Raw genomic sequence first — 103,378 nt, 5'->3', positions numbered from 1 at the left:
ATGTTTGCTTTATTGCCATAATTTGAACTTTGGACTTTTGGAACTTTTGTGGTTTCTGTGAATTAAGAAGGGCACAAAACCAAAACTGAATGGAGAACCCTTCAGTGTGATGATTCGTGAACTGAGGCTAAAAATAAATAGTCACCCTGAACAAATTTTTTTTTATTTCTAGTTGGAAGCCCAAGTTGGCCCCATAGCTTTGAGTTACTTTTTGTATGTCTGACTTTTAGTGATGTCCATGCTACAAAGGTATGGTGATATTACCGTGCTGGGCCACGTGATTTCAGGGGAATCGGATATATTAAACCTTAGAGATCCATCTAGTACATTTCATTGTCTCTATAATGTACTCTGCACATTGACAATAAAGATCAATCTAATCTTATCTAATGGACCAATTTTTGTCTTTTTTTAGGGGAGGAAGGGGATCTTTCGGGGGATTTAGCAGGACAACACACTGTAAAATAAAATAAGTTGGCTTTACTTTGAAAAAGTATGCAAACTCATTGCCTCAGAAAAAATAAATAGAGTACACTTAAGATGGTGAGTTAGAATAACTTGTTTATTCTGAATGCGCAATACTTAAATTAAGTAGTACAACTAACATGAACTTTTTAAGTTTATGTAACTTAAAAGTAATGATTTGTGATAACTTAATTTTTTCATTTTATGTGCACTGCTTGATACAAATTGAACCCTAATTAAATCAATCACTAACCACAACTTGACACTTTCAGTTCTACTCACTCATTACTTACTTGTTTTTCCAGATTCACTTAATTGAATTAAACAAATTTCCCTTGAAATAAGAGAATTCTACTGTTACAACTATAACAACATTTAAAAATGTATAAGCACATTGCATAAACTATAATAATCCCCTAAAAACAATGCATTGAGAACACACTCCTTGCTGATCAGTTGCATTACAACAAATAATTTTCAAATTCCAAAAAAGTAATTCAACCAACATTGAATAATACAATAAACAAGTATGATATTGCCAGTATTTTAGCTGTTAATTCCAATGTTAGTGTAAACGTTATCCAATTTAAAACTTACATTTGCTTGTATCGTAGTCTAAAACTCTTAAGTTATGACATTACAATGATCAATAAAATAATAACTGTCCTCTATCCTTTTTCGTATTGAATATGAATTTTGAAACTCATTTTTCAAATGTCCATAGGGACGAGCTTGAGGTGCTCTGAGCATTGACCCTGCTGAGAACTATCGTCACTGAGATCAGTCAGCATACAAACTGTGACGAATGCAGGGCCTCATCTCTCACCAGATCCAACAAAGAAGCACACATCTTCTTTAGAACAGATATGTTTGCTACCCACTGGATTTGCTTCTTCCTATGAAAACACTCATTTTTTTATGTAAAAAGTATTTGCTGGAGATTAGAGCTCTAAATAAGCATGAACTGCATTAGTTTCTGTCCAACTGTTTTGGAAAACATAGAAAGACAAGGTACACTTCTAGCTTGCTAAAATATGATACTATTTTTCAACCAAATCAAACAAGTGCATATACTACTTTATAACCAACATATAGGTTGATTTGCATCATTAAATCCTGAGTGTAAGAACAAGATTTGTTTAACTTGAAAACAATGTGTAAAACGTTCCTACAAGTGTGCTGAGATTTCTGGCCTCACAATTTGAATTTGTTGTGTTTTGATTGGAATTTTTTGATTGGTTACTAGTCAGACAGAATGGACACATGCCGTTATGTTTGGCCTTAAAAAAGCTGTTTTGGGCTGGCATATTGGCCTGACAGCTGCCAGGCCTGTACAATTGTAGGGGAAACACTAACTTAAATTTCTGGGTTGAAAACATTTACCCTTGTGGGCCAAGTTGCAAAATTAAGCTAACTGTAATGTGCTAATGTTATTCCTAACTAGAAAAATGATGACTGCTGTTGAAGAAACATCCAGCTGCCCCTTGTTCTCTAAGCGCAAAGTAAACTAGGACTTATATGAGCATGTGCAAAAGTATAGGGGGGGAAATAGCAACAATTCAAAAACTTACTTTTTCTAAATGAATCCAACTCAAGTTTGTTGAGTTGGTAAACTTTTTCAACCCCAAATTAAATAAAAATGATATCTCTGATCCGACCGGTTGGCCTGCGCTACCATCTCCATCCAGGCATAGCGCTTCATCAACTCCACTGCCACGTAGGACACAGCAGCGGACAGCTGAGAAGAGGAAAAGTACCAAGAAACCTCCCCAGCAAGCAAGTGTTCAACTAAAGAACAGATTTGCTCAACTGTTGCCGGACAATGGATCCCCCTCTGATTGCCTGAATAACCCATCACCACCACGCAGCAGGGTAAGACCTGCTAACTTAAAACCACAGAGAAAGCTAACAAGAGGGCCTGAAAATCTGATTGTGGGTGACTTTTCCGTAAAAGATATGAAAAGCAATAATAACACCAATGAACTGCTAATGTACTCTTTAAAAATGCCATATCCTCGCTACCACCTCTAAACCCATGCCATGCTGATGATCTTGTAAACAACTTTCATGCCAAAATTGTGAATTTCATAGATGTCATTGCACCTGTTACAGTTAAAACGATTTCTGGTAAGCAAAAGGCACCCTGGAGAAAAGCTGCTGTTGTAACAGCCCAGAGAAGAGAGTGCAGTAAGGCTGAACGAATCTGGCGAAATACAAAACTTCATATTCACCATGACATCTATAAAGAGAGGCTCCAGGCCTACAATTTAGTCTTAAAAAGTGCGAGAGAAACATTCTTCTCCAATGTCATAAACAGCAACACTATTAAGGCCAAAACCCTATTTGCAACTGTCGACAGACTGACCAACCCCCCAACACAAATACCAGCCGAACTCCATTCCACACAGAAATGCAATGAGTTTGCATTCTTTTATACTGATGAAATTGAAGGCATCAGACGTGCCATCAATATCTCAAACAAAAAAGTTGGATCACCACCCTGTTTAGGCCACACAGCAATGATGGCAAGCTTTAATGCCATAGACTCTAAAACTCTAGTGCAGGGGTGTCAAACTCTAATTCACAGTGGGCCAAATTTAAAAACTGTGACAAAGTTTCGGGCCAAACTCAATATTTACTAAAGAAAATTAAAAATGATGTGTAACGTTGAACCTTTTCAGTGCAGGTCCTTGTTCTTGTCGTGGTGTTTCTTATGTTTTATTCTTTGGTTACAGCCATGGTGGCTCTGCACACGAGACAAACAGCTCTTTCCCTTCAGAAACAGATAATCTGCCTCCCACCGCTGCTGAAAGCTCCTGTTCTCCATCTTTCTTTTGGTCGTTTTTGAGGAGGGGTGGATTAAGTTTGTTTGCAGAGATTGGTAGCATGGATGCTCATGTTTGTTAACAGAAAAGTAGACGTGTATGTGCTTTTAAACTCCAGCTCTCACAGAACCTTGATATGATCTTGCGGGCCAAATATAATTACACCGCGGGCCAGATTTGGCCAATGAAATCAGTAACAAAATCGGCCTACTATCACCTCAAAAATGTAACAAGACTTAGAGGGCTCATGTCAGCTCAAGACTTAGAAAAACTTGTCCATGCCTTTATTACCAGTAGGCTAGACTACTGTAATGGTCTCCTTGCAGGTCTTCCCCAAAACACTGTCAGGCAGCTACAGCTTGTTCAGAACGCTGCTGCTAGAGTTCTAACAAAGACCAAAAAATGTGAGCACATTACACCAATTCTTAAATCCTTACAATGGCTTCCTGTACGTCAGAGAATTGATTTCAAAATCCTCCTGCTCACATATAAATCACTTCATGGTCTAGGGCCGAGGTATATCACTGATATGCTCCCACCACATAAGCCTTCTAGATCACTAAGATCCTCTGAGGACAATCTGTTAGTGGTTCGCAGAGTAAACTCAAATCAAGGGAAAGCATCATTCAGTCATTATGCATCAAACAGCTGGAATAAACTTCCTGAAGATGTGAGACTTTCACCCACTCTGACCACTTTTAAAACTAGACTGAAAACGTTTATGTTCACCTTAGCTTTCTGCTAAATCTTTGCACTTTTAACGTCTGCACTGTTTTTTATTATTGTCTATGTTTTTATTCTCTTTGTCTTTCTGTAATGCATTTTAATTCATGACATGTTGTGCTGTGAAGCACTTTGAGTCTGCCTTGTGTGTGAAAAGTGCTATACAAATAAAGTCGCCTTGCCTTGCCTATATGTTAGTATTTACAGTGCAGTAAAAGCCACATAGAATGTTTTTATGTCAGTTATAAATATCTATAAACATTGTGTTTTGGTTCGGTGACTATTCAAATGTTGTATGTTTAGAGTGTATAAGGGCTTACAACATTATGATAAAAGTATATGATAGTCTTTCATATGCTTACTTATGTCTCATATGTTGTTGATACCATTTGTTACACAGATTCGGTGAAAATGTAACCATTTTTTTTTACCACTCAAGAATTGATATGAATTGTCAAAAATCCCTCCACAATACCGCAAGAATTTGAGGAACACCCCAGAAAAAAACATGCTGTGATTTGGTATCAAAAACTTTCTGTAACAATTGCATTATTTGGCAACTGGATGGCAAGCACTTCTGTTCTGAAACTGCTCTGAAACCCCCTTATTTTCAATATACTGTACAAGCCATCCATCACCTGAATGCCCTAAGTCTCTAGTTCGAGGTTATGAAGTTTCATGATACTGTGATTATCAAGGCCCCCTCCTGTCAATTTATAGTTGAGTCATGTTTAAAAAAAATGGTCTCACTACAATGAAATGGCTACTATGAGGACTAACATCATTACACATGAATACAGTTGGGCTCATGAATCTCGGCATGAGTCTCAGCTTTACAGTCAGAGACAATTTATGCTATTCCAAAAATGTTAATGGCCCCCAGTATGCAGAAATATTGATAAAGACCATTTTAGAATAGAACAAAATAACACATTTGAACTGCATTAGAAAAACTGCACTTTTTTTTTTTATTAGGTTAGCATGTAAAAGGGAGACTGGTGGGAACCCATAGAATCCATTTCCATCTGAATATCTTAAAGTGAGAGGTCAACAACGGACCCCTTTGGAAATGGCCATGCAAGTGTTTTTCTCTATAGGGGAATGTTTTCGAGCAGTATTTAGTCCCCTTCCCAACAAGCTAGCATGTTGGTACCGTGGATGCTTGCCTGATATCAGACAGAAGCTAGTTACCATGCATCTAGGTGGAGCCTCTTTCATTCCTATGAAAGTTGCTCAGTGGCACATGAAGCCAAAGAATTTCAACTGCTGCTTCTAAAAATACCAATCAGAATCCCCTCTGCCCCTCCCGTCAGTTAGGGGTTCAGAGGGGTTACACACTTAATGTTACAGGGACACTGACTACTTCTTCCAAGGCTGTCTAAATATCTTCACTTTCTCTACAATTTCAGTCTGTAATGCATTAAGATTAATAGATATTACAGATTATGTTCACATGCCACTGAATGATATGTTTATCATTAAATACACGTAGACATCACACAGTAGCAGGAACGATACAAGAATGGGCACATGGCAGATTCCAAGTTTATCAAATATTTTTTGAATAAAGCAGCAGTTGTCTTCAATGAAACTGTTAACTCTGCTTGTCACATAGCGGGGCTTTTTCTTTGAAACATGATCAGCTCTACACAAGCATTTCCTACAGTCCGTGACCGATCACACACACACACACACACACACACACACACACACACACACACACACACACACACACACACACACACACACACACACACACACACACACACACACACACACACACACACACACACACACACACACACACACACACACACACACACACACACACACACACTCTCTTTCTCTCTATCTCTTTCTTTTTATCTTTTCCTCCAGTTAGCTGAGCTCCAACCACGATACAGAGCCTCGTTTACATGCATCATTTTATGCAAATAAACAAATTACCTTGTGCGCATAAAACCAGAGTTAGCGGTGGTGCAGCATGAGAGCGCGTGTCATGCCTAGAGCTATTTCCCACTCTTCTGTGTAGCCACAGTGACCTTAACTAGGCTATCAGGCCTACTAATGGTGATCAACTTGTGTTTTTACATTTTCCAGTGCTCTTTAGCTCAGCTATTCGGAGGAAACAGTTCCTTCTAAGGCTCCAGGTGTGGCTACAAAAGTTTCAAGTTTATGTTTGGATAACCCCTTGAGATGAACAGTCATCTCGTTTTCGAGGGGGTCCAACAAAACCTACAATACAATACCAGACATTACCGTTACAACAACAACAACAGACACAACATACATAGAGGCTCTCATCAACCCACCTATCCAAACACCAATCCCAAAACCCCTCCATCCCCACCTGCAGCAGTTTATAACATTTGCCAATTTACTTGACAAATCCAACAATAACAATAGCCATGTGCTACAGCATAATGCTGATGCACAATGCAACATACAGTACAACACAATAGTATAGAACTCTACAAACACACACTATACTCCTATCCAAACAGCATATTCCAGACACCTCATGCATTATACACATATACAAACTGTATACAACATGCACATAAATACATGCATCTATACACACATGTACACAACTCAAAACAAAGGTTAATATACACTTAATTGGCAGCTATATAAACCACCTACCACTCAACACACACCAAAACAAACCTTATTAATGTACCTGCATAGATTGATTTCCATATGTCACCAGACAGTCACTAATCTCAGGTGTGAATAACAGAGCCCATTGACTTGGTTTACAGAGCAAAGAGGATTGGGCTCAGAACAAAGCCATGAGGGACACCAGGTATGAGGTCACAAAGTTACTAGTGCTGTCCTTAAGGTAGAATGTGAACAGGGAGAGTGCCAAGCCTGAGACTCCCAGTTCTAGGTAGCGTAGAGAGGTGGATCTGGTGGTTCCGTTTTGTGAAATCCTGCTGCAAGGTCCAGCAAGATGAGAATGGAGGGAAGGGAGGCTGATGTAGCACTGTGAATTTCCTCTGTGAGAGTAAGAACGACAGTCTCTGTTGAGTGACCTGCCTTGAATCTAGGCTGGTGAGGGTCGAGAAGGTTGTTCTAGTGGAGATATGGAGGCAGCTGAGTGAGTGTCATTTTTCACATCCGATGAGTTGAGTGTGGGTTTCTTTAAAAGACTCACACTCTTGCTGAATTAAGAGTGTACCGGTTCTCAAATATGTATTGATGAGGTGGTTGAGGAAAGGAAGGAGTGCAGGAGCAATAGACTAAAGAAGGTAAGAGGGAATTGAGTCAATAGGGCAGGAGGGGCGGCTGACCGAGGATAGTACCCCATTGAGAAAGGCTGGTGAAAAGGAATGTAAGAAGAAGGTGACGAGGTGGACAGGTAGTGTTAGTAGTCACATACAGTATTTCACCTCCTTTAATCACAGAGCTCTCCCCGTCATAAAGCCAGTTCAGGAATTTTGCATAGAGTTTTCCTTAAAGAAAACTATTGTTTTCCTATGACAAAATTATTTCTCTCTCTCTCTCTCTCTCTCTCTCTCTCTCTCTTTCTATACATATATATATATATATATATATATATATATATATATATATACATATATATATGTATATATATACCTGTATACCTATATATATATATGCATATATATACTAGCTACAGCAGCATAATCCAATTCCTAAATGTAGTTATCGCTTTTGGGTTTTGTGTGCCATTCATAGACTGTAAAAAATAATTGACGTAGTTACCATGAATGTTGGCCAGAAGTGACCATATATGGATAAGAGGGTGGAGCTGGTGAGGAACACTAACTTTCTGTTGTTTCAATTGCTAAATGCTAAAGAGGAAAATGTACCCACTTTCAACCTACTGACGCAGATCACCTGGTGGACTTTTGCCAGATGATGAGCAGGGAGCTCAGTTGCAAGTGCAGCAGTGTCACAGAGCCAGTTGAAAATCATCAGGTAATGCTAGCGCTAGTTTGGCATAGCGCAACCAAAACATTACCATTAAATTTGGTGATGTGAAAACACACTGTGAGAGGGTCAAAGTTCTGAAACCAAAACACTGACAACACCCAAAAACAAGTTTATGGCTATTTTAATGCACACAGTGCTATGGATACACATTGCTAAGCATCTATCCTGATTGACAGCATACCCTGCTTTATCATCTGTTTTTTAACCATAATTTGCGTTATTGAAGAAATCTTGAAACTAACGACTGAGACCATAAACTCATTCGGAAAATATTAACTGAGATGACAAACATAAACAAAATAAATCAAGGGAGAACTAGGGTCATTTTCTCATTGGCTTCTATACAATCAGACTTATTTTTAAAGCCAGTGGAGTCACCTTTTTTTTTTTTTTTTTTTTTACAGTTTATCGGCCCACCTTAAGATTTTCTGGCTATATGACAAATGTCTCGGGGCACTACTGTAGACTACAGTGGTATTGAAATCATTTACAGACACTCATTGTGAATGAAGTAAATAACATAAGGAAGCAGACATGCCACTTATACTGTATGTATGACTATCATTATGAGTGAGTACAAAAGGATAACCAAAGTGTGACTGTATAACTGCAGGGAGCAGCATGTTTACAGTTAGGGTAATGACTTGTTCCTTCATTTGGCCGCACAAAGCAGCTCTGTTCAAAGCAAAGACTAAGGGTCAGACCCTGGGACTAAAATTAAACTATTTTGTTCAGCTGCTAATGAAGATATTCAAACATTAAACTTATGCATTAAATTACACAGCATCAAAACGTCAGAATTTATTTTACTAGTTACTTACACATATTCCACTGAAAAGTTGCTGAAATTTTAGAAAATATTTTCATTTGCAATGCCCTGCGAAAGGGTAATGATGCAATTCATACCACAGGTCAGTTATTGTAGTTCACAAGCTCTAATAATACAGTATACCAAACTCATATAAATGCCTTACCTACACTAAGTTATCAATCTGATTTCAAGTGGTCATTGTAGTGTGTTTACAGTAAAGATACAGCATGGCAGGCGGAAGTAAATGTATGTATGTAATGTATTTCATTAAACATACTGGTCTTGCTTTATTGAGTTAATATGTGGCTATTGATGGTCTATCTATGGTACAAACATCAGCCTATGCAATTAGTCAGATTGCAGCAGTTGCTTCCTAACCCACCTGCTTGAAAGAGTTCTTTTCCTTCCAGTCATTCGATAATTCTTGTAACAATATACTAATCCTAGTTTCCCTTGTAATTTGTGTTCATGTTTTCATATTGAAGCTAATCAGTATCAAACCCGTTTCGTGCCATCTAAGCCCAAACTCCACATCTTTCAAGAACCTTCTTTGTGAGGTAACATTATACCTTTCATTGAAGGGGAAAGAGGCCGGACGCAAGTCAGGCTTATTTTCAAAGTAAAAGCATCAAATAGATTAATTATAGATAGATAATGTAGCTTAATGCCATATTTAGGCCTATACAAGACAGAGGAATATTGTCTTTATTTAGTTTAATTATTTATTTGTATTGAATACAGATAATGTTTCAAATGCATCCTTCATTTCATTTCATCATTTTTTATTTGGAACAATATGCAATAATAAACAAAAAGCTTAAAATACAAGGCATATAAGTAATTCACTATGAAAAAAGAAAAGGCAAGTATAAGCAAAATAAATCAATACTCTAAATAAACACTATTGTCCAAAAGGGAGTAGGAAAGCAAAAATGCTTATCATGTCCTACCACTTTGTGAAATGTCAATACCTTAACATCTTTAATTACAAAATAATCCTTATCAAAGTGTTTTCAATGTATTGTTTTTCGATAAACAACCATACAAGGCTTTCACAGAAAACATCATCAAAATCCCAAAACATTTGCAGATCAATCAATCGATCAAGATACTATATTAAATATTTTATTTATGTACCATCCTTGAGCTACTGTCCATCCAGAATATTTATCAAGCACAATTTAATTCTAAATAGATCGGAACAAAACCTAAGCAAATTAACACAAAGTAATACACTACCAGTCAATAATCATTTCAGATATGCACAACGTGATTCTTACCAGTACAAATTAAGTCACTTTTGCCATTCATGTGTATGGGGCTTTCAATTCTAGATATCTACAATTACATCTATAATTTAATTCTTCGTGAAATTGCATTTGTACATATCCTCAATCCTTAATCAGAATGTATTTCGGATAGTCAAATTTGCATTATAGATATCCGGAATAGCTTTTCATTTGGAATATCTGAAATTAAAATAATGGCTAGTAACAATTGGATTGCAGCTATCTGAAATGGGAGTTTTTACTAGTAATATTTCCAGTACTAACATGTATTTGTGGATATCTAGAATTGAAAGCCCAATACATATGAATGGCAAAAGTGACGTCATTAGAGCTAGTAAGAATGTCATTGTGGCAGTGGTAATTGCTCTAAGACTGCAAGGGAAGCCCACTTTCCCCTAAAATGTCATCAAAAAAAAGTGGTAGAAATCCTTCATCTTTTGTTCAGAATCAGCTACTTATCACAGGTAACCGGCGCAACTTCCTTCTCATTCATCCACAGCACTTCACACAGTTTGGCGCTCAGCTTCTACTGACTTCAATGGGGAAGCGTAGAGCGGGTTGTTCCACTACAGTGAAACTAGACGCTCATTGGATAAATGCTGGGCTTTGTCCCGCCCATCGGACGCTCAGGAGCAGTGGGCTGGCCCGAACGCTCGGCTTTTGCATGAGGATTGGATGAGCAGTCTGAGGCGGAATCCTTTTTTGATTGACAGTTAAATGAGCCAATCAGCGATCTTAAAAAAAAATCAACATCCACCGGAGCATTTTCCAAGTTTTTCATTCCGTTGTTCTGAACTGATCTGGAGACTTTACCGATCCCCAGCGACTTTGTCTTTGTTAAAAACGACTAGTTTTGCTGTTCTGTCACTCTGGGTCACCGGTCGCCATGAATGGACTGTGGCTGGTGAGATGCCAGTTCATCTCCTGGGCACTGCCGAGATGCTGTTGAGTAAGGCACTGAACCCCCAACTGCTCGGGGCAATCCTTTTGGCAGCCCCTCGCTCTCACATCTCTCCATTGCATATATATAGGTCCTGTTTGTGCAGGTGTGTGTATTTCGGGAATGAAAAAATTGAATTTCCTCTTGCGGAATTAATAATGTAATTCTGCTTCTTCTTTACATATAAATAAACAAACACATTTATGATGTAGGCTGGAAAAATGAGCTTCCCCTCCTTGAAAGACCAGCAGCCACCACTGCGTGGATATCTGAAATGTACTGTTTGACGAGGAAGAATTGAATTACAGATAGCTGCAATACATATTCAGTCTAGCTTTTAAATGTTACAACCACGTGCCATACAACCTCCCTTATTCCCCCGCATTGACATACCGTACTAGCCTATATGTGTGTTAATAATCGACGCCTGTGGTGAAAATGAGCGCTTAAGGGTTTTATTTTGAAAACCCTAACCGGAAATCCACTTTTTTTAACAATGTAGCCTGTCACTTTACGGCTTCTGATGTTGCCGATGAAGGAGACACAACAACACAGGGAGAATTGCTCATTTTCACCACAGGCATCGACCATAAAACGTTGTTCACAGCCACCGAGTCCTGATTGATAAATAAGGTCGACAACGGGGTAAGCCTCTGACCGGAACCACCCGTTAAATGAGCTGACATTAACGCCAGCATCCAAGTAGATGGTTGTTTTGTTTCTAATGCTAGGCTAGTTAGCTCACGTTAGCTGTCTGCTGGCATTTGTGTAGTGATGTTAACTTGACTGTATTATAGCTGTGTTTCAATTTATATTCAATATCATGTTACAATATTTAGCAGTAATAGGGGAAACAAAAAGGTGAACGTTACCGCTATATTGTGGAGGACTGTCAACAACAGCCCTGATTGGTTGCAGTCGGTGAGGTGAGAGGCTTCAAACTGTCACGTTTCCTAGACTTTGCAGTGTTTTCTTGTTTGACCCCTTGTACTGAGCTCGATGACAAAAACAAACAAACAAACGATAAACAGTGAATGGCATGTCTGTATCTAAATAATTCACACACTACTGTAAATCAGACTGAATGGAGCACAGATCTTCAAAATGGGGTCATCAGTTACACCTAATTGTTTGCTTATCGTTCTGTTTAAAAAAAAAAAATTATAAATATGTCCGAAAATATACATTTACATGAATGCAGCGTATTATTAGCAAAGATAAGCTTAGGGAAAATGAATAAATACATTTACACAACCTTGATGATAGGCTTACAGGCTTACACTAAGGTAGCCATGCACAGATACAGTAGTGCTGAAGGATTCAATGTGCCTTCCAAATGTATGTTTAACATTAACATATGATGTATAAATATAGGAATACGTTAATAATGATCATTGTAATATCCCAGTATAGTATGCACCATAAAAAGCAGTGTGTATAAGCTTTAGGTCACCCTAGCTGTTTGGCCCAATTTAATATGCAACTCATTTAAATACAGTATTTGTAGTGGGGGGGGGGGGGGGGGGGGGGGGCTGTGTGGTCCTGCGCAGACACAGCAGGCTCAGTGAAAGGCAGCCCCCCCTCTGGGACAGAAACAACATTCATTCTGTGGATCAAATAGCAGCATAACACTCTCGTCGACATCAGATCTCATTACGGCACAAAAGCACTGTTGTGTCACTCAATATGCTTTGTCCCTGCTTTGTCCCTGCTTTGTCCCCGCTTTGTCCCTGCTTCAGCTAAGGGGTCCTTGGCCTAAAAATCATTGACAACCGCTGGAACAGAGAATTTAATAATGCTGTGATTTAAGTTTCTTTGCCATTTCATTGGCATGCATCCTCTAAAAAATGCATAATGTAAATCACACAATTATTTATCTCATACATCACAGGATGAGGAATGCAGGAAAAGGTCAAAGGTGAACTTTTTACTTGAATATCAAGCACTCCTGTTCAGATCTGTTGCAGGCTACTTGCCATTGATAGCTCTTAAGGAGCTGTCCATTCCTTTTTGAGCTTATGGAGAGCAGCCAACTTTTAGATATTTTATATTTTTAAAAGAGCTAAGGACCAGTTTATAAACCCCCTGACAGAGCACATAATTCAATTTCAAATAAACATTACTTCAATACTAATTCAATTTACTAGTCAAATAAGTACTACTCTGAGTCTGTGAAAACGATTGTATATTGGCTCTCGTGGCTTTGTAAAGTCTCAGCTTGGGGTGGGAGACTATCACGTTTAACAGAAAGTCTGAACTAGGTTGAAAGGTGTGTTTACTAGTTAGCAATGGCACAATGGAACTAGGATCTGAAAGGTAATAATGCAGACACATTAGGTATCTGGTCCGCCTTCCAGCTTCAATTTAGAAATACAAGAGATGAGAAACCAACCAACCTCTCTAATGTGTTTTCTCTTCTTTAGATGTAGCCGATGAAATGGAGTATGATGACAGACTTGCACTTTTCCGCCAAACCCGCCTCAATCCCTTTGATCGTGGAGAGGAAGAAAATGATCCCCAAGGAGGAGGGAAAACGCCCCCTCTACACGGTAAAGTTTGCCCAAGTTCTTCACAGGCAACATGACACAGCCATCTTAAGTGTAGAAGTTGACCTCACTTTAAGGTGACTTTCACACCTTTAGTTCAGTTCAAGGGGGAAAATATTGTTGCTTTAAGTCTGTTCCATGTACTTTTACTAATTAAGCAAGAGGCGTAATCATGAAGTCCTATGGACATCATTTAATGGACCTAATTCATTGGACAGTTTTGATGACTGTCATCCTGCATCATCAGTGCTACTCTGATCCACATAAAAAAATTAAAACAAAGCTTATTGTGGCAACTGAAAGCAACTCCTACTGCAGTTCACTGCATCTTATGGGTTCCTTTATTTTCTCTAGTGGTCACAAAGACATCATAAAGAAAAAGCTGCAAAGAGCATCATTAGTCAAGACTTTAATTGAGGCTTATTTAATCAACTGTGTAAAAATAAAGAAAATGTTCCTTGCCTGTAGTCTGCCATGAGGAGATGGGTGCTGCAGTGGGAGGTGTGTTCTCTGATCATGGTTTCTGCTTTTCTAAATGTCACTTATGCTAAGTTCCCACTACTTTCCCACAGACTATCAAAGAGTTTTCTGTACTTTACACACTACACAACTTGCTGTCTTGTTTCTACACTACCTGTCTGATTGACACGCTACTACCTGCAATCATAACTCGTCAAATAGGCCTACGGCTGTTTTGTTGGGAACTTTTGTCAATACACTCAGTAGCCGAACTGTGACGCTCCACTATGGTGGCTGTTTTAAACAGGGGGGGCACGTTATAAAGGGTCAAGGGTGAAGGGTACCACTGATTAAGGCTCAGAGTCACTCAGCTGCCGTTTCTGAATACTTCACACATCGCGCTTGAGTGCTGACACGCATCAGCCGAGCCAACCCTGATTTGCCTCAGATCTGGGGCTTTTGTCCTGTCGTGGATAATTGTCATTACATGTGTAATGTGCAGTGACTCCCTAAGGAAATTGATTTTGACAAATTGTTTCATCTAATTAAAAACCATAAAGAAAAAGCACACTGTATTGTTGTGAGTAACTTTAGGCTTGTGGAAAAGGACGTTGGAAATACAGTAGCTGAACCAGAGGAAATGAAAAGCATAAGTGTAAGCATTACTTTAGTAACGCTTCCTGTATTTTAGGACTTTGAAATTAAAGACGTTTTGGGTGATTACACTGAGCTGATTTCACTGGTGTCGTCTGCGTTTTCCTGCTGCATTGTTCCCTTGCTGTCTGGCACTGAGAAGCTGAAATCACCCAGCATGTTTTGTTCTGAAGTTTACGCAGGTAACAGCATTTGTCTGCAATTTTTAGTAAGATGGAGAGTAAGTTTGTTAAAATATGTGATTAGTGTGATTTACTGTGTGTCATTTAAAGGAGTATACATAGAAGGCCTTGTCAAATTTTCTTTATTTCATTTTTATATTTACATCACATCTGATTAGCATATTATGAGAGAGTTTCTGTATATAAACTACACAAAGTAGTTTATATACAGTCTTTCTCATCTTTGTTGAGAGTTGCAACGGGTAGTGACTATCACTTTTCCTGTCATAAAATATAAGACAGCGTTTTTCCATGCTTGTTTTTTACTGTCACACCACACGTGTTCACTGTTGATACCGTGTAGATATGATCAGCGTGTCTTTTAAGTGTTTATTTTGCACAGATTTTATTTGACATGCAAACTTTGGTTGACCATGTCCTGTTGTCTAATTCTTGTTGTCTTCGTTTCCCCTTTTAATATTTTCATGTAGACAAACAAAACCTTAAGAAAATACAAAAAAAAACCATTTCAAATACAACAAAGTATGGGGGCTGATCAAGCGTTGTGTTTGGGAATATGTTGCTAGTGGCTTTGAATTCTTCCTCAGTCTAACTCTAGGGTAAACACAGGAGGTGAACCTCTATTCACAACCCACATTAATGTAGTTCAGTACAACACTACAAATGACTGCCTTGAAAATGACCATACAGTTGTATCAACACACTTAGTAGTTATATTGAACAAAAACAGTACACTGTTAAGTTAGTATTTGTCACAAGGTTATTTTATTGTTTTGCATAAGCTGCACAGGGGATGTTGTCCCCTTACTACAATACACACAATTCAGTGCTCCCCAGTTATTTCCAGTTTTGTGGTATCTTGCTATATATTCATGTTTAGCCACATTATTTTTACATTGCAGTTATTAATATTATTTTTACAATGGATAATGAATCCATGCACCCTGTCTAGCAACAAATGGCAGACAAAGGTAGGGCCTAGCTGCTAATCATAGTGCAGCCTTTAGCAGCTCAAGAGTCTGATGTCTTCCCCACATCTAAGAGAATGAATATGGGACTGACATTTGTCAGGTAGAGACGTCCATATACATGCTAATGTTGCTTTGTATCTGCTGTAAATAGGTATTAGTCGGCCAACAACTCCATAAGCTGATGTGTATGTGGCCAAAATATAAAAAGGATTAATGCAGCTCTAAGCACCTAATACAGTCACATGCATCAGAAAACACAAGCTCCCTCCAATGTAGTATCTTTGCATCTCTTAAAAACAGTTTCTCCCTGCTAGTGATTTTTCATCATACAACAATATTATGGAAGTATTAACCCTTGATCTTACAGATATTTGTGAATAGCACATGAGCACAAACACTTACTGTATTATCTAGGCCAAAGGTTAGAGTCATCTAACTAATAAGGACCAGAATCATTTCTCATTTATCAGGACTTTGATAGAACAATGCACATAGCACACATGCAGTCATACCACTTATAGTAGTAACAGTAGCAGATGAATATGACTTAATTTATTTAAATGTACAGCATATAAATGATGACAGAACAGAGTGTAAACATTTAGATGCAAAAGTGCACTTCAAAGTTCATTTAGCTAGTTCAGCAGCAGTTTTATTGACACAGTGGGAGTATTTTCTTTTACCGGGCTTGGTTACACATTACCAGAACTGATAAGACAATTACCTGCAATTCCTTAAATCTGCCCTTCTTCCAGACTTCTCGAGTGGTGAGTCAGAGTGTAGGGATTGTCTTGAGTGGCCACAGTCATGTGTGTGAAGTTAGAATGCATGAATGAGTGCACTTACCAGACCATAGTGTGTATGCCTGCAAGAAGTACAGTTCTTTATGCCATGTTGCCTTCTCTTTAGAAGCCAGGCCTGAGCTGTTCTCTGGGACCAGAACCCAATGTTCAGACAGGACTATGGACCTTGGTCTAGCTGAGGACCACTTCTCAAGGCCTATGGTAAGCAAAGCATTGTTCCTGCTGTCTGCCTCGACTGTAAAACTTAAGAGTGCTTACATGAAGAACTACGTATTGTGTTCACAGTATCTGCTTTTGGTCTTGTTCAACTGTTTCAGGGTTCGTTTGTGGCGTCCGACATTGAGCAGCTGAAAATGGCCATAGAGGAGTGTAAAAAAATGATCGTGGAGCTGCCAGAACACTCGGAGAGACAGAAGGACACTGTGGTGAAACTTATCCACCTTCGTCTGAAACTACAGGAACTTAAGGTTGGAACTGAAGAGTGAATGGAGAAGTGGATAATACAATATTGTAGTTGTTGATGCTGGCTCAGAGGGCCAATCATTCAAATTTAGGAAATTCATAATTGACCAGTTTCATTTGCATGTTTTTGATGTTGTGAAAAGAACAGATACACAAAAATTGTTTGCAGATAGAATTGTATTATGTAAAGAGAGGCATTTCCTGAAACTAATACTGTAGTTAAATGCAGTTAGAAAATATGGAATTTTGGAGTAAAGAATAATTTAATGGTTGCAAACGTTTAGGAGAATAATTTAATTAGATTGTAATTAGCAAGTGGCTGAGAATTAATGCTTGTGGATGTAGATCAGTTTCAGAGAGGCATTCAGGAAGATCATGCTGGGTATATTTAAAATAAGCGCTTTCTTTGTATCCCTTTCGGCATCACCATGTATGAGATAAATGGGACTAAACATTGCAGACATTCTTGGAGACTGAAACGATGATAAACAAGTTTGTGGAGAAAAGTAACCTTGAGGAAAAAATCAATAAATTTTGAATCATATCACATGAAGGAGCTGGATGTCATATACTGTTCTGTATACTGTGAGGGATTTTCCCTGAGACTGTTAGTAGCTGTTTGTTACATTGCCACATGACGCACGTTGTTTTACCCCGTGAATAGACATTAATCTTTCGGGAGGGTCATACAGGGAGAACTGAAGGACTATGGAAATAGGTAAAGGTATTTTTACAGTGCAAACACTGCATTTTTAAAATTCATTTTATTGTTTTTGTATCATATTACAGCTTTTAGTCAAGACACACATGGTAACATTTATGGTATAATATGGAAGTCTTATTTAGTCTAGGAGGAGGTGTGAACATTTCACATACTTTGCAGTAATCATTATTTTTTACAATCGTACATGAACTGTGTTACTGCTGTGTTAGTGGTCTTGGTAAAAATGTTTTTATGTTGACATTGTTTGACTTTGTTCCTTTTTTTGAAAAGGACCCCGAGGAGGATGAGCCTAATCTGAGAGTCCTACTTGAGCACCGCTTTTCCAAGGAAAAGAGCAAGAGTGTGAAACAGACCTGTGACAAGTGTAGTGCTATCATCTGGGGCCTAATCCAGACTTGGTATACCTGCACAGGTGAGACACATGCATTTGCATCTGATTGTGCATCAGTCTGGTATAGCACTGTGGAGATATTCTAATACCAAAATTGTAAAAAATCCAAATTGCGCATGAAAAAAGATCAACTAAGGGCGCATGTTGTTCCAAACTCAGAGATCCATGCACTATCACACTAGCCTGAATATCCTTTTTTGTTCTCTCAAAGCTTCAATCACAGGCTCACAATATGGTACTTTTTCCAAGATTCATGTCCAATCTCACTGTTTCATATGTACTCAAATGCTCCATATGCATACTGTCTTTGTAAAATATCTGGATCAATCAGAGATGGGTAAAATCATTTTAACTTACTGTCCTTATAATCAGATAGTAGTACAGGAATTATGAAATTGCTCACTCACCGACTATATCTTTGTTGTTGCAGGTTGTTATTATCGTTGCCATAGTAAGTGTATGAACCTGATCACCAAGCCCTGTGTCAGGTCAAAAGTCAGCCATCAGTCAGAGTACGAGCTCAGCATCTGCCCTGAGATAGGACTAGACCGGCAAGACTACCGCTGTGCAGAATGTCGCACACCTGTTTCACTGAGTGAGTACAAAGAGATATTTTGCCCATTGTAATCCAGGTCTATATCATGGCAATAAAACGGTTAACATATCCCTTTAAGTTTGCTTCATAGATATATGCAGTGTTGTGTGATTGTGTGAAGATTACTTAACAGCTATCCACAAATTGCTGACTGGAAATCTTGACTATTTGCCACAGAACATAATCTCTCATAGCCTTACTGAATGCTAACTTTTTACTTGTCATGTTTTAAAAGAATTAAGCACATCTTACTTTCTTTCGTGTCATAGTTTGACTGTGCTGTATTCATGTTGCAGGGGGCGTGCCGACTGAAGCCAGACAATGCGACTACACTGGCCAGTATTACTGCAACACATGCCACTGGAATGACACCGCCATCGTCCCTGCTCGTGTCATCCACAACTGGGAGTTTGAATTGCGCAAGGTACCTTAAACAGCCACAACGAAATACACACATGTAAAAATATCCCTTTCTTTTTTATATATCAATATATGACTATATTAAAGTACAACTTACTTTAGGTTAAACCCCATTAAAATAGGAGATGAATGTATTGATGTGGGTCTATGTAACATGTTTGTCTATTCCAAAGGGATTCAAATCTGCAACTTTACTCTTAAAATGTTACTGCTAAACATCATATTTACACAGAATTTTATTACAGAAGCATTAAACACACTTAATTGGGCACCACAAATTTTACATGACAAAATCAATTTGCTAGCCATGAGGAGTACTACACAGCCAGTGAAAACAGTCTCACTATGTGTTCTGTGGCTCAAGAGGAGCTTTGTCAAGTCTAAAAGAATTACTCAGGGAGAGTCAACTTGATTTCGTTTAAACATCAACCATATCAACTTACACTGCCATCTCTAATAAAAATTCCTGCCAGTCAGCATCTGTCCCACTTTCAAGTTTGCCCCAAGTATGAGGGAGGATTGCGAATCCCGGTCAGATACAGGGGTATTAGCAAGTTCATGTGGGCATGTTCAGCCAGTCTACGTTCTGACAATGTGTCTCTGTTTCAGGTCTGTCGCTCCTCAATGCGCTACCTGGCCCTGATGATATCACGACCTGTGCTGAAGCTGAAAGAAATCAACCCGCTGCTGTTCAACTTTGTGGAGGAGCTGGTCGAGATCAGGGTAGGTAGCTTCACTGTCTCTGAGACACTAGTAAAGACGCTGCAAGAAACTACAGAGTTTTAAAATGTTCTCAGTGTAGATAAACAAAATCCACATTTCAAAATATCTTTCACACCTGCGTTATTAGTTTAAGCCCAGAATCCCTTCAAACATTGAATTTTGAAACTGCTAAAACTCTGTACATGAGGTGAGACTGACGGCAATGTGTGTGTTTTCCTTTAAAGAAACTCCGTCAAGATATTCTGTTGATGAAACCGTATTTTATTACATGTAAGGAGGCCATGGAAGCTCGGCTACTACTACAGGTGAGCATCTCTTTACTAAATTGATTTTGCATGGTGCAGTTAAAGTGTCATACACATTTGTGTGATATGATGCTATGTGACCAATAAGTGATATGTTGCAACAGCAACATCATGTGGTGGAAGTGGAGAGTTTGGGCTGTATCAGGAGATGTTCCTTTTGTAAAACTGAAACCATGCATGTGATATTAGTCTGTACAAATACTGTAAACTAAAGTTCACTATCAGCTCAAATACATTATAGAATTTGTCCTGCTTGTATTTCAGAACTTTGCAACACGTCCATTCAAATTTGGAAATTGTTAAAAAGGAAAGGATGAGAAAAATACATTTTCATTCTTTTGCGTTCCCCAGCTACAAGATCGACAGCACTTTGTGGAGAACGATGACATGTACTCACTACAGGATTTAATTGACATCTCCAGTGGCAGACTCAGCTGTTCCCTCACAGAGATCCACACCACATTTGCTAAGCACATCAAACTAGACTGTGAGGTGGGCTCACACATGCAGCACAAAGAACAATACTAATAACTTGTCTTTATTAGTTTATTTCCTGTCTGTATCACATATAACTTAATCTTTTCTCTATTGTGTTCGTGTGTGTGCTGTGCTGCGCTGTGCTGCGCTGTGCATTTCTGTAGCGTTGTCAGGCCAAAGGATTTGTGTGTGAGCTGTGTAAGGAAGGAGACATACTGTTCCCTTTTGACAGTCATACCTCAGTCTGCCACGACTGCTCTGCTGTCTTCCACAGGTTAGTCACCACCAACAACAGTAGTCAGACTGAAATATACAGCATATTATGTGGTTGTTATGAGTTTAAAATGAAGCTTGTAACGGGTACAGATTTTTTCCTACTATTCTAAAAATTGACTTCCAGCTACTAAGGTAATCTAGATCACCAGTTAACAACCTTTAAACTGCATACAGAGAAATAAGAAAGAAACAGATGACTTTGTCCCACTGAAGTATCCCTTTTAAATAAAGATCAGCACATGACACCACTTATGTGACCTATTATTATTATTATTATGTAACAAAAACATAACATGGCGTTTATTATGTGGTTTATTATGTGTTTTTTTTTTAGGGATTGTTACTATGACAACTCCACAACTTGTCCACGATGTGCCCGAATGACTGATCGCAAGCAGGACGACGTGCCAGATGCAAAAGATGCATAAGTCTGGAGAGGACCGCCCTGATGTTACTGGATGTTGCACTTTGCCTCATTGTTGTGCTCTACTCGATCAAGACTTTAGCTTTTCGTCTTTGTCTTTGGTTTGGTTTGGTTTGTGCTTTTGTTTATACAGTAATGTCTATATCTTTCTGTGCACTACATAATGAAGCAGGACACCTAAAAACCCATCTGGAAATTAATATACAGGTATATATATTTTTATCCAACTTTTTAATTCATACCGAAATTGGATGTACTGATCACACTGTGTTTGTGCGAGTGATTCGCATTAGTATGTGTCCGCTTGTATAAATGTACAAACTAAATGCTCTATATAGAAAAGCCACCTCATCGGTAGGTGATATGCATGCAGGAGTTGTTGTGTGTTAACTGTTACAAGCCTCAACTGCATTAACCTACACTGCCAACTTTGCTGAATACTAAACGTTAAGGTTGCCATATACGAAAAATGCCCAGCTTCCAGAGACTAAATCACAAAATAACCAGAAATTTGCCTTTTAGCTTCCATTTTTGTTTGTTTTTTTAAAATATTGTGAACATGCTTTTTAAAGTTAAGTGACTGACCTTGCACTGAGCTCTTATTTCCAAGTCTGAGTTTCTTAGGGAATTTTGGTTAGTATGACACAACTTAAAATGCATAGTGTTCAATTAGTTAAGCATAATAAATCTATGAAATCTTTTAGACTGTGATTATAACATCAGTCTTTCTTATTCCCATTTTTACATTAGTCCCAACACCGTTTAATATGTCTGTTTATTATAATCTGTTGATCTGTTTAACATTTCATAAGGTCTTCAGAAAAATAGTTCCAGCCTTAAAGCAACATTTCTTTTCAGCAGAGGCCTGCGTATTATATATACATATTGGCATCAGATATACAGTATAATCAAAGCATGCATCACCAGTTTTTCTCATATGGAGATTTGTTTAACTGAAAAAGAGAAGGAATATGGAAGTCAAACTTGCTTTCCTTTTACTCAAAACTGTGAACTCATAATAGATTGTTTAATCTGTGTTTAATCCAGTTCAGTTTAGTGCGGTGTGTAGCAAATAGATGTGAATACTCATGAACATTGTGTGCCTAAGGTAGTCAGGTTACATACAGCTGTTATCCAAATGTCTTAACACACTTACCATCATGTTAATGGTTTCAGTCTTAAAGTACCTATAGCACATGTTGTCCAGAGATGCATGGTGACACCTTTGGTAATGTGTAAATGTTAACCTCAAGTATTTGTTTTAAAATAATGAGTTTTGGCTGGGTTATGTTTCAGCATGATGCACTGTATTTTTTTTCTTTTCAAACAAATTGACATACATGGTGCAGGTAAAAGCCATGTCCTGTTGTAAAGCGTATGTAGTAGAGCATGAATAAAGTTATGCAATGCGTTAAAAGCTGCAGTGCAGTGCTTAACTCCAACTTTTACCTCTTCATGGATGAATCATTACATACTGTGCCCTACTGGCCTTTTTTTAACGCTACAAAATTATAATAGTTATTGACTTTCCAGGACAAATGTTGACTACTGTCACTTTAAGTTTGTTAAAGTTGTTCAGTTGTTAAACAGGAGAACTAGATAACAAGCAGAACAACTTTTAAAATAGTTTCTAATGAAAAGACATGCTGTATGGCACATACGGGGTGGTAGAGGACATGGGTTCCTTACATGTGTCATGTACAGAACAGTATGTCCTAATAAGCAGAGCCATGTAGAGAGAAATGGCCGTGGTCCTGTATGTAATTGAACCCACATTTAAATCCATTCATTGTGTAATGTTAGAATTCAAAATATACAGGCAATATATAGCCTAGGTAAATTATATCACCATCATAAACAGGAATTGATGTAGCTGCAGATACATAACATACATGAGTACAGAACGAACCCACCCACCCATATGATCGCGTACATAGACTGTAAAAAAAAAAACCAGACTTAAAACAACACAAAACAAACAAAAACAATTACACTTCCAGGATGTGTACTACGACGCTTTAAGTAAGGTGTTTAGGTTGTACTGAATAGAATACAATAAACTTTATTTCGAACATTTAAAAAGTAATAAAATGTATTTTAAAAGGTAGCCTATGATAAAGGAAAACAAATTGGCAACATACATTCGTAAATAAATGTTCGAAAAGGAGTAGAAAGAAGTACTTTCCTTTTATAGTACGACCCCTATTCCGTACTGCTGCAAATCTTTAATACATTTATCACATAGACAATTCTGTAGAGGCTCCGTCTGGACAGAATTTTTGCCCCGAAATTGTAAAATAAAATCTGCTTTTTTTACACAGTCTATCTTTTCCCTACGTCCGAAACCGAGAAACCTCGTGCTGCTATTTTGTAACCTCGCGAGACGACGAGTTGGCTTCGAGAGTAGTTGTTGTTGATTCGGGAGATCACTCGTGTGCAGTATGTCCATGGTGCAGTCCTGTGAAGCCCAGAGAAAGTAGCTGACACGATGGGGCTGCTCTCTGTGGGTGTCGGGCCCTTCCGGAACCGAGTGCGGGCGGTTCGGACGTGGAGCCGAGACTTGTCCACTATTTCAGCCACTTTTCGCAGCGGCAGCGGAGGCGGCGCACTCTTGTCGGTACGGTGACATTGCCTTTGTTTTTCTTCTTGTGTAACATTCCAGTCGTCCGCTCAAAAATAGATAAATGCAAACTTATTATTATATACAACTTGTTATTTTGCAAAAGCTACATGCATTCAAAGTGTGTTGCAGCAGTTGAAGGCCTGTGTGACTGTAGATGAGGTTTGTTGTTGTGGGGAAGAACACTGTGTTCCTTCTGTACAGGCCCAGTGCAGACCCCCCAAACCTGTAAACAAACAAGCTGCAACTCTGTTTATGTGTCATTCCTCAGTTGTTTCCTCTCTCACGATTTTTCCCTCAGATAATGTTTAGTTAGATTAGAGGTCGGTTTCCTCTGTTTCATAATGTTTTGTTTGAAGGGGGCGTGTCTCTGTTACTGAAGCCCATGCATGTTCCTGTCCATTCATTCAGCTGCATTTACTTTTTTTTTTAATTAAAATCAGGTAAACAAAATATAAGCAGAAATGCAGGTTATTGAATAGAAATAAAATTCCCTAGTACCTTAATTGCAATCTAAAAGTAGTGAAACATTTTTTTGCATTGTATTTTCTTCCACAATAAGATGTTCAATCTAGTCTTTTTGCTGTTCTATTGAAGTAGGACAATCAAACCAGAGGAAGTTTAGCCTGATTTTTTGCCTGTTAATTAACAGGTAGAGAGGTGCACATCAACACTGGACATTGTGTTCTGAAATGAGTTTTCTGAATGGAAATGTATATTTTTGTTGTCACATGAGGAAAAGTTTCCACTGGGGGATGACACTAATGAAACAAACCTACATGGAGTTTTCTCTCTGGTGTATTTTATATGGTAAATAAAGACCATCTAATACATTGGCAGGCTCACATTGGCACTGTGTGTTTGTGGGCAGAAATAGAAAATTAAAATTGCAGTTAACTGCAAAAATAGACCCTACATATTTTATTGCAATTATATGTTTATTTGACTTAAAGTTTTCTCAATTCAGAGTGTAAGTTAGTTTTGTTTTTATGTTGTTTTTTTTACGTAAAGTTGTCTCGATTCAAGTTAAAGCTAGGTTTGTTATTTTAAAAAATAATATTCTAAAAACAATAATTGACAAATTGTTACAAAAGCAGGGAGATATATTTAAAAAATTAAAGGCGAAGTAAGGCCGCACTGCACTATCTTAGAAAAGTAAATGGATATGAACGTCTGGCGTCCTTAATGATACAGATTATAGTTCAACAGTAACATGATGTTTCGCAGATATATCTTGATGTATAAACAAAATGTTTGTTTTTCACGTCATTACGTAAGAAACCAGATCGTTAACATAGTATTGTCCAATTTTTATCGTTCTCAAATATCAATTATGCTCTTGGAAGCAAAGATCGAGGATCAATTGTTTTCCAAAGATAAACCACAATTAAAGATTTTGCAGCTGTATGGAAGAAACACATACTTATGCTACTTAGCTACCTCCAAAAGTGTTTATAACATTTGATATAATTTATTTTGTTTTTGATACAGGCGCCAGATATTTGAGTAAACACCATGTGAGCCTTGAAGGAAGTGTTCAGTGCATAAGCATAACTGGGTTATCTGCCACAGTGTTGTAATGAAATTAGGTTATTTGTGACACAGTCCAATGTGACATAATGAGATTTCTGTAATCCTGTAAATAATGTTGTGTGGAAACAACATGTCACAGGATGACTTTTCTCATATTAACATCAAAGGTCGCCTGAACGACCTGATTCATAACAGATGTATTATGGGATTGTATGGGACTGTGGATTATCATGTTTTATTTTGTAGGCCTGTAAACAACATCTATTACATTTAACTTTATGGCTCTGCCCTCACTGCTAGCATATTCACCTAACATTATCATTTTTTTCAGAAGGCGTCACTGATCCAAAGGAGATGTGGAGGGTTGTATCAACACAGTTTCCCCCTCGCTCGGTTACTTAGCTCAAATAAACCGCCCAAAGGTAATGCCCCTCCTAACAATGTTACACTAATGTAGCTAAATGAGTGCTCACAATGAGCTCAATCTTTGTTTGTTTTTGTCAATTTGAGTCATCTCCAGTCAATTCTTTTGTCTTGTGTTTTTGTTTGGCATTGAATTTCTTTAGGTTTTGAAAAGTTTTTTCCAAAGAGCGAAGAAAGCACGGGCATCGACAAATCCTCTGAAGGTGAGGAGGGTTTGAGTTGTCATCACAAGTAGCATTTGTACATACTCTGTTCGTATTTCCTCAGCAGTGTTTGACTGGCTTCTTTTACTATTTAGATAAAAATAGCAAAGAACAAGAATCAGTTGGAAGGGAAGAGCGGGACACAAATGATGATGAAAGACAAAGAGGAGGGAAAAAAGAAGAATCCCACTGGTGGACGCACTTTCAGGTGTGAATCATGGCCAGAACTGTCTCTACGCTAATGCTCTTTCAAATGCACTACACACAAACAAATATATTTACTAAATATGGCATTTTACTCATTCTCCATATTTTGGCATCCCTTTGTCACATAAATAATTAAATTCAGGTCTATGATATTCTTATCCTTCCTTTTCCACAATAAAATGTCCCACATACTACACATATCTCGATCACGTTTCCTTAGCAGTGGAATTGATTCTTACAAAAAATGTTTGCTCATGTTATGTATTTATGATGGATTTACATACAGGCTTTCTAAACTTTAAATGTTAAAATTGATATTTTTACATATGGTACCATACTGTTCACACTCTACTGTAAAAAGGGTAGTCGTAGTTGTTCTGACTGGCCTTTCTTCTCTCTTCTTTCTTCTTTACATTTCGTCTTCTAGCAGGTGGATTTTCCCTTTAATGAAAAAGCAGTTAGATACTTTGCCATCGGTGCTGCCGGCATGGCCTCGGCTTTTTTGTACTTTTACTTCAGAGAGACAGGGATGCAAATCTCCTGGAAGGACTTTGTGCACCACTACTTGAACAGAGGCTTGGTAAGAGGCGAAGTGTGTTGAGTTTTGGTGTCTTTTATCTGTTTCTTTTTGTAACCATGTGAACAGATTGTTTTATTTTTGGGCTCTCTACACAGGTGGATCACCTGGAGGTTGTCAATAAACAATATGTCAAAGTAATTCCTGCCCATGGAGTGAACACATCAGAAGTGGTTAGTTGCATTGAAATACTGTTATGTAATATTGCTTTTCATATTGTCACTCCGTTGGTAAGGCTTAGTGGTATTTTGAACTGTAGTTTAACAGTAAATCAAGCAGTTGAAGAGTCATACATTTGGCAAAATAATCTTTACTCAACACCCTCTTACTAGGTTTCCATCCAAATCCAAAATCCAATGATTGAGATGCTATTAAAAATGCTACAATGTAGATGTTGACTTTAGATAATTTGGTCAAACAACAATTTCCAAGGTCAAAAAATGAACTTTCATGCACAAGAGTTTTCTAACATTAACCACTATAAGCTACTGGTCCTACACAACCAAGTAGCAGCAAAACCCCTGAAAGTGAGTGAATTAAAGTTAGTGATGGTACAACCTATAGCTCATTTATACATCTTCCCTGTCATTTCTTCTTTAAAAACGTACATATTCTTGCTTTGAAGTATTTAATCAAATAGACTACATTATCGTCATATGTTTTCTGTTGTGTGTATGTTTCAGAGTTATTTGTGGTTCAACATTGGCAGTGTTGACTCATTTGAGCATAACCTGGAGATGGCCCAGCAAGAAATGTGTTTGGACTCACAGAAAGTACCTGTGTTCTACAGCAGTGAAAGCGATGGGTGAGAACTTCATCTGATGAGTAGCTGAAACTTAAATATCGAAATGACTTGAAATCAAACTGGATTTGCTCACGTTTCTGTGGGCCTAATGGAGCTTCTCTTTCCCCACAGGACACTCCTTTTGAGTTTTCTTCCAACCGTACTGCTGGTCGGCTTTTTACTTTTTGCCATGCGGCGGGGACAAACAGCGGGAGGTCGTGGGGGTAGAGGGCGAGGAAACCCCTTCAGCATGAGTGAATCCAAAGCCAAGATAATAAAAGACAACATCAGTGTTAGGTTCAAAGACGTTGCAGGCTGTGAGGAGGCCAAACAAGAGATTATGGAGTTAGTCAACTTCTTAAGGAACCCGCAGCAGTACCAGGACCTAGGAGCCAAGATCCCAAAGGTTTGCCATACTGTATATCAAGTATTGTAGCATAGGGTTGGCGGTTGAGGGTGACAGGAAAATTTCAATAGGTTGCATTTTTTTCCTTCAAAGAAGAGTATGGGCTAAGAATTAAGTTTTAAAGTGAGACATTTTTCAACTTGGTGAAGTATTCATTTAGGCAGTGAGATTGATCACAAAGTCCTTTGTTTTCAGGGTGCTGTGTTATCAGGCCCACCTGGTACTGGCAAGACCTTGCTAGCTAAGGCCATTGCAGGAGAGGCCAACGTCCCCTTCATCACCGTCAACGGCTCGGAGTTCCAGGAAATGTTTGTTGGCGTGGGCCCAGCGAGGGTCAGTACTGGGTTAAAAGCAGGACTCCAAGGAGTCTCAGAGCTGAACGATGGGTCACATGCAGGTCATGCTGCTGTTTGGCCACATCATCTGTAAACAGGATAATTATGTTAGAGATGCAAATATAAAACACTGTCATCATCTTCCTTTGCTTTGCTTTGCTCTCGATGTTTGAGTGAAAACACTGTAGGATATCATGCAAACTAAAGTAGTAATGCATTCTGATTTAGAAGATTATTTGAATTATTTCCCGTATTAGATGAGGGATACGTTTGCCACAGCCCGCAAAAATGCCCCCTGCATCCTTTTCATTGACGAGATCGACGCAGTTGGCAGGAAGAGGGGCAAGGGAGACTTTGGCAGCCAGAGTGAGCAGGAAAACACCCTCAACCAGTTGCTTGTGGAAATGGACGGTAGGCTGTTATGTCATCTCTTTCAGTGTTCAGGCCTTTCCTCCATTCTGAGTACAATAATTGATAAGATCTCTGTATGCTATTGGCTTTTGTCATTACAGGGTTCAACAGTAGCACTAACGTGATTGTTTTAGCTGGCACCAATCGAGCTGATATCCTGGATCCAGCTTTGATGAGGCCAGGGCGCTTTGATCGACATATATACATAGGTAAAGTCTAGCTTGATTTCCTGATATCCCCTGGATGTGTGAGAATTGGTTCCAGTAAAGGATATTTATCTTTCATGCAAAATCTTTTCTCAAGATCCTCAATTTATTATTGGCTCTGCTCTCAACATTCCTATAAATCTAAAAATATTTGGGTAGTAGTGCTTGCCAAACTCAAATTGAGTTTGTTTGAGTTACTCTTTGGCTGAAGATAGACACAGCTCTCACCTTTTAAACTATTCAAATGCCTTTATTGACCTGGCATAGTCATATTAGACCTAAAAACAAACTCAGCATCAAGCCTTTTGTCAGCTGTTTTTTAGGTCTAACATGACTGCAACTATACCATGACAATAAAGGCATTTTATTTTTTTTAAAAGAGAGTGCCTTTGAGGTTTACTTGTGATGTTTTTATTTCAGTAAATCTATTTTCATTATCTAAATTTGTTAAGATACATTTAAATGTAACTTGCAAGTTAAGAGTTATCTGCAGGTTTTGGTTAACATCAGCAGCTAAAATCATCCAAAACATCCAGGCTGGTCTTTCTAATGCAGTTTTTGTTCATTTGGACGTCTCCTCCGTTTCCTCTAGAATTAAACCTGTGGTTTTATTCTTTTTCCTTCATTTCTTCTCCGATGGTGTCTCAATTCCATGTTGATGCATGTGTGTTACCGTACTACTTCAGGAGTCAGCACACCAGGCACTATGCAGCAAATGTAATTCAGAGGCACTAATGTGTACGTGCAGTTTTAACTTCAGATGATCTGCTAGGCTTGACTGTACCAACGCACTTACTGTTTGTTTTCCATAGTAATTAGATTCAAGCCTATTAGATTTGCTCCTGTTCTTTTTTATGCCTGTTGACTTGTTATGTCATTAAGAGTGTGTATTGCATACTGTGCGCTTTTATCTTTGTAGTTGAAATGGTTGATCTTTTTCTGCCTGCTAAGATCTAATTAACTTCACGCCAGCAGTGCTGGACAATGGAGGGCAGGGCAGTTTTCTCTCTGACAAAGAAAACTGGGTCAAAATGAGAGAGCTGGCCTTCTATAAAAGAAGGATTAGATGACTGGAGGCCAACAAGAGGGATGGGACACACCGCTTTCTCTGTGTGATAATGCAGCCACATTACTGACTAATGTTCGATCAGTAATGGGTTACATCAGTTGTTACATCATAATGTCACAAATTTTGAGACAAAATGAAGAGTTTAGCCTTCATGAATGATGTATTGTATTAAGGTCTTCTAAAAGAGTTTTACAAATTCAGCCATTGCTTAAAAACTCAGATCTAATGGGTCCTTCAAATGCTCCCTCACACTCACAACTACCTTTAAGTCACCCTCAACTGTCATTTTAAGAACAGAACTCTATCCTATTCGCACATTATTTAAGAGGTGCATTATTTAAGATAATGCTGTCACAATATTTGTCTTTACTTCCCAGTTTAATGTACAGGATTTGATTAACAGCTCTACCAAATTAATTATCACATTATAGTTTTTGGCACCAGCATTTCTAATTTGACTTTCTGTACCTGGTGTCCTTTACTTCCTTTTTTTATGCTGCTGTAGTTTGACATCCAAAGACACCATTGACAACTTTGGTGTCAAACCATTTCTCAGTGTAATCTTGAAAATGAGCTGTATGACACCCGTAATGCAGGGGGGGAAAGTGTTGTGGTTGTCTTTAATATTTGTAAATGTGACATCCTCATGAGGTTCAGAATGTGAGACACTTAGCAGTTTATCAGAGTAGTGTTCCCCCTGTATCAGTAACATTAACATATGATGAGCTTGCTTCCGCATTATCCGTTATTTTGCTCACTGCTTATCATTTTCATCAACATATAAAATTCATGATATGTTTGTTGTCTTTTTTTTCCCTTTTTCTACAGGCCCACCAGATGTTAAAGGCAGGGCATCCATTTTTAAGGTGCATTTAAGCCCTCTAAAGTTGGACACTAGTATAGAAGTAGAGGCTTTGTCCAGGAAGCTAGCTGCACTAACCCCAGGTTTTACTGGTAAGAACATGAGATGTGCGTTTATGTCTTTGGCTGTATTATTATTTTTTAAATTACACCATAGTCTAACTCAGTTTTTGTGACTACTTTTGTGCCTCAGGGGCTGATATTGCTAATGTGTGTAATGAGGCTGCTCTAATCGCTGCACGTCACCTCAACCAACATGTCAACACTAAGCACTTTGAGCAGGCGGTCGAGAGAGTTATTGGAGGTAAGTTGACATGTGCCTGATATTATGACAATACTCACTGAATGACTACTGGATATGGGTTATACAGCTTAATCAAGTTAGTTAGTAGTAAATGTAGTTGCTATACATTTCTTAGTGCTTTAATTTGAGATATACAGACTTTTAATGTTGTAACTTACAGTATATCCTAATATATCTCACTGAGACTTCAAGGATTTGATTCTACTGTACTTAATGTGTGATTTCATGCAGTAAAAATGAAGTATCTGGCTCATGCACCAATCCAAAGACACCCCTGAACTGCATCCACTTTATACTTGAAGGGTTCATCAACCCAGATAACTTATTGTTTGTAAAAACACACACTGTGCAGTTAAAGACATTTCCCTTGCTCTCAGGTCTGGAGAAAAAGACTCAGGTACTGCAACTTCCAGAGAAGACTACTGTGGCGTATCATGAGGCCGGACATGCTGTGGCAGGATGGTTCCTAGAACATGCAGACCCCCTACTGAAGGTACTCACATTATTTCCTTCCGTTTTTCTCTCACCCTGCTGCTTGACTATCTATGAGTTCTTCTGCATTCTTTGCATAATTATATTGATAATTCGATTAATTATAATTTGCTCCCTCAGGTGTCTATTGTTCCCAGAGGAAAGGGTTTGGGTTATGCGCAGTATCTACCTAAGGAACAGTACCTATTTACCCAGGAGCAGCTGTTTGACAGAATGTGCATGATGCTGGGGGGTCGAGTGGCTGAGCAGGTTTTCTTTCGACGAATCACCACTGGGGCACACGATGACCTCAGGAAGGTCACGCAGTCAGCTTATGCACAGGTAATCACCACATTTTAGTTTAGTTTAGTATGTAGTTACACTGGCAATAAACTACTGTATGTGATGCAAAAACTACTTGTAATTACATTTTATGCGACCGAGTCAGTGTTGACTCGGTAGACTTCAGCTTGTATGTTGAAATACAAGTTGTTTTATGTGTGGTAATGATTTATATTAATGCTTAAATAAATGCTTTCAATTCTGTATACTAAGTGCGTTTCAAGATTTATTTAAAAAAATTATTTAAAAAAATTGTACAATTGTAAAACACGTCAACCAGCAGCTCCTGTGTCGCTTCACACTAATATAATGATTTCAGTTAAGCTACAGAAGATTAGACTATAGTCCTTTTGACTGCCCAGCTTTTTTCTCTACGTGCACAATTAGAAGTCACCTGCTTTGGTTTTGAGTGGTTTTTTTTTAACTTTTTGGCTTGTGTTCTTGTTTGTTGTGGTGATTTCGGATTGGTTTTTTGAATATAATAAAAATATAATTAGAAGTCACTTTGTACTTGTTACCCACAGGCACCTGAGACGCTAACAGTGCTTATATCTCTTTATGTTTCAGGTTGTACAGTTTGGAATGAATGAGGCTGTGGGCCAGGTGTCCTTTGACCTCCCTCTGCAGGGTGACAGGTTAACTGAGAAGCCATTCAGTGAGACCACAGCCCAGCTTATAGATCAGGAGGTCCGCTTGCTTATAGATGCTGCCTTCCAGCGAACACTTCGACTCGTCACCGACAAGAAAGAAATGGTGGAGAAGGTGAGTGCTACTGACGAAAAGCAGGACTCCAAAGCAGATCACTGAACAGCATGATGCAGCAACTTTATAGCTCAATTATGATTTGCTTAGATTAGCTTTGTTAAAAACGTGATGGATGAATTGTGAGGAAAAGCTAGTTGTGATATTATAACTGTCATTTAAAAATAATAATACTGCTCATCTGTTCTTTAAGCCAGGGATCAGTTATACCACTTACATTTTTATTGATGGAGGTAGCCATCTTCATTCCAATACTTGTTTAGTATTATCGGTCATGTGTTGCAGGTGGCAAAACGTCTTCTAGAAAAGGAGATTCTAAACAAAGCTGACATGGTAGAGCTGCTAGGAACTCGTCCCTTCCAAGAGAAGTCATCATATGAGGAGTTTGTCGAAGGGCTGGGGGAATTTGAGGACACCTCTCTACCCAAAGGACTGAAGGACTGGAACAAGAACCAAGGGGAGGAAAAGCAACCGCAGAATCAGCGAAACAAATCAGCCCTTTACCTGTAGGTGGAAATTTAGCCTCAAGGCAAATATTCAACTGGTCCAGCAACATCAGGTCCAGACTGTCAGGACTCTGAAGGAAACCCCTTGTTCATCTTACGGACAGCTGCAAAGGAAGGGAGGGTGATGTGCTGCACAGCTCTTAAATGACCTATATTATGAAATTATTTAAATTGGAATTTTTATATTGATGGGGAAATTCCCAAAAAATTACTAATTTTACTGTTAGGTCAGTTTAGAGTGTGTGGAGAGTGCCATTTTTTTATACATTCTATGTTTAACTTTTCACTACTGGAGGTGCCTTTTTTCCACGGTCTAATGCAGTCCTACGACAAACATACAGCAGAATAATCTGCCGTCAAGGGTAGACACGTTACTGAGCTCAAGTTACAAAATGGAAATAAATTTTCAAAGGTACCCTGAATGTACTGTTGACTGTTTTCAAAATCTTTCTTCACACTGTATTACAATGAAGACATTCTTACACTCGGTGACATTGTGTGTCAAACTAAGTACGTTTTCATTACGTATGAAAATATATTATAGTCTTCCAGCAGGCTGGTTCTCATTCATTTATCATTAAAGGCAGCTGTTAGAACTCAGTGTTTGTAGATTTGCTCTGTACCTATACAGCCGATATTACAAATGTTACTGGATCACATGTACTGTAGATTGTTGTCGCCTCCTCAGTGGCCCGTGGTAATAATAGTCAGGCATCCATAACTTTGGGCTGATGTATACATAAGGACTAGGGCTACCCCCAAATAGTTGACCAATGAAATCATTAACCGACCAAAATTTCGTTAGTCCATTGGCCGTAGGAAAAAAAAAATTTGGAGCCTTGTCTTGTCAAAATTAAGTGGCTGGAGGGCTTTAATTTGAAGGGCCAGATACAGGAAGGGGTATGCGTATATGATTAGTTGACTAATTGTTCTAAATGAAGACTACTGGTAGACCAAGGGGCAGCCCTAAAGACTGGGGACAACTGAACTGAGTGAAGATTAAACATAAGCTTACAAAATTCATTCATTAATCTTCAACCGCTTGTCCCTGTCGGGGTCGCGGGGGGCTGGAGCCAATCCCAGCTGACAACGGGGGCAAGGCGGGGAACACCCTGGACAGGACGCCAGTCTATCGCAGGGCATATAGAGACAAACAGAGACAGACAACCATTCACACCTACGGGCAATTTTAGAGTCATCACACAGGTATGTCTTTGGACTGTGGGAAACAGCAGAACCTGGAGAAAACCCACGCAGACACGGGGAGAACATGCAAACTCCACACAGAAGGGCCCCAGCCTGGATTTGAACTAGGAACCCTCTCGCTGTGAGGCGACAGTGCAGTCTAGTTATTCTTTCTGTCCTGCTTTCTGTATCTCAATACCTTAAAACCCTCTTTCAACATGTATTAACATGAGTACAAATTTATATTATTCAGGAAATCATCCTTTCAGTAAATTGTATCTTTAGAATTTTTTTCCTTAATTGTGAAGGAAACAATCTAAGCATTATAACTTTCGATTTATCATTCTCATCTCATGTATTTGAGAACATCTCCTAGCAGGGTTGGTTACACACTATTATCACACAATGATAAACGTTAAAATGTACTTGAACTAATGCCTAATAGTATGGGCAGTTTTCCAAAAGATGGCTACATTCCCCAACCAGCATGACACTGCACATTTTTGTCATCTAGATGTAAGACATTAATAATGATGAGCAGGCTGGTTGTTAGTCTGTGTTTTGTGCCTTTGATGACTATTTACAAAGTATTATGTCTGAGATCTTAGCCATTGCTGTATTACACCAAGTTGTATGTGATCTGCAAAAGTATGTTACTTCTGTTTGATCAAGCCGTAACTGCATCAGAAATATTTAAAGTACATTTCATATGTTACTCAAAGAAACCAATGTGCTTTCTGTTCTGCAGTGCACACTTTTAGCCTGTTTTAATTGACATTGACCTGAAAACAGCACCTACAGTGTACACATTATTAATTGTCTTATCTGCTGTCAGTCTGGTGTGAACCCAAAGTAATTTCATCCACTTGTACCACCCCAGGCAGCTATTTTTTTTTAATACAAAACCAACAAATTTGATATAAGGAAGACCAGAGATTTGTTTAGAGTAGTGTAAATGTATATCATGACACCTACTGTGAAGCCTAGGTGCTCGCCCAACAATACAGCATGGGGATCCCTTTCCAAAGTGTAGTTAATAAATGACACGATAAAATTGACTTTTTCAAAACTTTAGTTTATTCTTTTATCATCCCAGTGTCACTTTCGATCCATAACGTCACAGCATTCAGAATTATTGGCACTCCCGGTAAAGACAAGCTAAACGTGAGATAAATAAATCAAGTAATCAGCTACAACCTTTGCTTACAAAGATGTGAAGTATTGTGTCAGTAATTAAAGGATAACAAAATTGTTGGCACTTTCTTGTTTGTTTGTTTTTTGGCATACATGCAAAGCTCACTGAGGTCCACCTGGCTATGATGCAACTCTTCCTTAATTTCTAACTACTTCAAGTATCACCCATTGAGTTAATGCATCTACCAACTCTGAAAGACCAACTCTAATTACCCTACAAGCAGCAATTCTGGCAGTAATCATATTTAAGGATGACAAAGAATTTATATTTCTCTAAACACATTTTGAAAAAAGAAAGTATTTGAGTGTGGAAAACTGTATTGCCTATAGCTTGCTACTTGGTCTGTTTATCTTTTGTGTCAATTGCACCAAATGCCAATAATTCTGAGGGGCACTGTACATACAATTCAGTGAGGGAAGTGCAAAACCTTTCATTTAGGCAATTGTAATAACACGCATTCTTCATGAAGATGGAGAAAGTGTGATGAATATAAAGAACGTGGCCTCGCTGACATCCACTTCCGCTGATTAAAGTTACCTTTATTGCAGGAAACAGAAAACCCTGTCACATTTTCAAGCCATCATATCACGTAATTGCCTCAGCGTGATATGTCCTTTTCGAACAGTTTGACTTATGTTTCAAATAATATCCTGGAAATTCAGTGTGAATTCCAGTGTCTGAACTTCACATGGAATGTCTGGCCACACGCTTTGGACACAATTTAGGAACGAATCTCACTGGCCGGGCTATTTCTCACCCTGAGAGGCTGTAAGCATGGAGGTGCTGTTATTCTGATGACCTCATACCCTGTCTGTCATTCAAAAACAAAGCTTAAAATTGCAGAGTGTATTAAGAACCCCTTGCATGAAAAAACACAATGATTGTGTGTGTAACAGAGAAAGAGAAGAGAGGGAGAGAGGAGCAGAGTGTGTGTATTGCACATCTCGACATCTTTAGTTAGAGTACATAGCTTGTTGTCCAGAGCTCACCCTGAACTCGCCAGCACCATGAAATGTGTGCACAGTGGCAGATGGGGGCCTCTTGGCCCGCTTTGTGTTCCCGCTCTGTCTGTGTCTGTCTGGCTCTGGGTTTTCTCTCTCTCTGAGGTCTGGCTGCCTGTCTCACGCCAGCTATCACGGCTGCTTCGGCCTCTCGAGTTTCATCAGGGGCTCTGCAGTGTCTGAGTCGCTGTGGTGTTTTCTCTCCCTCGGGGGCTCAACTCTGCTGCAGCGTGTCCACGAGGGGGAGCGCATGTACCCACCTCTGGGTAACATAGGCTGGTGGGAACCTGGGAACCAAACAGACGATGACTCGTTACTAACAGGATAACGGGAATCCAAAGACAAAACAATTGTCTTTATGTTAGTCAGTGACCTACACCTGCTCAAAGCATGGGGCCTTGCAAGATACAGTTCCTGCTTGCTTTTCTCCCAGCCATTAAAATCCTTTAGCATAACATGCCTGCACACAGACATGCACACCAGCCATTTCAGACAGACTACAGATTGTTGTTCATTTAAGTTTACTGTGATCCCTCTCACTACATGTTTAGGGATTGTTATAGAATATTAAAGTGAGATAATGAGCTAAATAGTGTTTTGTTATGAGAATTCTGTGTTACACTTCCCAGTCTAATGTTGCATCTCTTACATGAAGGTCATGCTCAGTACCTGGCTATATCCACATCCTCACACACATTAGAGACTGAGTGGACGAAGAGAGAGAGAGAAAGAGAGAGAAAGAGAGAGAGAGAGAGAGAGAGAGAGAGAGAGAGGGGAGGAAGATAAGACATATTGATCTCAGAAGATTGATGGCGTCTCTGCTGGATTTTAAAGAGGGACAACAACCTCCTCAGCAGCATGAAGGAGTCTGCTGCAGCAAGTGCCATGAACACATGCTGATTTACTGCTTGTTGTGTTTATGTGGCTTTCTAAATGTGTCTGCAACCCAGTCTCACATCTGCAATGTGTGTGTTAGGTGTGGCGTTCCTTGTGTGTAGTCAGATTCCTGTTGACCTGCTTTTGCCCTGACATCTAATGAAAAGACTGATGAACATTCATTTATTTATTCATTCGTCTTCAACCGCTTGTCCCTGTCGGGGTCGTGCGCGGGCTATGGGGGACTGCACTGTGTTCCCTCTGTGCTAGCAGCCATTAAATTCTTTACTCTGTAAGTTGTTGCATAACTTAATGTTTCTGAGACTCTTCTACAGAAAAACAACCGTTACATTTGTGTTTTATTGAACCCATTAGAGGGAAACAACACTCTTTTATTTGTGCACACTAATCCTAGCACAGCCCAATCAGTGTTTGTAACTGGGGCAAGTATTTTTCAAAGATATTATCTGCAATGTCTTTAAAAGCTTCAAGTTGCCCCGGAGGAAGTGAGTTGAGCTGGAATTTGACCTTTAACATTAAAGGAGCTTTTATAGAGGGTCTATAAAACGTGGTCTTGTGGTCCTAAAGGATAAATGGATAAATGACCTCTGAATGACCCAAGACAGAAATGCTGCTGTTGCATTGCCTCCTGATGGATTAAAACTTTACAACATGTGTCACTTTTGGCTACAACCTAAGCAGTGACATCACTGCAGGACAGGTGTTTGACAGCAAACACATCAGATTAGGGTTTGCCCTATTTTGCTCTTGTTTTGTGCATCTGGAGTTGTTTTCTCTTATTTTTTCTCTGGATGGAAAATTTTGCATGTCTACAAATCCTTAAAACAAATACCTGCCCCAAAAACAACTCATATCAAATCAACCAGACATAAACACAATAGGTTATAGTACCAATGTCATCAGTTAAAACCCTGTTACTGCTCCATCGACAAATAGAAGAATAGGAGGCCAAAGTCATGCCTAGGGCAGTTTTTCAGGGACGTTTGGCTCATTTGAGTATAAAACAAAGAGCAAACCTACTGGACAAAGTCAACCTTTTGTTCAGTGCCTCTGGAGCTTGATGAAACACTGAGTGCTGTTTGTTCCCGGCTCTGTGGCTACGAAGTTCAATTGATCATGATTACTAATTCTAGTTGAACTGTCCATGAAAAAGGCCATTGAAATCAGGCTTGAACGTGAAAGAGATGAACATGGGAATAGAGAAAGGAAAATGGTGTGCTAGTTTAGTAACCTAGATCATGGTTACTGTTTAAATGGTTTAGAAGGACCAGGCCTTGTTTCCTGCAGGGAAAAGTGAATTATTCAAGAAGAACCTACATTTAGCATGAACTCGCTCTCTCCTCTCCTCTTCCTTTAACCTCTCCTTCAACTCCTAATTGCCCTCAACACTCTGGCAACCACTCAGAAGTTTCCCATAGAAAATATTGCACAACGCAGCTCAATACTACAACAATTGCAATGCAACCTTTGACACAAAATCATTTAATGGGACATATCCTCTTTGTCAGATTCATAATTGTATTTTGGGTTTCTACTAGAACGTTTATATACTTAAATGTTCAAAAAAACACTTTATTTTTCATACTGTCACTTTGTTTGAAATCTTCATTTTTAGCGCCTGTCTCTTTAAAATCCTTCTGCTCTGATTGGTCAGCGTTTCTGGGTCTTACACATGTGCGCTCTCTATGTCTTTGCACAGCTGCACTTTGGATTTATCAGAACCGTACAGAAGTCCTGACGGCTCATTTAAAGGCACAGTTTCTGAATACAGGCTGTAAGCTTTTCTGTAGATTGAGTGTTTTGATACTTTCAGAGTAGGCGTGTATTGGGCTGCTGGGGAAGTTGCAGGACAGTACCTCTCAAAAGTCCTCTTACTCGCCGTGTTTTCATTACAAAAAATGGTCCCAGAGGGATTTACGAGACTGATAGGGCAATGGTGCTCCGTTCTTTCTCCAAGTGAGAAACACAGAATAGTTGCAGTTGGTTTTAAGATGGCCGTATGGTTCACAACGTCAACTTAAGTACAAGTATGAAGGTAGATTTTTGTCTTTTCTACCTTCATAACACTCCACCTTAAAAATTCCAGGCGCTGTAAAGGTGTGTTGACAGACAGGCTTGCAGTGGTGCACACTCGAGAAGGTATATAGCGTATCTCTATCCAGGAGTAGCTCAGTATGGTGTGTGTGTGTGTGTGTGTGTGTGTGTGTGTGTGTTTGTGAAAATGGGAGAGCGCGAGACACCACTGGATAAAAGTGTCTACTTCGCTGTGTTGTTGTGGGGTCAAGTACCAACACAACACACGTCACATCCCATTTAGAGTTATATCCAAGAAACCAGGCTTCTCTTAGGGGAGAAAAAAGGCCCTGCTCTGCGACAGGGTTTAAAAAATGGCCGGTCAAACGGCCACTCGAGTGACTCACATGCAATTTAGGGGTTTCAGCATTGCGGGTATTCAACCCTAATGGAAGCGCGCCAAGTATTTATATGGCACCTACACCTGCTTTATAATCCAAAAAAGACATGGAAATCTCACTTTTTTACAACATGGGACCTCTTCAAATCAAACTCTCCCCTGACCTCACTGATGACTTATTGACAAATCATCTGACTTAAACTCAAAAATTGCCTTCCATGAAATTACAGAGCTGAAAAATGAGGGAGGTTTTAGAGAGTCCAGATGGAACAGAACAGCTGGTCCCCACAGCTGAGATTCGTACAATAAGTCGCTGTTTGCATAAATCCTCTTTCACACACACACCCACTGTCATTGTCTTCATAGCGCAACATCTGTATGGGACAAAGAGACAATATCTTTGTGTGAAATGTACATTTTTTCTGTTTAGACAATCACACATCAAGTATAGTTTTATAATGAGAATGCTTGAATTTTCTATTGACAAAGTGACATGTGACAGGGCACATACTGAGCGTGGAAAACAAATCAGCAAATCAAGCATTAGCATCTTATTGTTTATCCAGCGCAATATATGAGATCTTGTTTAATGGACACTTTTATCCAAAATGACTCACAGCCCCAAAACTCAATGCAAGTGCAACTGCTTTTCTGTACATCTTGTGTAGCCCTATATACACAACATTTTTGCAGTTGCTCTACAGTATGTCCACAGACTTTATGCAGAAATCTGGGATTGTTATCCGTCCTCTGAGGCAGACATGAAGACAGAGACTGGGAATGAAGGATAAAGACAAGCTAAGAGACAGAGGGTGAAGGAGAGAAGACCTGTCTGTGGTGAGTGTGAGACAAAAACAGCTCACAGGTAAAAGTGAGAGAGATTTGAAAGCAAGTTACAGAAAAGTGCTGCACAAAATGATACATCTCACACCAGAAGGTTAAATACTTTGTACAAGGAGGAATATTTGCTGCCTTCTCAGATGGCTGATCTATTTTTATTTATGCAGGTAAAAATACAAGAGTGAATGACACGCGATGCTCATTGTGAGGTCATCACTCACATTAATTATGAATTTAAAAAAACAGATTAATCATCTGAATACGTAATTCTGAGAGTGAAAACATTTTTTTTTAATTTTTGAATATGTAGAATCTTTATTAAAAGCTACATTTTTTTTCTAATAATACACCCACGGGTCATTTTGAGGGGTACAGAATGAAAGTATTGCTTTTCCATAAAAATATATTTAGTCTGAATTAATATTTAAAAAATTTGGGTTTGACATTGACTTTCTGTCACGTTCTGTTTACATTGTACCAGCCAATATTGGCTGGCATTTTGCGTTGCCAGGGTTGTCTGTGGTTAGCTACAGTAAAGCTAATGAAGGGAAAGAAGGTGGTTCATCTCTGTATTTGTCAGTTTACCCATCTCTATATTCATTATCACCACACCACTGCCTGACAGCTATCTTTGTGCAAACCTCAGTCTCTCCATCTCTCCATCTGCCTTCAGCCTCACTGTCAGTGCAGTGGAAGCTGCTGGTTTGCTCACGCCGATCAGGCTACAGAAACAGGGAATCATTCTGAGTTGAGAGCTAGCTAGCTAATCGATTACACACCACTCAAAGAAGGACTTCGAGCTGGCTGGCTAAGATTAAATAATGTTGTAAAATTAATTGATTAGTCAAAATGATTAATTAATTGATGAACATTATGATGTATCACTTGACTTGACGATTGACCGCTTGACACACTCGGCCAACAAACCTGGCAACCCGACTGCTGGAATTCTTTTTTGTTATTGCGACTATGATCTTGAGACACTACATGGCAGTGCTCTTCTCATTCTTAATACTCAACCTTTTTAAGTAACTCTGTTGTAGCTCACTTAGTCCATAATGGTGATTATCTGAGCAACCTCATACACCACAGTTGTCTTACAATAGCACTCGCAGCAGTGAGAAATAAACTGGGTGAGCTTTTATTAAGAATCCTCTCGTGTATATAATAAACTGGACTGTTTTTGTAAAGCATTTTGCTTGAGTGCAGAGTACTTTACACTCAACAATGCAAAAGGTTTTAGTAGAACATGGGTCTTTCTTGCACATAAGGTGCGCCTCTGCACTTTCATTTAAATAATTGGCTTTGGAGCTGCAGACACCAGCAGAGAGCACAGATGGCCCAGTAAGACCATAACTCACACTTAACAAGCTGTGCCATGATATGGAACATAATAAACATAAAAGATAAGAAGGGGAGATGTTGTTAAAGGAGGAAATGTTATAATAACGAGTGAGGGAGAAAATAAGTGATAGAAGCACGCAGAAAGAATATGAGAAAAACTTTAAAGTTTTGAGATGGCTAGACTGAGAAGTATATCTGACAATCCAAAATCTGTTGGATTTCAGTGGATTCAAAGACTGGAGTCCACCATTAGTTTCTCTTTTAAGTCACTAGGATGATGAATATCTGTTTTGAACTAATTACGTCTCAGCCAAAGTATGAGAATTTGTTACACCCCTCGTCAAAGGCAGTATAGCAAGACAAATTTGCAAATTTGCAAATTTTGTGTGTGTGTGTGTGTGTGTGTGTGTGTGTGTGTGAGAGAGAGAGAGAGAGAGAGAGAGAGAGGCAGGAGTGTTGCAGGATGGAGTTCACTGTCCGCATGCAGGATGAGGCCCACAAGTCATAAATAAAACATTAGAAAGATTTTGTGCTTCCTTGTGCGAATCAGGAGAAAGGCATGCTAGCCTTTGTCCTGTACAGTACCTGCTGCAGTGACACACATGCAGGGTGAAATGTATTTTCTTTGTCTCTTCTCTCTATTAGTCATCTGTGAATTAGGTGGAACACAACATTGTTTCCTTCATTCCTGCTTTCCACAGTGATTCAGTTGTGATTCTATATGTTATTATTTGATATAATCTAAATTAAACTATTTCTTATAGGAATCAAACCGAGTGAGACAATATAGAAAGGGCATTTTAACCTTTTAAGGGCATTTATCCAGGCAATGTAAAATATGTTGTTGATGAGTCCCTGAAGAGAGTCACGTGACATTTCAAATCATTATGGCTCAGCAGGCTCTTTTAGGACCCAGCCAGGCCATAATGCTGTAAAACCCTTTCTCTTACACACACACACACACACACACACACACACACACACACACACACACACACACACACACACACACACACACACACACACACACACACACACACACACACACACACACACACACACACACACACACACACACACACACACATAAATATTCTATTTCCCTGGGTCACTGAGTAATACTGCACTCAGAATTATAGTTGCAGGCATTTTCACCCCTAAAAAAGTAACTGAAAGAGGTAAGGGAGGTAAAGGACTGCAGGGAGGGAATTTAATTTTGGAAATGCTCCCTCAACCATTTAATAATACGAGTAACACACTGAAGCAAATATGCTTTTTAAAATTAACGCGAAAGGGCACAGTGTGCAAAGAAAATATCATGCTAGTACAGGAAGTTGTTTCTAATTATTTGTGTTTGCACTTGCATGACTTAAATCTGTGTGCATCTGTCAGTGCAAAGACGTTACCCCTTCCCTTATTTCTGAATTATTTGTTGTGAATTGTAAGAATATATAGATTTATTTATTTTAAGAAGCCTTACCTGCCGGAGACTCGTTGTGGTTCTCCTCATCAGAGTCAGCAAAAACTTCAGCCAGTTCCTGGTCGGACATGTCAGTCAGCTCAGTTAGATCCAGGAGGTCAAAGTGCACCTCCAAAGAAGACACACTACTCAGTGGTTCTATGAGGCAGAGAGAGAAAGCAGCATGGTTTTAGTATGGAGCCAGGTTAAGAGATTTAAATGATCCACTCGTTTTTGTTGCTGAATAGAGTGCAGAATAAAAGCAGCTCTTCAAAAAGAAATGGGGGATAAACTGCATAAGTTCTCAACACAGAGTTTCTCAGCTCATCATCTAATGCTCTTGAATCTTCATTGTACTCAAAATCAGATCAATAGCTGGCACTTGTAAAAATCTCATTCACAAAGAACATTTTTACCCTTTTATTGTGTATCTGTACATCCCTTACAAAGCCCAGTACTCCTCACTTCAGAAATATTTCACACACTAGGTTTCTCAAATCTGCCTCAGACAGCTCGCCACTCAGTCAGTCAGTAAGTATCTCTGTTTCTGCATGACACCTGTGTGTTACAACAGGCAGTCGATGAAGAGCTAAAGTGAGAGGAGATAAAAATAGACAGTTCTTGAAAGCATTGTGATCCCCATCTTTCCCCGGGGTGTGCTGCACCTGTTCATTTCTGCACAAGATTCCTCGACAGTCAGGAGTCACTCCTGCTGCACACAACAGGCTCAAATTCACATGTGGCATGCTCAGCATTCCAATCGGCTGCGTCCAAAAACTAAAATCTTATGTATGTAAAGGGAAAATTTATTCCAAGACTCTTTAATACATAAAGCCAAGGGTCCAAGAGCACCTGCTTGTCTCAGCATCAAGTTAGAAGTGACTCTGTGTAATAGAGCTGAACTAATTATTCATTATAGTGAGAGAGATGTTTGGAGACCGCACTGAGGCAGATGGAGGTGAGTTTGTATTTCCTTGTGAATCAGTGTGTGCTTGTCTGCCATGTAACATCCAGTCTGAATAAGACACTTGACTTTCTTAAACAATGGGTTACGTGAGAGGTTGAAATATTATTATCCATGTCGTTTGGCTGCTGTTTTCCAGGCTGTTTTTAAAATAATAGTTGAAGAGGTAAAGCCCACTCTCCTGTGGCTCTTTGTCTGCTGTTACATCCAATCCCCTGCTTTTTTCCTCCTGATAGAGAACATATATTGATTTTAAAGAAGACTACTCATCATGCTGAAGCAGTGGCTGGTCGTTATGTCATGGTTCAAATTAAAAACATCAATAACAGAAATGCCAAGAGACATTTGGAATGAAAAATGAGGAAGCAGTGACCATGAGAGAATACAAATAAGAAATGAGCAATAACTTTGGAATTTGAAGTCTGAACGCGATCAACAGGATATAACACAAAGACCAACCCTGCCTGTCCTTTATTTCACTCCAAAACTTCTGTTCTACCCCAAATGTACAGTCCCACTGTCATATTCAAAACCAGGACTGGGATTACATGCCAGCCATGACCCAGGTAGATAAAATATGCATGAATATTTACAAAGCCAGTGACCGTGTGTTCAGCAATTAAGCATAAGTCACTGCGGAAAGGAGAGTGAACGGTTTTCTGCAGATCTCAGATGCTCCGATTTGTGGGGAATTCTGCCATGGAGACAAGCCAAACATCGTTCTTCTGAACACACTGCTAACATTGCCATGATACAGATGGATTAAAATGGGTGAAGTTTATCTTTAATAACTTTCCTAAATTGACAAAATTTTACCTCAGATTTGAACTCTCAATCAACCATTCCCTCAAAACAAGTGATTTTTCATTTTACTTTGCAGTAATCACCTATAGGTCCCCTCATGGCTCCATTTATTTTTATTTTGTATTTTTAGTCAAATTCCTTGTATGTTTGCACATACATGGCGAATAAAGCTGATCCTGATTGTGATTCTCATTCTGATTTCAGTCCCCAACTATTTGCTTCTCTTTATGTGACAAATTGGAAATATCATTGTAAACACTAATTTACTTATATTCTGATATTACCCATTAAATAAAACTCAACCCCACACTCTATTATTGGATATCTAAGGGGTAGGGGAGAGAGAAAGGTGATGTTCAGGTAGAGATAGCCGGTCAACAGGTAATGCCATGTGGTGTATATCATCTGAAACCTGAAGATTCATTTTAGATGAGCTCATGAGTTGTTGCAGCATTTTTGGGTTGGTACATTTGGAGATTTCTGCAACAGTTGCATTTATTTCTGCAATTGGATGGCAAGCACTTCTGTTATTGGAAACGATTCAGAAACCCCCCTTTTGCCAGCAATATTCAGCAATATTCAACAGTCAGAACTATAAGAAATATTTCACATTCAAAGCTTTTGTCTGCAGTCTGAGCGGTTGATTATATCCAGGGGAGAAACACTGCTATACACAATTATTGGTTGATAAGAGTCACATATTTCTATTCATTTCATTTTTTTCATCCCTTGCTTTTTGCCTGTGTTATTGAATATGTTTTTACTTCCTTCGGGCTGTAAGGGTGAAGAAACTGAAGGCAGTGAAACAGGGAGGTTGAAATTGTGGAGGAGGCGATGAAGAGAAAAAAGGGTAGGCAGGATGATCAGAGGAGTGGGAGAGATGAAGCTAGGTAATAAGGAAAATGTTACAAAATAAGAAAGGAATGGAAAGGAGAGAGAGCAGATGGAGAGGAAGGAAGGACTTATGCAAAACAGAACACTAACCGCATTATCTTCTGCCATTATTTATCAATTGGCTACAAGGTAATTCCCATTTTACTGTGCTTGTTTTTTAACCACCTCTTCTCCATCCCTTTTCCTCTTCCACACCCTCGTCTCCTTGAATAATTGATCAGTACGTTTTCTCTCCCAGGCAGACACAATGAAACAACTGCCTCAAAAGCTAATCAGGGGAGCTTTGAGATGCCAGTGGGGTGGACTGACAGAAGAGAATCCACGCTGAGACAAAAAAAAAAGCGAAAGCATATGGATGATGTAAAAAACGTCGCCTTTTCCTACAGCAAGCCCACAGCCTGGTAGCCTGTAACATCAAGTTTGTGTTATTTGATCCATTTTAACTCCTTTTCGGCATATTTTTCTATTTCTATTTTATGCCTTTGTAGTTAGTGTGTGTGAAGTAAAGCTCCCTTCAAGTCAAACAGTGAAATTATGCTTCTTTTAATTCAGAATATCACACTAGTACAAATAATTGTATGTGTGCTGACAATTTGATGTTGTATAAAAATGTTTTCCTTTCATTTGTTTTGTCCTTTCTTCGCCTGCATGTAGAAAGGTAGCACACAGAAAGATTCAACTGATGCAACAAAGAACAGTGAGGAGTTCATATTTGGGAGAAGGGATAAGGATGTGCCTTGCATGTATCTGTGTAATCCCCTTCCCTGTCTACTGGTTTATCAAGGCTCTGAGGTCATCAGTCAGGCCTGAGGCCAGCTTGCAATGATGACTGGGCTCTGATGAATATGATGGAGAAAAGGCAAAGGTACTGAGATAGAAAATTAAACATGCAATGCCAAAAAAAATGTGTTCTCTAAACAATATATTCTGTTGCAAGTGTTTGTTTGTTTTCCTCATCCTCATGATTTGAGCATCCAGGCATTTGTCCACTTATACTGAGAGGCAAATAAGCTGTGATTTCTAACTTTACGAAGACACTCACACACACACACACACACACACACACACTCACACACACACACACACACACACACACACACACACACACACACACACACACACACACACACACACACACACACACACACACACACACACACACACACACACACACACACACACACAGAGCAAAGTCCATCAAAATCGAATCGTGCCGCAAAATGCATATCATGGTTTATTCACCACCGTGATGAAAACAAGCTAGCTGAAAGTGTTTGATGAATAAAGCATGCTTTAGTGGAACTGAGCTAAAGTTTATGAATCCCGTATTTATCTGCTCTTCCCTTTGACTCCTGGTTTCTCCTATCAAAGATCGATACAAACAGATGCACACTGTTTTTTGCTCTAAGACTACTGCACAGCAGTCACCATACATTTTTTATCTCCAATTCCATCCATCCACCCAATCACAATAACAAAAGGGGAATGTATCCGTTTTCTCTCTGGGTTTGTATGCATTAGTGCATCTACTGTGCCTGCATTTTGTTTTTAATGATTTAATTGCCACAAACCAACTCACAACTCGTTCTTTTCAGGGATGTTTAAATTTCTTTTTAGGTGGGTTTGCTGTTTGCTCTGGACCTATAAAATAAACTGTGGTCCCCCCTTTTTTGACATAAAACTGCAGATAATTTGCAAGGGAATTTATTTAAGATGAAGCTTGCTCTGTGGACGACAACCTTAATGGATTATACACATACAATTTAAAGAGCAGATACAGTTTTTCATTTAATTCCTGATTCCTCCACTTCATTTCTTTGTCTTTGCTTTAAAGCCACATACTATTAACTGAACTGCCAGGTGGAACGGCTTGTTATTGGGTCAAGTTAAATCATAGAGACACACACATTAGCCTCTGGATGAGCTGTCTCTCTGAAAAAGTGTTTGGTTAGTGAAGCAGATAAAGGTTGCCTTGTCACCCGTGTAGACCCAGTATCTGTCTGTAGTTCTGTGCCCTGAGCTTTGAGTCCAGCATGTACAGGGAAGCCTCTGTATGGCACTGATGCACAATGAGTCCTTTCAACCAAGGTTAAGCTGCAGTGGTCTTTGAGAATGTAGGACCAGAAAACCTAAAATAGGCAGCCATCATTCAGTGGGTTTATCATCAGAGAAAAACAACCTGGACTCTACTGGATGAGGACTTCCATAGTCCAGATATGTATGCAATATTATACAAGATAGTTATGTAAGATTCATTATGTGGCACTACATTTTATTGTAGATTGATCCAGTAGGGCCTTTTACTGATAACACACTCTTTAACAGAAGCAGGATATTCTCTGCCCTCCTATGTCAACATTTCTAATTTCCTTCTATGTTGGAGACCCTTGCTATTGATCTTGCTCAAAGCCTTTCCAACCCATAATTAGCCTGTAACACCTCTTTACCAACAATACATTTGTATCACTGTTTACATGCTTAATATCTTATATTAAGTGTGTATCACTGTTTACACCCTAATATTGCCTTCTCTTTACCCACTTCCCCTGGTACTCACGTCTCTTCTCGGTGATGTGAAGCAGGCTAGCAGTCTGCCCTGACAGGCTGCCCTCCTCTTCCTCCCCTGCTGGGTGGTGGAACAACTCCTTCGATAGGTCACCTGAGCTGGAGGGCTTCAGCAGCTTCTGGATGTCTTTATTGGGCTCTATCAGCACAAATAGAGACAGGAACAGATGGTGAGACAAGCGAAGAGAAAAAAATGTGGAGCTATCATAAGCTTTAGGAGATTTTATAAAGCATTATTTGCTCTACTTATTTTAGTGCTAATCTCAGGTTTAGATCTTTCCCAGAACAATGAAGAAATTGCAATAAAATCTACAAAGACTTGCGGTAATGAAGGGGAATAAATAACTTAAGAGATCCTAAGTACTAGATAGATAGACACCCTTTATTTATTCAGGGGAAACTGATTCTTTTACAGTCAAGTTACCAATACCAATGCTATGTTTTCCCACTCAGTTACCAAACCTGACATTGATCCGCAGGTAACAATGATAGTAAAGTAAAGTAATAAAGTAAAGATGAGTTTGGCCAACTCCAGGTTTACCAGAAGCTTCCTATCAACTGAAATATTCCACTTAACGGTTCTCTTCCACATTGTGTGATAAGTTGGTCTAATACTGTACACCACTGGAATCATTATTCAAACAAGCACTTCAGTTTTTTTCACTGCCATATTCCAAAGAAATATAAGATAAGCCTAACTAGCCTTTCAGCTAACTCTTGAATGTTGATTAATGTGCATTGTCGCTTTTTAAAATAAATTATTTATTATTTTTATTGTAATGCTTAGATATCTCAATCTATTTTTCCTGTATATACTCTTTACAACATCCAAACACTACACACTTTGCCCTTTGTCAATCCTGTATCAATTTCTATTTGCATCTGCGTGTATTTTTGTACACACATTGTTGAGAGTGTTATAGATGACTGATTCCTTGGTGAACTTGACTGTAGGCAGACATCTAGTTCAAAACAGTTGTTACATAAAGAAAAAGGATTCCAAGAGCCTGGTCACACTTTACAATACATTCAAAATAGGAAAAAGGAGTTCACAGAGGCTATTAACAAAGTCTGAAAATAGAGGGTACTAAAATAGCATCCCTTCAAATGTGAATGTGCACAAACACTGTTTGCCTGTTTGACACTTCTGAAAACACAGCAGGGTATGTGATGAGGCTGAATGAGGTAAGGGAAGGGGTACAGAAGTGGTGTACATTTAACTAAAATAATACAAAAAAAATTAAAAAATGTCATTTTAATATAATTTTTTTTAATTGCAGGAGGCAGAAGTGATAAGGCGATATTTTTGTTGTTGCAACAAATCAGGCATGTTGGATAAAATCATACAATAGATTTAAAAGAAAAACAAATTAAAAAGAAAATTATAATAGAAAAAAGACTCATCTGTGTGTATGGATCGTCATTTGGCAAAATAACAGCAGTGTTGATGGACAGACGTGTAGGAGTACAGCAGATTTCTGATGGGCATCACCAGATGGCTGGTGAGGCGATTTCTACTGGCAGTATGCTCCTAGACAGCTGAATTTCTCATTTCAGACTAAATGTGTGTTACAGGGCCAAGCAGCCAGAACATGACGGATTCTGATTCACCATGAAAAGCAGTGTTCATTGCTGAGTATTGATTGATTTCCCCAGCGAGGAGCCACAGAAACTGAAAGACTATACAGTTACCTCTGCTGTTATAATGAAATGTTTGTTCAATATTTAGACTTTCTACCAGCAGCTTTGGTTTACATTTCATCACCCTCAGCAAACACTCTTTGTAGAAACCATCAGGCAGTTTATTATCAATATCTCCATCTAAGCCCTCATCTTATCAACTAAGTCTGAACTAATACCATCACCCCTCCCCCAAGGAAATGTCATGAGTAGTGGGGCTGTTGTAGTTGCAGGACAGTCATGAAATCCCATGTCTTAATAAGCTATTTGTGTTCTACTAGGAAATTTGCACATGACTTTAATGCATATCATGCAGGTGCCATAAAAGAAATAAACCTGTGTAGCTACACTATACTGGCTCCTGCTGATCTATTCTCAACGTAATGTATGCTCATACGCCCCATTGTTGAGTATTTTGGTGGATTATGAGTCTGGCTCTTAGTCAGGATGTTTACAAAGATGGTCTGATCCAGCCAACACTTGCTGAAACCTGCTGTGAAGAAGTTTGAGTAAATTACAAGAATACAACGTTACTGATAAAAGTAAAAGTAAAAGTAAAAGTCAGTCAGCTATTAGAAATGCAGTATTTTCAGGCAACGGCTGACCCTGTCTCGAGCCGTCAACCATGACTGTCTACAAATCAACTTACATGATGGAGAAAGAGGGAGAAAGACAAGAGAGAGACACTGAGAATGATGTAGTGTTTGCCAAAAGTAGAATCAAACTGAGTGTCTGGGTTCAATAAATCCATCCCTGTTTGAAGCACAGACAGGAGGGATTAACATCGTCTCTCAACACCCTTTTCACCAGGTTGCTGTGCTTCTGTACTTTATGGTAGTGTTGTTTTTTCACAATATACTCTGCAATAAGTATTTCTAAACAATTTCTCTAAAAATAGATATCCAAAGTAGTGTGCTCAGGGAATTACTTAAGAAAATGTTTACTCCAGAATTCATTTTCCAAATAGTTTATAGAGTTTTTTGGTGCATTTTCCAGTAATATTTCATTCTAGTTTTCTCAAGTAGGACTGGAAATGCTAATTTACGAGAGTTAGTTCACAACAGCGTCACACTCTGTGACCCTGTCTTGTCATATATATCATTATAATGATGTTACCTCTAATTCAATCTCATCATAATGAACAAATAATATCCCAATTTGTCATGAGTCTGCCATTCTGGACATCAGCCCGTATTGCTCAGATACTGTCTGTAAACAATGATAATGGGAACAAAGCCATGATAGGAAAAAAAGCATCTCTCATTATATCTGCTGAAATTGCAACTTAAAGTGGCTGCAGACCGATACATGGTTTTACACTAAAGTACAACAGAGTAATAAAGCAACATTTTAATGCACACTGTAGGCTCAGAGGCAACTAATGTAATAAACTGACAAATAAACCACAATTTTTGCTTTGCCTCACATTAGGAGATGCTTATCTTTGTATTTATAAAAGCTAATATTAGAACTTTGACACTGTAATATACGTAGCCTACACTGTATATAAACCTAGTTACATTATAAGCCCTTTAAATGTTTAAATGTTAAAATGCAATAGTGGCACTAAATTATTATGCAGTGCAACCATACAGCACTGGCTTCTCTGGATGGCCTTTACACAAAGGCCATGTGTGTCCACTATTGTACTGAAATGTCTACTATTCTACTGAACTGTGTATTTAATCAGTCCAGGTTTTGCAGGGCTGACCTACAATGTGTGGATATAAAAAGACGTGCTTATCGGCAATAAATTAAACATGAAGCTTTGAATGTAGGATCCAAGTGCACTGCTATATTTAAACCTAACATATATCAGTGACTAAATCTTGCCTAGACAATCAGAAAAATGTAGTCACATGATTTAAACCAGTTCTTCTGGCAAATATGATTCAGTCCCACCGTTCTAGAAAGTGTTGAAAGTATATACCATCCTGGACATGCAGTTTTAAGAAAGACACTTACTCACAGCAGGCAGTGTGCCCAGAGCACAAGTCATTTAAAAGACAAAGACACTGCAACAAACCGTGCTAATGTGAACAAAGCCCTGGCACAGAGAAAAGAAAGAATATAAAATGGCTCTTACCTGGGCTCCCTGCCCCTCCCTGTGCCTCCATGCAGCTCAGCTGAGAGTGTCCGGCTGTTCACCACGCCAGCATCGGAGAGTGGAGGAGACGAACAGCAAGAAGGGAGAGGGGATGGGAGAGTGTGTCTGTATGTGTGCATATGAGAGTGAGTAGGGTGGGGTAGGTGTGTGGGTAGAGTAGACACAGCGAGACCTCTGCTCCCCAAAGACTCTGCTCCTCCTCTGCTTTTCTCGGCTTCTGTTGTTCTAGATCTCCCAAACAGGTGATTTGGTTTCTCCTCTCTCTCAATCAGTCCACCTGCCCTGCTCTGCCATCAGAGCTGTCTGAGTGCTGCACTGCCTCACAGAGCGAGTCCACCACAGAGAGGGAGGTCTGGGAACAGCGACATCACTGCACATTTCTAAGCCACTTGTTTTAGTAAATGCAGCATTGTGAACCTTGGCTTGGTATGTACAGAATACACAGAGAGGGATCCAGGGCAAGAGAGAGAGCGAGAGAGAGAGAGAGAGAGAGAGAGAGAGAGAGAGAGAGAGAGAGAGAGAGAGAGAGAGAGAGAGAGAGAGAGAGAGAGAGAGAGAGAAAGGGATGGAGGGCTGAGCTGAGCTGGCAGCCTGCCCAGACTGAGAAAGAGAATAGGGTGTCTGGGAGGTCTATGGACCCCTGGAGGGAGGAAATTGTGTGTGTGCCTTTAGAATTTGAGGATATACTTAAAAGCAGATTATTAAAGCTGATGATGGATCAGTTTATGTCATACACAGCTCTGGTATGGTGCCTGGAAGACAGCAAGGCAGATGATTAAAATATGTGATGATCAAACACAGTTTAAGGTTGTGACACATATATAGACATAAAGATAATACTTGTTTGTGATACAGGGTGGACATTTGAATCCTATACCTTCAGAAAAGCAGGACATAATGTTTATGTCTGCTGAATGGAATTTGTTAGTAGAGCTCGCCCTCTAGTGGCAGGATCTGACACCAACAGAAGTCACAACTATACCAGCATCATCAACAGGGTCACACTCTCCTTACATCTACTTCTGTAAATGAGGTCTAGAGGTCACATGAAGCAGTAGAAAAAAAAGTGTAACCCAGACTAATTTATCATTAGAAAACATTACTAAATGGCCCCAAAATAAACAGGTGTAGATTAGATTCAGCAGCCCTATAAAGGTGATTTGCCCACCTGACTTTTTATCTAGCATCATCATCAGGTCAAAATGATATCCATTACTTTGGTTTATGATCAATTACCTGCTAAACAAATGGCATTCTTATCTGCTTCAGCTGTACTTTGTGTTTAGAGCTCTTTTGGGAATGTTAGTTCATTCTTTTGTCACATTTATTTTTGTGCAGGATGAAGCAATATTGTATTTCTATTAAATAAAATCACAGAGCAAAAGCAACAGAGTTTAATTATGGACCTCTACAGGCCTTTTTCACAGAGGATATTTTGACATCCATTATTGGTGCTTGCAGCTCTCTCGAGAACTGCTCATCTGAACAACTTCACACTTGACACTGCGGTTCCATGGGTCCCGATCAATACAAGAGTCATAATGTAGTAGAAATGTTAGAGTATACTTAGAATACTTAGAAGTAAACCAGAATTTTAAACTTTAATAGAATGCTATTATACACCGTACTCTATACCTCTTTCAATACCACAGCAAAAAAAAAACAGTTCCATGAAGCCCTGTCCCCACTGCTGCTGCTCATCTAACTAAAGTTTATTAATATTAAACGTGTCCTAATTGCACCGCCTTTGCCACGAAGCATGTCACTGGGTCCCCACCAATACTTCTGCCAAGTGTGAAGTAGATCAGATGAACAGTTCTCGAGATATGCAAATTACACACACACAGAGATCCCTTGCTTTAGTTTGATAGTTAAAAGGTAGATAGGAGCTTCACACAGCCGCCTACTCAATTCGTTCTTGTGTTTTGGATTCTTTGTTCACTGAGGGGGCATGTGAGAAAAACTAAATTTTCTTCAAGAATTTAAGGTAACATGGGGAATCCAATTTAAGGATGTAGAATTCCTTTAATAGCACCTGCCCTTCTCTTACAAAGTTGAGAAGTCGAAATGACTGCTACTATATATCTGTAGTGTAGTTACTGTAATTTTTGCACTTTTTGATATTTTGCCTTTCTAATACTGCACATCACAGTTTGTTTTTAAAAGTGTATTCCAAATGAAAGTGAAATTCTATGTTTACTGTAAGTGCTAGATTACATGGCTAAATATGTTGATTCACTTTACTTTTTGGTCCAGTTAAATAGAGTTGTGCCATATATTTATTAGTGTTATAGTTACACAGATACTCGTAAGTTCACAAGGATAATGTTTTCCCTCCTCTGTGATAGCTCCTTGTATGGAAGAGTCCTCACCAGCAGAAGAGGACTCTTCGCATTTTTTCAGTAACAGGAAGAATGTCAAGACTTTCTGTCTTCACTGGGATACTTCAGACATCTGCAACTACTTCAGACCGCCACAAACACAACCATCCACTGGAATTTCACTGCAACGTCCTGACCAATATGAAACGAAATGATTGGAGCACGACAGAGGCTCATATGCAGAGGTTTAATGTGGTGATTTCAGGAAGGTAAAGTACACTATGGGAGATGGGGTTCTTTCCAAATGATACATGATGTCAGTATTGATAACTAATACCCGACTGCCTTAAACCTTCTGGTGAAGGTGGAGGTCAAATTCTCTGCAGTTCAATAACTGGGCCGAACAGCATGATACAAATAAAGGCCTACAGGTGGTGCTCCAGTTTAACTTTCAGTTATAGTTAGTGTTACCCTTTCTTGACAAAGAACCAAATCCAGTTGCTTTTGACTGAAATTGCTTTGGGGATAACGATGACCTGGACCAATGAGAATATTCACAGGCTTAGTTAGAGTTACAGTAACATTTAAAGACACAGAATCTGAGCCTCTCTGTTGTTTGTTGTGATAAATGGCATGTGAGTGCATGTGCCCATTATGATTAACTGTATTGTAGGGTAAACAGGGGATTGTAACACAGGCTAGCTGTAACACTTGTAACAAACAGATTTCCCCAATCAGGAACAACCTATCACCTGATTCACTCTGCACATGCTTAGTTTAGTCCTTAGCACCCTATGACAGACAGCCAAGTTTATAATCAAAAACTAATTAATAAAAAATATAAAATAATAATAAAATAAAAATAAAATTAATTTTGAGGCAAGACAGTAAGAAAAATAAAATAGATTTTTTTTGGTGACAGTGTTGCATCCCTGTTTGTGCTAATGTCCCAGCTGTTAGCTGCAAGATACACTAGTTCATGGCTACAAGAGTCGGGTTAGATAGATTGATAGATAACTTTATTTATCCCTGAGGGGAAATTAGGTCATCGTAGCAGCGGTACAAAGCAATCAGAAGTACTAAAAATAAGAAATATGAACAACAATAAAAGTACAGTGTCGCAGATAAACACTATATTACAATAGTAATAACATTGCAACAACATGTGGAAAAATGTTACATTCTACCTAACATCCAACACACACACACACACACACACACACACAAACTCTCTCTCACACACACACTCTCTCTCTCCCACACACAAATAACGTATAACAATAAAAGAGTGAAAAAATTTAATTTCCCCATTGTGGGACGAATGAAGAAGTTTGTGACTAAAACCTGCATGCATTAGTTTGTGGAATTTTGAAGTTCATTTTGTTCAAATTAATTAATTGCTGCAACCAAGTATTGTATTGTAAGTAGAGTGGAACAAAAAATGTAAAGCTCACTTGCAAGTTGCATCACTGTACAACAACAGCATTTTGTTTTTGTGCTTTCTTTCACTACATGGTTCCCAGGCAGTTTTGTATGGATGACAAAACATGACTTTAGTCTCAATAAATAAATGCATGCATACATAAATAAATCAAAGAATAAATAAATGCATAAATAGATAAATGTAAAAAAAATGTTTTACATTTATTCCTAAATTTATGTTCACTTACATTTATTTTTTTCTGTCTCTCTGTGTGTCTATGTTAATGAAGTAGGAGGTCCCATTTATCCATGCATTTATTTATTTCAGCGTTTATTTATTCTTGTATTTATTTATACATTTATTTATTTATTGAGACTTAAGTCATGTTAATCCTCCATGGTTTTAGTCCTTGACGCTTTCGGATTCGCGTTTGGTTAAAACTGACTTGTCTGTGCCGCCGTAGCAATGATAAACACTGACAAGCAGCTGTTCCGTCAGTGTTATGTTACATAGCTCACGTGTAAGACTCTACAGCGTTTAGTGTACCCGAGTGTCGTAGCAGAGACGAATTTGTACCACCAATAACACAATGGAGCCTGTTATAACAATAAACCCCGGTAGGTTAAACGCTGGTGACGTTTCTTTTGTTGTTTAATCTGAATGTCGATGCATGCTAACGTATACCATTTGTTACATATCTGGCTAATGCTGCGTCGGAGTGTTTCACTTTTGAGATTGTTATAAAGCCTGTTCCGTTGTAGTTGAGTTGTATTTGAATCGCCAATAACAGTAACGAGCATGCTTTTAAAAGGGTACCCGGTGAGTTTACGGTTTTATTTGTCGCTACGAATGAATGTCAACGCATGCTAGCATAATGCGTAGCAGTTAGCAGTTGTAAACGTTAGGCTAACGTTAGCATTAAACACGTGTGACGTTTTCTCTCCAGGAGCGACTAAATGGGACATCCGTCAGAAGGTTTGGGACTACATCGAGGACAATAATCTGGCCAACTTCCCCAGACCTGTTCACAACAGAATCCCCAATTTTAAGGCAGGTGTCCACGGGAAAGTAAATTTGTCGATTATGGCAAGCGGTTTTAACATTTAATCGAATCACACTCCTATCTGTAATTACATTTTAGATATCCACAATAACATTCTTCGTATCTCCAATTGCCATTTCAGATATCCACAACGTCATTCTTACTAGTACAAATGACGTCTCTTTTGCCATTCATGTGCATTGGGCTTTCAATTCTAGATATCCACAATTAAATTTTAGATATCTATAATGAACATATTCTTAGATTTTTTTGAGTTTTGAGTAATTAATGGCTGTCCTGGCTCTGCATCTTTTTTCTTTTACTGTGTACTTCCTGGGCAGGGTGCAAATCAAGCATGTGACAGGCTTGCAGGCCTGCAGGAGTTCAAGTCCAGCCAGACAGTCAAAGTAAACCCTGACAGACCCCAGCAGCAGGCACGCTTTATCACTCTGGAAGTAAGTTGACTCTGGAAAAAAAAAACAGTTGTCAGCCCTTGTACCCTCCTCTCCTCTCAACCAGGGTGCGTTCACAGCCTGTGCCAAGATGTCTGAGCTGCAGGTCTTCACCCAGACCACTGAGGTGAAGGTGGATCCTGATAAACCTCTGGAGGGTGCCCGGCTGGCAGTGCTACAGGTAGCACTTCACTGTGGAAGCACACACAAAGAACCTGGCTGTATTACAGATATTTATTTACTGTTTTTTTCTGTTACGATGTCAATTTGATCTTCATTGAGGGTGTTCAAATTAGAAATTGGTTGATAAATCATTAGCAATAAGACTGTAATATTTTGTAGTCTGTATAAAATCCTCTTGTTTACTTCTTGAAGTGTAATTTGATACACATCAATGCTTTGAATGCTGAATTTGAATCTGCATTTTTCAAAATTTTCACCATCCCTCACTGAATTCCTTCTAATCCAGTATTAATCTAGTAATTATATTAATTAATAATAAAGTTCTTGTGGCTGATTTTTTTGGATCATCTTTTGCAGGCCGAGAAAACTTTATTGGTCCCAACTCCTCGCCTTCGCACCGGCCTCTTCAATCAAATCACTCCTCCCCAGGGAGCCAGCAAAGAACAGCTACGCATATGCTCTTCCTCTCAGGTTTCAACTTGCTAATTATATATATTTTCATTGACATTTTCACCCAGAATTTCATAATGATTCAGATACCTCCACGATTCTAACTTATTCCTATTTTATCTTCTCTTCATGTCTTCTGAATCTTCCTTCAGGGTGTGAGAGACTTCAGTGTGCCCGTTGATCTGGATTCGAAGGTGAAGGTAGACTTGGTAGTGGTCGGCTCGGTGGCAGTGTCAGAAAAAGGTAACCGACTAAGCACCACTTTACCCAATTAAATTAAATACGGGAGCCTACAGATATTGCAAATTTGACTCACTTACAAATGATAAATTAGTATAAACAAATGCCTAATCATAAAGTTGTCTATTATTTATATATTTATGCACCACAGTGTTGTGAGCCTAAGACCAGTTTCACCACACGGACAGTAGTTTATCAAATCCATGAAAACCAGATTAAATCACTCTGCTTACCCATAAATGAACATTAGTTAAAGCCACATATGTGGCCTGTGTGTTTGCTTGCAAAACCGGGAGCGGTGTGCATCTCCCTGATGAGACAATTTGATACGTCTCTAGATAGATGGGCTACGATACATTTCTATAAAAGTGTCAGTGCTGCTTACCTTCAAATAGATATATTTCATCAAAGTATTTTTGTTCCTTTTACATTATGGCACGGGAAGCATATGGAAGACAAATGTCTCATTTCAGAATAAAATGTCATTGTGTTTATTACTTTTCAAATAGGCAAAATAGACATCTCCTACTGTGTGAACAAACCCACTAACATATTTACCATGTCACCAAAAACATGACTTTAACTCCACTGTAAGGTCTGAGGTCTTGAGCAACAAAACGGGTTATAGATGCTGTGATTACCTAAGATCTCACCCAATTGTGTTTGGGAACTGTTTTTAAAGTCTGTGACTTTGTCTCTGTATTCTTGCTTGTGCTCGCTGTAACATTACTAGCATCCACATGATCCTTGTCACTCGCGTATTTTTCCCCATGCCACGTCTTATTATGTGAGTTTTAAGATTCATGCTGCCGCTGGACTTTGTAGCTGTTAATTTTGGTCGAGTGTCCCTTTTTTTTTGGTCAGGTGACCCTTCCTTCTTACAGAATCGAGATCTCTTCCAAACTTTAGATTTTAGATTTGATGTTGAGCTTTAAACTGTCAGCAATGATGTTCTTCTTTCTGCAACCATAGAAATACTAAACGCTAGCAAATGTTATAATGTTGTCTAGGGCTAGTATTCTACCGATTATTCCATCGAGTAATCAGATCTAAAAATATATGTATAATTTTGCGTTATTTCGAAAAATAATATATTGTGCGTGCACGCGTGTTCCTGCGTCCAGTTTGACATGAGAGATGACAAGTCATTTGTCCCCTGGTCTTTAATGACCAACTGCGTGAGACAGGAGAAGAACAAGGGATGTCGGTGTCTCATTGTGAATCACTTGGCTTCAGTTGGTCATCTCTCTTCCTGTCCTTTCTCCGTTACTCAGCAGTGTCCGAGAGTTTCCTCGCTATAGGCACTAGATCCTTCTTTTAGTTAGAGGCTGCTAACGTTACGCATTCTCTTCCTGTTTCTCCATAACTACGGCAACTGCCCTCCTTAAACAGGAACAGCAGCGCTCTGTGAAGTGGCATTAACAACGGGTTACTTGTGTCTCAGACGCTGAAATTGGGAGATGTCTTGTGACAAAAATCATGAGTCTTATATTGTGTTGCGATCATTGTGTGTGTTTTTAGCCCACTGAGGCACCAGGAAACCCTGTCAGGGAGATGTGAAGAAGAACAGAAATCAGTATTGGGGCAGATGTACATAATCAGATCCATGTTCTCCGTGTGGGTACTGCTGTGTTCTGTAATGTAAATTGTCCCATCAGTCGCAATGTATTTTGATCCTCATTTTCAAAATGCCTGAGATACGTGATGCAGTGCTGCGGTGAAATAGACATGTTTAACATAATGCATACACTTTCAAATAGCTGTAAGTGTGCAATGCCACATGGTTCTCATTAAGCATTTGTCGCAGAGGGTTTTTACATGTTCCCAAGTTATTTTTATGAATTGTGTGTTATATTTTCGTGCAGTTTTTAGATGAAAAATCCTGTTTTTTGCAGTACATTTAAAAAGGCTGAATGTGATGCAGATGCGTATATAGTCCAAGCAAGAAAATGCTGCACCAAATATTAATGTAGTCTGTTATTCTTTGTATCACATATTGCAAAAACCTGCCTTTCTTGTCTTTTTTTTGGCTCTTGTCTTCTCCTGCAGGCTTGAGGATTGGAAAAGGAGAGGGCTTTGCTGACTTGGAGTATGGCATGATGGTCTCAATGGGAGCTGTGAATGAGTCTACTGTGGTGGTTACTGTGGTCCATGACTGCCAGGTTAGTTTACTTTTTCCATCAGAGTTCTGATGATCTCATGTTGTATCATGGAACTTGATAATTATTTTCTTTTTCTTGTCCAGTTGGCCTACAGATGAATTATTATTTAATTAAAGCTAGCTTCACTTTAATAATAATAATAATAATAATAATTATAAGCTTCATACAAGAGATTTAGCTCAGTGTTTTACAATACAAAACACACATTTAAATAAGGGCAAATAGACAAAGAGACAGTAGATAAGTAGATAAAATATATGTGAAAGTAAAAAACCCAACATTAAGAATAATAAAAGAATAATTTTTAGTAGAAAATATGAATGATTACTCGAAAGCCATGTTAAATAGGTCGTTTTTAGCTGTCACTCTCAAATAAAGACCAAGTCATTAAAAATCTAAATGTCACTTGTCAGGTGGTGCTTGTCTGGATAAAACTTTAATTCATCATTTAGTATGTTTTTTTTTTTTTCAATTGTTCAGCTTGCATTGTAGTGTGTAAAATGGCAAATGTGTGGCATAAATTCCAAAGGTCTTCAGTTTACACATATGTGAGTAAATGCATATTTCAGAAGTTGAAAATCTAGTTTAAGCAAATAATTTAATTCTCTCTAAATTATAGTTAGTTAAAATATACACATGATTCATTTGGTTTTTTTTTGTGCTAATTGGGATATCTGTGCTTTCAGGTGTTGGACATTCCAGAGGAGTTAATAGAAAGTCATGACCTGACTGTGGACTACATCCTCACACCCACCAGAGTCATTAAAACAGATTGTCAGATCCCCAAACCACAGGGAATCATCTGGTCTAAGGTAAATTAAAATCATTTTTCTTTGTTGTGGCATATGACATTGGATTGTATGAGATTTAGTTTAAATTACACTAGAATAAGATCACTTTTCTATGGGACCATATGCATCTGGGATACTTTTTAATGAGCACAATTTAGTGTTGAAATGTAAAAAATTCCCAATAGAATAAAATGTGTAACAAACAGATCATCTTGTTTGTAAAATGTATGTGTTACAGGAGAGCTGTTGGCCAACCGTGCTGTAAAGTTTTAGCTGTAGACTCCTTCTTGCGCACCTAATCTGACTATAAATTTTTGACTCTTTAACTGGAACAGATAAAAGCGTATTGAAAAGAGGAGCTCTATTCTGAAGCGCTAACCAAAATATTTAGCCTCTCTGGTCAGTAACACTGCCCTCTTGAGTACGTGTAATGACACCACACCTCATGCAGTTAATTTCTCTGCTCTAATAATTGTCAAATCATTATTTTGTTTCTTCTTTTCTGCTAACTCTTTTAATCAGTAATACGTTTTTTTTGATACAGTACATACAGTGCATATAAAGTAAATTCTCCTAAGACACATAACAATCGGCTATACTAAAAAGAATGTGGGGGAACACAGCCAACAAAACAAAATGATTAACTGTGTATGTATAATTTTTAACTCACACCTTACCTTCTGTCTATATTTAAACGTGAGTCTGGACCTTAAACTGCTTCTGATTCACCGACACTGGCAGAGAGATGTTGAGTGTTTTCCCCCCTGATAATTTGTCTTTAATTAGACATGATGGGGGCATTATTCTTCACGTGTGGATAGTTTGTGTATAACCTCTGGACTCCTTAAGACACACATGTAAGTAAACAGGACCCAGTGACCTCACTGGCAGGAAGGCCATGTCTGATCATCAAAGGCTCCTCTGCCCAGCCAGCTTGGCTCTGCAAGGGCAGGGGAACGACGGGTCAAACAGGCCAATGTAAAAACAATAGCCCCGTATATCCTTTACAGGACTGGTCTGTATCAAAGGCTGCCAAGACACTTAACAGGCTCAACAAATCAAGAGAGCGGCCTTTATTTTTAACTGCTTGGGAAGTGAAATGTCCTGCTCCTATAAAGGTATTATTACTTTAGCATGAGCTTTGGGCAGGATGGACTATTACTAATTAATTTGTCAGCTTTCGCTTTGTTATTAATTTAACACATCGGTAGGTGTGGCGCATTGACTCACAGGGCTGTTTGTTTGCTGTGTCTGATGCTCTTCCCCTTTCAGCCTTACTGAGCCTGTCCAGTTTTGTGTCTTCAGCTGGACACAGAAAAGCTAGAGAAGATTCCCATCCTGAAGGAGCTCCGTGATCTGGAGGGACAGGGTGGAAAAGATGTAACGCTGGGGATGGCGCCCGTTCCAGCAGAGCCTGGTCTGCAGACCGGTCGACCTAAAAGGCAAACCAGACGGAGGCCAAGGCAGAACCTAAAGCAGGATGATGAGGGAGAATCCAAACAGGAGAAAATAGTGGACTCAGAGCAGAAAGCAAGGTGGCGCCCGGCTAGAGTGAGGAAGGAAAGCAGAGGAGATGGTGGTGGAGGTAATGGGAGAGGAAGGGGAAAAAGAGGAGAGAATGTGGAGCAGGGCCCAGAGGGGGGCGCAGGTGAAGTCATGTCTCAACGTAAGCTCCCTCTGAGTGTGACCACAGTTTACCTGGGAGGAATCCCTGCTGGTCTGCGTGTTAGTGAGCTGAAAATTGCTCTCAGAGAGAGGGAGGCTGCCCCACTGAGGCTCACCTGGCAGGGAGCTCAACACAGGGCCTTCCTGGACTACATCGACCCCCAGGCTGCGGAGCAGGCCCTGGCGGCTCTGCAGGACCTCAGTCTGAATGGTCACAGTCTGCAGGCTGAGCTGGCCAAGAGCCAGCGAGGAGGCAGGAGGACCGGACAGTCCAATCGGAGAACAAGACCAACAGCCCAACCAGATACTGAGAGTGACACCAATGAAAAGACTGAGCAGTAATAGCAATAAGTAATTGCTCAGCCCAGGAAGTATTCATTTTTGGAGCAGCCTTAAATGCCTTAAGAAAAATTTAGTTTGTTATTTTTGGATTTTTATTACAAGAGGGCATCAGTTATTTGACCCATATACCTCTAAATTGACTGATAAGGCTAATGAGCTTAACATATGAAAATAATATGCAAGTGTTCAAAATCAAAAAGCATTTCACTAAAAAGGTATTTTGTTTATACCATTTGAAAATACTTAACCATACACCTACGTGCCTTGTTTATTCACACACACACCTCCTGGTCTTGTGTGTCCTGAGAGCCTTCAGTCCTTGAAGTTGTTTTTTTTAAGCAGTTCTTAGAGATCGACCTACTACAGTTATTTTGTACAGTTGTGAAGTGTTAAGTTCTCTGTATTTCCACAACCAGTTATCAATGTTTCCTCCTCCAAGAGGGTCATGTTTTCAGACCGTTTGTCTGCTTGTTGATCTAAAAACCATTTGACTGCGGCCATGAGCCAAAGATAAACTGCTTAGTTGTCGTGGCAGAGAGCGCCACCATGTGGTCATTTACACAACTCATACAACCCTGATGATTCCAGAGGCACGAAGCGTTCTAGTGAAATTAAAAATCTCTTTCATACTTTCATATAGACCACACCAATGTTTTACTGCGCAGAGTTTTTGAATTCTTTACAAAACACATTTTTCACCTCTCCTAAAAATTAAACAAAATCTCCACAAAATCTATAATATTTGAAAGACCGTAATATCATTATCCCCTTCCTATTGCCTTGCCAAATTGTGAAATAGCAATGTGGCCCATTTGACATGAATTGACATAGCATATTGTGCAGTTGTAACCAAATTTAGAAGAAGGGAACATATACCCAGCAGACTATAGAAACCTAATACGTTTAAATAGCCATAATTTAGACATGATTATTCTGACACTGTAGGAAATTTTCGGAATTCATCCTCGCACACAACCCTGGATTTGGCTCTGCCCTAAAAATCAACACGGTTTTCCATCAGTGTATTTTGACCAAGAACTGGAAGCAGATTACAAATGTATAAACCTGGCTTATTAAAAAATGTAATATTAATGGTTTAGAGGTTCGTAGCCTAAATTGTGCTATGCTTTTTGATTTCTACTTGCTTACTGTGGTTTCTACTTGCTTAGGTTTTTTTGAGAATTTTTTGAAAATAGAAATTGTACATTTAAACAGTGATATTTGTACCTTTTTGTTGATAGAAATTACATGTTAGTTTGAGCATGAAGCCATCCTCACCATTTAAGAGTTGCTGCCATGCCTGGATGAACTGTTGTTAATACAGTCTGTTTGCAACACATAATATTCTCTTCTAAAGTGTTTGACTGTACTGTTTCCAGCTTGGTGTCCTTTTTTCCAACAAAACTATCTTACCTTGATTTTATCAAACATTTGAGGGCTGGTTTTCTCCACACTGGTGTGCAGTATTTAGGAAATTGCACTGATTGTGCTTTTTGGAGACTGACATTTTGAAAAACCCAACTCCTACGTTGTGGTAGCCCGGTTGTAACAAAACCTGTTACTCCTGAAGCTATCCATAGAAATATACACAGTGTTCTACTGAAGAGGCAGTAATTAAATGTCAAATGCTAAACTTACAGCATGATATCTCAGACCAGTGAGTTCACACAACTACAAAACAAATTATTAAAATTGCTTTACATTAGTGATTGCGAGCAAACTTTGAGTTATGCATCCAGTTGGTGTTTTCTTGATGGGTAACTCATCATTTAGGGTGATGGTTTATAGTTTCCTTTCCTCACAGTACTTGGCATAAACATCCAATAACTTGTATCTTGTGCCCTGTACTGTTTGTCTTTCTGTGTCTCTGCACAGACATTACCTGGTAACTGATCACTCATGTCAGTCTACAGTGCCAACCAAGTGTCCTGTGTTCACTGCAGTCTTGGTTGTACTGGGACACAAGCACACAGCATGTCTGTCTGCACAGAGCAGGCCTTAGGCTTTTTATGGCACTGTCATCCAGGCCTGGTGAGGGAACAGCTGTGGAGCCCCATCTCACTCTGTCAGCCCCCCGCCAGAGCTCTGAACCTCGGTAAATGTCATCGGTTTGTTAATGCGCCGCTCCACTCCTGTTGAGCCTGCCATCTCTGTGTTCAATGGCATGCTCATTTTACTGGGGTTCAGTCAGTGGTCATGTTGTGAGATTTCAAAGCTGCACAAGTATTAAACAGCATGTTTACGGCCTGAAGTACAGACCTATGTGTACACACACACACGCGCCTTGACAGCATAGCTTGCAAAGTAAAATAGAGGACATCTTAAATTACAATTTAGTTACATGATCTAACTTACAGTAGTGATCTCACTGAGTAAACCATGTGAATGCTCACAAGATAGATTGCTCTCCTGCCACGTTTTCGCTACATTAGGAGCACCTGTTATTTTCAACACCAAAATCTTCTCTCAAACTAAAATAATTTGAAATCCTTATAATAAATCTACACTTAATTTGTGCTTAATCAAATTAATATTATTTAAGTTGACCTTAAAATCCAACCAATTATACTAGCCATAAGACCAACTTCTGAATTTTGAAACTGTGATGCTCAACAAATAAGTAAGTCAATGCATATTTTTTAGGTAAATTGACTCAGTTTGTATTTGACATTCACATATTCATTTTTGCGTACATATTCCCTCGCCTTTGCGATATATTTTGAGCTTTATATTTGTGTAATTAGGCATTAAAGTGTTTTTAAGAGGAGATATAAAGCTTTCGCCTACACAGCATCCCTTTTTATTTTATGTATAACTCACTGAACCCTTTTTTTCTTATAAATTGTTAGTTTGAGATTTTTCTGTTCTCTAAGACCACTTTTTTGAAGATTATAAAAGGTGAATACATCTTCGACACCTCTTAGCTACTAAGCAGAACCGACTTTTGAACAAAATACTTTTGTCTCAAAACAACTAAACTGATGATGCTATAACTAAACACAAAGGGAGATCTCTGCCTCTAATTTGTTATGCGTTATTGCTGCGTACACTCATTACACATAGGGCATAATACGACTGACTTTTTCATTAACAATTTATTTAAAATCTTTAACAATTATCAATCATTGTCTTGTGGAAAGTCAGATTTGTTCATTTAATGTCAGTTAACATTAACAGGCGTGACCTGCTCCCACCAGGTGAAAACAGACTCAGACTTTGGCTTCAACCATGAACTGCATTATTGTCAGGACACAACTGAGTTTCTCGCTTCAGTATCCCCAAACATTTAGTAGATTATAGCCACAGATTATCCACCTTTTTTTTGGTTGATTAATTGCAAACGTATATTTCAGAATCCTGGGATAGAAATTCCTTAATTCTTTATATACTGCTAATTTTGTGTTGATTATGTAATAGCGAATACTGGTGAGATTTGCAGTTTTTGTGGGATATTTGTTTAGAGTGCCCCCCCCCCCCCCAAAAAAAAGTGATGAGTGATGAGATCGATTTTTGTGTATTTTGGCTCAAACAGCCCAACAGATATATTTTATTTCTTACAAATGTTTGTTGTAATATGACCTAAAAATTAGCCCTCATTGATGGACCCTTGCTAATTTTCCTAACATTATACAAGTATACAGTGCTGAAAGTAATTATCTACATATATCTAACACAAACGACATGGCAGTGCTTACAATATATCCTCAATTTTCATTTTAAAAACAAATAAGCGTTTTGACAAATATTGCCAGTAAAGAATATACCTCCTTGGCCATTTCGCCTGAAATTAAAATATGTAGGCCTACAGAATAAATAAAAAGATGCGCTTATAGGCTATTCAAAAAGTGCCTTCATCGTTGTGGTTTTTTTTTTTTTTTACACAGTATATATGGACATGCTTATGTGATGTCCATAATGGTTCATTTCAAAATTCAACGCTGGTATGAAAGTCCAAAAAATAAGGAGAGAGAGCTTCAGTCTAAATTGTCAAATAAAAAGTAAAACTTAAGAGGGACAAAATGGACGTGTGCATTTTTTTTTTTTTTTTTTTTACATTGGCCTACTTTAACAAGAAGAATAAACATAAACAAAAGTGTGAAGTTGTAGTCATCCGCTCTGCAGGACTAAGTACCAAACAGCAGCAGGGTTTCATACACCCAGTCTTTAACCCCACTGGTCGATGTTGATGGCATGAAAAAGTTTTTGTTATTATTATATATTATTATTATTGTTATTATTATTATGTGGTTACTGTGGTGATTGGCCTGTCTCCGTGTCTTTGTCGCTGTGTGAAACAGTAACAGAAAAGTAGTCCGGTCTACTTTAAGCAGTGAGCGCTCTCCATGGGCCGGGGCATGCCTTTATGTCTCTCAGTGGTTATTTAGTCGTTTGCTCTCATTTTCTTTTCACCCTGCTGCATGGCTCAAAGTCTGTGACACCGTCCTCTGGTCTGCAGGGCTGTCCGTGTGGGAGCATCACATGACGCAGGGCTTGATGTCCTGGTAGGAGACCTGTTGGTGGTGGTAGTACGAGCTGCTGCTCGGTGAGTGCATCGCTGAGGACGTCATGGCGTTGAACGAGAAGACGAACTCCTTTCGGTCACACATGCTTGGAGACTGGGAATGGTACCGAGGAATACCTGCGGAAAGGCATTTAAAAAAAATACAACACAGTGAAAATCCCAAAGGTCACAAGGTTTAATGATAATTTGTTGTTTGATGCCCTGGGGAAAAAAATAACAAATATCACATATCAACTCATCATGTACGCTTTAATTGTCAATTATCCATGATAAACATTTCCTCTTAGAGCAGTTATAGCCTTTACTTTGATTTTATCGACCCGTTAGTAATAAAAGTTTATATAGTAGCCTATATAAAGAAGCCTATAATAAAAATCATTGAATTAAATTGAATGTTAATCCTAATTCTTGTGTTTTTATTATGATTATTATATTAAAAGCCCAATATCGAACATTTTCATGAAGGTTAATTATTTTATTTTTTTACAATCAGTTATGCATTTAATGCGTAGAGGACAGATAAAGAGCGTCACTCTGTTTTACTCAGACAGGTTTACATGTGTATTCCTCACAGACCCTAATTCCATTTAGCAAGCCCGATTAACATTGTGAAAAGTGGAGGCGGGTTTGCAGGGCTAATTGATAGTGGCCCTCTTGCACGCCAGTCCCGGAGGACTCAGGGCCTCGGGGCAAGGCAAGCTGGTTCTAACCCCGCTTGTTTTTCTTGCCCAGATTTGGCCACGGCCCCTAATTGTCCCGACATACTCTTCCTGCCCTATTTTATTTTATTTTTTTATCACTTCCAGAAACTGAAACCTGAAATATCTAGGTTTTATTCGGCGTAATGCAATTTGTGTCAGTTGGAGCAGGGCGGTGATTAGGCTTACATTTTCGTGGGAGAAAAATGTTTCTTTTAGTTTCATCATTTCTCTTAATGATCTTGTTTTTAAGTCTTCAGTTTACGTACAATATAGATAAGCCTGTATTTAATGACAGCACCATAACCGCAGCGATATTCAAATAAGGTAACGTGAGGCTGCTCAATATTTCCATCACGCACACGTTTGGCGTAAGACCATACAATTCTGTGACCCTGCGTAGAAAAATATTGTTTAGACCCCCTGGTAATTAAATGCTTTGGCATTTTAAAATATTCCTGCATCATATTTATGCCTATGATTTCATTTCCTCCCGCACTTTTTCTTTATAACATTCTTAACAACGATGGTACGCTTGTATTTTGAAGTAGCAAAATTATAAGGGAATACCCTGTTGGGTTTACCTTGTAAATCTGTAGTAGTGTGCCCGTTCTGGTGTAAGTAAGATTGATCCAGTGAATGTGTGGGCAAACTTGGCTGCAGAGAGTTGCCCCCTGGATTACAAGGAGACAGAGGCTGCTGCTTTATGTAGGAGGCTCCGTTATTCAGTGAGGCCGAGGGGGCCGGAGCCCATGCCGAGGCTGTGCTCGAGTACACGGGGTGAGGCTCCATGACTCCTCCGCTGGTCAGCAGAGGGGAGGCGGAATTGTCGTGGTGGGGATAATCACTCCCAGTGGATCCCGTACAGCTTCCCATGTAGGAATGTCCACCGTTGGTCGACAAGTGTGACATGGTGTGCCCGGACAGACCCATTCCTTCCATGTTACCTGCCAAGTGTCCATTCATCATCCCAATCCCACTGTCCAGAGACAAGCTGTTGGGTGGGCAGGATAGGCCCCCGCCGCCCCCCTGGAAGTTGTAGGACTCGGGGATGTGGTTGAACCCCAGGCCGTTCATCATGCTGTACATGGGCTTCAGCGCCTGGCACTTGCGCCTGAAACCCCTGGGTCTCCTTCTAAAGGAGCCCTCCTCGAACATAAACTCACTAGCCGGGTCGATAGTCCAGTAGTGGCCCTTCCCTGGCCGGCCGAGGCCCTTGGGCAGCTTAATGAAGCATTCGTTCAGAGACAAGTTGTGACGCACGGAGTTCTTCCATCCCTGGTATGAGCCCCTGAAAAACGGGAAGCGGCTCTGCAGGAATTGGTATATTTCACTGAGCGTCAGGCGCTTGGTTGGCGAGCTCTGGATAGCCATGACTATTAAAGCAATGTAAGAATAGGGGGGTTTCTCTGGTCTGCGGATCCCTGCGTTTGTCTTTTTGGTTTTCGTGGTGGATGAAGCGGTTTCCATCACCGCCGTCTGTCCGTGTGGCTTCTCCGGGGCAGACATCGGGCTGCTCTGGGCAGGAGTCTGCGCTGGGGGCTGCTGGACCTCTGCCGTCATTAGCTAAATTTAAGTCTTCGAGAAGGCAAACGAAAATGGCAGTTTCCACCTTCCTCAGCTGTACACACTACAAAGTTGGAGACTAATTCGCTGACATAAAAAAAAGGAACCGTAGACAAACGTAACGCGCGAACCAAAAGGTCTTCTTAACTCTGACTTCTTTCCTTTCGATTCAGTCCCGCAGCAGTTTAGAGCCTTGTACGCAGCGTCCGAAATGGGATAAGGAGCAGAACAGGAGCCGCTTTCCACTTCAGTTGGTGTGTTGTCGTTCGTCCGAGGAGCTCACTTTTTACTTATCTGTTGCCATCATGCACTGGAAGCTGGATGTCTTGGCCATCCTAATGTTGAGACCCGCCCAGTTCCCTCCTACTTCAGTGGTGGGCTGTAAGCATGCACATCTGTGTGCGTTCACTTTTCAGGGAAATGTTTTTTCCCTTCATTACATTGAAATAGGGAACATATCTGCTATATACCATGTAATAACCTATACATTTTAATAAGCTATATAAAACGAGAGGGACATTCGAATGACTTATCATTAATAGATAGTAACTTCCGTGGCTATATTTATACATAGGGCCTTAGATTCTTGCCTTGTTTTCCAATATAAGTGTATTTATTTCTATTTTTATTTTTTAACACTGAATACTGAAGACAGCGAAATGAACGGTGTAGATTGGTAAATACGCACTGCAAACACATATCTTCATTCCAGGCCACTTGATGCACCACCAGCCTCCATTGTTATTATTAAAACTGTGAAATATTTTTTAGAAACATTTTCAGTGTATGAAAAGTATTATGCAGAGAACATGCCTCTCTTATTCAAAGCCACCCTTCTGATTCCTGTAAAAGATAGAAAGGAACATGGGCAGGATGTTTATACAGCAAAATGTAAACATTTTCCCTGGCCTTCTTTAAATAAAAAATCAAGCAAAAGCCCCGTTAGATCAGCTAATACTCAATCTGATGCGATATGCCTGTCTGTTTGCGGCGTCCCGAGTAGATGTTGGACGTTTTTAACACATGAATATTGTTTGTGTAGTGCAGTCATAATATTTACGCAGGGACGCAGGAGGAGTGAGGTAAACGCTCTGCCGAGCTGTGAGCACAGAAAGTCGGACGGGGACTTGAGATCGACTCCTGCAGACAGTTTACCATCGACTGATCCAGGAATGGAGGTAAAGTGGATTTAATTGCTCTACAGTCAGACTATCACCAACAGAACGATGGGCGGTGATTTAGTTTGTTATTGGTGACTTGATATATTGGATGTTGGAATAACGAAGCCTTATGTATGCCTCAAAGCTTTTGCTTTAACTAAGTTGTAATTCCCTCAGAAGAAGTTGCACACCGGTTTGCTTACCTCTTTCTTGTGTTTCCAAAGTCGAAACGCTTACATTTAATTTCGTGGTACTGCCTTTTACACAGCTGTGAGCGAGAGCTACTGAAAGACGAGCAGCCCATAACGTAAAACTGTTGACAGTAGATTGCTTATTGTTCCCTGGAGATCTCGATGGCTGCAGTCTGCAACCTTTTGCCTCTCCGTGGGTTCAGTCAGTCGAGCTTGTTGTGCTTGTGATCTCTGCCGGCGTTACTGTTTCTAGTGGAAGCTTATGATGACAAAAGGTTTATGACACAAAAAGAAAAATAACACCAGAGAAATAGTGGATAAACGTTTTTTTTTTTAACCTGTGCGTAAAACCAGACACTGTTCGGAGACTTTGTTGCCTGTGCGTAAAGGTCACCAGTAGCTCTTAAAATATCTATATCTATTTTTCCTTTATAACAATCAGCATGGTTGGCAGCATGCTTATACATTCAATTTTAGGAAACATTTAAATCAAATATCAATGTATATCTGAAATATCAAATGGCTTATTGGTGTGTACCAGAGATATCCATTTGTTTTTGTTTCAGACAAGAAAACAATGCGGTATCAAATTCTCATTGGTAACCCGAAAAGTGACAGACGTGCCACTGTTAGTTTTCACTGTTGCAGAGGTGATTTAAACCCATGGATAAATGAATGTAAGTATTGTTTTAACCGGTGCCTGCTCGGCCACTCGCCTGGAGTGAGGGCCACACATTTATCAGGGCAGCAGACCACCCAGCGCGCACCAGGGGCAGGCGCGCACCCGTCTCTCTCTGCCCACTGCATTTAATTACCGCTGATGACTTCATTCCATTAGGACGCTTTTTTCTCCTTACACGATCATTCGCCCCGTGTCATGGTAAACTTTCTTTGTTATATATAGGCCTATATTTTCTTACCTTGTATCTTCATCCAAAGCCAGTGTCAATGGATTGTGATGCTCCCCTATTGCATTCGTCTTCCCTCTAAAGTCAGTTATTTTATACTAGCTTTAGACATATTTGAAGTTTAATCCCCAATACTACAGTAATTAACTGAAAAAAAGTGTAATCATAATTTATATCACAATGTACTGTTGTATGTAGGCTATGTTTGCATGTATGAACACATCTGGAATTTAAGCATATTTTACATGAAATGTTTAGAGTATTGTGCAAGTGAATATTTGCTGTAACAGGGTCGACGTCCGATTCTGTTCGTCATTACTGAGGCTTGAGTCCCGAGGTCAGAGCTTCCCTGTTGCTCCATTGCAGACGAAGTCATGCACTTTTCCATGACGTCCCATCATGAAATATTTGACAGCGCTGCATCCTCAGGAATGCTCGGCCACTTAGGTGGAGGTACACCGCAGAGTGCACAGTCCTGACAGGCTTTCCGGACTGTCTTGCTGTTATTTAGTAGGCTGAACTGAAACCAATAGTGAACCCCTCAAAATCTCAAAAATGAAGGCTACACAAAAAATGTATATTCTCCCCACAGTCAACTTTTGTACAATGGCGCACTATATTAACAGGCCGAAACATATCATTTAGTCCTTTCTCGTACAACCTGGACATTATTGTCAGACAGAATATTTTACACATTTTACAGCACATTCAGTTTTGATTTGTTTTTTTAAATATTATTTTCATTATTGCATTTTCTAATGTTGCCTGACTTCTCCAAGACACTACAAGGCTACATTGTTGCTACATCATGTGAGCAAGTCACGTCATGGTTAACTTCAAAAATATTGCTTATTCATACCAATTAGGCAAATACACCCGGCGGATTATAGTTCCAGCAGCTGCAGCGGTCAGCAGTGTAATTTGATTTGGCCTCACAGAAACAGATTGAACTGTCGGGGAGGCCTGATCCAAAATGGTTCAGAGAATCTAAGAAAAAAATCTTTACGAATGATCATCTTTGAGAAATAAGGCAGTATCCCCCCTCGGAGGGCCGCACAGGTTCACCGAGAGGCCGCAGGAACTTTGTTTGGAGGACAGTGCGACAGAACGATCGATCAACTTGGTCGTAAACTCATTCGACTTGAACTTGAATACAGTTTTGAAGCCCTACATGTCCGAATCACATTGGTTATAGAGCGAATAACTTTCTTAAATTGAAAGTTTCACTTCTCAATACTGTATGCATTGATGTCCTGTCGTTGTCCTGAGCCACCCCCTGCTTGAACTGCTGTAATCGGTAGAGAAAACAAGTAAAACGCATATCGTATGAACATTATTTTGAATAAATGATATAGGCTATGTAGCTACATTTAAATAATACCATAAAGGTCGAAAAAAAAACAAAAAAAAAACAATACTAATAGTAAAGAATCACTAACATAACGGATTTTACAAATTGCAAATGGTTTACATATTAAATGGCCTGCAGTGGTTTTGAGTTTCATAGCAGAATTCGATTTTTTTTTTACAATAAGGCCTACAGATTTAGATTTGTATCAGTTCTATGTTTTCATATTACGAAGAACTAAAGCGTGAACGGCGAGCATGTGAATAATAAGCTGTTTTGCGCAGAAATACTCGATAAAAGAAGAATGCGTTTAGAAACTAAACCTGTTTATCTCAAATTTATATGACAAGAACTCTGAAATAAACAGATGCTGGTTTATAATTATATATATAACAGCCCATTTTCTTAATATGGGATATATGCTAAATCGTGTTTTTAATGAATGTATTAATCTCATTACATTATTTTAATTGCACATTTTAAGTGTATACAATACCCTTTATTGTCGCCGACTTCTTCTTTTTATTTCAAACAAATAATTGAACCTAAATGTGTTCTTCGACTCATTGTCTCTGCAGTGTCGCCTAGTCCACTCTGCATTGTCACTTTAATTGAAAACAGTGTAATGTGAAGGTGGGTACCCCCTCATCACTTTCCCTGCGCTGTAGGTGGCCGTGTATATTTTCATTTAAGTGGTGTTTATGTGAACGAGAAAGGACGGGATTGCTAGCAGACCGCTGATTGCGCGCATTGCGTCTCTACGTGGATTTGAAGTGTATTTGATGGGCACCACCCTCTCCGGTAATCAGCTGCAGCAGAAGGGCTCGCGATGGCTTTTTAATTCTCTCGGCGAGATATCTGCACCGTGTGTGTGTGTGTGTGTGTGTGGGGGGGGGGGGGGGGGGGGTGTTTGTGTGTTTGTGTGAAGGCGCAAAGAAAAGTAGTCCCTTGGCGCAGCATCCCTTACAGAGAAGGTTGACTAATTAAATGCTTGTGTTACTTTTCACAACAATTTCACAGCATGTCAATGCTCGCTATATTGAAATAGGCCTATGGGAGCTAATTCAAGCTAATAGTTTGCAAACACCCGCCTTGCTGAAGTGCTGTTGCATGACACTGAGCCCAAAGCAGATGGAAGCCCTGCTGTCTGACTCACTAGCGTTTTGAAAACGGAAAACCAAATATAAATGCGTAAACGTGCGTCGTGTTGCAGGTGTCACAGTCACGGTCAGGTGGGAATTGAGGAGTTAAGACACTTAAAGTATACTGCTATTTTATTTCGCCACATTTCATTTGTTTTAAAAAAGAAGGCTGCGATTCAAGCCGAGGATAAATCTAGATACGTTTTAATAATTTAACATATAGACAGTTTGACTCAGCCAAAATTATGTTTTATTATCATTTTTTTCACAAACATGATTTGATTGGCTCTTTACACATCTAATAACCATTTATAGCCTACATTAGAGTATTTGTTTCACTGAATAGTTGTTAAAAACTTCACTGTTAACTAAATCATTGAAACTTGTGTTCTGTTATATCTCATTGGCTGGTAAAATGCACGTGTCACACGTTACAGACCTACGCCCACCTGTCTGCCTCCGCTGTACACCTGCAGCTACAGCTTTGCACAATTCATCTACAGTTGATAAATGAGAGTCGTCCGCCGTTAATCATATTTTGTGCACGTTGAACTTGAAAAATAGTGACATCACCGATATAACTGTATGGATTATATATTGGCGTGAAATCTGCAATTCAACCCAATTTCACACCTGATTATCTACAGCAGGGATGATCAAAGGATCAGTGTGCTGTGAGCTTTAGGAAGTCTGGTAGTCTCTTGACGTTTGTATGTTGGATCATTCAACACAAAGTATTTATTTTTGCTCAAAAATAGCTCCCGCGGTGCAGATATGCAGCTCATTATGGCGAGATACATGAGTCATTGATGCAAACGTTATTGTGAGAACCCCGGCCTCCTCAGAAAAAAAAAAAAAAATCGACTTGCCGCAAAGTCCCCAGTGTGCTATCTTGTCAAATTAAAGATAACCCACTCACATTGTCCGAATGCCATTTTCTTATTTCAGTATTCATTTCGTCGCATGTTAAAACACATTTAGTTCAGTTTTCTGACAACTGTTTGTTGAAAAGAAAACATTTCAGGCAAATGATAAAACAAAAAAATAAAGGCATATGTAAAATTCCTTCTGGTTTATTTTGTGATCATAGCCATCACCGCATAATTTGACATGAAGGACAGCAGTGGGGAGGATTTGGCAGGTCCAGAGGTTTTACAAATTCCAAACTGTCCAAATGTGGTTAGCACTTGCAGAGCTAATGTTCCATCATTTTCAGTACCTGTTCGCAGCAAAATTGGCATTTCAGCATGTTGGCAAACTGTTCTGTTTCTGTGTGAAACAGCACAAAACACCCATATATAAATGTTGAAACAACGATAATATGAAGATATTTTACTTACTTTGAGGTTGGACTTCAAGGTTAAAGCATGAAGGAAAAACATGATTGTGGGTTCTGTGTGGACTGTTTTATGTCTGGTTGATAGACAGTTTGTACATTTATAAAATAGATTAAAATGATTTACTAATATTCCTGAATATTTTCAATAAAATGGGTGCTCAGGGATTTTTTTTTAGGATGTTTTGTTTTGGTATATTAAAAAATATTATTTGATATTAATACAGTAAATTAGACCTTGTCAGAAATTGAATGATAAAGTTCAACTTATTTCCATTATTTAATCAAAAAGAATTTTACATTTAGTCATTTTGACTAAATATTGAATGTTTGTTTCCCCTTGGCTCCACTGTCGTGTTCTTGTGTAAATCTGTTTTAGTGCAGAATGATTGGATGTTTTAATTTGAAAGCAAATGTTTAATTAAAATGTAATATTTTTAGTCTAAAACACTTTTGGATTACTGAATAATTGCTTTACTGACGTTTTAAGGAATAGTTTATATATCATTTCTCCAAGAAAGTTGGTTTTAGAATTCCTTGGTAAAATATTAATCAATAAATGCTGTTTTTGTTCTAATATATATTTCAGATATTATAAGAAATGTAATTATAATTTTTCAGTGCATGTTGACCTAAAGCCGCTTTGATTTCTGCTCCTATAATTGCCTCCAGTAAACTACCTGTATTATGTACACCGATAATTAATACGGATAAACTATATTGTACGTTGCTATCCAGTTCTTTATTACCATTAAAGGTCCAGTAAAACACATGGAAATGTTCCATTAGACACTTCCTACACTGCTTCACCGCTCCTCTCTGCTCTGCTGTGGCCTCATGGGAAGATTGAGTCCCACACACTGAGTGGGAGCCAGTTTGGTGCCCCACCCTGCAGCCCTGCACACCTCCCAGGGCCGGTCGGTCCATCATGGTCTGTCTGATGCAGGGAGAGACATCAATAATAAGAGCTGAAGCAGAAACCACAGTGGAGAACACAAAAGAAAGAGGGAGGGCAGACGCAGGCCACAACGAGCTCTGCTGCAGGTTAGCTCCTTTGATGCAGCCTCAATGGCAGTTTGATGGGTGCACATGGGGCGACATGGGTTTATACGTATGTGTTTACATGCCCGTTTACATACTATCTATGGTGTTTACGCACAGCCCACTTATTCTTTTTTTCTTTACTCTGAAGGGGGATTTTCCTGTGGCAAGCTGCTTCGGAAAAAGCAATTAAGAATTCCCAAACAGTACACCACAATAGGAGATATCATTTGTGCAGTGTGTGTTCCATGTCCCTGGCAGTTTTTTGTCTGGAATGGCTTGGCTATTTTTAATCTGTGCACAACCGTACCCACCTACAGACAAACCACAAATTGAATGAAGGGGAGGGGGATGAGTGGGCATGGTAACTGCCTATTGTGGAGCTTAAACTCCTCTGTTCTGCCATAAACAGCTTTGGTAGTTCACAACTTGATACCCAGCGCTCCAGCCGGTTTGAAATGAGGACATATCCTTATTGTCTGTGGGAACCCATAGCCCAGGCCGTGGTTGGAATCAGTCAGGAATGCTTTGGGATGGTAACTGGATTCGGTTGTAATGCCCAGCTCTCCACAGTGGAACACTAGGGTGGGAAAAAGGCCGAGAGCATTTCCTGAGTGGAGGGGGGTCCCAGCGAAGCATCACACGCATGGGCATCGTGTGACAGGGATTCTGCCAGGTTTTAGCTTATGATCCCAAGTGAAGAGAGGAGCGAAGAGGAGCTGTGGGGGAGGTGTGGTGGGCGCTGTGGGCAGTGCCAGGGAAAAGAGAGGACAGGGAGAAGCTGGAGGGGAGACAAGAGAGGCACAAATACTTTAGCTGTTAATCCAACCTGTCGAAGGGTGAGGAAGAAGGGAAGTCAACAGTAATGATGTAGCACAAAGCTATCGTCTGTATCTGTTTATTTCACCCTATTTGGACTTATTCCTGAGGTAGCTGCATGCACTGTAAGTTGTTAGAAATCGCTGCTCCATTTTCTGTGTAATTTTTCCTCACCTGCCAATTATACTCAGTATAAATATATGTTTAAGTTTAGCCGCTCATGGAAGCTACAAAATCACAGTGTTTTAATTAGAGTTGTTTCAATAATACCGTTATCAGAAATGATTGAAATACTGCCTAAAATGATAGTATCGTTGAGCCTGTGTCAGTCCGAGGCCATGTAATTTAGCCCTGAAAATAATCGACTTTAAAGTTGCTCATGTTCTTTTTTCAGTCGTGACTGACTGTCAAACTTCATAATAAAATATAGTTCTATGACGTTCATTCTCTGTATTGTTATACAAACCTGAGCCAGGCCATACAACAGTGATAGCATTCGTATCCCACTACGCAGGTTCAGGTAATGGAATCGATATCGTGAAGGAAACAATGGAATCGGAACATCTCTAGTTTTAATAAAACCAAATAATATATTATGGCTGCATTAGAAACCCACCTTTCAAAACAATAAAATAAAAAATGTTGTGTATGTGTAACTGTTAATGCTCTGGGTGAAAATAGATAAGAGGAATTACAACAGGAGATTATAACAGATGGAAAATACTAGTTTGGAAAGTCCTAGTTACATTGGATCATATTGCATGTTTTCTCTTTAAAAGCTAGATGATGTGTATATAATTGGAGGAAGTCAAGATGAAAATAATATGGACATTTAATTCAGCTCATCAGTTTCCCATGTAATGTAAAGTTAGACACGGTGCTAGGCTTCAATATAATCTGATTTTTAAGATGAAAAAAAAACCTGGACAACATCTGTCAAGCTTTGCCCTGCAGAGCACACCTAATCTGATTTAAACCTGATGAAAGGTTATTTAGGGGTACCCTCATAGAATTTCTGAAAGTTGAACTTTTAACTACGTCTCTGTGTTTTTAGCACGTAGCTTATTAGTGTGATTTTTAAATATGCATCATGAGAAGTCATGCTACTTGGGTCACTAGCAGTTCATGTCCACACTGTACAGACAAAACGTCACCTGTAAGAAAATCTTGAGCAGTGTGTTTGATGTCTGTGGGTTTCTATTTGACTGACTTGTGACTCTGAGAGGAAAGGGTGACAGGAAAAAACAAACAAATATAACATAATTTATAATATAATAAAACAAATATTGCTGCACATTATCTGCTCCTATTCATCTTTATTCCAATTCCTAATAAAAATGTATTTTATAAAGCTCCATCTGCAAAGAAATGTCGATTGCACTTGATTCTTATAAACCACAATTTTAAATGTTGTTTCAACGGAGATATTCAGACAATATTACTGGGAAGAAGACTATTTTGTTTGTTTGTAATAGGAGGGATCGTGTTGGTGTGTATTTGTATCCTTCCACCTGTTTCTTTGCACATATGCATACATACATCCATGGCTGCCTCACGTGTACATGCAGATCAAAATATGTCTCCCTTCCTTTGGTTTTGTGTAGCTGTAATGGCTGTTTATGGCTGCGTGTGTTCATATAGCATTATTTGCAGGTATGAGGATCTTGCTGACTAGATATTTGTGTGTGTGTGTGTGTGTGTGTGTGTGTGTGTGTGTGTGTGTGTGTGTGTGTTTGTGTGTGTGTGTGTGTGTGTGTGTGTGTGTGACTGGTGCTGGAAGCTGGACATTGCTCCCTTTGGCTTGAGTACATTTTTATAACGATCTTGGGAGGAATTTTACCCTATAGTTGTCAGAGGGCTTTTTATTTCCACCTGCTACCAGCCTCTTTCCGTTGGTCTGCTCTATAACAATGGCAGTGGGAAAGCTGTGGAGTGCAAAGTGATTGATGTTGGACTGTATTTGGCCCTTCTTCAGATTGGGGCCTGAAAGGAAGTGGCTATCCCTCCCTTCCACCCCGACTACCCCACAACAACTCGGGTCTCAAGAGGGCAAAGTGTTGATCAGGATTTTCTCAGACATCCCATTTCAATAAAATGCCAATTGGCCCAAAAGACGAGTTGGAAGCCACATGTAAACATGGTTTCATGACTTATAAATCAATTTGCCACTAGAAAAAAACGATCAAGGTTAATTTATGACACACCACTGAACCAAACTTAATCCCCTCCATCTTCTCTTCAACCATCACTCCTTTTCTTGTCCTGGGGTGAAAAAAGATGCAGGCTCATCACGACTGCATTCTTTCCATTTTGCTGAAGAGCAGCGTGGCAGAGAAGGTAATCTATCACCCAAATGGTCTGTCATCTCTCTCCTTATTTCTAACTGTGTTTCTCTTTTCTCCTTCCTCCAGGCTGGAGTGGGCAGGCGTGTGGCTTTGGCCACAGGAAGCTGTGAATTCTTTGGAGAATGGAAGATGTCTTATGGGGAGACATACTGGCCTCCACCCACCCACTCACCACCCTAAAATGACACCTGACCCCTTCATGTGTTTATATCAGACCATGGAAGTGAGAAATAGTGATGAGTCACTCTGGCTGTGTGTTTACACTCCAGAGTCACGCAAGGAAGGAAATCAGCCACGGTCTGCTAAAAGTGGCGAGGTGAGAGAGAATAGCTGCAGTCCCCCAGTGCTGCAGTGATTTACCTCTGTGAGCCACAATTTGTTTCATGTCATCTCTGCTGCAGCGCCTTCAGACGAACAGAAAACAGCAACATTAGCAGCGCAGTGGACGGTTATCGAGGAAAAGGTGACTGAAGGTTCAAAACACAAGGAAGGCACTGAGGATAGGTGTCTAACTGTACTTGTACTGTATGTGTAAATCCTATTTTAGAAAAAAAAGTTTATGTTTAGCAGATCTGCTTTCTCAACTACAAGCATTTTAATTAAAAAAATAGAAAATCACTAAAACTGGAGTTAGAAGTTTTTCACATAATATCAATGATATACTTTATTATCAAGTCTATACTATATTGATATCAGGTTTAAAAGGGGATTTCGTCCACAATTGAAATGTCTGGTTATGCATTTGTGCCCCCAAAAATGCAAAAACAAGAGTATCAATGCAAGTACAATTTAAGCACTCAATGAAACACCTAAGAAATGATTATACACCACTTTATGTTTCTTGATATTTAAAATAGTTTTGTCTGACTGTTTCTGTCTTGTATATATTCCAGGTTACACCAAATTTGGAAAAAATCCCTTTAATATAATTAACCTAATGTTGTATGTTGTGAGGTGGATTTTATAAAAGCAAGCCAGTAATTGTCCCCCCTAATGATTCCAGTGAAATCTATGTTTGTGTAAAAGGTGTCATAAAAATACCAATTACATTAAAGTTTGTAGAAATTTAAAAAATGTAATGATTTGGACTGTAATAAAGCAGGCAAGTTATATTTTGAACTGAGATCATATTAAAGAGGGAGACATTACATCCAACAGTCTGTGCATCAGACAATAACTGATGTGCCTTACAGATAACTATATACTTTATAGAGATTTATAGAAAAAATGCAACATTACATCAGGAATTTTCTTTCAAAATGTGTTTATGATATACATAAATGAGTAATGTTACTGTATTATTGTTGTCCACTCTGGACACGTATTGCTTTGTGCCCTGGATGACTTTATGCTCAATATACTGTAAGGTGTGTTTACTGTGGCTATGACCAGTGTTTCAAACATAGTGTCATTGTCGTCCTCCACACTGAGCAACTTTAGATTGCACAACTGTTGTTTTCAAGAGACAGCTGTACTGCGCTTGTGCTCTGTAAATAAAAGTGACACTTTATTTCTTTCCATCATTACATTGATGCAAGTAACTTCATTGCCATAGCAAGTATACTGTTACACACCCCCGTATACACCGCCGCAATGAGAGAGTCAGCAGCTTTTATTTTGGCTGATCTGTCCCGAATTGTAAGTCCTGTCAGTGGCTTTGATTGATAGTTGTGTTTATCACCATATTATTAAGTAATCAGGCTCCACCACAGCTGAGCCTGAAGTTCCTTAATTCCAGCTAAAGCATACGGCTTCATGCTAATTAAAGGTTTGGGGAAAGTGTTTATTTTCATGAAATTTAAAAAAATAAAAAAAATATATGTATATAAATAGTTGTCTCTGAGCTGAGTGTTGCATTTGTAATCTCTGGAACATTTAGTACCAAACTTTAGTGTTTTTATCTTCATCAGAGAGCTAAAAACATGCTTATCCACAAGGATGGAGAGAAATTCATGCTGCATAAACTGCATGTAGAGTGTAAAAATCTTACATAATAGAGTGCAAACTGACAAATAAGGTGTATACAGTTCAGTACAGTATATCCGTATATAACATGAAAGGGTCAATCAGTCTATGTTCTGTGTATCAGCAGAGGTTCCTTCTCGCTTCGTTAATAGAGCCTGCGGCAGGCTGCGTTTGTGTATTCCTGAGGTAAACACGGTCATGGCAAAGTGGACATGCTGCTGAGTGTGTCCTGACTGGAGACAGAGAGCACTGTGGCACTGTACTGACTGAGACACTGGCAGCTCTCTAGAGGCAGGGTTAATGTAATGAATGGCCATTTGGTAATGGGCCATGTATTAGGGCGAAATAGCTCTTTTAAAAGCCCGAGCTTGAGCCGTTGCCATGGGCGATTTGATTCAAGAATCAATCAGGTGGCAGATGTTTCATGTTGGATCAGTCAGCTCTCTCCCTTTCAACCAGATGAAGGAAGAATTGCTGCATTGACTGCATGTAGCAATCGAGTAAAAAGTGAAATCTATACAAAAACATCAGCAATCTCATATTGTTTAAAAAATTTTAGGCAAAAACAATGAGACCAATTTCAGGAAATATACGTTGATTTATCCAAAACAAGGTGAAACATGTAATCGTATATTTACTGTAGACTATCTTGTGTGTCTTGATCAAACCACCACAGTGTCACCCAGCGAGGATGGTACTCTACTGTGCAGTGCTAACTTCTATGTATTGCAGAAATGATTGCGCACAAGCTAGATTTTCAGTCATACAAATCCCTAAATTACCGTGTCCTGTATATTCAGATTTAGACACTACCCATTAAATGAAATATGTGATAACTTTATTTCTGTCCCATGCACGTTTGTATGTTACTAAAGAGACTTTAGAGGTGTTGATGCAATTATGAAGGTGTGCAATAGTTGTTCTCATATTGCCTTTTTACTCTCCAATTTTATGCCCCTTTCATAGCTATATGTTGCATGTTGTGTTGATGTTCTTGATCTTTTTCTCTCTTGAAATACTTTAAAAATGCATTTTTAATTTATTCATAATGTATTTCACGTTGTGTCAATATGTTCTGCCATTACAGATTTTTTTGGACATAATATTAATATTCCAATTTCCATTTTAATTTCAGTAATGAAATGTAAGCTGGAACTGGTGTTGGTGCCTGTTCATATCTCTTCTGATCTTATTCTGGCAGGTGTTTACTCTGATGTGTACTTGCTTTTCTTTTCCTCACACAAACAACATGTATTAGATAACAGGATTCTGCTTTAAAATTAGACTCCTCAGTCTTTTTAAAAAATGTATAATTAGCATTATTTTATGCTAAAAGTGTTCATGTCTCTTACATGTGGAGCCGCTTTGTTAGACTTCAATTTAACCTCAAAGTTTCGCTTTGCCAAATTCAAGTCAAGAACCACTTAAGGACCTTATGATGAACTCCCTGTTTTTCTGTGGTGGTGTTGAGACTCGTATGATAAACACAGCGAGGATACATTAAGCAATATTGAAGCTGTTGGTGGTCCTGTTGTTTACTTCAGTGTCATATAAGTTTTCTCCAACAACCAAAGGGTTATGGATCACTGTTCATACTGTCCACATATATAAATAAGTAGCCACCATACTCAAAGATGATCATCAATATTGACCAGTGTCTGATCTATGATGGTCTCAGTTGCTGGAGCCCAGTTTTCTCTGTTTGACCTGGGATTTGAGCTGGGCTAATATCAGTTTATCAGTTTCTCTGAGGAGGTCATGTGAACCAGAGGAGCTCAGGCATGCTTTCAAAAAAAATCTCCATCTAAATTTCCCCATCTTGAAAAATAGAGCTGATCAGTGTATTTATACTTAACTCTAATGGCAGGATTTGGACATTTTATTGGTTTTGTACGATTAAAACTAAATCAAGGCGCTGAAGCAGCATCAAGCTCAAATGTTGTGTATTTTTGGATAATGGATAAGCTTTCTATAAGAGATTGTTTTAGCTGAAGGGTGGGAAATATTCATATGACACTAACGCAGCAGCCTCTGAAGCATTTATCTCAGTTTTGGATGGTAGTAGATTTTACTTCTTGCCCGTTATCACTCCTTAATTTCTAACAGATAGTGACAGATACTCAAGAGGCGAACTTTCAGGTGATCATTGGAGGTCATAGGTAATGCATGGATAACCACACGGGTGATAATGAAATTCCTCCCGTTCCTAACAACCTTATCGCAGGTGCTGGTAAGGACGTTGCAGATGGACAGACAGACAGCCACATGGTTCCACTTCGACGTCTGCTAATTCCAGGGAATCAATCCTAAATGACACCTATGGGATACACAGAGTGGATTTCCCTCTGAAGCAGATTGGTTGTGGTTTTCAGATGAAAGACAGAAAAATAAATAAAGCTGTGGCGAGCAGGCAGAGCTCTTCTGTCCGCACAGAACAACCATAATGGGATGCATGTACTGACTGAGGGAAGAAGTGGAGGCCTGCTCCTGTTTTTACCACTGTTGCCATGGAAATGCTGATGAACTACTCCTGTAAATCCTTTATATCAGTGTTGTGAAAAAAAAATCAGATTTTTTTTCCCCTTTCATTTCAAAGGGTAATAGAAAGGTACGTATCAAGTGGAATAATAGTAATTAGCAGAAAGTGGCTCTGTTCTTTGTCACCCATTGTGCTGCTGATACTGTTTTAATCCTAAAACACGGCATTAAATCAAATTCAGTGGTATCAAATGGCTTTTTAACCTCCTCCAATCAATCTTTTCATCAGCTGCACTGTCTGCGGTCGGCCTGGAGTAAGAATAGTAATGGTAAGACTATACTGGCTTGTCTCATCCTGGCTGAGAACTTGCATGACACTCCTACAAGTTACACTGGCCTCCCATTCCCCCGCTGTGCCAGTACAAATTCAGCTTTGTATTGCGCAACATTGCAAGTCTGCTGGGAAGCTCTTTCAAATTGCCACTGCATCTTCTTGTTGATGTGGCTGGGTTAAAGTCCCACTCCACTCAAAAATGTGTTGTGCTTTTTGTTACGTCACTTGGATGTTTGACCTTTGCTGTGCAGAAGGATGTACTGTATATGTACAGCATTTGGCAATAGAAATCGTTTTTTAAACCCAACAGCTGAAAGGGGAAAGTGTCTGCACTCATTTAAATCAGGCGTGCACATAAAGCATGATTTGGTGACACCCCAATCCTCCAGTTAGGGTAATGGCCTTTTCAGTGAAGTAGAAGAAACGCTGTGTCGAGCAGTTAAACTTTGAAGGTTCATACTTGTATTTCAGGTTTCTGCTAGAACATGTGCTTTAATGTAAAAACAAAACAAAAAAACACATGATTTTTCTCATACAGTCTGAAATGCTCCATTTTAAGATAAGATCAAATATGATAATCCTTTATTAACCCCACAGTGGGAAAATGTGCATTATTACAGCATCAAAGCAGATTGTGCAATAAGAGGCATGAGTAAAAAGGCAAGATATTATAATAAACACAAAAAAAAGTAAAAATCAAACAACAACAAACAACTAGTAAACGGTTAAAAAAATTAAGTATACAGTAAGACAACTAAACAGTAGAAAAGGAGTGAAAAGTAAGTAAACAGTAGAAAGCAGTACGCTAAAGGCAAAATATGAACGTAAACAGACTAAGGGGAACAACACTATAGTGCTACTTTTTACCTATATATAGTATAGTTGTGACAGCACAACCAAACAGAAGTCCCCTCGGCTTGTTTAAAGGCACAGTTTCTGAATACGGGCTGTGTGCATTTCTCTGTGGATTGAGTGTTTTGATACTTTCACAGTTATATTTAGCACCTAGACCCTTTTTAATAATGAAATCTCACTTTTTCCTATATGGGACCTTTTAAATGAGGGAAAAGATTTAATTTTCACTAGTTAATTGAACATTTTTGTAGTGTGTCAATATTCTTTTTCAAAGCAGAATATCTCTGTGTGTCTTAAAATGTGTCTGGAGGGGATCGATACAATGAAAAGTGACTGTTTTCTCCTTTTCGGCTCACAGCAATTAATGCCTGTTAAGGGGCGCACAGATACACTTAAAATAGGTGTATTATCAAGGTTTTGTCACTGGTGCCACTGAGGTGATTTATTCAGATTCTGGTCGACTCCCGTCTGATGCACTTCAACAAATCACAGCCTGAGGTCTGGCTAACCCCACACACCACACTCATCTCTGTCTCTCTCTCTATGACCCCCACACAGCTCACTCTGAGTGGACAATACAGCTATCACCCAGGGGCTGTTTTCAAAGCTCAACTGACCAGCAGTCAAGCCACAAGCTCACAAGTACCTGCAGCTGCACGAGGAAGTACATTCAATTTGATGGCAATATTTTGAACAAAATATGTCAAATAAACAAGTGAAATAAAACTACTTAGCTTTTTTAGTCCTCATATAAAGACCATTTACAGTTCAAATAACCCTTCTCAAAGACCCAAAAATGAACTCTTCATGCACAATAATACCTGTTTGCTGAGCAGAGCTGTGAGTTTTTACAATGATTAAGAGGTCTTTGACCACCAGCAGTGCTGTTTGACCCAGAGGCGCAGGGTGATAAGACCTCCATAACTCTACTTTATCCCCCTGCTCATTATCAACCTGAATCCCAGATCTGCCATGAGCCCTCAGGCTCCTCTTTACCTTCCACAGCCCTCTGCAGCCTGAAGATTACTGGGGAGACACACAGACTCAGTTTGTCTAACCCCAAACACTTGACAGCTTGTTTCTGTGGGAGGAAGGGTTAACATTTTGTAGTACTCAACCGCAAAAGACGAAAAACTATTTCAGTTTATTTGGCAAAGGGATCATTTATGAGGATAATTAAAACTGACACATTTATATCATAATCTGACTGGTCTTTTATTTCAAGTTTCACTTAAAACCTTAAACCAGAGTGTAGAGTAGGCAACATTTATTTATTATAGTTTCTTTTAGTATTTCACTTATGTTCTAGCACCTAGAGGGACACATAAACAAATCCTCAAATCAGCTCAGCTGTCATTTATTTCTTAATTGGCAAAGGTTGAGTCATTTTTAGAACCACAGGTCTGGACGGGGCTGGTGAGGCTGTCAGGTTGACAGCCAGGCTGCCGCCCTCTCCAAGTCTGGCTTTTTTGGAGGGAAACTGACAGCATTCAGTAGCTGAGGCCAAGAGATGTGTTAATACATGAATATGAGAGCTTTTTCTTTTAACCTCATGCTGTTATTCCTGGCCTTCAGTATCTGCTGTAAGGCCACATATTTTTCATCACGTTCTTTGAGTGGCAAAACACTGAACTGTTTTCATTTGTTTAACTTTCATGTCGCTCTAAGAGGGTTTTTATGAAGTGAACTGCCATTCCATTGGTGGTACAGGATTGATGTCTTTTACATTCACTTTTCTGAATAAAACAAAAAGATAAATAAACTGTACAGAAGTTGCATCCTAAATTAAATGGTGTCTTGTACTAGAGTTTCGCTTTGTTTTTGAAAGAAACTGATATCCAAGGCTCATATAATTTTGTTCTCTCCCTGTACGGCATGTCTGTTTTGGTCTGCCTGAGCACTTCCCTAGTTATTTGACTGCTTGTTTATGCATCCGTGTTTATGCATGTGTAAAGGAGTGTTCATTCAAATTGCATTTGCTTATGTTTGTGTTTATCTGGGAAGGATATGATGACGAACACGGCATAAGCTAATGAAGATGAGTTAACATAACAGTCACTTGCATACTCTCAGCCTGATAACAAGACTAACATTTATGAATCATATAACATTAAATCTCACAAAAACAGTGAGAAAATGTTATGAAAACGCAGTATTTATTGTGCTATGAAGAGTGTTTTCATCCTATATCTGTTTGTCATGAATTAAAAATACAGATGAGAAATGTTGATTCTTGTTATAGTCAAAAATGAACAATTCACACATGTAGGGACAAACTGTGGCTTGAACAGAGTTTTGAAATGGAGTCAATAAGTTTTTTGATAGAAAGAATACTGCCACATATATTTCTTGATTTGTAATTGCACATGTTCTGTGGTAGTCATGATGGAAATTAAAGTTAAAGTGAAAACAACAAACTTTACAATCATTAAGGAGATGTTACAATCTGTTGCAGTAGCATTAAACATGAATTCATGCAGATAATGTATATGGTTTTTCCAAACATTTAAGGAAATAAACGAAAAAGAAATTTGGACATGGTCTGTAAAACCATTGGGCGAATGTCTGTTGTATTTGCTTTGGAGTAATGTGAAATGTCAAAGCCATTCCACAACAATATGAAAAACTGTTTTTTTGAATTTGTGAAAGTGGAATGAATAGACTCACTGTTGTGAATAACAGACTTGCTGCTGTTATATTACACTTTATGAGGACACAGACAGTCTATCTGTCAGAGAGAGACATGTGTAATTGGAGGAGGCTTTCTAGAAAGAGCTTGGCAGGCTCTGCAGAGCAAAGTAAAACCCTGTACAATATTCCTTCTTCATGCCTGAAAATCAATAACCCAGACCCTGGTGTTGAACGCACGAGAGACAGACCCCACACAGCGGTGAGTTTTTATCCCGTCCACTCCCCCCTCACACTCCTCGATATTCCCTTCCTCCTCATTATGGCAGAAACCCCAAACTCAGCTCTGTGTGTCCAGTGTTGGGTTAAAACACCCTCCATATCCCTCTCTTCCAATCCAATTTTCTTCATTTCCCAGTTCTTTCTCTTCTCATTTATCGCTCTCTTCAGCAAGCTGGGTTGCAGAACACCAGTGAAGGATATTGGGAAATAGCTGTAAAATGATTCATCCACTGGCTGACCTTAACCACATGCTGTGCCTGCGAGTGCATATGTGAGAGAGAGAGAGAGAGGAGGGAGGAGAAGGGCGGAGGCGTGCAAATTTTTTGTTTTAATTTCTCAATTGGCTCTAAACCAGGGGTCAAAGGTTGGCTTAGCACAACAGCTTTGACAAGATAAGCACCTGTTTCTCTGCTGGTAGAGGCCAGAGAGTCCTATTACCCTCAATATGTAAACCTCTCAAAGGACCTGTACACACACACACATAAATACTGACGTAAATATAGGAAAACACCAGTGCTGCTCCCTCAGGGAAAACACAAATGTCAACACCTTCTACCCCCGTAACTTCACAGACATTCACATCCAGTATTACCTGACTACAACCTTCTCATCAAGACCTTTGTTTTGACTTGTGCTGTGTTTGATGCACATTTCAGGATGCTCATTACACTTCTCAAGTCAAAAGAAGATGCTTTATAAAAAGGTGCTGGCATGGATACCTTTGTTGATGTGCAGTCCTTTCAGATTGGCATTGCTGTATTTTTAGACAGAAAATAGGCATAAAGAAACCACCTTTCTCTGCCACATTCTAGCAACCATAATTCAGCCCAGCCCTTGTATGTACTCCGTAGGGCTTGCCTGATTTTCTTGTTTCGTGCTGGTGAATGATGAGAGGGTTCCCTATAAATGGATATATTTAAAAACAGAGGTATCTTCCTGCATTAACACTATATTTTCTCCATTCCCTTCATGTTAATTCAGCATAGCGAGGCAGGAATAGCTTCATTAATTTAAGTACTTTGTAGTAGTAGTCTCACCCGATGTAAACTTTTGGGAGAAAGCCTCTCATTGGCTTCCTATTTCAGGTGACATTCTCCTCAATATCGGCTGTCTGTGCTATTTTACAAGAGCAGCGTCACTGCATTTCGCTCAAGACAGTTGTGATTGGTTTAAAGAAATAAAAACCAGCCAGAACATTATTGTCCTTTATACCAGAATGTTAACTCGTGCAACCAGACCATACTCCGGTGCTGACCCAGCATTGTGGAGGCAGGTCTGGCTATGTGAAAGTATCGATGGAGCTCATCGGGGCAGTATCAGCTGCCGCATGTAAGCATGCCCTTGGCTCTGAGCAACACAGCTATACAAAGTTGGTGTGAATGATTTTAGTTTCTGATGGTGTCTTTCAAAACAGCGGTGCACATACTGGACGGAGCTAACGATGCCAAGTCTGTTTATTTGCAGGGGTTTTGTGTAGCCTCATTAGACCAAGGCTGGCTTGTTATGACACGTTAGATTTTTCACACTTCTGAGGTGAGGTTGGTCAAAACCCCAAAGCCTCAAAGCCAATAGACAGAGAGAGGTATGGTCGGCTGAGGTGAAACTCAACATGCTGCAGTGAAGACTGCCATTAAAGTGTCGGGAAGATGTTAGAGCTCTCCCTCTGTCTTTCTCACCCTGTGGTTTTTCATGAAATCCTTTTTCCTGAGATGAAATTGGTCATTATCTGTGCTGTAAACATCGTCCTCAACTGCTTTGTCGGTACTCCAGCGAATAAAGGAGTTTCCTTATGTGAAGTGTTTGTTTTCTTTTTTCATTTCCACTCATACGTCACTTTCTCTCATAATTCCGACTGTGCCGTGCTCTCTTGCAGAGAGTTTGTGTAAGTTGCTACTGAGCCAATGGTCACCGTGTGTGGTACTCGGCCAAAGAGCAACTGTGTGTATCCGACAGGCAGTGCTGTTAATCCATACATGAGTAAAGGGTCGTATTGCTCAGGAGCGTGTGGTTTGTGCCAAAGGGGTGTACTATACTTACTATTGTGTGTTTGCATGCGTGTAAGCGTCTCCCCTCACCATTCGTTGTTAATTAGGTATGGTGATGTGAGTGGCAGGCTTGCATGATCAAACGTAGTGAATGTGAAACCGTACAGGGACCATAGGAAGCAGTCACGAAAGCCGTCTTGGCAGTCGGCGTGTGTATGGGTGTGTGTGTGTGTGTGTGTGTGTGTGTGTGTATGTAAGCACCGTTTCGCCGAGCCTGGCTGGAATGCTTTCTGGATGCTGTGGCCTTTCGCTAAGCCTGGGCTTTGGGCTGTATTAATCATCATCCACAAGGTCTGATTTCTTGGCCTAGCGCGCTGAATCTGAAGCCTCTACACCCGACTCTGCTCTTTGCCCATGAACATCGAGTCAGCATGGCTTCCCACAGCATGTGGTTTCAGATGTGGGCGAATGCACAAGAAGGAAACTAGAGATATTTGACATGTGTATGGTTGAAGGAGAGTCTAGCTGAGGAGGTAGAGAGGAGAAGGGTGGGAGGGAGGGAGGGGCTGGTTGCATGCATCTGTGTGTGACAGCCAAAACTGGCAGACCTGATAAGAGGGGTCGGTCCAAATGAATGGGGGTCGACACTAGAGTGATGTAGTAGGGATCCAGTGAGGGTAGGAGAGGCAGTAAGGGGCACGAGGGTCCCAGAGGTTACAGAGTCACACAGACAGGGTGTGTAGCCTTACATTGTTCTGAGGCAGCCCGGTCATATGAATGACGATGTGTCACGATGAAAACACTTTCTCACAATTGTCTGTAAGAATGTGTGTGCTCATGAACTTTCTCCTCATGTATGTTACAGTGTTACCCAGTACAGCCTTGGACTGACAAAAGATATACTGTATATGTAGATGTAGAAAGAAATACAAGTATGGAACCGTCGGTTAAACCCTAATACAGTAGAAGACAAGGAAGAATAGTACTTTATTGTCCATATACAGTATGTTTATGTATTCATATTGTATGCTGTACATGTTCTTAATTGTTCTAATTTCTGATTCTATGGCTTGACTAATTGACGGATGCACTTTGGAACAGGCCTCAAACTCGTTGCGGGGATGCAAGCAAAGGATGCAAGCAAAGTGCACGTGTGAACCATCACATCACCATTGTTTCTTCTTCAGTGTGTGGACGACCAGCTTCATGTGTATATGTTTAATTTATTTCCTCTCACATTGCAAGTTGCTTCTCAAGTTCTGCAATCTACTTTATGGTGTCGAAAAACATTCAGCCACAATCTAGACAGGACAGTGCACTCAGTTTGGTCTAAAGAACCATATTTTCCCCCAGCATCACACTATCAAGATTCAAGATTCAAGATTCAAAATTTTTCATTGTCATTTCAACGCCATAACAGATAGGTAAGTAGTTGGAACGAAATTACGTTGCATATGGCTCAGGGCAATAAGAGTCAACAGAGTACAGAGTAAAAAACAAATACTCGTATAATTAAATCTGTATAGACTGTATATATGGAAACAAGGTATGATACATAATATAATCCATTAGTTTGAAAAAGTAGAACGTTTGAGTTGAGAGGAGGAGGAAAGTATGAGAGCGTTGATGGCATAAGAGTGGCCTCTTGTTTATAACAAGAGACTTTTCTTTTCATTCAATTTAACTCTTACTCCTTGTCATGCAGAGAGGCACGGACACGATTGCTCGCAATTTAATTTTTCAAACCTCCTGAAAACAATGAAGTGAAGCTGTTCTACCAGCTAACAATAGTTACAGGGAATTGTAAAACATTGGGGTTGTTTTCTTTTGTATGCGCATGGCAAGATGGGCAGAGTGGAAATACTGTAATTCTGTAATTCTCTAGCCCTGTGCGATTTGTATGTGTGCGATATTAGCTCTAGGCTGGCAGGTTCCGTTTAATAACCTAGAGCTCCCCAGTTTTAAACGGAGTATTTTGCCATTAAACTCCCGTCTCTCTACAGAGCCTTTGCTTGAGCGTTCTTGTTACTGGGGGGAATATGTCAGTGTGACGCAGCATTGGTTTGTCTTGGCGGCCACTCCACTGCTATGGGATACAGATGTTAACGGTCTGTGTGTGTTTCCCAATTAAAGCATTAATCCAAATCAACCAAAATGATCGCACACAGTGTAACGACGACCAGGGAGGCCCCCCTCTTACTCCCTTTCTACTTCTCTTTCCTGCTCTCCCTCTCTATCCTCCCTTTCTTCTTAAATGTCCATTTTTTCTCACCCTGTGGCCTCTTTAATTGTCTCCATCACCTCTTCAGTTCATCAGTGTAATCTACCTCTCTCCTCCCCTCCTCTCTCCCCCGGTGATTACTCACCCTGCATTCCTTCAGCATGCATCAAAGCAGCCAATGCTAAATGTGGAAAAAGTGAATGTGGAGAAGAAGAAGAAGAAGAAGACAATAGCGCAATAAGGCTCCGCTCTGTCGACTATTTCATTTTTCCGCTACTTTCTAAGATTCAAATGTTTTTGTTTTTTTCTCTCTCTCTGCAGCAACTATACTGTATATTACACAACTATTATGCTGCATCTAGTTTGACACAATAACATATTTCAAGCATCTTAATGAAAGCCTTCAATTCAGAGGGAAACCACGACTTTTAAGGGCATTGCAAACTCTCATGGTAACGTGTGGGTGCAAACGCATGTACACACACCGACCGTCCACCCACCCACACTGATGTGCACTCTCACACATGTTCAGGTCCCAAACATCCTGCTGCAGCTTACACTAACTCATCATGTGTACAAACAAATGTCTTGAGGAGGCAGGACACGCTTTCGGAGAATAACACCCACCTGCGCAGGTCAAACAGTTCACAAAGTTAGTGGCCTCACAGATATGTTTGCACCCTGCACACTTGCACATTCATGGCCCAGCACTTATTTAAAACCCTTTCGCTTTCACCCAAAGCACACACACACACACACACACACACACACACACACACACACACACACACACACACACACACACACACACACACACACACACACACACACACACACACACACACACACACACACACACACACACACACACACACACACACACACACACACACACACTATTGCAGCAGTGCTCCTCAACTGGCAAATGAAACACATACTATACACCTACTTCAAACACGTTAGTGAATGTGTTCACGGAGCCAAGCAGGCTTAACAATGGCCAGATATAGAGAAATTCTGAGTAAACAGTCAAAATATGGCTTCAAGCAGGCAGGGGATGAGCTCCATCTGGAGAAGCTGACGCCAGATATGCATGTGTGTTTGTGTGAGTGTGTGTGTGTGTGTGTGTGTGTGTGTGTGTGAGAGAGAGCATGTTCACATACAATGACAGTACTGAAGATGAAGATGTCAATGTCCTTGTGTGTGTGTGTGTGTGTGTGTGTGTGTGTGTGTGTGTGTGTGTGTGTGTGTGTGTGTGTGTGTGTGTGTGTGCACTGCAGGGCGTCTGCATGTGTGTGTTCCCCTGTCCTCCCAAACCAAACACAGTTAACAGTAGCCTGCTGTCATAACACCCTGCCATTCCACAATGGAGGCCGCTGTTCATTCTAAACAGGCAGAGAGCAGAAGAGAGAGAGGGAGAGAAAAGCTGGAGAATCAGAGAGACAAGAAGGATGAGGGTGCAGCGGCAGCTTGGTGAGAGACACAATAGGAAATTGTGGTAGAGAAGAGGTAGAGATAAGGTAGGAGTGAGATACTGACCATGTGTAAAAACCCATGCTCTGTTGTGAGCAGGAGGCAGGTCACTGCAGGGTGCCCAAAGGAAATTCAACACAAGGTAGAGGCTGCGAAAGCTGTTAGTAGCTACAGTGAGGTCAGGAAGCAACTATGTGCATCTGGATGCATGTGTACCTGTTTGTGTGTTTGCGTGTTTGCGTGTCTATGCATCACATCTTAGCCTTTTCCAGTAGGCCTATTTGTTTCTAGGCGTGTGTGCATGTGTGTGCGTGTGTGTGCATGTGTGTGTTATCAAATGATCATCAACATACTGTACACTGATGATTGTCCTCAGAAAAAAGGTCTAAATAAAATATGAACAAAATAATAGCAAGCAAAAGTTTAACCAGTTCTAAATTGTTTATGATGCATATTAATGGATTGTTGTAGTGCAGGATATTAAATAAAAAAACATTATAAATGCATATTTAAAAATCTTATGTTTTATAATACAAAAACAAATACGCATGTGAACACGGGACACAACAATACTCTACAGCAAAGTAACTCTAAATTGGTCTCTGATGGTGGAGAATTTCACATTTTCCTTTGAGGCCAACTCACAATAACACGCAGCATAACAGTGAAAATGGTGGCACACTCAGACTCACACACACACACACACACACACACACACACACACACACACACACACACACACACACAGACACACAGACACACACACACACACACACACACACACACACACACACACACACACACACACACACACACACATACACACACACACACACACACGGGGCCTTCAGTTGGGGGGTCCAGTGTAAACAACAATGACATGATTTAATTTTCCTCTCGTCCAGTGCTCAGTAAAGCAGCTTTCACATTTGCACTTTCTTTCCATTTCTCCTCTTTTCAACAAGAACGAGGAGGAGGATATAAAACGGCTTGTTATCCACTTTCACTGTGAAATGTCTTTAAATCCGGGGCTCTAATAAGAGATAACAGAGATTAATTCAGATATTGTTTACTTTTTTAAAGGAACATAAACATTTTTCTTTTAAACCGCTTACAACCTTTACTCCCATCCCTTAAAAAAAACTTTTATAAAGCATCTAAACTAATGGAGAAAGCTCAAAAATATGTAGGTTTTTTTCTTAGTCCACTAAAAATGATGTACATCATCATTAAAAAAGTTAGTTTATCGTTCGTTTGTTTTTACACAGCAACAACCTATCAAAACAGCTGCAGCCAAAAAGCAGAAAAGTATAAATTACTACAGAAAAGGAGATTTTCAAATGAAATAAAATCATCACCAAATGTTTTTGAACTATTGATTTTAGATGACAGAAAAGGAGTTTTGCTCAAAATGACCACTACTAAGCTCTCTCCCTACACAACCTTTCAATTGTCCTTGAGTTCCTGTAAACCATAGATTAAATCTATCAAAATTACAGAACAACTATAAAAAAGGGGGATTTTTTTTGTTTTACTAGATTACTACACCAACTAAATCCACTGAAATCATAGCTATGGAAAACATTTCAGGTTCCCCTACATTGCTTTTGAAAATTTGAAAATTTTGAGAATTTCATTTTAAGTGTTTTAGTTTTTTTTAATTTACCAAACAAGTGTTGTGCCCATTCTACCCACAACCTCTAATTGCATGTAGATGAAACTTGTGCCCCTCTGAAACTGTGTGAGGTAGTTTGAGTCCATTGTCGCTCATCTTCTCTTCACCGTGGTGCTTCGCTGGATTACAGGGTTGAGAGTGCCACCTAATAAAAGGGTGCACCATGAATTTTACTCCAGACCCATTTTGTGGACGGATACCTGATACCTTAACTCATCCTATCATTGTCATCTCAGGCGCATGGCTCTAATTAGCGGTAAATATAGGTGATTTCTTTCTCCTCGTAATTATGCACATTGCTCTCTCATTTGAATTGAGTTAGAGATACCAAAACACATCGTGTTATAGAAAGAAATAGGAGCTCAAAATATCGGAGAATAATATTGATTAAAGTGCAACCTGCTCAGTAAACAGGATTATGGATCTCAGAGGTATGATTTTTTTTTCTTTTCTGGTCAGGCTGAACTTGGCAGCAGTATCGGTGGACATTTTTCTCTGTCAGGCCGCAGGAGTCAGTACAGCAGAGCCAGCTGCCGAGGCTCACAGCCTGGCCTCTAATTAAAACAGTGGAAAATGAGATAACTCCACAGATCCATCATGGCCGCCGTTGGCTGTCAGAGAGCTCGGGGGCTGCCACCCACCTTATGTTTACACCAGGGCCACTCGGCCTCTCTGCTCTCAGGGTGTTTTTAGAGTCCTGGCCTGATTTCTCTAATGGGCCGAGAGGTTTTTTTAGCCTCCATCCACCCTTGCTTTGCTACAAACCTCTCTCCACTCCCACCCCTCCTTCAAGTGTTCCTGATGGGGTTGACAGAGGCTTGGAGTGGCAGGACAACCCCCACTCCATCCCCTCCTCCCATATTTCCCACCCACTCTGCCTCGTTAGCCCTTCATTTATTAGGCCTTAATGGAAGCTGGGAGTGCTGTGATGTCATGCACTGGTGCATAGAGAGGACAGCTTTCCTCTGTTTTTTTTCTCCCCTCATCCTTTAGCAGTGCCTCAGATTCTTCATTTGTATACGACAATTTTCCATTTTGCCTGCTTTCAGTATCCTTCTTGCTCGTGTTATCTTTCCTGTTTCTCTTTGACTCGTTTATTCTTGAGTCAAGTGTTAACCAAGACTTTGCACAGAGGAGCGCAAGGTCTGGCAGATCTGTTGCAAGGTCGCGCACAGGGTGTGAGGGAGGGCGCAGAAGTCTCCAGCATGCCAGGGTCGGTTATTTATTTATAGGCAGAGATTTGGAACGTGCCTGACTATTCTGTGTTAAAATACCTATTTTGACAGCTGCCATTTAAAAAGGAATATAACTGCCACTGTGATTAGAGTCAGGCAAAAGCTGTCTTCATTCTTGCTGAATAATGGGCGAGTGTTAGCAGATCTCCCTCAACCTCTCATGCCAGCCTCACTAATGATCCTAAGGCCTCTTCCACTGCTTTTGCCAACACACTGCATAGGAATCCAGCTACCAGCTATGTTTCCCTTCCACAGGCAGAGAACAGCAGCCTTTTACACTGGGAGGAATGTGGAGGTAGAGTTGAAGGACTCATCACAGCTGGAGACACGTTAGCACCCTGTTAGCAGCTTTGAAGTGTCAGTTGTTTAAAAAAATCCACAAATTAGCCCTTCTAATGTAGTCTTGACAGAAGAAATGTTTTCTCTGTTACTGAGATTTTAATGATTTAGTTTAATCAAATGCCCCACATTTCTGATGACAGGTATCTGCAAAAATACATGGATTACTTGACTGATGTGTTGCCTTTTATGGCCTACAGCTGTTGACAGTTGTAACGTCCATCACTGATCCTTATCAATGAATCTTAATTCATGGATCATGATTTTAGATCACTGTTAATATCCAGCCCTGCGATAGACTGGCGTCCTGTCCAGGGTGTACCCTGCCTCACGCCCAATGTCAGCTGGGATCGGCTCCAGCACCCCCCTGCGACCCCGACCCCGGGATAAGCGGTTGAAGATGAATGATGAAAATGAAAAAATGTTAATATCCAGCATAATTTTCAGATTATTTTTAACCGACCATGACAGAGGACACCTAGTTAGATGCTGGGAAGATGAACAAAATGTATGCTTGTTAGTGTGTTTGTGGTGTTCAGTAGGCCACCCCGCGGCAAAGCTCATTAGTTTCAGCAGCAAATCACTTCATGTTACAAATAGCCCACTAAGACCAAGCCACTATGAATGCAGCTAAGCTGATGACAAAGACCACAAATGTGATATTTTGTTCTGTAACTAGATCTGTGTTTTTGTTCTCATTTCAGAGGCGTGTGCATCCAGCTTGGTCAGTAGTGTGCCTCATTTAGAAATCAAGCAAGGATCATTACAACACCACCTTCTCCCTCTCTCAGTAGTAGCTGACACGTTTTCAGACGTCAACAGATGTCAAATTACTCTACAATTAACCCAATGGGCCTCCTTGCACGACTGCATTGTGTGCTTTTGTTAAAAGAGGGCTTTGCTAGATCGGGCTTTTGATTTTTATAAGATGACAAGTCATCCATCACGCTGAATGCTCTCGCCCCGCTCCCCTGACCGCTTCTCTCTCTCTCTCTCTCTCTCTCTCTCTCTCTCTCTCTCTCTCTCTCTCTCTCTCTCTCTCTCTCTCTCTCTCTCTCGCTCTCTCTCTCTCACTCTCGCTCTCTCTCTCTCTCTCTATCTTTATCTCCTCACCAAAGGCTTTCTCTGTCTCTCTCTCTCTCTGTCTCTCTTTCTTTCTCTTTCTCTCTTTCTCTCTTCATCAAAGGCTTTCTCTGTCTCTCTCTCTCTCTCTCTCTCTCTCTCTCTCTCTTTCTCTCTTCACCAAAGGCTTTCTCCTCATTCCCTCTCTCTTCTTCTGACCTCACTCTGTACTCACTTGCTCTTTTTCTGCCCCCCTGCCCTGACTCTTTGTCCCCTCCCTCCTGTCACTCTAAGTCAGGATGAAAAAAGGTCATTGTGAAAGTCGGCTGAGAGAAAGAACAGGAGAATAAACAGGGGATAGAGATCAAGAGCGTTTTACACCCGGTATAAATATTTGCAGAAATGTGGCTGGAACACGTGGAACACACATGAAGAAAAAGACAGAGGGGAGAACATTGCTGCAGTCGGATTTCTGAACACAGGCACACGAGACCCACATGTTGGCATCTTTCTTAAATATTTCTTTATTGATGGCATTCAAGCTGGCAGAGTTGTGCAGTGAGTGGAGAGACCACCCTTCAACCAAAGGGCTTCTGGTGCAAACCCTCATGTCAGTAATAATCTACTCTGCTGTAGTGTCCTTGAGCAGTATCCGATCCCTCCAGCTCCAGCTGACCATGTGCTTCAAATAAAAAACTTCCCGTGTGCATACCAGGTCCCATGATATAACTTTAAGAGGCATAATATAATCTCAGCAGTGCTCACGTGAAATTACACAGGATGATGTGACCTGCAGACACGTTGAAGAGGTTTAGTTTACTCGCTGTCATCGACTCCCTGTCAGACTCTTGTCAGCTGGCTGAATGCTGAACTTGAGTTGCACACAGCTGGTTTCAGTCTCAACACCTCCCCTGTAATTACTGATAAACACACAAACACCCAGCGATGCCACTGAGCGTCTTGGATGTGATGGATGGACAGGTGAGGAGACCCTGTCAGCGAGAGTGTGATAGCTTATATGGAGCAGCCGGGTGCTGACAGAGAGATAAGTCTCTATCTGTGGATGATAGATAACATGACAGAATAGCACAATCAGGCCTGATCTCCCATGTTAATGGTATTAACAAAGAGTGAGATGAAAAGAGATGAGCAGGTTTATATGTACATGAGGAGGAATTCTGTTTAAATAACAGGAAAGGGCTTCAAAGTATTTGAAGGAGGAGGAAATTATAAAGAGGCTTGATTTCCTCTGTGTGTCATAAAGCAGAGTGGAAAAGAGTCAAAACTGATCAAAAAGCGCTGGATTTTCATCACCATCAAAAAAAATGTAAGAGTCACTCTAATAGAAAGAAATACAAATTTGTGCCATGGAACGATCATGGCAGCAAGGGTTTGTGTATGTTTGTGGAAGGACATTTATGAGATGGATAAATGAAACATGGCTCTTTTGACATCTCCTGCAACATTGCACTCTGTGGTTGCATTGCTGAAGAAAGTAGAACATCACTGCTGCCTTAAAAGGAGGGAAACATCCCGCAGACATAGAGATACTAATGTGACAAGAGATGGTTGCTCTCTGTGCTGTACTCCCCTCTTCATTCACCAAAGTCACATTCTCTTAATCCAACCTCTGTTTCTATCTCTGTATTTCTGACTCTTTGTCTCTGACTCTCATGCAGACCTGTTGATTAGACCTTAAAATGGTAAGAAAAGTATGCAATGTTCCCTGTTCATTATCTTATCTTTGAAGGAAACAGCATGCACACATATGGAGGGTGAACTGTGATATTTTCAGACCTGTGCTTTGAAACACTTTGATGTACTTATATTATAAATACTTGTATTTATGTTATCATAGATTAAATATAAAAAAATTATACAGCGATTGTGGAGCATACCCTAGTTATTGATGATATCCAGCGATCCAGAGTGCAATGTCAATGACAAATCCTTTTTTACAGATCAGTTAAAATAATGAAAAACATTACACCACCACCGCCACCACCATGTGGATGGGGTATTAAAATTATGTAAAATTATGTAAAATAGTAAATATTAAATATTAAATATTATATCATATATTCAGGCATTATTTTTTTCTATTTTGTAATTGGAAAAGTATTTAATAGCCTATTGATATACCAAATATCAAGTGAAAAAGAAGCAATACTATGGCATTAACAGGAACTAATTTAAAAGGAAAAGATTTTCAATATATGCTAGCCTTTCAGACCAGCAGATGAAATAAAAAGCAACTTATATCTACTATCTAGATCTCCAAGCAAGCTTGCCACCATTGGCATGGTGTTACCAATGGCAGACTAGCAATACATATAAAAGAGAGTTCTTTTTGGAAATGGTGAACTCCAAATGATCTCTTTAACATCCTTTGGCAGACGTGTGGCCTGTTTTTTACCTTCGTTTGATTGACTTTTTCTGCCCGACTCTACCTCTGATGGCCAGTACTCATTGATTTCTTCACAAATTGCGATGCTAGTGGGAAAAAAATAACCATGCTGGAGCGGGCCAAGTACATGATTAGGCTTAGTGTTGATACGCTGCTTAACAAGAAGATTAAAAAATGACACTTCATCTCAAAAATGGTTGCCCACCCCCGATCTAGATTATGCATGTTAAAAAAACAAGCATTTTTTACATTATTACCAGTAGAGTTAACTTACTGAACCTTTGAGCCACTCCATCTCATCATCCATTATCTCTGTAAAAGGAGGGTTAAAAGGCCATCAGCAGCCTGTGCCTCCTTCCAGTTCAGTCCACTGTAACCCCCAGGCCGCTCGTCAGAGACATCAAATGCCCTCTGCAGTGCGGGGTAATTGAGTGGTGAACAGATAAGGAAACTAGCTGGGTTGATCTGCTGGTATGAGCAGGGAGGGGAACAGGGGGGTCCCAAGAGCATCAGGGTCATTTGGCTGCTCTCTCTGGATTGGCAGAGGAATGTCAAAAGCAACAAGAAGCATTTTATAGACCTACTAACTGACTAAGAGCCTAGAATGAGTCCTAAACCCTGGAAATGAGTCGGCATTGCACTTCAGGTTCACTTGTTTCTTTGTCAATGGGCTTTTTGATTGGCTTTTGGATTAGATGCCTGAAATAAAGTCTGTGGTTAACACAAGCTTAAGAGATTTAATTCTTTCATTTCGTATGTGTATTAGTAAAGGCGGTTGCTAAGTGGCTAAATGAGATTACCAAAGGTCATCAGGCTGAACACGCAAAATCAGTTGGAAGCTTAGTGGTGATGTATTTCCCTATTACTTCTTAAAAAATTCTTAAAAGACACATTAAAAAATACTTATAGGCATTTCTATAAAGTCATAATGATAAAAAGACAACAACCCAACATATGAGACAAATAACATTTAATTAAAACCACAAATTGCTGCAGTTCATTTCGTCCTAGTCATACTGAGAAATAATCAATAACATGCTTCTCTCTCCCTGTCTGTTCCCTTCATTGGTGGTTTCTGTGCAGCTCTCTGTCAGTGCTACACGGTGCTGAGCTCTGATGTTGCTGTCATTTCCAGCTGCTCTCTCTATCAGCTGTCATCACTTCAAGAAGACCAATGCTGCCAATTAATTCTCCGTATCCCCACGCTACTATTCAAGAGCTGCAGCTCCATGTTTTTGTGTACTATTCTTGGGAGCTGCATCAGTGGTGTTCAAGGCTGTGACGTCACCTCAGAGGCAGCTGTTTTTATTCTTATGTCCTCCTTGCAGCACTCTCCAGGCCTGGCAGAGTGCTGCATAATTGCTCAATGCCAAGGGGCCTGCTCACACTATCCTTTTGTTCTTCTTACTTGTTAAAAAGTAGATTATCTTACTATATTTTCTACTTCCTACTACCATCTTCTATAAAATTCTCTGAGTTTCATGAATCTTGCATTT

General features: G+C 39.6%; 5 protein-coding genes across 9 annotated transcripts; 3 read left to right on the top strand and 2 right to left on the bottom strand.

Annotated features, from left to right (window-relative positions):
• Positions 1–11,521: 11,521 nt before the first annotated feature.
• def8 (differentially expressed in FDCP 8 homolog) lies at positions 11,522–22,835 on the top strand. 2 transcript variants are annotated; one of them, XM_083933532.1, is made up of 12 exons: positions 11,522–11,661; positions 13,440–13,565; positions 16,741–16,832; positions 16,949–17,098; positions 18,088–18,229; positions 18,639–18,803; positions 19,100–19,227; positions 19,833–19,946; positions 20,171–20,251; positions 20,603–20,743; positions 20,893–21,002; positions 21,339–22,835. In XM_083933532.1, the coding sequence occupies exons 2-12, from the start codon at positions 13,454–13,456 to the stop codon at positions 21,430–21,432; spliced, it is 1,329 nt and encodes a 442-aa protein (XP_083789658.1). In that variant the 5' UTR covers positions 11,522–11,661; positions 13,440–13,453; the 3' UTR covers positions 21,433–22,835. The 2 variants fall into 2 exon arrangements, with proteins under 2 accessions (XP_083789658.1, XP_083789657.1); XM_083933531.1 differs by having other exon boundaries at positions 16,738–16,832.
• Positions 22,836–23,863: 1,028 nt separating this feature from the next.
• LOC310951293 (mitochondrial inner membrane m-AAA protease component AFG3L1-like) lies at positions 23,864–34,118 on the top strand. 2 transcript variants are annotated; one of them, XM_083919444.1, is made up of 17 exons: positions 23,864–24,045; positions 25,916–26,003; positions 26,148–26,207; positions 26,303–26,415; positions 26,842–26,994; positions 27,090–27,164; positions 27,675–27,796; positions 27,908–28,181; positions 28,377–28,514; positions 28,774–28,927; positions 29,029–29,136; positions 31,031–31,156; positions 31,257–31,367; positions 31,745–31,860; positions 31,980–32,180; positions 32,748–32,942; positions 33,228–34,118. In XM_083919444.1, exons 1-17 carry the CDS (start codon positions 23,917–23,919, stop codon positions 33,450–33,452), a joined length of 2,388 nt encoding a protein of 795 aa, XP_083775570.1. In that variant the 5' UTR covers positions 23,864–23,916; the 3' UTR covers positions 33,453–34,118. The 2 variants fall into 2 exon arrangements, with proteins under 2 accessions (XP_083775570.1, XP_083775569.1); XM_083919443.1 differs by having other exon boundaries at positions 25,913–26,003.
• Positions 34,119–36,601: 2,483 nt separating this feature from the next.
• dbndd1 (dysbindin domain containing 1) lies at positions 36,602–49,131 on the bottom strand. Its single transcript, XM_083940549.1, has 3 exons — positions 49,002–49,131; positions 43,804–43,941; positions 36,602–37,116 (listed from the first exon to the last, which is right to left on the bottom strand). The coding sequence occupies exons 2-3, from the start codon at positions 43,871–43,873 to the stop codon at positions 36,962–36,964; spliced, it is 225 nt and encodes a 74-aa protein (XP_083796675.1). The 5' UTR covers positions 43,874–43,941; positions 49,002–49,131; the 3' UTR covers positions 36,602–36,961.
• Positions 49,132–57,015: 7,884 nt separating this feature from the next.
• mthfsd (methenyltetrahydrofolate synthetase domain containing) lies at positions 57,016–65,236 on the top strand. Of its 3 annotated transcripts, XM_083912132.1 has the most exons (9): positions 57,118–57,157; positions 57,487–57,590; positions 57,924–58,037; positions 58,102–58,215; positions 58,575–58,688; positions 58,820–58,910; positions 60,957–61,069; positions 61,756–61,881; positions 63,166–65,236. In XM_083912132.1, the coding sequence occupies exons 1-9, from the start codon at positions 57,130–57,132 to the stop codon at positions 63,865–63,867; spliced, it is 1,506 nt and encodes a 501-aa protein (XP_083768258.1). In that variant the 5' UTR covers positions 57,118–57,129; the 3' UTR covers positions 63,868–65,236. The 3 variants fall into 3 exon arrangements, with proteins under 3 accessions (XP_083768256.1, XP_083768257.1, XP_083768258.1); XM_083912130.1 differs by lacking the exon at positions 57,924–58,037 and having other exon boundaries at positions 57,016–57,157; XM_083912131.1 differs by lacking the exon at positions 58,102–58,215 and having other exon boundaries at positions 57,016–57,157.
• A 2,290-nt stretch (positions 65,237–67,526) lies between these two features.
• On the bottom strand, positions 67,527–70,801 carry foxf1 (forkhead box F1). Its single transcript, XM_083927909.1, has 2 exons — positions 69,672–70,801; positions 67,527–68,506 (listed from the first exon to the last, which is right to left on the bottom strand). Exons 1-2 carry the CDS (start codon positions 70,648–70,650, stop codon positions 68,343–68,345), a joined length of 1,143 nt encoding a protein of 380 aa, XP_083784035.1. The 5' UTR covers positions 70,651–70,801; the 3' UTR covers positions 67,527–68,342.
• Between the last annotated feature and the right edge of the window lie 32,577 nt (positions 70,802–103,378).

This window comes from Echiichthys vipera (assembly GCF_963691815.1).
Source record: "Echiichthys vipera genome assembly, chromosome: 1".
Taxonomy (NCBI): Eukaryota; Metazoa; Chordata; class Actinopteri; order Perciformes; family Trachinidae; genus Echiichthys; species Echiichthys vipera.
Note: the sequence above shows the minus strand (reverse complement) of the source record. Positions and strands in the feature narration are given on the sequence as shown.

Excerpts from the sequence above, each read along its gene's own strand:
- def8 (XM_083933531.1), top strand. The coding sequence starts at position 13,454 with ATGGAGTATGATGACAGACTTGCACTTTTCCGCCAAACCCGCCTCAAT. Across the intron at positions 16,833-16,948 it reads ACCACTTCTCAAGGCCTATG|GGTTCGTTTGTGGCGTCCGA; the intron begins GTAAGCAAAGCA and ends CAACTGTTTCAG. Across the intron at positions 21,003-21,338 it reads TGCTCTGCTGTCTTCCACAG|GGATTGTTACTATGACAACT; the intron begins GTTAGTCACCAC and ends TTTTTTTTTTAG.
- LOC310951293 (XM_083919443.1), top strand. The coding sequence starts at position 23,917 with ATGGGGCTGCTCTCTGTGGGTGTCGGGCCCTTCCGGAACCGAGTGCGG. Across the intron at positions 24,046-25,912 it reads GAGGCGGCGCACTCTTGTCG|AAGGCGTCACTGATCCAAAG; the intron begins GTACGGTGACAT and ends CATTTTTTTCAG. Across the intron at positions 27,797-27,907 it reads TACAGCAGTGAAAGCGATGG|GACACTCCTTTTGAGTTTTC; the intron begins GTGAGAACTTCA and ends CTTTCCCCACAG.
- dbndd1 (XM_083940549.1), bottom strand. The coding sequence starts at position 43,873 with ATGTCCGACCAGGAACTGGCTGAAGTTTTTGCTGACTCTGATGAGGAG. Across the intron at positions 37,117-43,803 it reads CCACAACGAGTCTCCGGCAG|GTTCCCACCAGCCTATGTTA; the intron begins GTAAGGCTTCTT and ends TTTGGTTCCCAG.
- mthfsd (XM_083912132.1), top strand. The coding sequence starts at position 57,130 with ATGGAGCCTGTTATAACAATAAACCCCG. Across the intron at positions 58,911-60,956 it reads GGTGGCAGTGTCAGAAAAAG|GCTTGAGGATTGGAAAAGGA; the intron begins GTAACCGACTAA and ends CTTCTCCTGCAG. Across the intron at positions 61,882-63,165 it reads AGGGAATCATCTGGTCTAAG|CTGGACACAGAAAAGCTAGA; the intron begins GTAAATTAAAAT and ends TTGTGTCTTCAG.
- foxf1 (XM_083927909.1), bottom strand. The coding sequence starts at position 70,650 with ATGACGGCAGAGGTCCAGCAGCCCCCAGCGCAGACTCCTGCCCAGAGC. Across the intron at positions 68,507-69,671 it reads CACTACTACAGATTTACAAG|GTATTCCTCGGTACCATTCC; the intron begins GTAAACCCAACA and ends GCCTTTCCGCAG.